Source organism: Cnephaeus nilssonii, assembly GCF_951640355.1.
Source record: "Cnephaeus nilssonii genome assembly, chromosome: 2".
NCBI classification, from domain to species: domain Eukaryota; kingdom Metazoa; phylum Chordata; class Mammalia; order Chiroptera; family Vespertilionidae; genus Cnephaeus; species Cnephaeus nilssonii.
Window position 1 is genome coordinate 22,767,596 of NC_137073.1, and position 144,179 is coordinate 22,911,774.

General features: G+C 42.4%; 3 protein-coding genes across 5 annotated transcripts; 1 reads left to right on the forward strand and 2 right to left on the reverse strand.

Annotated features, from left to right (window-relative positions):
* Positions 1-1,243: 1,243 nt before the first annotated feature.
* SNN (stannin) lies at positions 1,244-8,124 on the forward strand (the record flags this gene model as incomplete). Its single annotated transcript, XM_079791626.1, has 2 exons — positions 1,244-1,351; positions 7,773-8,124. Exon 2 carries the CDS (start codon positions 7,861-7,863, stop codon positions 8,122-8,124), a length of 264 nt encoding a protein of 87 aa, XP_079647752.1. The 5' UTR covers positions 1,244-1,351; positions 7,773-7,860.
* Positions 8,125-11,112: 2,988 nt separating this feature from the next.
* TXNDC11 (thioredoxin domain containing 11) lies at positions 11,113-77,186 on the reverse strand (the record flags this gene model as incomplete). 2 transcript variants are annotated; one of them, XM_079791620.1, is made up of 12 exons in its annotated part: positions 11,113-11,761; positions 15,846-15,926; positions 19,346-19,455; positions 20,257-20,399; positions 22,974-23,763; positions 29,655-29,855; positions 32,433-32,545; positions 48,345-48,438; positions 56,544-56,673; positions 62,661-62,758; positions 66,425-66,641; positions 76,790-77,186. In XM_079791620.1, 12 exons carry the CDS (start codon positions 77,050-77,052, stop codon positions 11,113-11,115), a joined length of 2,889 nt encoding a protein of 962 aa, XP_079647746.1. The 2 variants fall into 2 exon arrangements, with proteins under 2 accessions (XP_079647746.1, XP_079647747.1); XM_079791621.1 differs by lacking the exons at positions 48,345-48,438; positions 56,544-56,673; positions 62,661-62,758; positions 66,425-66,641; positions 76,790-77,186 and adding an exon at positions 37,627-37,651.
* A 4,148-nt stretch (positions 77,187-81,334) lies between these two features.
* On the reverse strand, positions 81,335-117,216 carry ZC3H7A (zinc finger CCCH-type containing 7A). Of its 2 annotated transcripts, none has more exons than XM_079799457.1 (23): positions 116,942-117,216; positions 105,603-105,704; positions 104,554-104,593; positions 102,656-102,853; positions 101,122-101,280; positions 100,223-100,303; positions 100,092-100,127; positions 99,407-99,440; positions 98,654-98,937; positions 97,881-98,085; positions 95,890-95,954; positions 94,856-95,042; positions 93,938-94,099; positions 93,089-93,285; positions 92,717-92,817; positions 92,114-92,295; positions 91,620-91,696; positions 90,751-90,884; positions 90,233-90,338; positions 87,000-87,108; positions 85,334-85,467; positions 83,273-83,436; positions 81,335-82,249 (listed from the first exon to the last, which is right to left on the reverse strand). In XM_079799457.1, the coding sequence occupies exons 2-23, from the start codon at positions 105,668-105,670 to the stop codon at positions 82,060-82,062; spliced, it is 2,913 nt and encodes a 970-aa protein (XP_079655583.1). In that variant the 5' UTR covers positions 105,671-105,704; positions 116,942-117,216; the 3' UTR covers positions 81,335-82,059. The 2 variants fall into 2 exon arrangements, with proteins under 2 accessions (XP_079655583.1, XP_079655582.1); XM_079799456.1 differs by having other exon boundaries at positions 100,092-100,130; positions 116,942-117,215.
* Positions 117,217-144,179: the final 26,963 nt, after the last annotated feature.

The window sequence follows — 144,179 nt, forward strand, 5'->3', positions numbered from 1 at the left end:
ACAGCACGGGCAAAGTCCCGGAGATGGGAAACAACTTAGTGCACCTGAGGCAGGAAAGAGACCAACCAGCCAGGCTGCTCTGGAGGGAGTAAGGAGAGCCTGGCCACCATGGCATTGTGGGTTGAGTCCTCCATCTTCTCCCAGAGGGTCTGCTTGAGGCTGGGAGAGATGTTTCCAGCTGACAAGCCCCCACCCCCCACCCTCAGAATGAGAGGCTTCACCTGTCCATTCCTATCTTCCAAGCCAGAGGCAATGACCCAGGGGACTTGGGCCACAGAGGTCTTGAAGGACCCATCTTACCTTCTTGCATGCTCTAGCTTGCCACAGGACCGGGTGTCCTCTCACTGGATTCCCTTCTTGGGTGAACAAGTGGAAATCACTGCACTTATTGGCGCCTCGGTGTTCCCAGGCCTTGCCTCAAATCCTGCCTCCAACACAAGCTAGCTGTGGTACTTCTACCCTGCGGACCTCAGGTTCCTCATCTGTTAAATGGGATAGTTCTCCTCTCCGAGTAGTCTTGAGAAACGTGTTGAGTGGTTAGTACAGGGCGTGGCCCTTGGTGGGGGCTAATCAAGGTTATTACGTTAAATAACCATGATTATACGAAGCCAAGGGGCGGCAAACTCCCGGCAGCCTCAGCCCTCAGCAGAATGAGAGCTCCGTGAGGGTGGCCGGGATCTTGTTTGTCTCCTTGTCAGCGGTTCCCGAGGGGACCTGTGTACCAGGCACAGGGTTGGTGTTCCATAAATGTTGAGTGAATGAAAATAAATAAATGAACTAATAAATAAGTGACTAACCAGTTCCCCGCTCCAAGCAAGGACTTTCAGCTAAGGGATCCTGCTTCTCTCCAGCTCCGGCCCGGGATCCCACCGCTCCCGCTTCCGGGCAACACTCATCTGCAGTAAGCCTCAGTTTCCCCCTCCGTAAACCCCGGGTGGATACGAGCAGCCTCTAAGGTCAGAGGGAGGTTTCCTGGCCCGGGACCCGCAGCCCCGGGCGCCCAATCCTCGCGCGCTGAGGCTGAAAGTGTCCCCCTCCAACTCCCCCTCCCCCCCGCGTCCCCTCCCGTCCCCCTTTCTGCCAGCTGCGCCCAGCTCCCGCCCCGCCTTAGGCAGACCCGGCCCCGCGCGCACGTGACCACGCCCCGCCGTCCCAGCGCGGGCTCCCATTGGCCTATCCACGAAGACCCCGCCCCCATCCAGGGGCGGTGCCTAAAATGCCCCGCCCGCCGCTGAGCTGGGGCTCCTGCGTCCCGACGGAGCGCCGCGGCCGGACCGGGCTGGCTAGCGGGCAGAGGCGGGTCCGCAGGGCTGCTGCGGGGCGATCCAGCCAGGCTGCAGGCGGCGCCATGGTGAGCGGGTCCGAACGGGCTGGGTGATCGGCCGGGTGGAGACTTACAGGAGGGGAAGGGGCGACCCTGGATGGGGTTGGGGCGCGTGCTGGGCGGCTTGGCCGCGGGCCGGAGGGAGGGGGTGTCCCTGCGGCGGGGGAGGGGCAGGCCGGGCGGGGACGCGGCTTCGGGGGAGGGTCTGTTCCGGGGGGCCGCGCCCGCGGGCGGGGGTTCTTTGTCCGCTGCGCTGCGGCGAGATCGGGACAAAGGAGGCGGCGGGGGGCGGCGGCCGTTTTGCGGGGAGCGGGTGTTTCCCCCCTACGCGGTGCATGCCCCCTACTGCGGCCCGCAGTTTCGAGCCCTGGCCGGCCTCCGGGCTTCTCCCGATACTTAGTATTTTTTTTTAAATAACGGAGGAGGCGCGGATCCTGGCAGCCCCCAGGGTGGTCAGGAGGGTTCCAGGTGGCAGGGATGGGGTCCTGGCGAGGTCTGGCACCCATTTGGCAGGTGGAGAAACTGACGACGGTGCCCAGCGTTTGGTGCCGGGTTCCGTCGGTGGTGACTGCGCGGCGTGGGCATGACTGGGTCTCGTGGTCCCAGTTCCCCCTACCCGCCCCCCCACCCCCGCCCAGTCTGGCCGAGGGAGTTCTCTCTCCAGTTGTCCAACCCCCTCCAGCTGTCGCCCCCTGGGCCAAGCCCCTTCCTCCAGCCTCGCATAGCTCCTTAGTAGAATGGGAGAGACGACGGCTTAGGCTGGGAGGGTTAAATGAGAGGATGCCTGGAGCGCGCCTGGCACCGCGCCTGCACGTCGCCCGCGCTTAGCACGCGGGAGCTGCTGGGGCGCTTGTCATCCCTGTGTACCCCGCATCGAGGCCTCAGCCCCCGTCACCCAGCCTGCTCCTGCTGGGTTGGGGTGGGGGGGGGAGGCTGACTGGGGTTTACCTGTCCCTTGGCCCTTCAAGTACGGGATTGGGGAGGTGTGGGTCAAGAACATCATAATAAAATAAAATAGAATATCACTTTAGAGTCAAGGTTGAAATCCGGGATTCTGGATTCAGGCTGGCTGGATTTGAATCCCTGTGCAGCAGATTTTGAGCTGTGTGACCTTGGGCAATTGATTTAACTTCTCTGACCCACATTCTTTATCTGCAAAGTGGGCATAGTAAAAACTCTACGCTGGGTTGTTTTGAGGCTGAAAAGAGATGATTCTGTCAAGTGTTTAGTTTGGTGTCTGGCACATAGTAATCACCGCCAACTTTTGTCAGGCATCTGTTATTACCAAACTTGTTTAGCCAAGTGGGCTGACCCTGGGGCAGCCTGTGAGAATTACCAGTGGCTGATTCACAGGGTGGGGGCCTGAGCCTCAGGCCTTGGTCTGCAGGAGACCCAGTCTGACCTTGGTACAGTCCCCAGGCTCTGCCCCAGGCCAGCTTCCTCTTCTGCACAGGGGAACCTAGGGGGTTCTGATGCGAGTTTCCTCTTCAGGAGGGTGGGGTAGAGGATGAGATGACACTGATCACAGAGCTGGGCACAGCCCTGTAATTGTTAGTCTCCCGTGAGGATCCCCACTGTTCTTGGTCCTGGCATTTAGAGGACAGGGGCCTTGTGTGATGTGTCCTTGGGTCCCAAGGACAGCTGGGGCCTGGCACAGAGCAGATGTTCCACCTGTGCCTTCACTGTGCCCAGCAGTGTCACATCCTCTCTACTATTCTATGTTCCTAATCAGAAACCGGGTAGGAAATGTTTCTGATTTGTGAACTGGGGTCCCATGAAGAGGTGGAGCTGGGTTTGTTGGCATATCTAGCAGATGGCTTTGTTAGGGGAAGGGTGTCGCTTAACCCCTAGGGGCAGTCCTGGAAGCCCCTGGGTTAGGGTGGTTGGCCCCCTCTAAGCAGGGCAGCCCCAGAAGGCGGGGGTGATAAGCTAGTGTCCAGCTGGGCTGGGTGACACTCGTGATATGCTCAGTTAAGTGAAAAGGCAGCAGTAGAGTGTCCATGAGGAAGGGACTGTTTGTGGCATTGGACTTGGACCAGACTCTGTACCCTCCTGAGAGGCAAGTCTTTGGGGAAAAGGGATCCTAAGGGCTCACTGTCCTCTCTGTGGCACCCAGGAAGGCATGGTACCTGGTGACATGCAAACCTGGGAACCCCCTGGCCCTTCCGTTTTCACATTTCTTATCACTTCTCATCCTCCACACAACTTGATGGGTGCGGTCAGGGCCTCATTCCCATTTTGCACACTGAGAAACAGGCCATTAGGGGCAGCTTGCTTGGCTGGGTCAAAACAGTTCACAATAGCAAGTCAAGAAAGAAGTGGGGTGGGTGAACACGGGGTCTCAAATCTGCTTTTTGCTGGCTGTGGCCCCACTGGGCCTTGAGTGTGAGCAGTGACCCAGGGAGTGGGGTTAAGGCTTAGTTTGGGGTTCCATGAAGTGTCAGGGATAACTGAAAGAAACCCCACCTAATACTGGGAAAGACCTAGACTGTGGGCCTCTTAGGGGCAGCAGGACAGTGAGAGGTGTTGGCTGTGGGGAGGACTATCCTTTTGAACCCATTGGTGGGCAGAGAGGGCATGGGGTGGGGAGCTCAGAGGAGCGGCCTCTGCAGATTGGAGAGGCTGGGCTTTAGGGCTTGGTGACTGTTCTGAGGCGGTCAGGTTTCCAAGGTGCCATCCTGGGTGTCTACTCAGCCCAAGCCATGGCCCTCCCTAGCTCACCTGGGGGCTTTCCTGGATTAGAGTGAGGGGACAGCTAACTTGCAGAAGACACCTTGGCTCAGAGGGGCACAGGGATGGGGGATAGGGAAAGCCCCAGTAGAGACAACACAAGTAGGGTGGGGTCTCACTCAAGCAAGCCAGCCAGCCTCCCTCATGCTTCATGTCCCCTCTGGGCTCTGCTTCTTGGAGGCCTCCTCCCCTCCCCACTGCTCAGTACTCGCAGTGACAGCTGCCCTTCCATGGGCTCGGGCCTGCCCGGCCTCCACCTGCACACGTTGCTCCCACCCCCACACTCAGGCTGCAGCCTGTCCTCCCCTGCAGGCTGCTGGCTTCCTGAGTCTGTTCAGACAGACAGGGAGACCCATGTCCAGCGTCCTGGGAGTGGCTTTGGAGTGAGGGAGCTGGCTCAGGGATGGGTAACTGCCAACCGTGATCCCCATGACAACAGGGTCTCCTCTGACTCATCACTATATCACTGGGCTTGGAGCACTCAGCAGACATTTACTGAGCACCTGTTGTGGGCTAGGGATCCCGCAGTGAGCAAGATGGTCAGGGCCCTCCTCTGTCTGGCTCAGTCCACTGCAGGAAGGAGACAGTAGCTAGGGAAACGTGTTCCCTGACCCAAGAGGATGTCAGGTAGCAGAGAATGCTAGGAAATAAAATGAAGTAGTGCAAGGTGGTGGCAAGTGTGGGATGGAGGGGTATCTGGAGCCAGGGTGGTCTGGGAGGGCATCCCCCAGGAGGTACCTTCTAAGAAAGTCCCCCCAAACAGGAAGGAGCCAGACATGGGACAATCAGGGAAGAACATTCCAGGCAGAAGGAACAGAAAATGCAGAGGCCTTGGGGTGGGAGGGTAGAGAGTGTGCAAAAGCTCGGGGAGGCAAGTAGTTTAGATTCTTTGCTGATACTGGAGAGGGTTCTGAGCAGGGGATGATGTGATCAGATTTTTTAAAAGATGAGTTCTCAGGAAGTACTTGCTGAGTGAATGAAGGAACAAACAAATACATTCAGGGGAGGGCCAGACACAGGCCAGGCGTTTCTGTGGCCTGGTCACCTGGCTCTGTGCTCATGGGGGTGAGGGTCCCAGACCTGGCTGTGCCCACTCCTGGCCTGGTCAGGGGCAGCAGACACTTGGTAGTGTCTTTTGAGGTTACCACACCTCCAGAAAGTCCCTTTGAGCCAGGGGGCTGCCTCTGCCTTGGTTTCCTCGTTAGCTTGGGACTTCTGGCTTCAGTGGGATTGGCCCTTGGGTTCCCCCCATCCCCAGGTCTTGCTGCCATTGTTTGATTTCCCAAACCAACCCCACTCCCCAAACACACACAGACTTCCCCTTCTGAATTGATAACTGACTTCCCTTCCTGTCCATGAGCGCTGTCGGAGTGCAGGCACCCCAGCAAACACTCGACAGGAGAGGTCCAGTAGAGAGAGGGAGGTGGGGAGGGACCAGGCAGGCAGGTGGTCTCCCCAGCAGGAAGAGAAAATGGAGGTCAGGGTGGGGTGGAGGGGTAGTCACCTGTCCCATCTGGAGGGCTGAGAGGACAGGGTAAGCAGGGTTGTGGGAGGATACAGCAGCCCTGATGGTGGCAGGGGAGAGTCCAGGGTGACCTGTACACTTGGGACACAGAGGTGTGCAGGGCCACTCATGGAGCACACAGACTGATGGGTAGGTGGGTGCTAACCAGATGGCTGTGCTACAAAAGCAGGGTTGCAAGCTGAGGCTAGTGCCCTGGAAGGAGGACTCAAAACCAAGAGACCCTCCTGGACTGTAGGATCAGGAGGCTTCCCTGCATGAGCTGAGAGTTAACTAGGTCAGGGTGTCTCCACCTGCACACTGTTGATCTTTGTTGGGGTTGGGGAGCTGTCCCCTGCCCTGTGGGGTCTTGAGCAGCATCCCTGCTCTCTACCCACTCGGTACCAGTAGCACCCACACACACACACACACCAGTTGTGACAACCAGAAATGTCTCCAGATATCGCCAAATGTCCCCTGGGGGACACCGTTGTCCCATTAAGAACCCTTGAACAAGGGTAAGGGGAGCAGAGCTCTTGGGCAGAGGGACAGGCCTGGGCAGCAGGCTTGGGGATGCATCATGCAAGGTTCTGTAGGTCACTGTGAGGACTGTGGGCTTTTCCTCTGGGTCACAGGGGCACTGGCTGCAGTGGACCCACATGGTAGACCAGGGAGCTGGAAGCCCGTTGAGAGTGATGGCAGGCGCTTAACCCTGGAGGTGGTAAGAAGGAGGCAGACTCCAGGGATATTGCCCCCTGCTGCCCAGGATCCTTCTGCAAATGTGGGCATGGTGGCAGGTGGAACTCGGGTCTACAGATTTCCCAGGGCCTGGTCCCCAAACAGACTCCGGGAGTGTTGACCTTCAGGATAAAAATCACTTCTAATTAAGGCTGTTATTTGCTCAAGGATGACAAATTCCATCTTGTGGGAGGGAAAACCTTCCCCTCCCAACGCTGTCTACCTGCGTTGATGTCAGTCTTCTCAAAAAAACGAATTCAAACAGCTCACTCTTACTAAGTGCCAACTTGGTGCTTTTCCACATCCTCGTAACCACACCACCTGGGTGTTAGTTACTGTTATTTGCTCTGCTTATGGTAAGATGTGAGAAAAAAAGTGCAGGGGCTTGGGACCCAGGGGAGCCTGCTAGCTTCAGCATTTGAATCTCAACGGGCTGTTAGTGGCCTCACCTATAGTGAGTCTTCTGCACTTCCCGAAGCTGCACTCTTCTTTGCCCCTCACCCCATTAACAGGGGGCTCTGTGAAGTGGTTGTCTGAGGTTAGGAGGCCAGGAAATGGTGGTCCAGTACATGTACACCCCCTCCCACCTTCACCCAAATCAGCTGATGCTCCAACTTCAGCAACCAGCACCCTCAGCTCCTTGCACTTGCCTGCAGGCCCTCTCTTGCCTTCAGAGCCTTAGCAGAGGCTGTTCCCAAGGGCTGGCTTTTCCTGCACATCTTAGCATCAGCATTGCCTCCCTAAGTATGTCCTGCCCCACCCAGTCTAGCATCATGGGACCTGGTCCCCTATTGTGCTGGCATGGCATTCCTGCATTTGTAGTGACGGGTGTTTGGTATATTGACCTGTTTGTAGTCTGGCTCCTACACCAGAAGCTGAGCTTGAGGAGGGTGGCTGCAGCGCATCAGCCAGTCTGTCTTGAGTGCCTCCATCTTCCTGGCTTCCTTTGCTGCCTGGCTTCCCTCTCAGATGGTGTGGTGGATCAGGGCACTTCCCAGGCGGCTGCTGTTCCCCTATGGGCAAAGACGGTCATCTCCTGCACCCTCTCACAGGTGTTCCTGAAGACTTGGTTGAGCTACTACCTGTGAACACCCAGTGGTGCTGGGTTTCCAGAACATTCACCTTGAACAGACCCTCTTTCGAGCCTAGGCTGTTGTGGGGTTGCAGGTGGTACATACCCTTCTCCTCCACATCTCAGGCTCTGTGGCTGAGCCAGGGTGGCCGCCTGTCTGGTAGCAGAAGCTCCAGAGGTAGTGAATGGAAGTGGGCCAGGGTGAGTAAGGAGAAGGCTGGTAACACCACAGTCAAAGAAACAACAAAAGCCAACCAGCATGTTTTCACTAGGATGAGGGCAGGATGGTCAGGCTTCACAACGGATTAAAAATAGACCCGGTGGAAGAGCCAACATGAGCTCGTGAGCTGTCCAGGTGGGTACCTTGCAGAGTCCCTAGTGGAGCCTCCTGTCGCTTTGTCTTTCAGGGCTCTCGTATCCAGCCCGAGTTCCAGCCTCACTGAGCCGGTCACCCCCAAGACCTTCCTGCTGAGGAAGCCTCCCCCAGCGCTGACCATGTCTATTATGGATCACAGCCCCACCACGGGTGTGGTCACAGTCATCGTCATCCTCATCGCCATTGCTGCCCTGGGGGCCTTGATCCTGGGCTGCTGGTGCTACCTGCGGCTGCAGCGCATCAGCCAGTCAGAGGACGAGGAGAGCATCGTGGGGGATGGCGACACCAAGGAGCCCTTCCTGCTGGTGCAGTACTCAGCCAAGGGACCGTGTGTGGAGAGGAAGGCCAAGCTGACCCCCAACGGCCCCGAAGTGCACGGCTGAGCTGGGATGCGAAGGCTCCTGGGCCTGTTTGCAGCCAGCCAAGAGGCATGGGAGGGGAAAACCACAGACGTGCTGCCGTTTGAGAGGAGGGGTTGACGCTGGCATGGCCTCGCCGCCAGGCTTCATAATCGCATGCACTGACTCCTGGGGTCCCAGCTGTCCTAAGCCAGGACTTGGTGGCCCTGGGCATTCTCTCTGCCTCCTGGTGGGGCTGCCCATTGCAGGCAGTGGGCAGACCTGACCTTGCTTTTGTTACTTGAATGTTTAGCTGAGCCTGTTTTGATGGCGCTACTACTGTAACGCGTAAACTCACAAACCTGTGAACTGTAAATAGGACCCAGAAGCACGTGCTTAAACCTTTTTTGCTGATTTTAAAAAATACTGCATAGTGTACATGGGATTCACCGTACTAATAAGCTGAGTCAAGACTGTGGGGGAGGGTCTTGGACATGTAAGGCCCAAGTTGCACTTGGCAGGGGCCTCTAATATATGTGTGTGTACGTAGAGGATGTGACATGTGTTTTAAGTTTCAGAGCTGACCGGTTGGGGTGCTGTGGTGATTTCTGCTTGGTTAGCAATAGATGGGAGAACCACACCACTGTCTTTCTCTAGGTAGGTTCAGTCGTTAAATACCAGTTGCTGTTGATATTGCAAGGAAGCTACTGCAGCTGCTTGGGAGCCAGTGAAGGACGAGTCAGGCACACGTCCTGAGGGCTGCCAGGCATCCTAGTGGCAGAGCAGTTTCTTGCCCCCCTGGTCTTGAGCATGCTGAGCACTCTGTCCCCTCCCCACCCCCACCGGGCATTACTTAGCACAGGCTTAGCGAGCAGGCAGTGGCTTTTATCTGAAACCCATTTGGCCCAGGAGAGAAAATTGTGGTTTTTATTTGTTGTATTTAATATTTTCTGCACTGGAGGGGAGAGGGAGGGGACTGGGGTTTCCTCCACTCCTTCCCTTTTCACAAATTAGTTTCCTTTCTTAAATTACTCACCTGCTGGATACTGGATTTTACTTTCCTCAGCAGATCACCTAGAACAGGGGTGGGGAATGTCCAGCCCACAGGCCATATAAGGCCCATGAAATCATTTGTCTGGCCCTGCCAAGGCATTAGGTGTGAGTTAATTAAATGTTTGACCAAATGTAGCAGGCTAATTTTTAAGTTGATAATTGTGTATGGCCCATTGATGATGATGTCAATATCCAAATGGCCCTTGGCAGAAAAAAGGTTCCCCACCCTTGTCCTAGAAGGAGAGTCCCCTGACTCCACTATGAGAGCACCAAGTGCAGTGGAAGGACATATGTGTTCATGTATACAGGAGCCCCCAGATGTGCCCTGACTGCCTGTGCTTAGTGAGCACCTGGGGGAACGGGGGAGGGGGAGAGTGAGTTTCAGGTTCTGCACTTAAGTTTTCAAAAAGATGAGGAGTTAGTGGCTTTTGGACCAGGCCAGTGCCTCCACAGCCTGCATCTCCAAGGTGTCCCTTGTATGAAATCACTTGGATTTTTATTCCACCACTGTAAACACATTAACTGTCACGATTAACTAGGAATTATATCAGCATCCTGGGTAATAAACTGGAGGCCAGCCTTGTTTTAACCTTGGTGCAGTGGCCTTTAGCACTTGAGTAGCCTGCCAGCAGCATGGGCATGGAGCTCCCAGGAGGCCCTCAGCCTTGCCCGCCAGCTCCCACCATCAGAGCCCTGGCCTCCTGGTCAGGCTGAAGGCAGCTTACCTATGGCTTCATTCAAGTCTCCTTAAAAAGCATGTTGAACTAATCTACTTTCTAGAACCCCAAGGAGGGAGCTTAGGGAGCATTTATTTTAGCAGCATATGCCTGAATTGGGGGTCAAACATTAATAGCTTAGAGGGAGGGATATGGGCAGTTAGGCAATTTGAGCTGAAGGCAAGAAGAAATGTCGCTGGCCCTTAACTAAGGATGGCCAAGCATGAGACTTAAGCTGGAGATCAGCAGAGGCCCTTTGGCCTGGGAGTGGAGACAAATTCCAAAGGTGCCGACTTGAAAATCAGGGAGATTTGCTTTCTAATGAAGGATGCTCAAGAAAAATGGAAGGTGTAGGGGCATTTGATCCATTCCCCTCGCATTCCAGAACTTCCAAGCTTTCTACCTCTAACTTTCTGCAGCCAGCAGCTTACACCTAGGCTGTCTTTCACCCTAGTAACCCAGGAGGCACCTGGGACTTGCATTTTCAGTCTCTGAGCCTGGCTCTGAAAATGACCATCACTTGACTGTCAGACTTGCCCCGAGGTTTTCACCGTGCCAGTGAAGTTTGGGTTTTGAAATGTTGAAATGTTGCTTTCTCCTTAGTTTCACGTCTGGAAGTCCTTTATTCCACTCCTTGGTTGCCAGGGATGACATCTTTGCAGCTTGAGTCAGGCCCAACCCATCAGCATGGTGACAGTGCCAGGTGAGGGTCACAGGCATGGTGGGGCACTCGTGGGGGTCTCTGGGAGGAAAGTGAAAGTGTCTGTAGAACTGGTGAACAACCACACAATAGCTCTCACTGTTCTTATTTGTCAATAGCTACTTTTTTTAGTGTAGACACCAGAGCCACACACTCAACTGGCTCAGTAAGTTATGACCTCTCATTAAATTCTTTCTGAATTGCCTACTGTTGTGTTCAAGTTTTCTGACTAGTCAGTCAAGAAATTAACATTTCATCCTGTATGTCATCACAGAAGCAACAATAGGAGAATGGGGAGGGAACTCTGACGCAGCCACTAAAATATGGACTAATTTTTCAGACAAATCTTCAAATGGACTGTGCTACTGTTTTTGTCTCAGTTACCAAGTTTGTGCAATAAGTGGAAGGGATGTCATCCCTGTTCAATAAAAGCTGAATGACATTCACATTGATTTTCTAGACCACTGAGAAAATCTTTATTTACAATAAATTTCAATAAAATTTGCATAAATATATTCCCAATGTACAGTTTTCGCTTCTGATTTCTTCATGTTGCTTAAAAAGTTAGTCTGTCCTATTCTCATTGCTCCTTTCAGCCGCCAGCGGGGAGCTGATATTGGCAGGTGGAGGGGTGCTGCCAGGTAACCGGGGGGACCCTGAGGGCTCAGGATAGTCAGAGTGCGCCTCCTCCGCCTCCTCTGGGGGAGCGAGATTTTCAGCTCCGTCCTTGCTCTCCAGTTTCCGCTCCATGGTCGCCACCAGGATCTTGAGCCATGTGTTCTCCGTGAGCAGGTTTTCTGAGGCGTCGGCCAGCTCCTGGAGCTTTCGGGCCACCTCCTCCAGCTCCCTGGTTTTCTGCTCATACAGAGTCTGCAGCTGCTCGCTGTGCAGCTGGAGCAAGCTGTGCTGCTTCTTCAAGGTCTGCTGCTGCTGCAGCAGCCGGTGCTCATCCCTGCGTGCGCTGGAAAGCTGAGCCTCCACCTGCATTTGCGCTCGCCGAAGGGTGCTGATTTCAGCCCTTAGCTTCTGTATCTCTCTCTCCAAATGGGAGATGTGCTGCTGTAAGACTGCCTCGCTCTGAAGACACTCTTTGGTAGGAGGGTTAGCCAAGTTCTGGGGGATAGAAGCAGGGTCTGAGTGATGCAAAATGAACTTCAGCAGGTTTGGAAGGGTGATGGGAAGATCTTCAGGGTATTTCACACTTAGGTCCTTTCTGAAGAGAAAGGGAAGAGTCAAAGATGAGAGTCACACCAACATGTTTAGTCCAAAACCAGAATGCTATTGAAGGTCAGGCCATTTATTTCTTACAAAAGACATTCCAAGGATTGGACTTAACTGAAATGAGCAAGGAAAATGTTATCTGGGCAAAAAATTTTCTACAAAGCTGAGGATGTGCCACATGCTCATTCCGTAATTAAGGTGGCTTATCTCAAACAGGCCTGTTGCTAAGGACAAAGAGCTGTTTCTATTCACAACCTTCCAAGAAAGACAAGAGCTCCCAGGCCTAAGCCTAAAGCCAGTGATGCAGGGCACTGGGAACCCAGGGGCAGAATGGCCTGTATACTCTGAGAGGCCCAGGGGCATGTCAGGAAGGGTGTCCTGGGGCAGGGCTGTCCCCCATCACTCCTGTGGCCATCAACAATGGTTGGTAAAATAGGAAAAACCTGAAACACTCAGCTCAGTTTCTTCAGCTAGCATGTATTCCATATTATACAAGGCAGGAGTTCTTAACTGGGGGTGACTGTACCCCCCCCCCCCACCCAAAGGACATCTGACAACATCTGGAGACATTTTGATAGCCATGATGGGGAAGTTGTTACTGGAGCCCTGACCCACAAACAGAGGAATTGAAGCTACCTGGTCCTGAGAACACATGATAAGGAGGGAGGGTGACATAAGAAGGGGTTTGCCCAAAGCTTTACTGCAAGTCCATTTGTAGAAAATTCCTTTTTAGAACTTGTCATTTAATTGTCTGATGAGCAAATTTCTACCACAGATATATTTTCCTGTGTATACTAGTACACAACCTGGCTGCAATACTTCAAAACCACTAGTTTTATGTATGAGCTGGACAAACAATGGTTATCATCACTTTTGAGTATTAAAAGAAATGGAGGTTAAGAGCAGGGCCTCTGGAAGCTGCCTGTCTGGAGCCAACTCACAGGGCCACTGCTCACTGTCAGGAGGTCCCAGAAAAGTGGCTTCTCCATGTCCCTCCACTGCCTCATCTATAAAAGGTTAACAAGAGTACCATCTCCCTCACAGGACTGCTGTAAGGATTACACAAGTTACCCAAATGCTCAATGAATGTCAGCTTAAAAAAACCTGTTCCTTAGAAAAACCAGAAATCATTCATTAAAAGCTTGCACACCCTCTCCACACACAGAGCCAGTGGCCAAATACATAAGAAAAGATAAGAGGTGTTCTATTACTTTCCCTAGGAAATAAAAATCACAGGGAAATTAAAATCAGATATGCCCCATTTTTATACAATGTTAATGAAAATTTTCAGGTAAATGGATTAATTTCAAACATTTTGGGGATAAGTATATAACCACGCCCTCTTTAAAGCATAATCTTCTTAACATGCAAGCTGTCTTTAAGTGGGGCCTCCCAGCCATTCTCACCTGGCCTCTGCAGGTGAGGAACAACAAGCAGAGGCTGATCTGCAGCACAAACCGGCAGAGAGTAAATGTGAATTACTCCCCAGGGAAAGAGCTGCTGAGAGACCAGTGTATGTATCTGGAGACAGTTACAGGACAGAAAACATTTCTAAGAATGCCATTTTAGAGTTTCTGGAGCAATCTCCATGAATCTACCTGATGGGTATGCTGAAATGCTTCCAACCTTTTTATAAGTAGCAAGGACAGAGTGTCAACAAACTGCTTCCAAAAAAAATAATCACTTTGAAAGTGTGGTGGTAAAGGTCTCACTATTTACCTGACTCTCCTCTAAATTCACTAGGCGCATGTTTATGCACCTCTGGCACGTAAAAGGCCAGATTTAAAAAATGACAAATGGGGTCTAAGGCTCTACTCCAAAGAAGGGGCTATCATACTGAGGGAGGGTAGGCCTGCTTCTCTGAAGAAGTGAGGTCCTTCCCCAGGGGATACATTAGAATGAACCCTGCCACGCTTCTGATATCCTAGCCCAGGGCTGGGCCACAGCACCTATATTTTGAAATATCACACATAGTGGTGGAAGGAAGGTAGTTCTAAGATGCCCCTGAACAGGAAGGCTGGCCCAGCCAGGAGCAGGAGGGGCTGGATTGCATACTGTGTCAGAGGACAAGCTCTTTCATATGGTTTTCCTTTAATGATTATAAAATAAGATGTGCTCACTATAGACAATTTGCAAAGGATGCAAAAAGCACACAAAAGGCACCATCAGATCGCCTGTAATCCTCAATCATTGTCAACATCTTGACATCTTTTCTTCCCTTATGTACACATTTTAACCAGTGCAAATTTGTATTTTATCAAAACACATTTTATATTCTTTTCACTAAAAATAACATAAGCATGTATACTGTGAAAAAGGTCTTGTTACATGTTATCAATCAGTCTTTTTTATTTCCTCTTTTTCGAGCTGTCAGCTCATATCCTTTGCCCATTTACTTTCTGAGTAAACTGAACACTCACTTTGGATGAGGTAATGAGGCATTTACTTCTGATTATAATTTATTTTGAGGAAATAAGTACAATTTCATTCCAAAGCAGTAATGCTTTAGTTTATCAAGTAAGCTCTTTCCATTAAAATAGAACTGGACAGTCTTTTCATGTTCAATATTTACCTTCTTGATTTTTCAATTCAAGGAATATACTAAGGAGCTGCAGTGACCTCAACGTGGGTGTGGAAAACAATCTCACCTCCATGCTGATTACATCAGACAACTTTAGAATGAAAGCTACTCAAGCCAGACTCAGGCCCCCAAACACACAACTCCCTGCCACCAAGTCTCTGGGTGTCTTTCCCTGCCTCCTAATATATATGCATGGATTCTAGTTGCTGAGAACTTCTTTATGTAAAGGCCAGAGCTGGATGTTATGGCTTTAATACTTTTATAAACTGTGTTTGGAATTCTAAAATTATGTTTCATTAAATTTCATGCCCAGCCTCTGACCCATCCAGATGGAATTGCTAGTGTTATTGTCCATGATCCCGTGACTATGTGGCTTTTTAAAGCTCCTTAGAAAGAAAAGGGTCCTCACGACACAACCAGTAGTACAATAGGGTGAGTCATGCTCTGTTTTTATTGTGCCATTTGACAAGACTCTACTACCACAGGAAGTATTCCAGAAAAAATTCTTTGAGATAAAGAGGAAAAAACAAGGAAATGATTCAGTATGTATGAAGGAAGCACTCTCCTGGCAAAACACAAAAATCAAGGCAATGGCTACAATAAATGGTAAAAGTGAGTGCAGGAAATTAAAACAGTAAATGTCATATATGAGTTAGGGACCTCACTGAAATAACCCAGCAAATGCTTTTCCCCAGTAAAGCCATGCGACTGGGTCCCCAAGGACCCACCCTTTTAATAACAAAAGGGAAATCTGTAAAAAGGGAGAGAACATCTGGTTTATTGGCTTTGAAAGGCCAAGAGTTAATTTCCCTTTCTACCAAAACATCCACATCCACATATGCTAAATGCCAAGTCGTATCCCTTTTAATAAATGTTCACCCCTACTTTCTGGGCTTTCAGAATAGTAGCAGTAATCAATGAAATTGGAGTAGCACTCAGACAAATATGAGGAGATCCAGGTGACAGCCCTGTGGTAGATGTTCACAGAAGTCTGCACACTTGGGAGAAGGCTCCTTGACCCCTATTTCCTCTTTGCATTGGAGAAACAAGGTAGTCATGGCCAGGACTCAATGAGAAGAAATTATATACATGAAATCTTGGACAGGTGGGACCAACACACCTTGTAAGGCTCAATAGGTGCCTGTTGTTTTGCCCCAGAGGAATGTGGGGCTCTCTGCTGTCAATCTTAGCATCCATTGTATGCTCAGAAGGCCAAGAAAGCAAATGAGTTTTGATGGTGACATCTTTGCTGGTATAAAACACAAGCTCAGGGAGGGGCAAACTTCTTAAAAAAACACCATCACCACCATAATGTGACACTAAAGCTGTTTTACCTTTCGTCCCTAATAGCCCTTTTTTTGCACAATACATTTTATTCAAAGTAATTTAGTAATAACTAATGATTTACATTTCACTTCCATTAAGTATCTTAAATCCATTTTATTTTCAGCAAAAGAATCCCATCTGTCCAAATATTGAAAAAATTCTGCATTACCTGTTACAAGGAAAAAATAAGACAGTAGGAAGTCGGTCAACCATAAATTCCCAAGGAAGATCATTCTGAGATACATCAATCCTAGAAAAAAGAAAGAAAAGTAAAAGTAAAAGACCTGTGAAAAAACTCTGACCTGAAAGAACCTTATCAAATAACTGAAGATCCTAGAGCATTTTCTTCAACCCGCCCCTTCTCGGTGAGTGCACCATTAGGTTTAAGTTGGACACAGTTCATGCCAGATGCACTAATACTTCCATGACATGAATCTTCCCACTTCACTTACTGAGTGGAAATGTAAAGTTATGAAAGTAAAAATGAACTTCCCAAAAAATGCCTCACTGACAACCCTGGAGTAGTCCCACCTCTCTGACAAGATCTGGGCAAATACTTTAATTCCTAAATTAGCTCTGGAAAAACAAAGGAAATCATTGTGCAAAATACATCAAACCTCTCTGAAGATGCAAGAAAATTGGAAAAAAGCCTCAGAGAGGGCACCAAAAAAAATAAATTGGAAAAGAAATGCTATATTTTATATTTTGTAAATCTGAACAGAGGCCCAAAAAGGTGTATTTTCTTAGCAGATTTAAAATTAAATTTTTAATACAGAAAAAGACATCTGTGCTAAATTACCCAATCTACCTATGTTTAATTACTATTGTACTAGGTGGTGGCCCCTCCTGCAGCTAGCTATAAGTGGGACATATTGGGGCTAAGACTGCATAAAAAGAATATTCTAGAGGGAACTGGCTGCTCAACCCTATTCTTACAAATAGTGCATACAAAAGATGGAAATGTTTTGACTCATTAACTTGACAGAAATTTTCAAAAAGTATTGGTGGGATTAGTGCCATTTGTCCAAAAGGATAAAATTCACTTTTTTCAAAAATGACATAACCAAATTATATTGGTTTTAAACAGCTTTACTAATAAAACAGCATTCCTGCCTACCCAAAACATTTGAGTTCCATTTTTTAAACAAATGGTGATGAATACTCGATTCTATAATCAAATGCTTTTTCCTCCTGACTTTGGCTTCAAAGGAAGACCAAACTGTAAAATTAAAAGAAAATCATTTGTAAACATCCACTCAGAATTCCATTGGACTAATCAGGACCTTCTTTCTGGGACTCTCATTTAGGCTTGGTATACATGCCTACGAATTGTTAAGAGCAGTAATCATATATTTTGTCCTCTATTCTTTTCCATTAATTGTATGCAAAACATTGTTCTAATGAGTGGCTCAAAATTCCATCAAATGCCCAACCATAATGTACTTAACCATTAATCTACTGCTGTATAAATAATGTTACCATGCCTAGCTCATGCATCTATGTAAGTTCTATTTCCTTAATTCCCCAAAGTGAAATTAACTAGGTAAAAAATGCGCAACTATTTTTTTTATTTCTTACAGTGTTGCTAAAACGCTTTCAAAAAAGTTATGCCAATTTACTTATTCTGTTAGCTACATCTAACTATGCTAATTTCACTGTATTTTATAAAAGCAAGATTCTGTCATTTAAAAGCATGTTAATTTAATAAGTATAAATGAAACTTATTGCTTTAATTTACATTTATTATAACTTCCCCACTTGTTTATTTACTCTCTCCTCTTACATGAAAAACCTGTTCATGCCTTTTCTTTTCTCTTTTTGTTAATCCTCACCCAAGGATATGTTTTTCATTGATTTTTAGAGAGAGTGGGAGGGAAGAGAGGAGGGGAAGAGAGAGACACACACACACATATTGTTCAGTTGCCTCCTGTATGCACCTTGACTGGGGCTAGGAATTGAACCTGCAACCCAGGTACGTGCCCTTGACTGGGAATTAAACCCATGACCCTTTGGTGCATGGGCTGATACTCTAAACACTGAGTAACACCAGCCAGGGCTCATGTCCTTTCTTCACACTGGAATCTCTCTTAGCTGTTTCTCCACGCCCCCTCACCGTTGTTTTTTATTGTGATAAAATATATGTAACACCAAACTTATGATCTTAACCATTTCTAAATGTACAGTTCAGTAGTATTAAGTACCATACATCCATACTGCTGTGCAACCATCATCTTACAAAACTCTGTACCCATTAAACAACTTCCCATTCTACCCTCCCTGCAAACCCTGACAACCACCATCCTACTTTCTGTCTTTATGAATCAGACTACTCTTGGTGCTTCAAGAACCATACAGTATTTATCCTTTTGTGTCTTATTTCACCTAACATTATGTCTTCAAGGTTCATTCATGTTGTAGTGTGTGTCAGAATTCCCTTCCATTTTAAGGCTGTACTCCATTGTATGAACCAGTTTCCTCTTAGCAGTTTCTTAAACCATTTTAATTTTTCAGGGTCTGGAGCACGAACACTTGATTCTGAATCCTGCTCCCTCACAGGTTATGTGACTCTGGGCAAGTTACCTAATCTTTCTGTGCCTCAGTTTCTTCCTCAGTAAAAAGAGAGTGATACTCATGTCTGCTTCACTGAATGTTCTGAGATTAAGTAAATATATATTATATATGTGTGTGTGTGTGTGTGTGTGTGTGTGTGTGTGTGTATCAGCAATGTAACTCCTCAAATTTGGCTCTCATCATCACTTACAGAATATATAATAGGTAAAATATATATGCCATAAAATACAACGATTATCCTTTTTTTTGGTCTGTTTTCCTTATTTATTTTTACTGCTCATTTTTTCTAGTGGAATTTGTTCATTTTCTTTCATGATTTTTTAAAACTGCTTCACTTTGGAAAGTTTTCATCTCTCAAAGGAGCTAGCCAATCCAATAGTCTATCTTCTATTTTTTTCTATGATTTGATATTTTATATTTAATTCTAATCTATCTGGAGAAGAGGGAGAGAAGATATACCTTATATCTAAATAATTTTCCCCCAAAACTGCTTTCTACCTTACCCCAAACCTCTTTATTTGAGCCTTGTTTTTACAAAACACAATTTAAAATTTTTTGTTTACTGAAGAGATCACATACAGTTTCCACGGAATCACAAAACTAGAACATGTGGATATCAACCAATCTTTCCTTTCAATTTTACAAATGAGGAGAAAAACAAGGCCTGGTGGAGAGATTTACTCCAGGTCCCAGGGCCGGCTGGCAGCACACCGAGGACTGGCCTCCTTTCAGTGGGCCGAGGCCCTAGTGCTATGCAACTCCAGGGCCCTTCCTGTGGTATTCCAGGAAGCTGGCCTCTCCAGGGGGCTGTCCTAACAACCAGGTCAGCACTGCTCCCACAGAACTGCACTCACCCTCCTATGAATTCAATCAGGGCTAAATACACTCAACATCATGGAAAAAACACTCAGAATTCTTCTGGAAATCTTGGGTTTCAATGAGGTTTTGCTCATGACTTTAAGCTGATAATTAAATTCAACCAAGTCTTTCCCAAAGTTAGTGAAAAATGGGCAGACCCTTGCAAACCATATGGCTAAGCTGTAAGGAAGAGTGAAGACAGGAACACAGCCAAAGGTGCTGCAGAACAGGCTTCCTTACCTTGCAACAGTAAATGTATCCGTTGGCAGGAGGCGAGCTAGCTGGATGAAGACATGATTGAGGGAAGGACAGAAGCCACACCACTGTGCATAATAAAGCAGCAAAACATCCTGTGGGAAAGGGGAGATGGCTGTGACTGGGCTCCTCAGGCCCTCCTTCTTAGAACCCTGTAGGCATTCAATAAATGCTGCTTGTGTATATACTACAGTGAAAAAATTAATCTTCAGATTTTTCCAATTATGTACTATCTTAAGGACTTTTGCAATTAGAAAACCACACGTAATTCACACGACTGTCCTGTAATAAAACTATCATGTGGTTAATCTTCTGTACATCAAAACCAACCACTCACCCCAGCTTTAGAAATAAATTTTTTTAAAACCTCACTCAAAGAGTGAAGATATTTTTTCCATTGATTTTTAGAGACAGTGGAAGTTGGGGGTGGGGGAGTTGGGAAGGGGAAGAAAAAAACACCGACATGAGAAAGACACATCTATTGGTTGGCTCCTGTTCACACCCTGACGGGGGCTGGGGATTGAACCTGCAACCAAGGTACACGCCCTTGACTAGGAATTGATCCCAAGAACCTTTGGTTCGGCGCTCTAACCACTGAGACACCCAGCCAGGACTAGAAATAATTTTAATAGGGTAGATGGCTTGATTTCTGCCTCTCTCATGATTCCGTGCCTGCTTTTTTTTCAAATATATTTTTACTGATTTCAGAGAGGAAGGGAGTAGATAGATAGAAACATCAATGACGAGAAACAATCATTGATAGGCTGCCTCCTGCATGCCCCCCACTGGGGATCGAGCCCACAACCTGGGCATGTGCCCTATCTGGGGATCGAACCATGACCTCCTGGTTCATAGGTCGATGCTCAACCACTGAGCCACATTAACCAGACCCATACCTGCTTTTGAAGGACTATTTCCCAGAAGGTATCAGTTGTCACTTCAGTGATTAAATGCTGAGAAGGGAACTGGGCAGAGTCACTTCCAATAAGATGTCTTTTCAAGGGACTGTAGAGAACACTGAAGTTTTGAATAAAAGACTCTAAAAATAAAGAGAAAATGAGATCAACTCTTCTCTAAGTACAAGGAGAGTAGCTGGCCTACTTTAAACTCTACATTTTAAAAATTGGGATGACTTCACAGGCTCACATTTTTAACACTTCAGCTACATGCAAAACCCTGAACAAAGCTGCCCAGGGTGGCACCAGGTTTAGTTTTGGTGGTATTAACTCAGTAATTTAGATAACAAAACACCATGCATTGTTAGATACTCTAATATCCTGGCTTTTTTTTTCCTAACAAGACACCTGAGACTGCATAAATCATCAACATGACACATCTTTTAAGAGATTTCAATCTATAATACTAAGACCTTTAAGTATAACTACACATGCAGTAATTGCACCAGTCTACTGTAATGTATTAGTTGTTTAACACTCATTAATTTGAGGACAAGGAGCTATGGTTTTTGTTTCCGTTATTGAAGTTCTTCCAAGTTTCTTTCTTAGAAGGTTAAGAAAAATAAACTCAAATATACTTAGCAGAAAAGCACATTAAAAAAACATAAATAATCCAAAAACCTAACTTGAACCAACAGTTTTACCCTCCCCGAAAAGGCCACTGTATCATCTGAAACAGCACTAATCTGAGTTTCACTTCCTTTTCTTTCATCTACTAGTAACTCTCTCCATTTTGGTCTTAATGAACAATGTGACGTTCTGCAGAGGGAGAGGAAGTGAAGAACGTCACGTGAATGCTAAAGAGAATTCATTACCAGCACTTAATAACACTTACTTGGGTATGTTTTGAAACATAAAACCAAGAGTTATTTCCTATTCTGTATGAACCCTAAATTCTGAGATTGCCCCAGAGACAGCTGACTTAAAGAGTCAACTCTCCTAACTGACCATGACTCCCAGCATATGTGGTTTGTTTTTACAAGGACCCTTATTTTTGTCACCAACTACAGGACAAAGAACAACTGAGCTCAATGTTCCAGAATAGATACAAAAGATGAAAAGGAATCTTAAGAAGGCTTCTTTCAGATTACCCTTAAATTCAAAGTGACCACATTATGAGTTAATTGAGTACTTGGGTATAACTGAACAGAATTCAGGAAAATTCAATAAACACTTACTTAAAAAAAACACAGGCTTACTTCATTTTAAGAAAACTCAGTACACCAAATTGTAACTTTTTTTTTTTTTACCAAATTGTAACTTAAAAAAAACATGAATTGGAAGCAATTTGAAAAATTAATAAGAATACACAGTGACAGGCCACAGGGTCCTTTAAACACTCAGGTGCCTTCCTGTTTATCCTATATAATAAAACCCTAATATGCAAATGGACCAAGCAGCGGAACGACCGGTTGCTATGATGCACACTGACCACCAGGAGGCAGACGCTCAATGCAGGAGCTGCCCCCTGGTGGTCATGCCCTCCCACAGGGGGAGCGCCGCTCAGCCAGAAGCCGGGCTTACAAGCTGAGCGCAGCAGCGGTGACGGGAGCCTCTCCCACCTCCCCTGCAGGCAAGTGGTAAGGAGCAAGGGGTCCCAGACTGCGAGAGAGTGCAGGCCGGGCTGAGGGACACTCCCCCGCCACCCCAGTGCACAAATGTTGTGCACCGGGCTTCTAGTAATATATATAACTTGATATAGAACAAAATCATATAAGCCTTGATATAAGCCTTTTCAAATGTGTCTAATGGAAGAAACAAGCTTCACCTGGACTCTAAAAAAAGACAGCTGAAAGGACTGTTACTTAGGGCTCTAACTTTATTTTTATAATACTCTCTAAAACTTGAAAACAAAGGCTTCTTTCCCTACCAAATTCCTCCTGTCTCCATTTGGCAAACACTGACTTTCTCTGGTGTTTCCAATGAGACTGAACTAACATGGCTTTTGAATTCTCACTTTCTTGTGTGTATACCAAGAATGTCAGCATGGTCCTGGGAACAGGGCAGTGTGGGTTAGATACTGCAGCTGTCAAGCCCCTAGCAGTCCCAAGGGCAAGCTCTCCTATAATGAATGGGTCTTACCCCCCAAAAGGTGGTTTGAAACCTGACACTTGTTATTACAATCTAGGCACCCAAGGTCACAGCAGCATTTCCCAACCCTTATAAAAGAACAGCAGAAATTAGGCCTTGACACTTGTACATTTAAATCTTTGAGACAAACAGGGAGGACAGGCGGTTCTATTGTTCACTGCTTTCTGTTTAAGTTCCTTGAGAATGAAGCTGCTATTAGGACTCACACTCATCAGCCCCATGGGACATTCACACCAAAAGGGCTCTCCATCACAGTGGCCAGGTTTCTAACACTGCAGCTCTCCCTACCTTAGAAATGTGACAGGTACTGCCAATCTGGAATGTTGGACTCTTACCCCCTAGGGCTAAATGACAAACTTACCAAAAATTTTGAGTTAGAAAGTTTCTGTTCCATTTAATAGACAAACTTAGCTTCTTATAAATTATGACCAAGCCTAAATATTTCAAATGAGCTAAAGAGTTGACATCACCCCCATGACCAAATGTAATGAGATCCCCAGATAAAAGTTACCTATATCAAGTTATGCAAACTTATTGTGCTTGGGGAAGGAAAGTGCCTACAGTACCTAGGGTGAACTTCATAAGAGCTTGTTTTGGATCCAAGATATAGTGAGATTCTTCTTTCACATCAACAATTGCAGCAAATTCTTTCACCTGAGCAGTGCTAGGCGCACCTAGCCTTTCTGCATATAACCAAAACAAATTTGAATCCAACAGGTAGAGATTCAGGGTCTTATTGGTTCTGCAGCTCAGGCCTGTGAAGTTTGTGCTATTCATGTCCACTTCAGGAAAGACATGCCTGTTCTCCTCAATGTGAGGAACGGAGCTTGGAGTATCAACCTCACATTCCTTCTCGAGTGAAGAAAATGCAATGTTTGGGGATTTGAAGACATCTGGTTCAGAATCAATGAAGCCTGCCACACCCCTGTTCATAGTCCTGCAACATGCAGTGTAGTAGCTGAAAGGGCTGTAGGAACTCAAAAAATTGCTACACTCCATGCTGTCCGACACATGATAAAAGGCCTGCTCCTTGAGGTAGAAAGAATCCAGAGCTGCTGCCATCTCAAGAAAGCTGCACTGTGGCACACTAACCGAGCTCAGCCTAATGCCTACAGCCGTCTGGTTGACACATAGTTCACAGACATTGTGGGTCCTGGAGATCGAGTGCCACTGGGGCAGCACCACAGTGTTGCAGCAGGGGGACGCCGTTATCAGCGGCGGGTCCAGCAGCTGAATTGGGGGCTCAGATGCCAGAGACTTGACCACCGGGGCATCCACTCGCCGCAAGTGCTGAAGGAGCCGCTCCACCACCTGGTCCCCGTGACAGTTGTTGTACTCCAAGGCCACCTCGGTGATCTGCAACACAGGGTGGGACGCATGAGGCATGGGTGACAGAGGCCTAGAAATCATCCTAATCTGATTCACAAGTAGGAACCCTGGCTGGAAGCACTGTGTCAAATCAAAAGCTGTCACACCAGAATCTATTAATAAGGAGGCTAGGATTATTTTTCAGAACATGTCATTCTACTAACCAATTGTGAACCAAATGTTTAGAGACAAAAGGGGTCTTAGGGTAGATGTTTTGGCCTATCATATGACAATAACAAAGCATGAGGGGTAAAGTGGCTCATCCCACAATATACATCCAGGTTGTTGATGAAAAACCAGAAAAAGAATTTAAATCTCAATTCCCAGTTGAGTACATTTTCCTTTACATCTGCAAAACTCCTCCATACGTCTTTCTTCGTCTAAACCAGTGGTTCTCAACCTTTCTAATGCCGAGACCCTTTAATACAGTTCCTCATGTTGTGGTGACCCCCAACCATATGGTCACCACAACATGAGGAACTGTATTAAAGGGTCGCGGCATTAGAAAGGTTGAGAACCACTGGAACTAATAGTAAAAAACTTCCCAAATAACTAACGAGTGAATCAAAGCATTTCACGCCATATATATTTCCAAATAAATTCATGCGTCAAAGGCTGCAAATTCAATGTGTTTCAAAACATACCCATTCATCTTACCTTCCCCCATAATCTCTTTCTCCTCCAGTACCCACTCTCTTCAGGGAAAGGGCATCATCAAACTGGAAAAATCAGTTAATCCTCACTTTCTCTCCTCTGCTTCACCGAAAGCCTCAAATCCAGCCAGTTCTGACTTCAGCTTGGGAAAGCAGGTCCCTCATTTGCATTCCCATAGCCACTGGCTCAATTCAGGCCCTCAGCTGTCACAGACCACCATTTTCTGGCTTCTACTTTAACTGAGCTTCCACACTGTGAATACTTTTTTTGTTTTGTTTTGTTTTGTTTTGTTAATCCTCACACCCGAGAATTTTTTCCATTGATTTTGAGACAGAGTAGAAGGGAGGAGGAGATAGAGAGAGAGAGATAAACATCAATGTAAGTAAGAGAGACACATCGATTAGTTGCCTCCCACAAGCACCCTGACCAGGGCCAGGGATCAAGCCTACAACCGAGGTCCATGCCCTTGACCGAGTCGAACCCAAGACCCTTTAGTCCGCAGGCTGATGCTCTATCCACTGAGCCAAACTGGCTAGGGCACCACTTATTTTTAAAAATACTGCCTTAAACATGAGACTCCTCTGGCAAATGGCATTCAATGGCTCCTTATTACCTGTAGCAAAAAAATTTAACATAATCTGGCCTGCATATGCCTTTCCAGTGTCACCCCACCCTCTTTAGACAATGCCAGGCCCACTCACAATGCCATGCCTTTAGAGGCCTGGTTGGGACCTACTCCATCTGACAAACTTCAATACCGCCCCTAAGACGCAGCACCAGGGTGGCTGCTTCAGGAAAGCTATCCCCATCCCCACCCCAGGAAGTGTTGGGTTCTGCATCTTCAGGGTTCCAGAGCCCTTTCCAAAGTATCTCATAAATGTGTGCTGAGATGCCCCTCTTCCCAAGCTATGAATCCTCATGGGCACAAACCACATTTGATTTATCCTGCTATCTGCAGAGCCTAGTACAGAGCCAGGCATAAAACAAATGCTCAATAAATACCTGGTGAACAAGTGGCACATGCATGCTTCCATTTCCTAGTAAGATTAACTGTTTGCCCTCAGGTCAGTATTAGCTATTTAGATTTACATTTCGTTCCAAGACTCTTCCATTTCCAAACTGAGTAACTCACCACCCACCACTCACCCCAGTTTCAAAAGAAAGACGAGCAAGTCATATTCCAAAATGTATTTACTCTCTAAAATAGAATCATATGCTAACTTGGGTCAAATCTTGCCAAAGTCAGTTAAAAAGTTAAGCCACTTAGGATTATTTTTCATTAAGAGAGAGAGAGAGAGAGAGAGAGAGAGAGAGAGAGAGAGAGAGAGTGTGCCATTTAATGAGTGCTTTTCCAATTTAAAAAAACCTCCCAATTTTATAACATGATATTTAGAGAAAGTTAATCCAAGACATATGCATTTGTTCAGAAAAATAGTTTGAATAGTTCTTGGGCACAAAAAAAAGGTCATTTTAGATGATAACCAGTGTTTTGTTTCTTCCCCATAACAACAGAAGCCTCTCAGCCCTTTTTGGATAAGGCTCTGACAGCGTATTATACTAGTAAGGTCAGGCCTCTATAATCCATAAAGAGCCCAGCTGCCCTCTGGCCCCATCTTGGTACTTCTTAATATTCAAAGATATAATAGTACATTACCACTCCTACCCATGGCCTCCCCCCCCCCCCCCAGCAAAATTCCTTAAAAAGTCTTTTTCTCATCTTTCATTCTTCTCTCTCGCATTGCAGCCATATCAAGGATATTTTTAATTGAAGAAAATATTTTGTATAGAGTAATACTCTTGAAGAATGAGGAATTTTTATTTTTCTCCTATAAAGTAAGCTAGTTTTTACTTTTATATTCTTTTTAATATTCCTGACCCTAGGATTTTAATATTCCTGACCCTAGGATTTTTGACCCTAGGATTTTTAGAGAGAGTAGGAGGGAGGGAGGGAGGGAAGGAAAGAGAGGCGTCGATTGATTGCCTCCCACTCATGCCCAGACCCAGGCCAATGATCAAACCTGCAACTCAAATACATGCCCTTGACTGGGAATTGAATTAGAAACCCTTCGGAATGGGGGGTGGGGGGGGAGAGGTGACACTCTAACCACTGAACCTCATCAGCCAGGCCTATATTCCTTTTATACTATAGGCAGTTTTGAAAACTGCAGCTCAAGTTACATCCCATATGTAAATCACTTGATGCCATATTTAATTCCATGTGAACTAATAAGGAAATCTGGCAAATAAGTTTGTTTGCACTGTAACTGCTTCATTCCATTTCTTTAATCAGAGAAATTGGTAAATCTGAACAAGATAACCACCTTTGCTTACCAAACTCACAGACTGTGAATGCTTCAAAGCAGGGCTGTGAGAGCTGAAAACAAGTCACAGAGACTCGCTGGCTGCAGAAGCATCTCTTTTGATAAGCACACTGAGATGTCTTATGACCTCTCTAGACTCTAGTGACCCCAGGGGTCATGGCCTGATGCTGTATGCAGTACAGGCTGTGCTCTCCTGTGGGGAGAGTGGGTACGTGTGTGGGAGCAGCTGCCTGGTCCTGGACGTGGCCTCACAGTGTGGCCATCACATGGCTGTCTTACTGACCTCCATCACCATGACCGATAGAGCTGCTCCAAACTTCCTTGCTTGGCAAGCCCCCAGATCTACTACTCTCATTCCACGATTACCTTATTCTTCTCACAATGTAAGCTTCCTCAGCTGTCTGCCCAAAATTAGGCCTAAAGAGGTGGTAATGGAAAAATAAGGATTAAGGCTTAAACTATTTTGTGTTTGAGGAGCTGATGAGTTTAGAACTCACCCTGTGAAGTGTGTTCATTCCTCCCACCCTTCCTGCAAATGACTTCTGGTCAATGTGTCACTATTTCCCTGGCATTACCCCCTTCCCATCCCACCACCACCATCCAAGTTCAGGATCTTCTCTTTTATGGAACACTGCTACCAGGAAAACTTTAATAATAGTAACACACAGCTCTGCTGACATTTTTACACGGTCAGTGAGACTTTGATAGCTACGATGAATGCTAAAGTCCTCCAAGAAGCACTTAAGGGCCTCTCTTCCAAAGGTTTTTTTGGGGTCTTCTCCAATCAGCCATTTATGAAGGCCAGGCAACTTGTACTATTTCCTAAAACCTAAACCTGCTGCAACTTCGCCACCCCTGTGCCTTTGCTCAAGCTGTTCCTTCCCATAAATTTCTCTCAATCCATTAAGACCCTGGCCACCAATGAAGGTCTGTCTCAAATACTTGCCCCTCCCACTGCCTCTCCCAACCTCTCCGTTGCCCAGTCCTCAGCTTCCTGGGACACAGTCCTCTATCCTTCAATTCCTCCTGACCCAGACCTTCCTCTGCCTTGAATTATAAGCAGGCTCTTGCTCCCCTATTGGACAAGCCCCTGAGGCCATGAGACCAAGCCTGTGTCCCAACTTTCTCCCCTGTGGCTCCCTGACATGGTGCTCAGTAAACATCTCCTAAACTGATCTGAAATAAAAAGGGAACTACACTGCACAGAACACTTTACTTGCTAAGTAATTCCCAATGCTGCTAAGATGCCACTTGGTTTTCAGCAACTTTAACCACACAGGTTAAGGGAATCCATTCACCTTGCAGGGATGCTATGAAACCTGTGGAAAGGAGCCATAGGCAAAAGTGTAATAAACAGAAGGCCTAGCCATAGACAAAGGAGTCAGGGGAGATGGGGAGAGACATTCAGCCAGGAACAAAGGGCTGGAAGGCAAGAGTCCTTGCACCAGGTGTCTAAATCCAACCACAACCTCCTAAACACAGAAGTAGGCTCCAGTCACAAAATACCACCCACCCAGGACCCTGGCATGCCCAAACTAGACAAAATAAAATTCTCCAGAAGGAAAGTTTAAAAGTTAAAGTAAAAACCCACATCTTGCTTGAAAACCCCTCCTTTTCTACAAAGAGTTTTAAAGCTCTTAATATTAGATGCAGTAAAGGCCTAATAACTTGGAAGAGGGTCTCAGTTCATAAAATGTGTAGTGAAGATTTTCTAAAGAAATTAAGTCTTATTACTTCAAATCCTCCTTAATCAAAGCAGAAACAAAGCTACTTCATTTCTCCTTTCTTCCTTTAAACCAGGATAGCAGCGAACATTCAGAATGTCCCCCTGCAGGGATAATAACTTGAACAAAGTGAAGGGTCTGGCTGGGCAAGAACCCTGCCTTCCATTCCCTCTAGGCAGACCATTAGGCTCACACAGACAGGCTGGGGACAGGTAGTGTCTGGTTAACCTGGCCAGTGGTAAACTGGCTGGCTGAAATTGACTTTGGCCAAATTAAGGGATCCTTGAGGGAAGAAAAAAACAAACAAAAAACCCCAGTAAATCCAATTTAGCAATCCCAGGTGTTCTTTGCTGATTGTTATTGCTCTCTAAGTGGCTCCAAATGATCCATGTATGAAATAAACTCACTCCCAGACAGAGTGAGTACACCAGATGAAGCAGAAAGGCAGGAGGGAGGGTCAGACTCTGGCTATCTGTGTTTAAGAGGAAAGGTTTAGAAACATAAGCGATCCCAATGTCAGCACTATTGCTCCTGGCTCTTGAGCTGAGATGGCGAAGGCCGGCAGTCTGGCCAGCCCCCATGACAATAGCATCTCCTAGGCCCGTGATCAGCAAACTGCGGCTCTCGAGCCACATGCAGCTCTTTGGCCCCTTGAGTGTGGCTCTTCCACAAAATACCACGGCCTGGGCGAGTCTATTTTGAAGAAGTGGCGTTAGAAGAAGTTTAAGTTTAAAAAATTTGGCTCTCAAAAGAAATTTCTATCGTTGTACTGTTGATATTTGGCTCTGTTGACTAATGAGTTTGCCGACCACTGTCCTAGGCCATACTAAATCCTGCCTGTGTTGCTGTCCATCCCATTCCCTGACATTAGTCATCAAAGGAAGAGGGGCATATGGTCCTTCTCTCGGGAGGCATGGTTTGGTTTCCCTGTCCCCTCCGACTCACCCAGACCTGAGCAGCTGTCAGTAAACGTGGCCAGAGAGGCTTTGGTGGATCCTATCCTAGGCATGGCTCTCCTGCCCCTTTACAGGAGAAAGGAGTAACCATAGGAACACAACTGCCACTCCTAGCAACCACTCAGCTACACGTGGAAATTATTCTGAAAATAGAATGAGAGCAGTCCAAGTGATGGAGGTTTTCCTACTCCTTATGAGATACCTTTTAACATTAGATCTCTTACCTCATCTATTAAAGGATGACTTTCAGCTAAGGGATTAAAAGGAATAAATAAAAAAAGGGCTGGTCCTTTCTTCAGTTCATTATTCAGCAGGAGACTCTTTCCACCATGTGGCTGCAGCCATCGAAGGAGTGTCTCTTGGTTTTCTAAGGCCCACTTGCAGATGTTCTCAGCTGTGTAGTTGATGACCTCCCTGGGAAAGACCTGTGAAGGACAAACATGGGATAAAAGGCAGGGCAGGATCAAAGCACAGCAGCCCTGTCCTCAAGAGGCCAAATCAACCCTACCACTTCACAGGTGCGGGAAACGAGGCCTAGAGCTGCGACACGACCTGCCCCTGCCTGTGCAGCTAAAACCTGGCTCTACTTCTCCAGACAGAGCATTTCCTCACAAACGGTTGGAAAAAGCAAGAGCAGTTGCAAAAGGTGACTTTCATATCATGTGATTTATCTTTTTCCCATTAGACAGATTCATCGATCAATAAATAATTCTCCCTGCCTGCTGCTGGCAACAGGGACCTCTACCACCTTATAAAGGGGAGCTATTAGTGTTATTGGGTTATTTTATAAAAGGATCAGTGAGTATCTAAGGAAACAGAAATTATAGAGTCGTGGATCATTTAGATTATCACCTTGCCCCTCAAAGACTGGCTCATAAGGGCAGGAATGAACCTTCCATTAGGGCACAATCTGTATCTGTTTTGCTCATCTATAGCCCAAGTGGCTAAGAAAAACCTGACACAGAGCTGAAATTCAACAAATACTTGAATGAATCCATAAATGACCTAGAACTTGTATAAGGCCACGAATCACACTTTATGTGTACAGAATGAAGGAAAGAGATACTTAGATTTTTTGCTTTGTTTTTCTACAACAACCAAAGTGTGCCAATATATAATTATTTTTGAAATTCCAATTAATATATATCAGTAAGTTTGAAACAAAACTTACACCAAAGTGCTTTGGAGGGTTACACACAATGAGATATTTTATACCCTGCCACCCCCAAAACAACAGTCTTAAATAGATTCATAACAAAGATGTCCACTGTGCCCTAACAGGTTTGGCTCAGTGGATAGAGCATCGGTCTGCGGACTGAAGGGTCCCAGGTTCGATTCCGGTCAAGGGCATGTACCTTGATTGCGGGCACATCCCCAGTAGGGGGGTGTGCAGGAGGCAGCTAATCAATGTTTCTCTCTCATCGATGTTTCTAACTCTCTATCCCTCTCCCTTCCTCTCTGTTACAAATCAATAAAATATTTTTTTTAATGTCCACTGCATTAATTTTTTAAAATACTAGTATCGTGATAATATTTCATTTGATAAAAGGAATTCTGCTGATAAATCAACCAACCAACTTTAATTTATGGAATTGATACAAGAAACCCAATATGTTTTTCAGTGTCATTCTCATAGTCCTATCTTCTTTTCTCCATCTATTTTAATTTCTTCCTCAGTACTCTTTATTATAAATATGGTATACGTTGGTTATATAGCATGTTATGAAAGACAGATGAAGAAAAATGATAGACAGCAAAAGCAGTTGGAGTTAAAAGAAGCTTAGGCAGGGGCGCAATGAGAGTGGGTGTGTGGAGGAGAGATAATCACAGCAGTGATTCTCAAAGTGGGAAGATGAGAATTTAAAATAACAAACATCGTAATAAACATTTCTATTTAGAAAACACAAAAATACATTTGATTTTTTGGGATATAAATTGAAAGAAGGAAAGCACAACACGTGGGCTACTAGAAATATGCAGAAGCTGGGGTGACTGGCAACCAAGGAGGTATCTCCTGGAGAGTGCTGCCTAATTGTACCTACAAGGCACAAGACTTGTATGCTGAGCCAAGGTGGGTACAGAGATACTATTGGTCTTCATTCGACCTTTAAGTCACTGACACTGTCAATGAAGTTAGAAATAGAAAATACTTAAGAGAAATAAACTCTCAATATTGGGACCAAGGAAGCAACAATAAATAGAGCAGAAGCACAGGATTAGCAGGATACAGGTCAAAAGTTCAGAAATAGCTGAGTTGAGGTTGGTCCACCAAAAGCAAATGAAATCAGGAAACAAAGATGACAATGGAGGTGAGAAGTCATCAACCTCTCACTGTGACTTGACAAGAACTTCAAAATCCATTGTATCAGCTAAGGAGAAAAGCATGCCATATTGCTACTCTAGACAAATGGAACCAATGAAACAAAGAACATAGCCCAATGGAAGCTTAATCTCTGAGAACATGGGCCCAGAGTAACAATTCCCCAACAGAATAGTTCTATAATTTCATCCAAGAAGGAAAACTAACAAGGCTGTCCCAAAACCTAAGAATATAAACAAAGAATTTCTAGATTTTAAATTCAAGAGCCCTCTAATGCATGGCATGGGCCCTAGAGTGGGATTATAAGAACTCTCAATTTGCATATAAAATCATGTGCACTGATGTAACCGGTTTGTCTCAGTGGATAGAGCGTCGGCCTGAGGACTGAAAGGTCCCAGGTTCGATTCCGGTCAAGGGCATGTACCATGGTTGTGGGCACATCCCCAGTAGGAGGTGTGCAGGAGGCAGCTGATCGATGTTTCTCTCTCATCGATGTTTCTAACTCTCTATCCCTCTCCCTTCCTCTCTGTAAATAATCAATAAAATATATTTTTAAAAAGAAATCATGTGCACTTTCCTAGGGAGAGTATCCACAGATTTTATCCAATTCTCAAAGAAGTCTGTGACCTAAATAAGGTTAAGAACCACTGCACTAATATAAACGTGATTTCAAAATACTTACAAGTGATGTGTTGAAATGTCTATGTAAATACACACTTCCAGAGTGTACTAAGGATACCAGTTTCGCAAGATGTTTATTTGTGATAACCCCAAATCGTACTGTTCCTAGGTAATCTGAAACAGAAAATTTTCCTTTATTAAAGAAAAGGCCTATGCCTTAAAACAACCACAAAACCCAATGATCAAGTCTAGATGCACAAATTCCCCAGAGCAAAGCCCTCTTTGGTCACCTAGCCTGGCAGGAATGGAAGAGGAGCTAAGAAACCTCCTCTGACACAGACCTCTCGCCTACTCCTGAGTAACACTCTGACAATCACCTTCACTGTTTCTGTCCATCTGTGCTGATCTGACTTCACTTTATGCTACCCCTCACTCACCAGCCCCACCTTAGAGCCCAGGTATATGCTGTTCTCTCTGTCTGGACACTTCCATGGCTAGTCCCTTCTTATCATTTAGGTTTCAGTTCCGACTGCACCTTCTTTGAGAAGCCTTCTCTGACCATCCCACCTCAGGGCAAATGATAAAGTCTGTAAGGGAAAACTGGGGCTCCTTCCCTACTCAGGCACTCTCTCTACCATTACCCTATTTTTAATAGCACTTACTAACATCTATATAATTTTATTGACTTATTTAGATGTTTTAAAATCTAACTTCTTCCTAAGTTCTGTGAAATTAGGAACCTGGTTTATTGCTGTTACCCCAGAACCTACAACAGTGTTTGGGCATATTATAAGAGATCAATAAGTGAATGAGTCTAGCACGTACAAAGAACTCACACAAATTAATAAGAAAAAAACAGTTAAAAATGAGCAAATCACAGAAAAGAAAATGTTAAAGGCTAATAATTACATGAAAATACATTCAACCTCACTATTTCAAAGGAAAGCAAATTAAAACAAAATACCAATTTTATCCTCAGATTGTCCAGAACTTGAGATAGGAAATATCAAGTATTGGTGATCAATAAAGAAATGAGTACTCTGATAGAATGCTGATAGAAAAGGTAAAATGGCAACCACAAGGGAAAGCAATGACACACGCAGTACTGATCACAATGAAACATGAACACAGCCTACAGCCCCGCAATTCCACTTCTTAGTATCCACATATGTGCACTAAGAGTCAGGTGAGGAAAGGCACCAAGAAACACTCTGCAGATGTTAAAAACAATGGGGCAGGGCTACCTACAAAACATGAATAGATTTAAAGGCATATGTGAGTGAAAAAGCTGAGGAAAGGTAGTTTACCTTTTCTGTAAAAAAAAAAAAAAAAAAAAAACACAAAAAAACCCCAAAACAAACAAAAGAAACATCACATTTATAAAACAATACTTTTTTCCTACTGGCACACATGTTCAGAAATGTATAAAAGTATCTCAAAGAATATGAGATGAAGAGCAAAAAGGACTTTATCCTTATGTGTGAAGCTTTCTTTCTTTCCCCAAGGAGTATATGTAAGACTTGTGTGATTAGAAATGGACTTAAATATTTAAACGATGGATAAGATGGTGTAGGAAAAGATATATTTTTTCCTATCCACTTTCTGCTTTATTAGCAATATAATACTGGTTACATTTTAAAGTTACCAAATCATACCTAAGTAGCTAAAATATTAAGTATTAAGGTACTAAACACACGAGAGGTTTCCGAACAAGCGGTGTCTACCTCCCAGCAGTAGTGTCTTTTCTTTCAGAGGAGTGTCTGTCAAGGATGAAGTAGAAATGACTATGTCACTAATGCCATGCTGGACAATCTTTAATAAAAACCTGATGAGTTTAAAATGGCACAAACCCAAAGAAATACAGGAAGAATAAACCAGAGACTAAGAGAGTGGTTGCTTATATGATAGGGGGCAAAGAAGGAAGAATGGAAACTGGAGAACAAGGATGAGGTGGCTTGACCCTCCTCTGAGTAGACCTTTTTTATATCAGATTCTTGTTTCACACCCTTCACATGCTCAAAAACAAAACAAATCATTAAACCAACCCATATGTGGGGAAACCTAATGTGGAATACAAACACTAGAAATTACACCTAACTTTATCACAAATGTACCACACTACAATGAAGGGGTGAAGGCTTGGGGATAAAAAACTTAGAAACTAGAAACAGATCTTAACTGGATACTGTAAAACTAAAGATAGAGCTAGGACTCTGAGAGCAGAGAGAAAGAAGTTATATATTGAGAAGGGACCCCTAACATGAACCCTGTGGTATCATACTGGAACCAGAGGAAATCAGTATAAACTTATGGCTTTTAACACACACAACTATAGATATATGAAAGGATAGGGGAACTAACCCAAGATGCTCCTAAAGGCCAAAGCCGAAACAATCTGAACAATAAAATAAACAATCACCACTATTTTGCAAAAGTATCAAGGTCATCAAAGATAAGGAAAGAATGAGGAATTGTCACAGGTTGGAGAAGACTAAGGAGAAAAAATAAGTAAATGTGATGTGGGATTCCAGACTGGATTTGGGAACAGAAAACAGACATTAATGAAAACACTGGCAAAATTCAAACAAGGTCTGCAGTTTAGTTAATAATACTGTACCAATGTTAATTTCTTGGTTTTCACAAATGGTTATATAACGTTTTAAGATTGGGGGAGGCTATGTGAAGGTAGGGAATTAGGGAACTCTCTATTTAGGCAACTATTCTGCAAGTATAAAATTAGTTCAAAATTTAAATTTAAAAAAAAAAGGTATGTCAAAAAAGTTCAGATCCCAAAGCTGTCAGAAGAAAAAGCAAGACTTAAGATAGGACATGAATTGGCAGAACCAATGGACAGCACTCTCCAGGAGGGGACTGAATCTTGGTGGACAGCCATAGCTAAAAAGAGAAAAGAAGGAAAAAAGCAGCCAGAAAAGAAATTCACTTGATAGTATGCCAAAGTCACCAACATGTTTTATTGGATCAGAGAAATAAGTGATAGCTCGACCTGAAAGTTGAAAGAGGCCATTCAATAATCTGTTTAATTAATAAGAATAGAGAGCTTGCCTGCACAGAACGGAACAGATTTTATCATGCCCAAGCATACTACAATTTCAAAACTTTATTTTTTTCATATTGAGAAATTTATAAAAATCACACATCTATTTATGTCTCTGCATATCGTAGAAATCTTGCTGGAAAAGCAGCTTAAATTTGCCATTTCATGTGTACAAGGAGTAACTGAATTAGCAGAGGAAGTTCATAGTGTAAGAATGATGCAAGAAAATAACACTTCTCATCTCCATATCCAGAACATTCTCTGTTAAGCAGAGCTCATGGCTTTTTACACTAGGGGTCTTTTGTTATTTATAAAATTGAATAATTTTGTCTGAAAGTAATGAAGCTTCAATATTTCAGTTGAGGACTCTAAATTTGTTGATTGAAAATAAATTCAGGTCTGGCCAGGTGGCTTGGTTGGTTAGAGCATCAGTTAATACACCAAAAAAGGGTTCGGGTTTGATCTCCACTCAGGGGGCGTACGGGAGGCAACCAATGTTTCTCTTCCCCATTGATGTTTCTCTCTCTCTCAAATCAATAAATATATCCTTGGGTGTGGATAAAAACAATTTTTTTTAAATAGATTCAGAAAAATGCTCTCCCATCCTTTCACAAAAAAATGTCCAGCAGTGGCGTAACTCTATTCAAGTAGTCAAAAATCCTATATTGTAATAAAGAGGTAATATGCAAATTGACCCTCACACCTTCTCACAAGATGGCTGCCTTCATGTGGTCAAAGATGGCCACCACAAGATGGCCAGCAGGGGAGGGTAGTTGTGGGCGATCAGGCCAGCAGAGGAGGGCAGTTGGGGGCAACCAGGCTGGCAGGGGAGAGCAATTAGGGGTGACCGGGCTGGCAGGGGAGGGCAGTTGGGGGCAACCAGGCCTGCAGGGGAGGGCAGTTAGGGGCGACAAGGCCAGCAGGGGAGGGCAGTTGGGGGGGACCAGGCTGCAGGGGAGGGCAGTTGGGGGCGACCAGGCCTGCGGGGAAAGGCAGTTAGGGGCAACTAGGCTGGCAGGGGAGGGCAGCTGGCGGGGAACAGGCCTGCAGGGGAGGGCAGTTAGAGGCGACCGGCCTGCAGGGGAAGGCAGTTAGTGCCCTAACCGGGAATCAAACCTGAAACCTTTCAGTGTATGCAAAGATGCTCCAACCAACGAGCCACACTGGCCAGGGCTGCTTTTAATTATTTTAATTTTAAAGTGATACTCAACACAGTCATTGGAAACTTTTATGTATGTTTACAACTTGGGTATGCAAATGACTTTTTCAACTGTAAATTTTATGAAACCTAAATACAGATCAAGTATTTCCGATAAAAATTTAGCATCTGAATTGATATGTGTTGTTAAGTGTAAAAGTATAAAAGACTTGGTCAAAAAAAGAATATAAAGTAACTCAATAGTTTTTATATTAATACATGTTGAAATAATTGGGACACACTGGGTTAAATAAACTATATCATTAAATTAGTTTCGCCTATTTCTCCTTAAATTTTTATTCAGCCACCAGAAAAATTTAAAGTATCTGCATGGTTCATGCTATATTTGGACAGTGCCAGGGTGATAATGATGAAAAAGCAAGATTCATTTAACTCAGGAAGAAAATTAGGCTGAGATAATAAACCCAGTAACCAGTAAGTCTGAATAATGGGCAATTATCTAAGAAGGATACATAAGACAATATTTCTCAAATTTGGGGGGAGAAAACCCCTCCAACCCCCTCTCTCCTTCAGATAGAAAAAAAAAAGGGGGGGGGGAACCTTCAGACCTGGTGGCTCTAGGAATAAAGTGCTGAGCTTCTGAAATAAATTCTCTCTCAGAGGCCTAAAGTAAGCAGTACTTGCTGTACCCACACAAAGTAAGGTACCTAAGGACACTGAAAGAATAAACAGAATGCCTGAGTGAACAATGTGGAAATTTTCACATTACAACTGGCCATCTGCTCTCTACAAGATTTTTGTGTAAGCCAGTCTCTCTAGGATCACTGAAATGAAACAGAATATCAGGTCAGGAAAAATCCTCTTGAAGATAACTACTAACAAATAAATCATGACATACTTCAAAGCTAAATACCACTAGATAACAATACATGGCTTTTAATCAGAATGGCTAGGAAGTCATATACTTCCTGGGGGAATTTCTCTCACTTCTTTACTCTGGGAAGTAGTGACATTCCAAAAGGCAAACCTGTAATGTGGTACCTTTCATCCTGGAAAGAGTCCTCATTTTACTCTATACTCTGCCATTTTATTAACTTCTGCTTTCCCACTCTTCTTTCCAAGGTTTTGGACAAGGAAGAAAAAAGAAAATGATAGGATTATATAAAACAGGTAACAACAACCTCTCCAATGTTACTTAGCACTTACATAGTGACTCAATCACTCACTGGATAATGACTCACACATTTCCAATGATAAATACATTACCAAAATTAAAAAGCCTTGAAAGAAATGTAATAGATTACAGAAATGTTTGTTTTTAATATATGAACTATCCGATTACTTGTAATTTCCCCTAGAAATGCAGCTTTGGGGTGTGTATATTTTCAAAATTCTTAATATAAAGCACAAAGCAATTATCTGGGGGAAAAAACAAAAAAACTGGCATTCAGGCACCATAAATACAATATGCATATTCTGGTGCTTGCCAAAATACTGCTAAACCCTAAGTAAACATGTAAGTCCTTAGTTGTGATTTTTTTTTTCTCGTGAGTTAAGGAGGAAGAGAAGAGAAATCAGTTCCAACTACATTATCTTAGGGGAACATAAATTATAGAGCTAAATATGCACTGGCACATATACTAATATGACAGTAAACTACCCTCACACCAGCTGGTCCCATTTAACCAAAGCACAATATTAAAATGATCAATTAGAATACTTCATTTGTATGTATTTCAATTAAATTCCTTTCAATAGCCTTGTTGAAGGAAGGATTTCATAAAAGAAACATATCTGCTTAGAAATGCCTCCTTCACTCCCTTTTAGGCTGTTCTTTATCGTCCAGCATGGAGTCACATGTTCACCCCCAAACAACCCTTTACAAATATAAAAACAATTCTTAGCTCGCAGGCCTACAAAAACAAGCCAAGAGCCAATGCATTTTTCAAGTTGAAGTGTCCTTCAGAGGCAACTAGGGCAAGGCTCCCTTATCTTACCAATGGGAACCTGAGAAGGGGTGACTGAGTGGGTCCTGGTCACACAGGATACTTGCCACTAAAATGATTTGTTACTGCCTATTGGAACTTCTTGTTAGGAAGATACCACTGAAATCCAAGGGAAAATAAGAAAACAATGCTAACTGCCAAGTAGGAGACATAGCCAACCAGTTCCAAGAAGGGGACCAGTGGTATGGAAATCTTCCTATCATGTCCACAATGTGCCAGACATCATCCTAGCTAGACAATATTTATCAATCCCATATGCCTTCAGTTACACTTAAAAATTAGACAGGAGATATTAGAGAAAGGCACTATATTTAACCTTTTGCACTCGGATGTCGAGATTAAAATTACTCTTTGAATGTATCAATAATTTGAAATATGAAAAAATCCAAATAAATAAGTTTGTATGAAAAGAAACTCCAGTTTTTTATTCTACTGCCGCGCTTTGTAAAATCTGGGGTATTTAAAAAATTAAATCCCGAGTAGAATAAAGGAATCGAGAAAAAAGCAAGCGAGTGCAAAGGGTTAAAGCAGTATCATGGGCAAGGCCAGGAGGTAAAAATCAGCATATTGTACCACCTGCCTCATCCCAGGAGTACAGCAGTAAATGGAGTAACTTGGTCCTGGGCTCGTCTCAGCTCCTCCTTTTTGGTATCTGACAATATTAATTTGCTATTTCTGCTATAAGAAATTACCACACATTTAATAGTGTAGAACACCATAAATTTATCTTACAGTTCTAGAGATCAAAAGTCCAAAATGGGCTTCACTGAAATAAAATCAAGGTGTCAGCTGGGCAAGTTCCTTTAAGGAAAATCCATCTCCCTGTCTTTTCCAGCTTCTAGAGTTTACCTGCATTTCTTGGCTTGTGGCTCCCATACATCTTCAAAGCCAATAATGGCCAGACAAGTCCTTCCCACAGTGTACCACTTTGATACTATGCTTTAGTTCTTGATTCCACTTTTAAGCATCCTTCTAATTATATTGGATACTCCAGGATAAGTTCCCTTTCTCAATATCAGATGACTAGCAACCCAATTCCATTTGCAACCTCAAATTCCCCCTTGCCATGTAACATAACATATTCACCAGGTTCTGATGATTAGAATGTGGACATCTTTGAGGAGCTATTATTCTGCCTACCAGAGTCACCTTGAGTCAATAAGCAATCTGCTCAGAGCCTCCGTTTCTTCACCTGAGATAATAACACTGAGCTAACAGTTCCTACTGCAAAGAGTGGCAGTGAAGACTGAATCATCCAGGTAAAGTGCTTGACTCATGAAAGGGCTCTGTCCAGAATCAGCTGATCATGTTCAACTTTACATAAAAAGTGGTCAAAAAGAGGTCAGAACTGGGTTTGTCTGAACTCAGTTGTTTCACTATAAGCTTGTGACATTATATAAGAGTTTTTCAAGATTTTTAATGTTTGCGGTTCTTCATCTAGGAGTCTTATCGCAGCTTCAAAACGAACAAAAACAGAAAACCTAGAAGGACACACACACACACACACACACACACACACACACACACACACACACCCTAAAACAGGACAACTTAAAATGGTAGAAATTATCACAAAACAATTAGAAAGTAAAGATGGTACAATTAAAAAAAATCATATTTTTATTATTTCAGAGTGGAAGGGAGAGGGAGAGAGAAACATTAATGATGAGAGAGACTCATCTATCAGCTGCCTCCTGCACCTGCACAATCTCCACTGGGGATCAAGCCCACAACCTGAGCATGTGCCCTGACCATGAATTGAACCTTGACCTCCTGGTTCATAGGTCAACGTTCAACCACTGAGCCATGCCGGCTGCGAAAGATGGTATAATTTTTTAGATACATGGATTCAAGGAATCAAAATACATACAAAGACCACTAAATTTGGTTCTGAACTTCCTGCACAACTTTTGCTTTCTCTAATCCCTTATATCTTCCTCTCTCTCTCGTTTTTAACACACTTACCTGAAGACTGACCTCTCATTCTCCTGGGAAACCCTCCATACCCCTAGTGCCAACTCCTCAGAGCAGTCTTCCCTGAAATAATCAGATCAACTGACCTCCACGATCCAACAAAGTTTGTCATAGACCTGTCACCACACTCATACTACGGGCAAGCCTACATGTTGGCCACACTAGCTGGTGGCACTACTGATGTCAGGGAACAAGTTTTATTCATCTTTATAGCTGTAATTATAGTGGATCCTCAAATGTTTGTTGAATTAGTAAGCCATGCTTCTGAATCTAACTTAAAGTGTGAGGAGGTCCATTTTTGGCCTTAGTTCTTATGTAGCAGCATTTACAAGACTTAAGAGATATGTAATAATGGGAATAAAAGCATCTCTTATGATATATGATGACAACCTTGCTAAAATAATAGCAACATATTAAAAAGTCAACTTTAAGTATGGGTACCAAAAGCATGAAATTCCTAATATGTTTATTCTAATGTGCATTAATCAGTACCCAGAGGGCAAGACAGATAGAAAATGATTTCCTTCTATGAATGAGTTTAGTGACAACTATGAGATTATCAGAGAAAACCAAGGGATCCTAGAACCATCTTCATTCATGGGAAATTGTTAAAACCAATGCCTGGTCCAAACTCTGAAGAGTTAGACCCAGGGCCCTGGCAGGTTTGGCTCAGTGAATAGAGCATAGGCCCATGGACTGAAGAGTCATGGGTTCAATTCCGGTTAAGAGCACGTACCTTGGTTGCTGGCTCGAACCCTGGTTGAGGTGCATGTGGGAGGTAACCAATCGATGTGCCTCTCTCACATCAATGTTTCTCTCTGTCTCTCCCCTGCCTTTCACTCTCTCTAAAAATCAATGGAAAAATATCCTCCGGTAAGAATTAACAACAACAACAACAAAAGAGTTAGACCCAGGAACCCAAAAAAAAAAAAAAGCAATTTCAGCATCCATCTTGTCTAAGGTGTCAGTTCTTTGTTTTTTAAATGCTTTTAAGAATGTCACCTTCAGGGTAAGAAAATCCTACCCTTCAGACCTCTTCATGTTTTATAAAATTTCACAATCTAACAGAAAAGTGCTCCAAAAAAGCTTTATTTATGAATAAGGATATAGAGGAGGGCGTTTTTATATATACTGACTCAATTCTACCAGCAAAGCACAGCACCATCAGATGCCACCTGGTGGCATAGAGGGACCCTACACTGCAATTATAAGTTTTTCCCTCTAAGAAATTCCTTTTTAAAAATTCATTACAACAGTATTTCCCAAAGGGTGTTCCTTAGAAAACTGATGCCACAAAGTTCCCCTGGCAAGTAAGTTTAGAAATCCGTAAAGGTGTTAGAAGGGAGTAAAAATGTTGTCTTTAGTTAATAGTTTAGTGTATTTTTTTTTTAATTTATCCCCCCTACACCCTATTTCACCTCCACCCACTCCCCTTTCTCCCAAAATCACCACACTATTATCTGTGTCCATGAGTTCTTTCTCTTTTGCCTTTTTTGCTCAATCCTCCTCCTCCCCAACCCCCACTCCCAAAGCTATCTGCCTGCTCTCTCTGAGTCTGTCTCTATTTTGCTTGTTAGTTCAGTTATAGTGTATTTTCAAGATGACACTTAAGTATCATGTGAATTTCAATTCAATTAAATAGGATTTTAGTGTCAGAGGACACTGAGAAGCCAGTGGGAAAAGTAAGGAGAACGAACCAGGCAGGGGCACCAAAGAGTTCTGCTGTGAATCATTCCCACATATAGGTCTATGGAACCTGAAAGGAGAGTGGTGGTGGTGCAAGGGGACCCAAAATGACTTAACATCCCACTACTAAAATCATTCTCATTTGAGCAATTTCAAGATAAAGTGCCCTTTATTAGTCATTCATTCAACCTCTCAGTTACAACATTGATCAAGCTGTAGGAGTTAAGAAGGCAAAACCTTGGCTTCAAGGCATTCAATAAATATTATCTGAACAAATTATTTTCATTCAGCCTACCCTAGAGATGCAGACAGTTCTATAGTGAGGACACCATGAAGTATGAGAAGCAGATATGGAGTTCTACAGGAAAAGGGAGGAGGAACACCTGTGCCCACTGGTTGGTCAAGTTACATAATACCTGGTGTAGATGCTTTTAAGAAAACAGACACAATACTTTAAGCACTTTCAGCCAGGTGGCTTTCTAATTAAGCTACTATAGACTTTAAGACTATTACTTTATTTATACCTGATGTATTTCACACAGATGTGACTTGGTAAAACAAGCATTTAACTCCACCCTTCCTCTCTAATTTGAGAGACAATCTCAAACACAGAAAAGTCAAATATTTTGTTTGAGTTTACAGATTCTGTCAAGGGCAGACAAAGGGTAATAATCAGGCACTGCCAGTTCCCGAGCTACTGCTTTACTCCCAACAGCACTGCATCCCTATTGTAGGTTGAATGAAAAGAAGAGTACCTCAATTTATTGCAAATTTTCTTTTTTAAAAGAAGTCACTAACCATAGAAGAATATAACATTTTACCAGAAAACATTTTTACAGCGAATAATGAAATAAGATGGGGAAAAAATCAAGCAACCAACCAAAAATACTGACCCCCTTCTACCAAACTTTCTTTAAGCAAAGGAAGAAAGAAACTTGTCCACCAAGACCAAATGTGAAAAGATTAAAAGAGGAACAGGTGCCCGGCCAGCATGGCTTAGTGGTTGACCATTGATCGACCTATGAACCAGGAGGTCACGGTTCAATTCCTGATGGGGGCACATGCCCGAGTTGTGGGTACAATCCCCAGTGTGGGATATGCAGGAGGCAGCCAATCAATGATTCTCTCATCACTGATGTTTCTCTCTCTCTCTCCCTCTCCTTTCCTCTCTGAAATGAAGAAAAAAAATTTTTTTAAAAAAAGAGGATCAGGCTTTGCAGTCTGAGAAGAGTGGAGATGTCCAAGACTGGTTTCCCTCAAGATCTTGAAACATACACAGTTTGCCGGCCCAGAAAATCACTCCACACTTTGAAATGTTTAAACATTAATAAGGGATGTATAAGGCCTATTATAAATAAATAAAAGAAAGGGTTGAATAAATGAATAATCATGTTGTGATCCTAGAAAAGGAAGCTGAATATTATGAACATGTCAATAACTCTAAGTCAATTTATGTTTAATATAATTCCATCCAAAATCCAGCCAAGTGCATTAACAGATATAAAAGAGTATTCCATAAAACACAAGAATTAGAGAAAGCAGAGTATAGACTTTATTTAAAATCAAGAAATGATATATTTACTCTTATAAAAGGAGGTATATAGACCAAGAGAAAACATAGAAATAGACCCAATTACAGGCAAGAAAATATTTGGTGATAAAGCAGGCATCATCAAGATGAGGCCAAAAGGAAGCATTATTTTGTAAATGGTGCTAACTTATTACCCAACTAGAGGCCAGGTGCACAAAATTCGTGGATTGGCGGGGGGGTCCCCCTCAGCCAGCCTGTACCCTCTCCAATCCGGGATTCCTTGGGGGATGTCCAACTGCCGGTTTCGGGCCTAAACTGGCAGTCGGACATCCCTCTCACAATCCTGGACCACTGGCTCCTAACTGCTCACCTGCCTGCCTGGTTGCCCCTAACTGCCCCCGCCCCCCACTGGCCTGATCGCCCCTAACTGCCCCCCCCGCCCACTGGCCTGGTCGCCCCCAACTGTCCCCTCCCTGCCAGCCTGGTTGCTCTTAACTGCCCCGCCCCCGCCGGCCTGGTTACCCCTTACTGCCCCCTCTGCCAGCCTGGTCACCCCCAACTGCCCCCCCCCTGCCGTCCTGGTTGCTCCTAACTGCCACCCCTGCTGGTCTAGTCGCCACCAACTGCCCCGCCGGCCTAGTCACCCCTCACTGCCCCCCTACTGGCCTAGTCGCCCCCAACTACACCCCCCCCCCACCGGCCTGGCCATCCCCAACTGCCCCCCTCTGCCGGCCTGGTCGCCCCATGCAGCCTTGCTGGTCAGTCACTTGGTCGTGCCTCACTAACCCCCCTGCCAGCCTGGTTGCCCCACACAGCCTGCTTGTTCAGTCATTTGGTCGTCCCTCACTAACCCCCCTGCCAGCCTGGTCGTAGGCAGCCATCTTGTGAGGATGTGGGGCCAATTTGTATATTATCTCTTTACTATATAGGAGGATAAGAAGGGGGGGCAGGGAGGACCAACTGTGCTCTATATTTTAAGCCAAAGTAAATTTTTAAAAAAGAAAGTGAACTAAGTAGTGATCAGATTTTTAGAAAAACATATTTTTTAGTATGTTTCTATTGATTTGAGAAAGAGGGGAAGGGAGAGGGAAAGGTAGAAACATCAATGAGAGAGAAACATCAACACTGATCAGCTTCCTCCTGCAAAGCCCCCTGTGGGGGGATTGAGCCTGCAATCTGGGCATGTGCCCTGACCAGGAATCCAACCAGTGACCTCATGGTGCATGTGTTAATGCTCAACCACTGAGCCACACTGGCCCAGCAAAAAAACATTTTTTAATCAAGAAAAAAAAAATCCACAACTTGGCCAGTGTGGCTCAGCAGTTGAGCAAGGACCTATTAACCAGGGGGTCACGATTCGAGTCCCAGTCAGGGCACATGCCTGATTGCAGGCTTGAGCCCCAGTGTGGGGCGTGCAGGAGGCAGCCAATCAATGATTCTCTCTTATCATTGTTGTTTCTATCTCTCTCTTTCCCCTCCTCTTTGAAAGCAATAAAAATATATTATTAAAAAAGGAGAAAAGAAACCACAGCCTTGGCTGGTGTAGCTCAGTTAAAGGTAGCAGGTTGGATTCATGGTTAGGGCACATGCCCAGGTTGAGGGTTCAGTCCCTAGTTGGGGTGCATATGGGAGGCAACCTATTGATGTTTCTCTCTCTCTCTCTCAAATCAATAAAGAAAACGTATTTTAAAAGGAAAAATAACCACAGATTTAATTACATGAAAATATAGAACTACTATATAAAAAATGATAATAAACCAGCTAAGAAAACAATAAACAGAAATATAACAAAGGGTTACTGCCCATACCACCTAACAGGCAGGCCTTTATAAACTGACAAATCAACACCAAGACTGAGATCAACAGGTAAAGGACATGGGTAACTGTGATGAAATAGTTAAAACAACAAAAAGAGAAGGCAGTTAACATTAAGTGCTGAGGTGGTAAGTAAAATCTCCCTAATCTCCTTATTATAAGGTGCAAAAATATCAAACATTAGATAAATAGTATTAAAGGAATGGCAATGGTAAAGTCCCATGGAACCAGATCTTACAACATTCTTGAGGGCAGGAATGAGCTACCCACCCTCTTAGCACACCCCCAGCACCTAGGCATGATGCTTCATATATGGTACATGCTCCAAATATTTGTAGACCAATGCCCAGCTAGTCTCAAGAAACAAATGTCACAGGCTATTTCTAAGACAATTTTTAAAAAATCACTGAGGCAATGGAAAGACGTGCATTTTGTAAATGCTTGTGGCTTGTTGAACCAGAACATCTGCTTTCTACTACAACAGTCTAAACACTTCTTCAGTTAAGCTCTATAGCCAAATGTTAAGTGTGTCAAATGTTCCTCAGGCCTTATTCTGTGTATACAATCTAAACACAATACTAACCCAGAATTTACACTTCAAGCTGTACCATTAAAAAAGAAGTGTGCATATGTTTCTCTTATTGAACAATTGCTATTAATAAGTTAAAATTATTTGACTTCAGGGTAAGAGAAAGAAAAGAGGAAAAAAGCCTAGATGCCCAAAGCATTATTTATTTTAGGTAGTCCTTCGTAGTGCACATATTATGGAAAATCATTCCAAATTTGTGTTTTTCTTCTAAAAATGGTTCACTAAGCTAAGTGGCAGATTATCCACCAAAAATGAGGTGAAAAATGATTAATTAGAATGAATCCCAGTTCTTGCAAAGTTCATTTGCAACAGGATTTTACAAGACTGAACTAGAATCACATGGTAGGAAAGAAATGTAATAAAGCTAAGCCAGACTAGATTTATTCTGAGAAGAAATTTCATGTAATCATTTGTCAAAATTAATGAATTGCCCAAAGAGCTTCATTTTGTACCTTCAAGTAGTTTTTACCCATTTATTGCCTTCCTTTGCTTAAAAACAGAAAAGAAAAAAACAGGGGTGAAAGGCTAGTAAAAGGTTTTTGCAAAAAGAAGCAATATTTTGGAAATCTCTGAATGAAAAGTAATACAAGATGAATCATTAGCACATTATATAAACTAACTAGGTAACTAAATATATTTCCACAATCTTGAAATATCCTTTGACTAAGAACTTGAATGCTACCATCACTTCAGTGAATGTCTCTAGGTTTCCCTTTCACATGTAATCTTCAGCTGAGATCTTCTTCAAAGGGCTTTACTTTTCAAAAATCTGCTTCTTAAGTTTAAACTGGTAGTATTTTGTTTTCAAAATTCAAACTAAATCTTCTTAGTCATCTGAAGCTGTGCAGCTCCAAGTCTTTAAAATGGACAGAAAACATACTACGTGTCAGCTTGATCTCCTCTCCCAATGTCCCCTGATCAAAAACATGAATACAGTATGCATAAATACAGTTATGCATAAAACTTTAAGATAATGTATATATTAAAATGGCCAGTCATATAATTGTTTGATGTATTAATAGTATACTATTATAACAAAAATAATAATAATAAAGCAATCTAAGACCCAGTAGTAGAAGGATAGTTACATATTTTTGGTTGAGCTACTGGGAAAAAGATAGTATGGCCGTTAATCTGATCACTCACTTGGCAAATAGTGATTGAGCTCCTGCTATGTACCAGACACTGGAGAAAGAATGCTAAACTGAAGACACATGGTCCTACCTCAAAGTCTCACAGTCTGGGGAAGAAGACAGACATTAAACAAATCATCTCATAAATACATAAATACCAACCATGTTAAGTACTATGAAAGAAAACAACAGGGTACCCATCTGAGATTGGAGGGTGCAGAAATGATATTTGAGGGGATTCTGAGGTATGAATAGGGGTTTGACAAATGGGGAGCTGAGCCCTAGGGACCGAGGAGGCAGGGGGCACAGTATAGGCAGAAAGACTAGCACACACAAAGGCTCAAGTGTGAGGGAAAAGGGACTAGAATGAATACCAGTTAAGTGACCATTGGTCTAGTCCAGGGAAGAGCAAGGGACTTGGACTAGTGTGCTAACAAAGGAAATGGAGACTAGAGAGCAGATGAAAATGTATTCCACAGAGAATGGACATGATGCTATAACTGATATAAAGAAAGAACATGGAACAACATGAAAAAAAGGGTAGGATACAATATTTAATTTAAAATGTAGGACCTCATATAATATTTGATTTAGCTAAAGTGGAAAAAAATACATTTGAGAATTGTGAAACTGGCAGTAGGCTTATAGTGTAATGTAACATGACTTTTATACTTGTAAACACTTCCTAAAGGAAATGTATTCCTAAATTATGGTACATCAACTGACAATATAACTATTACAAAGTTGGACCAGAACTTATAACTATGAACACAAAAAAGAAATTATGATATAATAAAATTTAAAGTACAAAACCTATCATTGCAGACAGTATGATAAAGCTACATTTTAAAAAGCTAAAAATTAAGAGACTACAGAACATAAAACAATACAATTATGTAATACAAATACAGAGAAAAAGAATCAAGAAAATGAAAGTAATCATAAAGATAACACATGCAAAAGAAGCTATCAATATACATACATTTTTGTTCAAGTTCTAATGTCTTACTATAAATGATTTTTACCTTTCTTTAATGAATGTAATGCTGAAGTGAAGAAGGTCAAATAACCAGGAGGCTGGGGTGAACCACTGAACTCAAAGTACCCAAGTACTCCAGGCTGCAGAAACAAGAGCAGAATTAGGTGACTGAGGTATCACTAATCATTGTGCAATGGGGACATTTTAAAACAAGAAAGAAATGCCATTATAAAACGACAATTGTCATTTGCTGCATTTCATTTTTTTTAAAAGCCTAACCACATGAAAAAAGTTGGGGTTTAGGGTGGACCTTTCCTTCCATTTAGGCAACAGGGTTAAGGGGTACAATTGCAGCAGCTTTTACAGGGCGAGTTAATTCAGAGCTGAAACTTCCTTCCCTCTTCTTAAGTAGGTCTTTCCACTCCCTGTTGACAGTTCTCCTAGGTCCCTGGTTCAAAACCTCACCATCAAGTACAAGTATTCACTTACTTCTGTTTGGCAACTCCAGACAAACTGTCAATCTCCTCGTAATCTTTCTTAGATTTATTTCTCCCTCAAATTGCTTTCTCGAATCCCAACACCCCTTCACACTTACTGGAAATCAGGTTAAATCTGATTTGCTCCACTTGTATTCCAGGTAGTTCTTCTAGGGGCTCTTTTCTCCCCCACACCCAGAACCCAGCATTCTACCATAAAAACCCTCCTCTCATCAGGTCTGTCTACAAAGGACCCATTTCCTACTCTCTTGCACCTCTACCCCACAAACTTATTTCTACCTGTTCATTCTACTTCTCTAAGCTTAGGACAGAATTCCCCTCCATTCTGCTAAACCAATAAATTATCTTCTCCAGATACATCCTGCCTTCCTGTTCAGAATAATTTCTTCCATCTTTGAAGCCCTCGTGGCACTCATTTTCTCTGGTTTTGTTCTGTAATGATTGTATCTGTCTTAAAAGCCAAACTGAGATCCCCGAGGAAAGAGTGCTAAGCTTGGAGTCAGAAGATTTAAGCTCAAGTCGAAAAGCTAAATGATCTTGGGTGAACCCTTCAAAGAGAAACCTCAGTTTCCTTATATAGCAAATGGGTCAATTTATCATATTGTTACTGAGAAGAATGAGCTTGATGAACTATACAGCACTAGGCAAATGTAAAGAATTCTCTCTAGCCCTAAAGCATGCAACATCATGCACTTAATAAATAATTGTGGAGCTGATTTGATCATTGGGGCAAAATCAGACCCAAAAGATAAGGTAGGAATTTCATCTGTTGGTAAAATTTAAAATGAGTAATTTGTATAAAAAAAGAAAATTTCTTATCTGTAGTGGAACATACTATCTTTCAAATCCAAATCACTTGCTTACTCTCATAAAATTCAATTTATTTATTTATTTATTTATTTATTTTAAAAATATATTTTTATTGATTTCAGAGAGGAAAGGAAAGGGAGAGAGATAGAAACATCAATGATGAGAGAGAATCATTTTGATCAGCTGCCTCCTGCATGCTCCACACTGGGGATTGAGCCCACAATCTGGGCATGTGCCCTGATCCGGAATCGAACTGTGACCTCCTGTTCCAACTACTGAGCCATGCCAGCCAGGCAAGATTCAATTTTAAATAAATCACTTGGCTTTTATTCTGATAGAAATTGAGATAGTCAGAATGTTGAATCCTAATACTATCTAAGAAAATCCAGCAAATAACCAATTTCTAAAACAACTGAGAACATCAGAAAGCAAAGTATTGAAAACAGAAATTTTCTTTTGCTAAACTCTTTCAAAATCTTTTTTTTTTTTTAATCCTCAGCCAAGAATATGTTTAGAGAGGTAGAGGGGGGAAAGAGAGAAAGAACAATGATGTGAAAGAGAAACATCAATCAATTACCTCCCGTATGTGCCCTGATCAGCTATTTGAATCCACAACTAGGAATGTGCCAACTGGAAATCAAACCCACAACCTCTTGGCTTATAGGACGATGTTCCAACCAACTGAGCCACCCGGCCAGGGCTCCTCCAAAATCTTTTTAACAAGCCAATCCAGAATTGGCTGAAAGAAGAATTGCATACTGTTTGGGTTTCAAACCATGCTACGACGGTGTAATAAACCTTACTACCAAGAACAAAAGGAAGACAAAATCTTCAGACATTCTAGTCATTTAGTTAATGTTGTATGCAAGATTACAAAAATGAAAACTAGTGGAAACAAAATGGACTCATTTAAGTTTCTTTATATTATAACCAATCTCCCAAACTGAAACCAAATGAAATAAATTCATTTAAATACCAATAAATGTTTCATTGCTAAAAATTAAATCAGAGGAATTTCACATCATGTTATCACCAATGACTTCACAGAAGTGAACATATGGCCCATAAACACATTTATATCTACATGAATGTATGCAATTACATATATGTTTATATATAGAAATGCACACATGTACAGACATTAATGGAAGCAAAAAAGTTTTTAAACCTTAGTCTTCAAGGGAAACTGCAATAAACCTTTAAAAATGTACAAAGGTTGGACCATTTGCAAGGGTCCTTTGTGGACATTTCTACAGGTTTACTCTTGTCGAGGGCATCACTGCTGCAATTTTCCAAGGGGCTACATAGCTTGGACAAAGGAGCCTATCTTCAGAAGAACTGGTACTGAACTCTTCAAGTAGTCTGACCAAAGAAATTTCATAAACAATACAAAGCAAATAATATATGCAAAATTATTTTATTTTCATTGCCAAAAACACAGATAAGATTCAACAACTGTATGAGATTATTTAAAACTGTATACCAGCTACCAAACAAAAACAAGAAAAAGACAAAATATATTTTAAGTATTATTTTTAAAATATTCACCATACTTTGACAATCTGTATTAAGTTTTGAAAATTGGCCTGTTTGAGAATGTAACTTAAAATTAATATTTCAAAATAATAAAAAGAAGAAATAAAGTGCTATTTATCTGTTTATTTCTATTACAAATTATCATTGAAAAGTTACTAAACTGGCTCTGGTTTTGCTTAAGATCAAACAAATTTTGCAACCATTTCCCCAAAGTTTCAGTGTCGCCTAACAGAAGCTGTATTTGAAAAGTGATTATATATTTCAGAGTTCCTTTCACAGTTCTTTCTTAAATCTGGAAAAAGGAAAGTTTGGGGAATAAAATTCATGCATATTCACATATGTAGATCTTCCTAGGTCAAGGTCCCTTGTTTGCTCAGCTGCAAATGAACCAGGGGCTGGTTCAAAGCACAACTGTAACCCTGCCTAATATATTTTGAGGCTTTCAGCACATAAGCCAGCCTAACACTGCGTTATATAGTTGGGGTGCAAGCCCTGCTGGTACATAAGTTGTCCCTCCTCACTCTGCTGCTTACCATAAGTAAGATCATCTGACCCCGGATTCCATCTGCAGTGTTTCTATTAATCCACTCCCAGATGCTTATAAGCTACCAGGTAAACAGTCATGGGAACTCAACTGCAAACAGGATACTACTCAACCCCCTACACCTTGTTTATCTGTTTTCCTTTGCTATATATCTCCACTTTAAAACTCCATGAAACAGCGGCTCTCTCTTGTTCATCACCATGTTTCCAGCACAGAGCAGTCACAAAATAAACATTTAATGAATGAATTGGGGATAAAAATGTGAATAAGACAATACTCCTTTATCAAGTTTACAATTTAGCAAAGAACATAACATAATAAATGCCAGATTATAATTTGACCTACTTTGTGTTTTTAATTCCATTCCATAATGTACAGTATATTCAGTACCTGCTAGAATGAGGTTAAACAGACTACTTACAGGAGGCCAACAAACCCTCATGAACACTAAATATTTATTTCCTAAGTGAATACTATTTGCAGTTTGGCATAAATTTCAGCAAATGATGCACACAACCTCTAGTGGTGTGTTTTTATCAATGGCAATTGAAATATTTCTGCACTAATGTTAACTCACACCTAGAAAACTTAAAACTATTTAGTCCACGGTGCTATAAAACTATAAATTGACAGAAAAAGTATCTATTTATTTGCTCAACATTCAGAGTATTTTTACTAACAAATAACAGTATAACAGCAGGTAGCAGACATTCTACTAGATGTTTCTCCAAAATACTCAGGTTTGGGGCATGCGTGGGGAGGGGTGTGGAATGGGAATGGGGGGATGAGGACAAATATGTGATACCTTAATCAATAAAGAAATTTAAACAAACAAACAAACAAAAATACTCAGGTTTTCTGTCACCTGGCAATTTATTCAACACCATCTCCAAAAGATTCCCAAGCCTTTTCCCATCCCGTTTAAATGTAAAACAATTTGGTTTACCATACTGATAAGTATAAATGAGTAGATGCATGCAAAATCACTGCTCTTAAATGGATAAATTATAGAAATTCATTAAAAGATTTAGAAAATATTTTGGCCGCATATGTAAGATAAGAATTAAATAATATTGTTGGCATTTAGTGGGTAGAATAAAAGATACAAATCAGATTCTGATTAAAATAAATAAAAAAGAGCCCACTGGCATGGTTCAGTGGTTGAGCGTCAACCTATGAACCAGGAGGTCACAGTTTGATTCCCGGTCAGGGCATATGTCAGGGTTGCAGGCTCAATCCCCAGTGTGGGGTGTGCAGGAGGTAGCCGATTGATGATTCTCTCTCATCATTGATGTTTCTATCTCTCTCCCTCTCCCTTCCTCTCTGAAATCAATAAAAATATATTTATAAATAAATAAATAAATAAATAAATAAATAAATAATAAAGCATTATTGATGTAGAAGCTACTGATACCTTAACCAATTGATGCCTAAAAAATACCAAAATTATGCCCTGACCCGGTGGCTCAGTTGGTTGGAGCCACCAACCCAATATGCCAAGGTTGTGGGTTTGATCCCCGTAAGGGCACATACAAGAATCAATCAGTGAATGCATAAATGTTCCAAACTGTTCACAAATATCTTGATTAGAGACAAATGAAAAAACTGATGTTTCTCTCTCTCAATTCCTCTCTCTCTAAAATCAATAAATTTAAAAAAATACCAAAATTAGAAGAGACGTAAGACTAGTGACTTTGAGAAAGTGACATTACCATCACTCAGTCCTATCTCCTTTCCAAGCAACTTAATGTCCACCAAAATAAAAATGACACTGGGATATGCTTCCCTATGTTGTCCACAAGTAATAAATCACATTTTCCTGTCTGTATCTTAAATAGGCAAGAAGGACCTCCAGGAAGAGGGATTCTACATTTAGAATAAATGAAGAAAGTAAAATTTCTTAACATGGTTTACAATGAGATGACTTAAAAGCTCTTGAGCTTCCTCTGTAGTATGCATTGACAAGTTCACTTAAGTTTTTCGCTAAATTCATTATTTATAAGGTAGCTATGATTTTAATGCATATCTGGGAAGAAAATTCTAGAACCTACTCTGTCTCAATATTGTGATTATCATACATAGAACACTGCCAGTTCTGCAGAATAAATGCTAATGACCCAATTAATAATAGCAGGTTGAGAGAGAACCAAGATGGCGGCATAAGTAAATGCCTATACTCGCCGCCCCCAAAACCACATCAAAATTACAACTAAAATACAGAACAACCATCATTCCAAACCTCCTGAAAGCTGGCTGAATGGAAGCCCTACAATTAGAGAAGTAAAGAAGAAAGCACATCGTGACTGGTATGAGGAACAGAGCCTCGGAACAGGCTGGTCTGACACCCATGTGTGCCATTTTTTTAATTGGGAGGGAGATCGTCCCTGAGGAGGCTGGAAAGCAAGGAGTCCCAGCCCCGCACCAGACCCTTTGCCCAGGGTTCCAGAGCTGGGAGGAGAAGTCTACGGGCTGTAAAAACCAGTGGATTGTGGCTGAGAAACATGAAGAACACCCAGCTGTTCCTTTTAAAGGGCTGGCGCACAAACTTACTCAGACTGGATACCTCTGAGTTCCAGCACCAGGAGGCTCTGGGGGACCCAGACACATACGAGGAGCAACTGGATTAACTGGCATCAGGGCAGAAACTCGGGGGTGGCTTTCTTGCAGACAGGGATGCTCGCAGGGGTCACTGTTCCTGTGCTCCCCGCGCCCCCACCCCCACCCCTTGCAGGGCTGACTGGCAGCCATAGCTAAGTCTCAATCAGCCTGAAGCACACTGTTTGCTCCACCTGAGGATTCCCTGAGACCCTGCCCCATCCAATTTGCAGCCCTGCCCAAGCTGTTTGCAGCAGCTTTTCCATATGAATGGCCTGTCCTGGCTCAGGCTTCAGACTTTGCTAAAATCAATCAAACAAGCTGCAGCTGGTGACAGCATGCACCAAACCTATCAATAAAAGACCTAAGACCAGGCACTAGTACCAGCCTGTCTTGCTTCAAGCTGCGCCTCACCTCCTAAAAAGCAGCTCTCCCACTGTAGTCACATATGGTCCTCACAGACAACTGGCCTGGAGGCTAATCCTCCCAGAGACGCCAACAGCAGACAAGGCTCAACTACAAGTCTGTGCACACAGACCACACAGGGGGGCACCTAGAGTGCCCAACTCAGGTGACTGGGAGGCTGAGCAACTAGGCCCTACAGGACACCTACTATACAAAGCCACTCTACCAATTCCAGGAGACATAGTAGCTCTACCTAATACATAGAAACAGACACAGGGAAGCTGCCAAAATGCAGAGACAAAGAAACGTCACAAATGAAAGAAATAGAAGCAAGCAAACTACTGGATACAGAGTTCAAAACCATAGTTATAAGGTTACTCAAGGATCTTTATGAAACTTTCAGGGATCTTAGTGAGAATGTCAAAGACATGAAAAAGGTCCAGTCAGAAATTAAGCATACACTAAATGACATAACAATTTACAGAGATTCAATGGTAGAGAAGATTCCAAGAATCAAATCAACAGACCTAGTTAGTGCTACCAAAGACACTAGGCCCAAATGCCCTACTTCCCAGTGTAGCTCAGGCCTACCAGCCTACCCAGGCAAAACGGGAGACAAGATAGTGAGGAGCATGGAAATCCATTCTTTATCCACCTTAAGAGTAAAGAAGAATTTACTCGAATGCATATCTGAGAACTACAAGCAGAACTAGATATTAATACTGCTGCTTGGGGAATCTGCTATCGTTAACATATAAATAGTATTTCTAACATAATTGAAAAAGCTGTTAATGATGTTCTAGTGAAAGAAATTCTTAACTAATCTACAAAAAATCTACATAGCACAAAAATTCAATCCATCACTATTACTAAATTCTAAATTATAAGGTCAGGATTCATATGGTTTTTATCTGTATCTGGTTACTTAAGGTCCTGATTTTATTGTACCTAAGCACCATTTTTCCTTTTTGCTAGTTCCTGGTGGTCTAGTGCAGTGGTCAGCAAACTCATTAGTCAACAGAGCCAAATATCAACAGTACAACAATTGAAATTTCTTTTGAGAGCCAAATTTTTTAAACTTAAACTTCTTCTAACGCCACTTCTTCAAAATAGACTCGCCCAGGCTGTGGTATTTTGTGGAAGAGCCACACTCAAGGGGCCAAAGAGCCGCATGTGGCTCGCAAGCCGCAGTTTGCCGACCACGTGTCTAGTAGAGTCAGCACTTTCACTTGTTGTACCCAAGTATGACTTTAGACTTGCTCCAAAAAATTTTTGTGAAACTATTTTTACATTTTATTGAGATTATTTTAAGCTTTATACTGGTCTCCGAATAATAAGCTGTCCTGCACATGCATTGAAAACCCTATAAAAATAATCTATCAGGTGTTGAAATTGGCAATGGGAAAACAGATCAGATGTTAAAATAGTTATACACTTAAAATATAAAGGAATGTATTTTCAGTTTTGTTTTGCTTTGAAACTACAACTGACAAGAAAAACCAGATACCTCATCAGTAAGATGCCATAAAGCATCAAATAAAATTTTTAGAAATTTGCTGCTGTATATAAATTGTAAGCTAATTCTTACATACTCTAAGTTAATTGTGAGACAAATTGAAAGTTTGTTGAAAATTCCCAAATAAAAAATAAAGGTTTTGCAAGCATTCTATTTTCTTAAAACTCACTTGGTGAAACCATCCCTATAATCAATTATCTCAAAAAGCATTTAATTGGGGCTTATCTATAACGTAACCTTTTAATTGCTACAAAATCAGGAGGTATAAAAACTTTTCTATACAAACAATCCAATACAACCCAGTGAAATCTTGGGAATGTAAGAGATATGAAAGACAGGTACCTCGTAGTTTGAGAGAAAATCTAGTAATTCTGATTGAGATGGGATGTACAGAAGTGGTTTCATCACCCGGCGGACAAACTTCTCAATGTAAACAGCACTCATGGGGCCTTTGTATTCGATTGGTCCAAAACTAGTACCAAAAAAAATAAAAAATAAAAATAATACACCATGCATTAAACCTGTAATGTATAATTGAAATCATCAACAACATAAAATGAAAATGTCCTGCTTTAGGATCCTGACTGGTTCATAGTTAAGCAGTTCTTTGTCTCAGGAGGTGACTGGAGAGCCAATTAAGAAGCATTTATGTGAGGAAAGATACAGCAGCCATTACAAGCAATCTCTGAAAAACAAATTAATTCCCGCAATATTTCCTTAAAAAAACAAAATAGAAAGGCAACCTTGGAAACTGGCCAAAAGCTAAAGGATTCCAGGATCTGAACCACACAATTCAATGTAGAGGGGCAGGCTTTCCATTGAGCAGTTGGCCCTTGGCCTACTAAAAAGCAGTTACTAAATATCCCCAACGTAGCCATTTTGGCTCAGTGGATAGAGCATCGGCCTGCGGACTGAAAGGTCATGGGTTTGATTCAGGTCAAGGGCACATGCCTGGGTTGTGGACTCAATCCCCTGTGGGGGGTGTACAGGAAGCAGCCAATCAATGATCATTGATGTTTCTATCTATTCCTGAGATCAATAAAAATATCTATATATATAAAAGGCTAATATGCTAAGTGTCTGTCTGGGTAATGATGTTACATAACAATGCCCAGCTTCCTCTCCATATCAACTAATCTCCTTGCAGTTTCTTCAGCTCAGGAACACAACTTGCTTTATAGACAGGTGGAAACATTTCACACTGTAACCAAATGTCTGTGAAGTGTTTTCCCGTGCCTCATCTCATTTGATTCTCACAGAAGTCCTGGAGTAGGTAGAAAGGAGACTAGGTGGAATCCTATTTTCTTTTCATTAGCCAGAAAACGGAAATTTAGAAAGCTTAGAAACTTGACCCAACTGAAAAGAAGAAATGGTGGACCTTGAAAATGACTTCTGATTTTCTCACTGCACAGAATACAGTCAAACACTGCTGCAGTTAAATATTTTACCCTTTGTTCTCCCTGTGGGATCTACAATAATAATCTGCTTCATGTTGATATTTACTGCTGTGTTGCCGACAATTACCTGAAAGAGAAGTTGGGGTGCTTCACTGGGCTGGAAAAAGTTTAGCTAAATCAGAAAGCAGGTCTAGTTATAAGTTTATTCTATATATATAAAAGGCTAAATTGACTCATGCATGTGGTGATAGATACAAAGCTCTCGCTGGCGCCAATCGCACATGTGTGTTTCAATATGGCACTGTCGATCATGAATTTGGTTGACACTTCTATTATAGAGAAAGGACAAACAGCAATATTAAAATATTTCTTCTAATTAATTTCCTTTCAATGTGCACAAATTCAAGCACTGGGCCACTAATATTAAATAAAAAAAATAAAAAAAATATTCACATAGGCACTTACACAAAGGATCACTAATTGAACCTTAAACCTAGTTAAAGTTTTATTACAACAAAAAATTATGTGATGGATCAAGTCAGGGGCCTGTATAAATGATTTTCCATTCCAGTTGTATTAGGGGATGCATAAGAATTTGATTTGGTATTGCTAAGAATACTACTAACATTCAGTAAACCTCCTAATAAGCTGATCAGAATCCTCAAATGGCTTTCTTTGATATTGTGCAATACCAATAGATATTGCTCAAATATAAATGGATGGTATGTGGAGTGGGTAGGAAATAGAGTGACATTCAGCAACTCCATAAACATTCTTCTCTCTAAACAGAAATTGACGTTAAGCTTACTCTTAATAGCAAGCATAGATAGACAAGAGCACAGTAAAGAATTATATAAATGCTATGGTCATAATAATATAATATTTGATTATAGAAATTAACACACATATGTGATAAGATAAACACAATTCTTCAGTGTGCACTGCAGAATATGATGCAAAGAAATATTAGCATGAAAAAGTAAAAATAGCATTCTACATGCACAACTGGGAGACAGTTAAGAATTCCATAAGTCAAGACTTATTACAACTAACTTGTTAATTTTAATAATTAGTTTAAAAAATCACCACCAGCCCTAGCCATTTTGGCTCAACTGTGGACCAAAGGGTGCCGGGTTTGATTCCGGTCAAGGGCATGTAACTTGGTTGCAGGCTCCTCCCCAGCCTGGGCTCTTGTGGGGGCTCATGCAGGAGGCAACCAATTGATGTGTTTCTCTCACAACAATGTTTCTCTCTGTCTTTCCCTCTCCCTTCTGTTCTTTCTAAAAATCAGTGGAAAAATATCCTTGGGTGAGGATTAACAACAACAACAACAACAAAAATTAAAAATAAATAAATAAATAAAAATCACCACAATCAACAACCCCAGCAACCATCAACAATATTTAAAGGCCTGGCTGACGTGGCTCAGTGGTTGAGCATCGACCTATGAACCAGGAGATTACAGTTCAATACCCGGTCAGGGCACATGCCTGAATCACGGGCTCGATCCCCAGTGGGGGTGTGCAGAAGGCAGCGATCAGTGATTCTCTCTCATCATTGATGTTTCTATCTCTCTCTCCCTTCCTCTCCAAAATCAATCAAAATATATTTTTAAAAAACAATTTTTAGCCCTAACCAGTTTGGCTTAGTGGATGGAGCGTCGGCCTGCGGACTGAGGGGTCCCAGGTTCGATTCCAGTCAAGGGCATGTGCCTTGGTTGTGGGCACATCCCTGGTGGGGGCTGTGCAGGAGACAGCTGATTGATGTTTCTCTCTCATCAATGTTTCTAACTCTCTATCCCTCTCCCATCCTCTCTGTAAGAAATCAATAAAATATATATATTAAAAAAAATAATTTTTAAAGGAAGAAATAAAAAATCATCTGATAACTTATTTTATTCAGCAAAAAGGAGGCAACCAATCTGGAAACCTCATCTATTCAAGCAAACAGGCTCTGCTGAATTTTACAGGGTCCCAGTACTTGTAATGAGAAAAACCCAGAATGCAGGATGGGGGACATGTTTTAGCAACATGCTATAGTCATTGCTGTAGGACAAGCTGACCTAGGGCTGCTAAACTTTATATAGTGTTTTGAGAAACTACTGCCTCAGAGCCTTTATAACTAGTATTAATACAAGCCAAAAAAAGTGGAATCTGTGCTCCCTTCGGCAACACATATACTTTAAAAAAAGTGGAATCTACTTTCACAAAACAGAAAAATCTATTAATTTCTTTAAGCAGCTACAACTAGGTAAGTCATTATACAAACAGAAACAACACACACAACAGTCTATCCAGTGATGAGACAGATTCAAGGTTCACATTTGCAAGCACATTAACCAAAAAAATCTCAAGACTACCAAATACTCACAAGAGAGTTTAGTTAAAGGAACACATCCATTCATATGTGTTTCATGTAAAATAGAGAACTTGAAGATTCTTAAATAGATATGAAAAGGCTACCTTTCAGATATTTCTGTGCCTTAGCACTTTCTTCTGTTTTTGAGACATTGGGAATGACTTAAGTAAAAATTTAACAGATAAAGATGAGGGGCAAACACTTCAAGATGAGTACTAACCTCAAATTCCTCATCTATATAATGAGAGGAGTAGACTAGATTTTTCTAAAGTTCCTTCCATGCCTTTTCAATCTTTCTATAAAACTAAGAAAACAAACAGCGTAAGACAACATTGCACACTCCACATAAACCAAAAGGACATTTTGTACTCTATTCAAGGGAATTCTTCTAATTTTAATGTCATATCATGTTAAGTCCACCTCTGGGCAACTGGCTTGGTTACATGTAGTTGCAAGTCTTTTACTCCCTGCTAGGCATCTGTGTCCTATTTCCTATTTCCAAGAAAAGAAATGCAGGAACCTTCATGAGGCAAGCTCATTATCCCTTTGACAGAGCACAGAGTTTTAGAACCTTCAAGCATAGCACCTTATACTTACCTTAAACAAAAAATGGAGCCCTAGCTCAAGCATGTCAAACTCAAAGGCTAACATAGGCCAAATAAACAAGGTTTAAGTTTATATGGGCCGCAAAAAAACAAAAGCTTCAATTTTCATAGAAACGTAGGTTTATTTTGATAGAGACATGCTGAATACAAAGGGCTGAAATAAATGAGTAATTGTTAACATAAAATAATAGAACATTTTAATAAAAATTAATATTTTTCTTGAACATTAACTTACCAGACACTGAATAACGACACAATAAGCGTAACGCAAAAAACCTATTTTTCTTGTTCTTCAAAAGCAAAATATTTCCTGTTGCGCACACCAAACAAGTCAGTACAAGACAACTGACGTGGCAATTGGCTGCTAAAATATTCGCTGCTAGTATTAGTGGAAAGAAATTGTGCGCCTGCGCATAAGGTGTGTGATTATAGTAATCAGTCACTATCGAACATTGTAGTTCGTTATTAATAATTATGTATAACAGAATATTGTAAAAATTAAGTTACGACACTTTAGTTAAAACATTTCTTACATACCGTTACATTGGCTGGGCTGCAAACATATTCGTTGCCAGCCGCATGCGAACCACGGGTTTGCCCTAGCTGGTTTGGCTTAGTGGATAGAGCATTGGCCTGAGGACTGAAGGGTCCCCAGGTTCGATCACGGTCAAGGGCACATGCCCGGGTTGCGGGCTCGATCCCCAGTGTGGGGCTTGCAGGAGGCAGCCAATTAATGATTCTCTCTCATCATTGATGCTTCTATCTTTCCCTCTCTCTTCCTCTCTGAAATCCATAAAAATATATTTTTTAAAAAGAAGGAAATATGAGAAAGTTCCTCTGAGAAAGTATTCATATATCTAGAGGAAAATGTGAGGTTGAAGGTGGGGTAGGAAAGTATGTTTTTGCCCAAATAGTATTTACTAGCTCCTGAGAAGCAAAATTATGTGCACACAACATTTTATGTTAAAGTCATGGAGGTGTAATAGAATGTGACAGATAATCCACAAATGGTAATTTGTTGATGTTTGTTATAAATCCCCATTGATTAAGGTCCAAGAAGTTTGGAGGGAGGGAAAAAATAAAATCTTAAAATAAAAATAAAATCTTACTAATCACATCTTCTTACCCATTTTACCTTCATTAACAAACTTTAAGACAACTACATTGAACAAAGTCCAAATCCCATCTCATGTCTCCAAAATCCTTTAAGTCAAATTTTAGACATTACTTAACACCCATAGCAATGGCCAGGCAGTACTCCAAAATCAAGCACCAATATTTTTCTGCAGCAAAATGAATAAACTGGCACCTTAAGTGAAATAAAGCCTACAGACAGCCTCTTATCACTTTAGGCCAGATGAATGTATTTGGGGACAAAATTTAGGTTTCCAGAGCTCTTTGGACTTCAGAATTATGGATATAGAATTATGGACTTGTACTTTTCTTCCCAGTTGAAAAGATGGGAAGATACCCTCTTGATTATTCTATCCTGCCAAGTAACAGGATAAAGACTTTTATTTATTTTTATACCACAAAACACTTTTAGAATATTTGAAATGTACAGCCACACAATGGAGTAACTGTTACTATTAAAAACAATGCGTATACGTAATGACATGAAAAGTAAGAAAAACCAGTTTAGTCCATCTTTGTGGCTCAGTGGTTGAGTGTGAACCAGAAGGTCACGGTTCGATTCCCAGTTAGGGCAAATGCCTGGGTTCCAGGTTCAATCACCAGTAGAGGGCGTAAAGGAGGCAGCCAATCAATGATTCTCTCTCATATTTGCTATTTCTATCTCTCTCCCACTCTCCCTTACTCTCTGAAATCAATAAAAAATATATTGAAAAAGAAAAAAGTTTAGGAAAGAATATTACTACAGGGTAATGTTTATTTTTAAAGGATAGGATATATATATATATAGGAGAATATAAATCAAAACACATGATGATTACGTATGGCTGATAAAATAATCCAGATCCTTTTGTCTATTTATTTTTGCTTATATGTATTTTCTTAATCTAATATTTTAAATGGAAAAAAAATCACTTCAAAATTGATAAACTTAGTTGGAATTAGAAACATTACTTAAAATGTCTTACCTCCGATGATACAGATATATTACAGGAAAATAAAAGAAATGCTTCTTTTTTCTGCATCTCCCCTGGTTCCACCAACAGTTAATTGCCACAAACAACACCTGCAGAGCCAAAAAAGGTTTCAAATGACTATGAATAACAACTGAAAAACTACAAAGACTTAAAAGATAAACTTGTAGATATGGAACTATTCCTCTCTGAAACAGAAAGTGTAAAAAAAATTGTTTCAAGAGTTCAAAGAAGGTCATCACTGACTGCTACAATAAAAAAGAAAGACTCTAATCTATAGTGTCTAGCTAGGACTGAATATTTTGGAGTCTGGCCCAAGAGGAAAATGATTTCCTTTGAATTCTAAAGTGAATGAGCATCAGAGCTTTTTCTAAGCATGATTAACAAGAAAACTTAGTAGAAAGATATGTCTTTTGATAGTCAAACTGAATATCTGAAAATGAAAAAAATATACAAATCAAACATCACAAATTTCAAGACCATTTCAAATGATTACATTAAAAACTAATAAAAATAACAGATGATTAAAGCTATTTTCTAAAATATAGTACTGAATAGCAAAAATATAGATTAAGTACATATTTATAGATGGATGCTGAAGTACTTAAGAAGTGTCCCTATGTTTGCAATTTACTTTAAAATGTACCAGAAATAAGATGGATTAATAGTTAAATTGGAGCAAAGTTTTTCAAATTTGGCAGAATTGAAATTTTGGGATTAAACTGTTGTGAGGCTTTTTTCTTTGTTATGTTTGTTTTTGTTGTGGGGGCTGCTCTACAAACATAGGGTGGTGTAGAGTATTTAGCAGTCTCTTACCCACTAGATGCCACTAGTGTTCCCCTCTCAAGTACCAAAAAACCTCTCTTTACATCACCAAAGGCCCCCTGGGGGGGGGGGGGGCTGCCACTAGTTGAGAACCACTGATTAGAGGGATAAGATGGATAAATACATAATAAAATGTTAACAGTGGAATTTAAGTGGTAAGTATATAGAAAATTTCTTCACCTCGGCTATATGTTATAATTAGCACTGAAAAAATATGAAGACTATAAACAGTCACTTTTAGATGCCTTATACTTATTAGATAGCAATATTGCTCAAACTTAGTGGAAACTCTTTACAGCTCCTTTTGGAGTCTATTTATAAGAAAGAAAAGCAAAAATATCTTTACTTAAGGGTGACATCTCATTTTTTTACCCAAAAATAAGGCAGAATCTACCATGGTTCCTCATTTTACTAAGCAATGTGGCTCAAAATATTTTTGCTCGTTTCTGAAAATAAACCTGCTCCTTTTTCCTACTGAGAACTTGGAAAGCAATTAGGAAAATTTTTTGGGAAAAGAAGCAGTGCCGGTCAGTTGTTTATGGCAATATGACCTCAATCATTTGTCCTGTGATCTTTAACAAACTGTTGTGCCCTCTAAGTCTGAGATCTTGCCTCAGAAGAACAGGAACACCAGCATCAGCTTACAGAGCTGTTGTGAGGAACAGCATAGGGCCAGGCACTCCCAAATACTATTCCTATGTAATCACTCTAAAGGGCATATTGCTTAAGTTGACAATCCTATATAATAAAGCCTAATATGCAAACTGTCCCCTCAGGAGTTTGACCGCTCACTATGATGTGCGCTGACCACCAGGGGGCGGCGCGAAACATGGTGGGCATCAGTGAAGCAGCGCTGGCAGCGGGAGAAGTGCTGCTGGCCCCTGTGGGCCCCAATGCTTTGCTGGTATTACCGCAGCAGCATGGTGGAGCAGGTGAGTGGGTGCTGCCAGGCCAAGGTGGGTGCAAGCAGGGGCCCGATCACCATGCAGACTATGACCAGCAGTGGGGAGTGGGGCCACCGCCTGGCTCCCAGGTGCTGAGGAAGCCAGGCGGGGGGCGATCGCTCACCCTGCAGGCGGGATGGTGGAGCAGGTGAGGGGGCAGCACCAGGCCACGGTGGGGTGCCAGGCAGGGCTGTGGGGCTGCGAGGCTGGGGGCGCAAGCTGGGGCCCAACCCCCACAGGCCACCCCGAGGGACCCCACCCGTGCACAAATTCATGCACTGGGCCTCTAGTAAAATAATAAGTGATTGATACTCTAATATATATTCTCCACTTGTACTCTAAATTCAGAAAATTTGGGGAATGACTGGCAAAGTGGTGATTTCCTTCATGCTAATATACTACTTGCCTCCCAGTGCTCCATTACAGTTCCTGTTTCCTCCCTGGAAGTATCTGCCAGTTTGGTTACCATTTGCTATTTAAAAGGGGGAGAGGGTATAAAGGAAAGACAGGAATAGATCAAATCTATTGACCCACAGTTGGAACACAAAATCATATCCCACCCCAAAGAATCAGTGTTGAGGGAATGAAGAGTTATATTTAAACAGTAATTGGTACTCCATTCGGGGATATATAGTGGTTTAAAATGCTTTACTAGGCTGAGTAGGAAGCCTAGTCACCTTTTAAAACATTGTTTCGAAGAATATCCAACTGAGAGATCCAAATTAACTTCTGGAACTCAGCTGCCTGCTTAAGTAACGTCAGATCAGTAGGTCCCAACAGCAGCCTCTTAGAAGTCTGTGCATGCTTTTTAGTGAATTGCAATGACTAAGGAAAGGAGGGAGGGAGCAGTGGAGTCAGGAAGGCTACAAGGCATGTGGTGGGGATGGGCAGGGGCTGTGGTAGATATCCTGCAATGCTCAAAATTGCTCTGCAAGGGAAGATTCATCCCAGAGCAGTTTTAAATGCCCTGCCCAACACTGATGTTGAGGAAAACCCATTTGTTATTATTAGAGCCCAGAACCTAATTCCATTTTACATGTAAAACCAAAACATGGTTTTTGTATACACTGAATTTCTCAGGAAGGCAACTTCTGTGTCAACTGAGGGCAAAAAGTACTTTGTTTGGTTTAGAACTTTACCAAGAGCTGTCCATTGTTTAGAAAAATCAAAATCACCAAGTGCAATGCCCCCATGGTATCTAAGTCAAACACGTACCTTTATCAATCTACATTTGTAACTGTTCCATCCATAGTAACTCTACATAAAGGTACAAGGACCTATTTTGTCCAAGCAGTTACAAACTGAAACACATATGATTTAATTATACATGACTTTGCTCCCTTCTACCTTTAAGTTTAAATAGTGCATTAGATTAACTATTTGAAATTTTATGTGTAGGAAGGTTTTATCTATGAATTCCTTTTCAAGGCATAAAAAGGAATAAATATAAAATACTTGTTTTATAAAAAGCAACTGGGATCCATCTGGTTGAAAACCACTGTCACAGATAACTCATTTGCCTATATATCCCTCTTATCTACCATAAAGGTTGCATTCATTCATTAAATATCTGTTAAATACAGTTCTGGTCCAAGAACGGATATTTAAAAGGTCAGACAGCTACACTGTAGTCATGATGAATAAATTTATCCTAAATAAAATACTTAACTAGCAAATATCGAAGAGATAATCAACTAGGACTTTCAGTTCCCCACCTACTTCAGCACAAAAACTAAATAGCATGGCACCCGGGAATGAGCACTAGCTTAGTCACAGGATGCAGAATCTGTTCCCCCTCCTGCTGCTAACCGATTAGGATCATCACAATCAGAAATATTTTGTTTCTTTATAGAAGGCTTTAGAATGTTAAAAGTGCTCCGGTCTTCACCTTGGCAAAATCAGCCAGTTGGTAAGATGTCTCTATAGGGACAATCTGCTCTGCAACAGGACTGACAGTCATTTGATTCTTAGGCCAAATGTCAGCATTACCTGGTCTGAAAGCTGACTCGCTGCTTGGTCAACTTCTGCCCTGGCAGCGATGGACTGTCCACACCATGGAGCATAGAAGAACAGCAGCACCACCTCTGAGTCCTGGCGAAGATACTCTGCGTAGTCCAGCTGACCCTGGAAGAGGTCAAGAACCAGAGACCTCGAGGAGAAAAAGCTGACAGGTGGCTTTGCTGGTATTATCACATCTTTTGCTCGACTAAAAAAGAGTAAACACAAACAAGATCACTAAGTTTATTTTCTTCCAACAACAGCTTCATGTGGAAGGAGAATGAAACTTAAAGTAATATTCTGCGATAAGGCAGTATGTGGCTGAGAAAATGAAGACATGAAACATATGCTGGAAATTATTCTATAATATTGTCTCCCCATGTGTGAAGTGGGAGGGCAGTGGAGAGCAGAGAAGAATGTCTTTGAGTAAACCACATTTTTGCCTCCACACCCAAGATTCACCTCATCTCTCTGCAATCTTGTTCTCCACAGGAGCCACTGATCTCCAGGACTTCAGAGCCACCAGGTAAGCTTGCTCAGAATTAAGGAGAGGGAGCACAAGTGGCTACTGCTAATAAGATTTCTATAGGAAATGCTTACAATCAACTCAACTTTGAGAAAACTTAAAAGTGTATTAGCTGGAGTTGGCCTGCACTTATCCAGGGCATTCAGGCAAAAACAATAACCCAAAAGAAGGCAGAAAAGGATCAAGAAAGAGACAAAAACCAGAAGGTACAAATGGAAAACAAATAGCCAGAAGGTAGACTTAAACCCAACCATATCAACAATTATATTAAATATAAAAGGACTAAATCATCCAATTAAGAGGAAAAGATTGCCAGACTGGATAATGAAGCAAGATCCAATAATATGCTATCTAAAAGAGACACATTTTAAATATCAAGACATAGATAGGCTGAAGGTATAAGGATGGGGGAAAAAATAGTCCATCTAAATAGTAAGCATAAGAAAGCTGGAGTAACTCACTAGGTGAAAGGATAAACAAATGGGGGTATAATCTTACAATTAAATGTTACTAGGCAATAAAAAAATAACTGATATGTACTATATATAACTGCATGAGTCTCAAAATAATGATAACGAATGAAAGAAGTCAGACACTAAAGAACACATACATGCTAGGCAAAAGTAAGTTTACAGTTGTGACTACATCACTTTATTCTTATATTATTATTTATTATTATACTAGAGGCCCAGTACACGAATTTGTGCATGGGTGGGGTCCAGTCGGCCCTGCCCCCATCACGGTGAATCGGGGCCGGGCCTGTTGGGAGGAGGAGATGGCAGGAGGCTGGCTGGCCAGCCCACCCCGATCAGGGCCCAATCAGGACCGGGCTGGCTGGGGGGAGGGGCCACAGGCGATTGGCCGGTGGGCCCGCCCCCGGTTGGGATGCAGAGGCCAATTGGGGGTCAGCAGCCAGGGGAGGGGATGGGGGAGGTTGGCTGGCCAGCTCCACCCCCGATTGGTTGGGGGGGGCCGGTCAGGGGTGGAGCCAGCTGGGAGTAGGGGGCCGCGGGCCAATCGAGGTGGTGGGGGCTGATCAAGGGTGGAGCCAGCTGTGGGGAGGGGCTGTGGGAGGTGGGCCAGCCGGCCCCGCCCCCAAATGGGGTGGGGGGGCCGATCAGGGGCCAGCGGCCTCGGGGGGGGCCATGAGTGGTTGGCCAGCCAGCCCTGCCCCTGATTGGGATGGGGGGGGCCAATCGGGGGCAGAGCTGGCTGGGGGGAGGGGCCACGGGCCGATCAGGGTGGTGGGGGCCCATTGGGGGCAGAGCCGGGGGAGGGGCTGCAGGAGGTTGGCCAGCCGTCCCCGCCCCCTATTGGGATGGGGGGGGGTCAATCAGGGGCGGGGCCAGTAAGGGGGAGGGCCTGAAGGTCGATCAGGGTTGGGCGGGCTGATCAGGGGGCGGGATGGCTGGGGGGGGAGGAGCTGTGGGAGGTTGGCCAGACGGTCCCACACCCCAATCAGGCCTGTTCGCTGGCCGCAGTGGGCATCATAGCGACTGGTCATTCCGGTCATTACAGCTTTCTGGTTGCTGGCTTTTTATATATATAGATTACTTTTCATACAAACAAATGTAAATCTACTTTTGCCCACCCTCTACAATATGAATGCATTTATATTAAATCCCAAAACAGACAAAGCTAATCTATAATGAAATAAATCAGCATCAGTGATTATCTAGAGTGGGAGTGGGGTAGGGACTAACTGCAGAAGGGTACTGAAGAAATTTTCTCTCAGCTCCATATTGGTTGCCTTCATACCTCTCACCACACTCTGTTACTTATTTTACCTTTTTATTATTTATCTACTCTACAAGATAGATCATTAACTCCATTAAGGGCAAGGACACTATCTGTTGCACTGTTAGATCCTCATTGTTTAGTAGCTGCTGTTACTATGAAGTTCAGTAACTTGTGAAATGAACAAACCTCCCCTACTTACCTCACCTGAACATATGTGAATGGAAATGAAATATAAATCCAGACATATCTACACTAATAAAAGAGAAATATGCAAATTGACTGTACTTCAGCAACACCCATCAGCCAAACAGGAGTGAGTATGCAAATTAACCCAACAAAGATGGCCAGGAGGGAGGATTTGCAGGCTCCCAGGAGGCCAGGAACGAAGCCAGGGGAAGGAAGGCCTATTCTTGCATGAATCTTCATGCAACGGGCCTCTAGTCCTATATAATAAAAGAGTAATATGCAAATTGACCCTAATGGCTGAATGATGTGCTATGATGCACACTGACCACCAGGGGGCAGATGCTCAATGCAGGAACTGCCCCCTGGTGGTCAGTGCACTCCTACAGGGGGGAGCTCTGCTCAGCCACAAGCCGGGCTGATGGCTGTGAGCACAGTGGTGGTGGCGGGAGCCTCTCCCACCTCCTCAGCAGCACTAAGGATGTCCAACTGACAGCTTAGGCCCGCTCCCCACTGGGCCTAAGCCGTCAGTTGGACATCTCCCGAGGGCTCCCGGACTGCAAGGGAGTGCAGGTTGGGCTGAGGGACCCCCCTCCAGTGCAAGAATTTTCGTGCACTGGGCCTCTAGCATTATTAAGAACAGTCTGAAAGAATTAAAGTGTCAGAAGGCGTATTTGCATTCCTAGGTATGATTCCAAGAGACGCCTAACTGCGCTCTAACTTTACAGGTGTGCAAATGAATTTGATAATCTGGTTTCTCAGAAAATAGCCAAGTACAATCAGTCCTCTGTATCTTTGGGTTTCACATCAATGAATTTAATCAATCTTGGATCAAAAATATTCTTTAAAAAAATGTTACATTGTTGCTGATGGCAACATAGTTAGGCCTACCATGGCTGTGTCTGTACTGAACATGTACATACTTTTTCTCTTATTGGTATTTACTCAACAATACAGTATAACAACTATTTACATAGCATTTACATTGTATTAGGTATTATAAGTAATCTAGAATTACTTAAAGTATATGGAAGGATGTGGGTAGGTTATATGCAAATACTACACCACTTTACATAAAGGATTTGAGCATCCAAGGACTTGGGTATCCGAAGGTGGTCCTGGAATCAAGTCCCTGCACATACCAGCGGAAGACTATAGTAGGAAGGAGGAATGTGAAGGAAGGTGATGACAAGTCTGAGATATGCAGCTGACTGCAAAAGAGAAACATATATCTTCCTAGCCGGTTTGGCTCAGTGTATAGAGCGTCAGCCTGCAGATTCAAGGGTTCGATTCCGATCTAGGACACATGCCCAGGTTGCGGGCTCAGTCTCCAGTAGGGGGCGTGCAGGAGGCAGCCAATCAATGATTCCCTCTCATCATTGATGTTTCTATCTCTCTCTTCCTCTTCCTTCCTCTCTGAAATCAATAAAAACATATTTTTTTAAAAAGAAACATATATCAACACCCAAGACCTAGAACTAAGCTACTCTAAGAGCCTTGGGTCATTTAGTATGAGGGAAAGAGTCCCACATTCTCCTCTGCATCTAAAAGATGTTAACTTCCTGAATTAAGAAGACAGTTTTAAATATATCACTTAACTATTTTAACCAAAAATTATTAACATCATAAATGTGTTTAAAGTTGGAGCAAATCTATTTATTAACTCAAACATTTTAACCTTGCAATCAGGGAGCTTGTCTATGTAAATAAAATATCTTCATAAAAAAAAAAAAAAAAACAAGATGGCGGCACAGGTAAACACCTAAACTGCTGCCTCGCACAACAATTTCAAAACTACAACTAAAAGACAAAACGTCTATCACCCAGAACCACGGGAAAGCTGGCTGAGTGGAAGTTATACAACTAGAAGGAAAGAGAAAAAAGCATTGAGACGTGCACAAGTGCTGAAAAGCTGAGGTACGGAGGCGCGTGAATCGGGCTGGCGTCGGGCAACTGGGAGCACTACTTTTTTCAACCTGAAGGGAGACAAGCTCCCGATTACTCTGAACTCCAGTTTCTGGGGAGACGCTGGGGACCCAAACTCCCACGGGGAGAAGCTGGACTGTCTGCCATCGGGTTGGAAAGTGAGGGCGGCTTACTTGCAGAGGTGCACGCAGCAATCATTGTTTACTGCGCTGGAGCGCGGGACGTGGGGACTTGGAAACGCGGAAACGCAGAGACGGCTGACTGGCAGCCATCGCTGTTTGACACGCCCTAGCCTAGTGACTCCCTGAGACCCCGCCCCGCACAATCTACACACCCACCCAAGCTCCACACAGCGGCTTTTGCATATAAATGGCCTTCCCTATTGCAGCTTAACCTAACAAACTGCAGCTCTGGTCAGACAGCTCCAAACCTCCAAACCCCAAGCAAAGAGGAGAAAACTGTAGTTCTCGCTGTAGCTCCTGCTGGGTGGCCTCAGACAGTAGCTGACCTGCACCCCATTGGAGATCCAGAAGCTAGTGTACCTAGTGGTCAGTGTGAGATGACACCAGATTTCAACTACTCACATCCATAAGTGACACATTCAAGAGGCAGACTCAGTGAGCACCAAAGTCCCACTGAAGCAAGTCCTGCCCCATAAGTGTGTCTCTAGCGCAGCAGTTCTTCCATTATAGACACAGCGGGTCCTCACAGCCAATTGGCCTGGAGGTCAATTCCTCCCAGTGATACCAACAACAATCAAGACTTAACTACAACAAGGCTGTACACACAGTACACAAAGGAGTGCACCAAGAGTGTACACCTCAGGTAACTGGGAGGCCGACCCACTGGGCCATATAGGACACCTAGCACACAAAGCCACCCTACCAACTCAGGGAAGCAGCGAAAATGCGGAGACAAAGAAACAGATCACAAACAAAAGAAATGGAGGAAAACAAACGACTGGATATAGAGTTCAAAACCACAGTTATAAGGCTTTTCAAGAATTTCCTAGAAAAGGCCGATAAATTTAACGAGACCCTCGAGGATATGAAAAAGGACCAACTAGAAATTAAACACACACTGACTGAAATAAAAAATATTATACAGAGACCCAACAGCAGACGAGAGGAACGCAAGAATCAAGTCAAAGATTTGAAATACAAAGAAGCAAAAAACACTCACCCGGGAAAGCAAAAAGAAAAAGAGAATCTAAAAATTTGAAGATAGTGTAAGAAGCCTCTGGGACAACTTCAAGCGTACCAACATCAGAATTATGGGGGTGCCAGAAGAAGAGAGAGAGCAAGATACTGAAAACCTATTTGAAGAAATAATGACTGAAAACTTCCCCCACCTGGTGAAAGAAATAGATTTACAAGTCCAGGAAGCGCACAGAACCCTAAACAAAAGGAATCCAAAGAGGACCACACCAAAACACATCATAATTAAAATGCCAAGAGCAAAAGACAACGAGAAAATATTAAAAGCAGCAAGAGAAAAAACAGTTAATTACCTACAAGGGAGCACCCATACGACTGTCAGCTGATTTCTCAACAGAAACTATGCAGGCCAGATGGGAGTGGCAAGAAATATTCAAAGTGATGAACAGCAAGAACCTACAACCAAGATTACTCTACCCAGCAAAGCTATCATTCAGAATTGAAGGTCAGATAAAGAGCTTCACAGATAAGAAAAAGCTAAAGGAGTTCATCAGCACCAAACCAGTATTATATGAAATGCTGAAAGGTATTCTTTAAGAAGAGGAAGAAGAAAAAAGTAAAGATAAAAATTATGGACAACAAATACATATCTATCAACAAGTGAATCTAAAAATCAAGTGAATTAAAAATCTGAGGAACAGAATAAACTGGTGAATATAATAGAATCAGGGGGAAAGAAAGGGAGTGGACTGATAATTATCAGGGGGAAAGGGGTTTGGGGGGTGCGGGAAGAGACTGGACAAAAATCGTACACCTATGGATGAGGACAATCGGGGGGAGGTAAGGGCAGAGGGTGGAATGGGAACCAGGTGGAGGGGAGCTGTGGTGGGGGAAAATGGAGAAACAATTGTAATAATCTGAACAATAAAGATTCATTAAATTAAAAATAAATAAATAAATAATAAAATATCTTCATAACCTGAAAAATTCAGTCACAAAATAGTCAAACATCAATTCTCGAACATCTCCCATCTCGAACAATTTGCTTCTTAACCTGACAACCCTTTCATGCTGACAGCTATACGATCAGTCACAAGGCTCTCAGGCAACAAAGGAAAGAATGTGTGAATATGAGTCAGTTAACCCAAGTTAAAATCTCAGGATATTGTGTTGTGAATTTTTTTTGTTTGTTTGTTTTGTTGCTGCTTGTTATTAAATTTTCATTTTTTATTGTACATTTCCTTGCCTTTTTGTTCAATTTTCATTTAAATTTCAAGTCCTTTTTGTTTTTAACCCTTTGCACTCGCTTGCTTTTTTCATCCAGCTGCTACCGATGCTGTGTCGAGTCACACTCGACATCTGAGTGCAAAAGGTTAAAGTGTTTATTTATAGATTAAACAGTACATTAGACATGTACTACCTATATATAAAAAGCTATATAAAAGGCTAAGCTACTGACCGATTGTCTGACCATCCGGTACCTATGACGTGCACTGACCATCAGGGGGCAGACACTCAACACAGAAGCTGCAGAACTGCTGTGACTTGGCAGCAGCAGTTGTCGTTCTCGGGTGACGCACCCTGGAACCAAAGAGGAGGGAGCCGATTTCTCGCGATCCACGCTCAGACAATTGTCGGCCCCAAATCTGGTTTACTGCACACTTGCGTTTGCATTCCACACGCTGTAAACAGCAACTTTGCAGAGTGCCCTTTCACACCAGGGACCCCTCAGGAGATGTTGGAGAGCTGGTTTCCGCCAATCCCCACAGGCCAGGCCTAGGGACCCCACCGGCTGGAGGGACCCCCACATACATACACACACACACACACACACACACACACACACTCCGAAGATGCCCTTCAAGCCATGGAGGAGGGACGGTGGGAGGTTGGCTCCAGGGTGTGTCCAGCCCATCTTGCCCAGTCCCGCCCCACCAGCCACCTTCCGATTAATTTCCTTTCAATGTGCATGAACCCATGCACCAGGTCACTAGTATACATATGAAAGGTTAAAACAAGGAATCATTTGGGGGTCTGAAAAGGATTAGTTCAATTTACATTGTCTCTAATGGGAAAAAATGATTTAATTTTTGAACAGCCTTCTGAGGTTCCACTGTAATTCAATAAAATTTTCATTGAGCAAAACTTATTGTGCTGCAGGCACTGGACTAGATACCAAGGTGTGTAGGATATGTTCTCCAGAGGCTTATTTTTCTCAGGGAGGAAGGCAGGCAAACAACCAAACATGTAAACAATAAAAACACAAAATGATCACTGCTACATGAGAAATTTAACTAGTAAAAGTGGTTTCTTTTTAAGCTGTGATCTGAATGACAAGAGGACAGCATGCAGAGTCATAAAAGCCCTGTGGTGCAAGAGTGATACATTTTCAAGAATTCCAAAATTCTGCTCTTTGGAGGTATTATTTTTCTACTATTTTAGTTGCATGGTAAGTGTTAAATAACATAATCTGAGGGAAAATGTAGGTCTATGATGGCCAAGCAAAGGATAATTATCAACGTAGTATTGCTGATTTGAATGTTGAGTAAACACACCAGATAACATACGTGGCACATCAAAAAACAAGCATTAACCAGGGAAGAGAGACATATGCTTCGGCTCCATCAGACACATTCACAAGTTTCCATTTAACTCTTAAATTTGCTAAACAGTTTTTGAGAAACTATACCTAGATCAAAGATTTCCTGCAGCTTTCAAGTCTAAGTCTCAGGTACTAAAAACTCAAGACTTGATTGCAAACAATAAGGCCTGTTGCAACTCCCAATTACATAAAAAATAAATATATACACACACACAATATTTTCCTCCAAATCAGGGTAAAAGGAAAGTGAGCAGGAGGAAGTCATGGAGATTAAATGCACAGAAAGGCACGCAGGATAGAGAATAAATGCCCAGAAATATAGAATTATTAGTTGTGTTTCAACCCCAAATCAACCTCTCTTATGTTATCTGGTTTGAACTCAGCTAAGCAACAGACAGTGAAGAGGGTTCTCCCTTATTTCAGGTCTGGAGCTATTAACAAAAATTAAATTTTAAATATTTTACTCTTCATTAAGCCTCTGTCTTCATTAACACAATCTTAAAAGTAAAATAGAAAAAGAGGGTCAGAAAAGTTCAAGTCAGTTGTACAGCGAAAAAATCGTATCATGACACCATTCAATCAAATAGGACTCTTAAAATCAATCTGAGTCTATTAAAAGCCTGTCACATCTGCCAGTGGCCCAGCAAGGAGCTGGACAGACAAGCTGTGGTTCTCTCTCCTCGCTGAAGCAGGCAGGGATCTTGTTCTGTCTGCTCTTCCTTCTTCCTGAAATCTGAAAGGACTTTCATATCTAGCAAGTCATTATTTCTATAGACAGATAAGGTAATGTCAGTAAGTTCCCCACCTTTAGAGGGGGGAAATACCTCTTGCTAATTTGAACCCAAATGCCACCTTGCAATTATTCTAGCTTGTAAAATATTTTGTACATTTTCCTTGATGAAGGAAGTTATTGATAAAGAGCAAGGTTAAGAGCCTTGAACCTGACAATAAAGGATTAATAGGTGGATGTGATTTGGGGCAAGTTTTGTAACATGACCAAAGCTCAAGTCCTTTATCTATAAACTGAATTGGAAGGACAAGAAAGAGCAGATCCAGACTTTACTGAGAATTGAAATTTAAATGATCCACACTAGGCTCTCAGATTCTGCATTAAATTAATATTAATAAATGCATTCTTGTAAGCTAAGCTGTAGTTATCAAGCAGGCAATTTTGTTCCCCAGGGGACATTTGGCAATGTCTGGAGACATTTTTCGTTGTCACATCTGCACAAGTCAGGGATGCTAAACATCCTACAATGAACAGGATAGCTCTGCACGGAACATATTCAATAACAATGTTCCAAGCTGAAATCTTCCTCTTGGCCAATATGCCACTCAATGGCAACACAGACATAAATTAAAGTCCCAAGAGTTACACTGTGCGGGAGGCCAAAACTACTCCTGAAATTTGAAGTAAATTTTGTATTTGTGGTAATTTCTCAGAGAGGCACATTCACTCTCATCTTCCCTGCTCATTAGGCATGAGCCTGCTCAGGCCTCTCCTAGTTCCAGGAAAACACCAGGCTTGTCCAGCTGCGGGGCTTTCGCACTTCTTGTTCCCTCTCCTTGGGACACTCTTTCCCCCAGACCGTCCCTTGCTGGCCCCTTCCCCTTCTTGGGTAAGCTTCCTATGTGGCTTCCTTAGGAAAGCCTTTCCGCCCCACCCTCACTGCTTCCATTCTCCGTACAGCACTGGCAGAAACCCTTTAAAAACTAAGTGTACGTGTTTACCGCCTGTCCCACCCACTGAAGTAGAAGCTTTTATCTCCATCGCTCACCCGGACGAGTGCTCCACAGTAGGTGCGAATAAATAATCGTTAGATCAATGACTGCATGAATTTTGAACGGGGTCTGGGGACTCCAATGGTTGTGAATTACTACATTCGAAGCATAAAGGACACAAAATAAGTGATCGGTGAGGGTCCTCCGGCTCAGGCAGAAGTGACAGGTGCACCCCCAAGAAACCCCAACTGAGCACCTCAGAACCTGGCCCACCTCCGTCGGTACAAAATGGGATGAAGGGGCGCCGAGCAGCACCCGAAATACCTCGCCAAACGGCTGGATGGCCGGCCAGAGCCAAGGGAAAGTGGCCGGCAAAGGCGCAGGGAAGTCAGGTCCGACTTCACGCCGCGGAAGCCGCTACCGCCCACGACCTGGCCACGCGCCGCCCGCCCTGCCGAGAAGGCGCCGGGCCGGTGTCCCGGGGGTGCGGGCCGCCTCACCTGCAGGTGAACTTGAAGGCGAGGAGCAGCGCGCAGCCGAGCGCCACGGCACAGCAGAGCAGCTCCGGTCGCCGGCGCGCCATGAGGAAGGCCCCGCGCAGTCCGCGACGGAACCGGTCCGCCGAGGACGCTCCGGCCGGGGCCGGGCTGAGGGAGCCGGAGCCCGCTGGGCCGGCGCCGCCACCCTCCTCCTCGGCGTCGTCGCTGCTGCTGCTGCTGCTGCTGCTGCCGCCGCCGCCGCCGCGGCCTCCGCATTCCGACATTACATGCTCTCCGTCGCCAGCTTTATACCGCCGCCGCCCAGGGCCCAAGGGCCCGGCCCGGCCCGTCGTTCCCCAATCCCGCAACTCGTAGTGCCCGCTAACCGTGACCCTCCACGTCAGCCCAGCCGCCGCTGCGGCTCCCGCCCCCGAGCAGGCGGCTCCGCCCTCCGCCCTCGGAGTCTGCGCGGACGCGGACACCGCCCCGTGGCCCCGCCCCCGGAAGGCCTCGCCCCCTCGACCTTGGAACCCGCGCGGCTTCCCCGCCCCGCCCACACGTTCTGCAGCTCCGCCTTCACCCTGCGGGCCCCGCCCTCCGGCCACAGAGCCTGCGCAGGCGGCTGGGCCGAGCGCCTGGCCCCTCCCGCTCCGAGGTCCGCCCTGAGCCCACAAACGGAAACTCCGTATCCCGAGCGTCCCTGCCTGGCGCCCTGGGTGTTAAGAGCCATGATGATAACAGAACACGTGCCCACTCGTCTCACTACGGTCCCCGGAGGAAGTAGGTGCCGTTCACGATCTCCGCTTAACGTAGGAAAACACGTGCGGAGGCGAGAAGTGTCCGAGAACACAGCAGTGAGGCGGGAACCCTCCGTCACTCGGCGTCGGTTTGCACGCCTGTAAAATGGGGTAAAAGCAGGAACTCGCTCTCAGGGCTGTTTTGAGAATTAAATGAGGTAACTCATGGAAATGCCTGTCAACCTACCCGTCATTTTGCTATTTGTTTTCTATATCTCACATCTTTTTCTATCCTTTACTTTTTTCTTTTGTATTAAGTGATTGTTTTCTAGTATACCATTAATTCCTTTAATGATTTTAAACTTTTTTGTTGTAAGGGAAGGTTGCTAGGGATTCCAGTATACACTTTTTTCAGAATTTCCGAATGATTACTTCAGATTTATACTAAACTTAGTAAGATATAGAAACTGCTCCAATGTAGCTCCATTCTCTCCCCTCTTGTGTTACTATTACTCTTTTAATCTGTTATGTTGCAAACCCAATAATAGTGTTATATTGTTTTATATAGTTTTACATAATCTTGTTTAAAGAAGTTAAGAGGAAATATATATTTGTAGTTTTTAAATTTATATTAACCTTATTTGCCATTTCTAGTTCTCTATGTAGATTTGAGTTACATTGCTAATGAAAACAAATACGGTAAGAAGTCACCAGTTCCCATTCACAGTAGGTTGCTATTACAATCTACCCTACACTTCCATAAGACATCTGTTCTTTGCACAGGCTTTTATAAGGTTCAAAGTACTTATGCTGCCTGTAGGTTATCTCCTGAGACCCACGAAGCTTGTAGGGTGGCGTCTTACAGGCCAGGAAACCACCCTGGATTAATAAACGTATGGTCCTTTCCTCTTCTCTTTCTAGACATCTGGCTGCTGCTCTGGCACTAGAATGTTGTGAAACAATGATAAATTCATTTCAGAATACAGCAGGTTGTCAGGGTCAGGCTATACTGCTCTTCAAGGCTAGGTTTAGCCCTAACTTGTCCACATCAACCAGAAGATGAGCTTTTGTAGTTACTTTTTATACCCTGATCCAGTGGTGGAGTTAGCATAGGAGGCAAGAAGAATATTTGGGTTTTTATATTTTTTAAAAAAAAAAACACCACACTTTGACAACTGTTAGTAGAGAGCCCTCAACATTCATTTCCACTTAGTTCCAAAGTTCCAGGGACCTGCATCAATTGAGAGACTGAAGAACACATTTCCCAGGCAGTTAGTAACAGGTTTCAACATATCCCACATATTAATCCTTTCTTAGAACCAGAGAGAAATAAGGTTCATTGTTTTTTAAAAGCTTCTAAGCATTGACTTAACAAACAAAAACAAGGTACAGGTTGGCAGATAATAAAGAGGGAAGCCCATGCTCCATAAGCCTGGGTATTATGGACAATGGTATTCTCTCCAATGTTTCTTGGAGTCTTTGTATCAAGACCCCAACATTAGCTTTCCAGAAATTGGCATTTATCCTTTGTAGCCGATACAAGAAGTCAACTAAAGAGTGTTTGAAACCTGCACTACCTGGGGAAGTGTTCTTTAGTTTCCCAATTGATGCAGGTCCCTGGAACTAAGTGGAGGCAACGTGGAGGACTCTGCAAAAAGTCGTCAAAGAGCAGACAGCCCAGGGAAGGTGAGGGTGGTGGAAAGAGGTAAGCCCCTCCAGCACCAGCCTGCCTGCCCAGCGTGCCTCCGTCACAGAGTGGGAGGACTGGGCACAGGAAGGAGTCCCTGAGAACAAGGACCCACTTGCAACCTCCCACATGCCTCTCTAGGGCAGCTTATTGCAGCCAACAAAACTTGTACATGAATATTCATATTCACAAGAGCCCAAAACAGGGAAACAACTCAAATGTCTATCAACAGAGGAATGGATAAAATGTGTATATGAGTAAAATGGAGTATTATTCGGTAATTAAAAGGAATGAAGTATTCATGACCTGCTACACATGGATGAACCTTGAAAACATTATGCTCAGTGAAAGCCAGTCACAAAAGGTCACATTGTATATTGTTTCCCTTATATGAAATGTCCAGAACAGGCAGATCCATACAGACAGAAAGCAGATCGGTGGTTGCCTATGGCTTGAGTAGGAAGGCAAGGGGGGAAATTGGGTTGTGGGTTGTTTATTAAGGAATGAAAATATTTTAAAAACTCAGTGTGGAACTAACCAGTTTGGTGGATAGAACCTCAGCCTGCGGATTGAAGGGTCCCAGGTTTGATTCCCGTCAAGGGCATGTACCTTGGTTACAGGCACATCCCCAATAGGGGGTATGCAGGAGGCAGCTGATCGATGTTTCTCTCTCAATGATGTTTCTAACTCTCTATCCCTCTCCCTTCCTCTCTGTAAAAAGTCAATAAAACATATTTTAAAAAATACCTCAGTGTGATAATTGTATCGCAACACTTAAATACTCTGCTAAACACTCTGCTTCTCACATCTCACTATTTGGAATATACTGAAAACCACTGGATTGTACTTTAAAATAGTGAAGTTTTGTTGTGACTTGTATCTCATTTTCTTAAATGTTGAAAAAAAGTTCATCCTGTGGAGATAAACATATCAAAGTAGATATGCCAGTGGTTAGAGTTTCCCCTGCTATGAGTATCGGACTTTTGCTCTTTCATACTTTCCCCACCCCATCCCCATCATACCACTTTGTCCTCCTCCAAAATTACCCCTTTGGTATAGGATGGAGTGTGACTTCACCTGGAATAATTCATTAGCTTCCTAATGCTGAGACCAAGGTTGTGGCGGGGGGTCGGGGGGTTCTTGGTGCAAACCAGAGCAAGTCACTGGCTCATTTAGGTGGAAATGGAATTTACTGAAGGATGGTTGAGAGCACAGAGAATCAATTGCAAGAAGGTTGAAAGCCAAGATACAGAAAATGCAGAGACTGAAAAACAAGACTCACCTTGACCACTCACAGGATCTCCAACTCTGTTTCAATCCTATATTCCCAAGGTTAAGACAACCAACTTTTTAATCTGTAAACTGAGACAAAGCACCAGGGAAAACTTTTTAACATTTACTATTCTCCCTGGAAAAAAGAGGACAAAAGTAGACTGGGAGAAAGTACGGAGAGAAAAATTTAATGACCGTCAAACCTGGAAGACCTAGCAGAGCAGTAACATTGCCAGCCTAGTCTACAGACAGTGTCCCTCCTAACAAATAAGATGCATTCCTAATGCACCTGCCAAATAAAACTGGTCCCACTGCCTTCCCACACACAAGGGAAAAATCAGTCATTCCTACAACCTTCAAGGAGTCACGGGGCTTGCTTGTCACTGCAGTGCCGATTCTGCTAAACTCTGCTTCTCTCATCTCACTACTTGCAGCTGTGCCCTGCCCTCCACCCTGGCTGGACTCTACAAGCAGAAACATGTTTCCCCCAAACCCCACTCATTCAAGGTCATGGTGAAGCAGTGACTTTGCCTGAGGGTTTGAAGGGTTGGTACATCACAGCCTGGCAGATCCCTATCTTCAAAGTTTGTCAGCCATTCTCCCTAATCCCCCATCCCAACAAGGACTCTGCACTGGCAACGTCCTCATGAGTAGCTGCCACCCACACCTGGATGATGACTTTTCTCCCTAGCTGGCTGAGTTCCAGCTTCTGAAACAGGTTAGTCTGAGAGAGGACACCTTAGCCCTTTCTTTGTCTCTGTCAGTCCATGTCTTCAGTGATCTTTTAACAAACATCTATCGAGGGTATTATGCTTGACACTTTTCTCACAACAATTCTTTGTGGGGAAAGTATCACACCAAAAACTAAAAGACATCTACATATAAAATCTTTATTACAGGCAATATTGGTCCATACACTACACAATACCAACAGTACATGTTTAATCTTTCAAAATCATCATTTAAACAGCAAAAGACCAAGAAATAAAATTTAAGTCAGCTGATTATTTTTCAAAATATTCTCAATGCACATTTTTATCCTCGGTTCCCTTATATAGTGAAACATTCAAATAGAGAAAAATACCCCATTTAACGTATACTAGTGTTAAATGGTTATTTGGCTTAAAATCTGAGTTAAGAAAATCCTTTTTAGCAACCTACATACAGATAAGTAGCAAACTTTATTAAAGAAATTCATTCTGCTTAAAATGTGTAAAGAATTTCATCCATCATGTGTTCTGATTCTAGTACAAATATTTAATCTCTCACCATCATGGTTCTTATCTGAAGGACCATCTCAAGGAATTGTCCTAGACATAACCTTATCCTCTTCCCCAACACACTTCATCCAAAAATCTGTTCAACAGATGGCAACCGGGAAGCAGTCGCTTCGCCATTTGATGCCAGTGGTGCTGTGAGAGCATGGCCAAACCTGTTAAACAGCCCTTTTCCTACCTACTGTGGTTGCTGCTCAGGAGGGAGGATAGACGCCAATACAAGCAGAAAATCTGCAGCTCCTCTGCTACGTTCCTTAGAACACTTTCAATTTTTCTGGTCAATGCTCTGATTAGGTAACGTACATAAAAGCCAGCATATTAGTTTAAATCTTTAAACAAAAAACTATATTTTCCAAAGTCATTATCATTTGGGGCAATTAAGTGATCTTTCCTTGCTTTGTTGAGCTTCATCTTTAGGGCATCTCTTCTTTCTTCCCATTCGTGAAGTTCAGCATTTCCATGTGCAAATTTACAGCTGCTCCCTTCTGTGCAGGTACCATTCATATACCTGTCAGGACAAATCAGCTTTGTAAGTGTCCACGAGTTGTTTATGAAAATCTTAAAATGTACACTTTCCTAGCTTTACGATTTGCATAAAACTTTTAGTTCAAAATCTTAAATCCAAAAAAATGGATATTTTACAGCCTTGACATCCACAATAGAGAGATTAATACTTTAAACTATTTAAATGTATTTAATGAAAAATATTATTTTATTGCTACAATTCAAACATTTTCTTAAACAAATGTATCTTTAGATAAACTGATTAAATGAACTTTTCCTGATTTTTGTAATCTAGTTAAAACAAAGAACTCATAAAAAAAAAAAAAGAGGAAAAACACTGTTTAAAAACAGTTTAAACACTGAGTAGGGGGGACTACAATCCTTCCTGATGCAGGATAGAGAAATTAGAAGTGACATTAAGTAAAAACTGCCTTAGATAATTTTAAGTATCACATGGATCTAAACTTGGAAATTAAATATCAACAGTGTTTTAACAAAATGAGAAGCAATTCAAAATTATCTCATTTGCCATTAAAAAATTTTCTGCATAAACACAGGAGTGATACATTCTCCTTTGACCCCAGTAAGTTTCAGATTTACACTTGAAATATTTAAAGGTAGTTTCAAAATTGATGAACATCTACAAGAAAAGCTGTGGTGAAAGGTTAGACAATCATGGCTAGGAACTCAAAAATGGTCTGGGGAATAATGGGAAGAAAATAAGGGGGACACCTATAATACTCTCAACATTAAAGAAAAAAAGTGCTTTTAACAGCAACTGTAAAAAAAAAATTGGGCAAACTCAAATGAACACACTAATCTTAAGACATTTCAAACTGATAGCAGACTAGTAACCTTTTCCGGTAACCACAGAAGAGTGAAGAAATGTTCAAAGAGCAACTATAAAGCTTTGGGTCCAAATCTAAGCCTATTAGAGGACTTATCACCCAGATATTCTGTCTACTGACATAATGACCATCAAAAATATGCGAGACCAGTTTTCATGTGGGAAATGTAAGAAACCTACCTATCACAAATACTAAAATATCCTGTTGGAAAGCGATGCTGCCAGCAGTACTGGTCGTCTTCGGTGTGGAAAACCTTCTCTTTGTGCTTCTCCGAGGAGATGTGGCCTTGCCACTGCTTCTCACTGTTACAGTTCTTCCCACACATCCAGCAGTGAAAGTCCACCTAAAGAGCACAAAGACATGCATCCCCTCAGCAGGTGTTGTCTGTGTGTCCCTCACACACGGTCCAGGCACCAGGAAGACTAGAAACCACCCAAACGGATGGGGAGCCCATCTAGTGGGAGAGCCAGGCAAGAACGTAAAACGCAAAGTAAGAAACGGGACCAAGGAAAGGACGCCCACACTGTGAAGCGTGCCCTAACACAGGCAGCAGGGCTCGGGGGCAATGGCTCCAGCCAGGTGTCCAGAAGTCTCCAGCAAGATGACAAGAGCTAGTGTGCAAACAAGGATGTCTGTTGGGAGGACAAGGGGCCAGGTTCAAACAAGGATTCTGGGAAGGAGTAACACCACGAGGAAAAGCAGGAAAAGTGCGAAAGCTCAAGGCTTGCCAGCTGCAGAGGGACGAGCAGCAACTGCGTTCAGTGTACATGAACAGAAGCCCTTACTGTGGGCCAGGATTTGTGCCTGCTGGGAAGACACTGCCCCTGGGGCGCACACCTACAGAGAAGGCCCTTGGCTGGGGGTGGGGGGCGGGGGAAGTGCAAGCTTTAAGTGTCTGAGTAGCATTTCCCAAATGCCCTGTGTAAGAATCATTGCAACACTGGATAAGAATAGACTCTGGCCGAAACCGGTTTGGCTCAGTGGATAGAGTGTCGGTCTGCGGACTGAAAGGTCCCGGGTTCGATTCCGGTCAAGGGCATGTACCTTGGTTGCGGGCACATCCCCAGTAGGGGGTGTGCAGGAGGCAGCTGATCGATGTTTCTCTATCATCGATGTTTCTAACTGTCTATCCCTCTCTCTTCCTCTCTGTAAAAAATCAATAAAATATATTTTTTTTAAAAATTTTAAAAAAAGAATAGACTCTGGACACTTCCCATGAGATTTTGACTCGATATGTCTGGGATACAGATGAGAACCTATCTTATTAAACACCACAGGTATATCTCATGCCCCAGCAAGTGTGGGTGGCCCTGCTCTGGGAACCCAAGAAGGACTTAAGAAAAGGTGGCAAGGGAATCAGAGCTAAGCCTTGGCAGAGAGGGCAGATTCACAGGCTGTAACACAAGCAGAGGCGCAGGGCAAGGCCAGGCCACGATGTGACCTGGATCAGACTGAATCAATATGGAGAGGAGCCAAAAAACAAAACAAGTAGCACAATAACGCATGCACCTACGTCAATTTAAAAAGTACACCAGGCAGAACTATAGATTCGGAATAAATATGTCAAAGATATGTACGCATGGCCTGGAAAAATACACACCAGAACTGGGCCCTCTGGGAAGAGGGACAAATGGGGTTCCAACTTTATCTGTAACATTTTATTTATTTTACAGAAGTAAATACAATAAACTGTTAATATCAGTTCACTTAGGATGGTGGACTCAAAATAATCATTATTTTATCCTCCTCAGTTTTCTGAAAATTTTAAGACAACCACAGCAGGAAAAGACCACAGGTGACTTAATGTTTCTATAGGACCCTGGAGGCAGAGGCCAAACTGCAGGCAGGTAAGGATGGAATGGGGGGGGGGGGGGGGGGGGCAGGGAGCGGAGGGCCCTACACTTCCCAAGCACCTTCTGTGGCTTAGCACTGAGATGAGTGTACAGACTCATTATACTTTACCTCTCCATCATCATAGCCCCACTCGGAGATGGTTAGTAAGAAAGGAACTTAGACTTAAAATTCTCTGGCTCCAAAGTCAGAAAAAGGATCAAGGAGAGGATTTTAGAATGAAGAGACTTAAACTAAGACAGCAGCAGGCCACTGGAGAGAGAGAAGATGAAGATACCAGAAAAGGACAGGGAGTGAGTGATGGAGGCAGGTTTTAGAGAAGGTGGGAGAAAAAGAAAGGTTCCTTCTACGGTTTAGAAGCAATGGAGAGGTGAACCAACAGTACTTACAGTAACTTCAGCATAATCTGTCGGCATGTGAATTTGTTTTCCATTTTCCTTGTTGGACTGACTGGCTACATCATCACTTTTTTCATTTTTTTGACTCTTTAGCCAGAGTTCATAAAACTGCTCCATATCTTGTACTAAAGAAAAATAAATCACTTTCAGCAACAAAGATCTAAACATACCATTTAAATAAATGCAAGATCATGCACACTTTTTATATCAGTCAGCATACATTTTCAAAAGAAAAGCAAGAGGCTGAATGGAGACTGATTATATTAGACAGGGAGAGACGGTCCACGTCCAAGCAGCCGGGGAACTATCATGGGCAAGAATCAAATTCAGCGCTGTTAGACCACAAACATTAGTTTTCAAGATTAATGAACTCCTCCCTGCATTTGCAAGACACTTTGGTTGGGGTGTTTAAAATTCAGAAACCATTATAAGGGTACCACTGAAAAACAAAACAAAACAAAAAGCCTCTGCACAGCTTCATGTTGCCCACATTAAACACTTGTTATCATTGCCATAACCACACAAGCGACTTACTCAGCTGGGGGAGCCTGGAGCTGATACGCTCCTCACTGCTTACTGAGAAAGAGGAGAACATACTACTATTGGGACCGAGATTCTGACTCTGATGGGAGTCCATCAGTTAAGCCCCAGTCCCAAAGGACCGACATGCTGGGGTACAATTTACAACACAACCGTGACCAAGTCCTGGGAAGTGGCTGCAAGCTGCTCCCTATGTACAAACAGGTGCATTACTGTCAAGTGCTAAGACCAGGTTTCTCAACCTCAGCACTGTTGACATTCTGGGATGGATAACACTGCTGTTGGGGGCTGTCCTGTGTGCACTGTAAGATGTTTAACAACATCTCTGGACTCCACCCACTAGATGTCAGTAACACATTCCCAAAAGTCATGACAATAAAAATGTCTCCAGATATTGCCAAAGTTCCCAGAGGGGAGAAGGGTGTGTGTGGCCAAATTTATCCTCAGTTGCTGTTATGTCCCTATTCCAAGCAAGACAAAGCGGAGGAGTTCCATCCACTCAAGCCACTGAATTTTGACATGGTTGAAACATGGTAGGTGACAGGCTTAAATCCAATTAGTTCTTGTAATCCAGAGATTGCAGATCTTAAGCAGTCGGTAACTTTCCATTGGTTAAGATTAAAGAACAATGATCCTTGGAATAAAACATTTTCTGGTCAAAAGTGAAAAGTTGTCTGACGCTCCTTTCAAGGACTCCCACAGTAAACTAGAAGTTTGACCAAGGTACACGTTCTCTCCTTGCCTTTGAATCTGGGCCTGTTCTACCAGTAAGGCCTCCTTAAGAAACCTCCGGTTCTAATCTGCTTAATTCAGGGGGTGACTATTCACAGCAGGAGACGATCGGATTTAAGCAGTGGTGGAAGGACTGAACTTCCCCACCCATTACTCAGGAATACATCTACCACATCGAAGGATGCAAACCTAGATATCTGTATCCAAATCTGACCTAAGCACAGATCAGATGTCAGTCTGCTCCACTGGAAAAACGGTACAATTGTCTCAGATGCAAACTGCTTTCTGTGTTCACGACAAGCTGGCATATTTCCAGAGAGGAAAGAAACTTTCAGGCAAGCTAGATTTCATGGATATCAAGGCCACAATTAAAACATCAACTTACTCCCATTTTCCTTCATATAAGTCCACACTTCTCGTTCCTCAGGACTATGAGCAAAAGAGCAGTTTCCAACATATTGACACTTTTTCCCAGAAGCAATATGATTGCACAGCTGTATTAAAAAATATGAATATAAAACATAATACACTTAGTAAAACTGACTAATTTTTACATTTAAGCAAAATAAGCATTATTATCCATGCTGATGCTGAGTAATACAATTTTAAAATAAAACTGATTTTACTCTATTCAAAGTGACTGTAAGCCCAAAATACATGAGATGATATTAAGCTTTCCATTTCAAACATTTTCAAAAGAAAGAAAATATGGAACTGGAATGTGGAACATTTTCTTACAAGAAAATGTTTACAAAATTCACTTATTCAGAGTATCTGCTTTCAACATAGTGGAACATTTTTATCTCTGAAGGCTGATCTCTGGCCCCTCAGTCTGACAGCTCCTACTCTCCCCTACCTACGACCCAGGATGCCTCCTTTCCAGCACTTGGAAAGCAGTTAAGAAACTGTAAAGGTACTAAACAGTGTCAAAAAAAAAATCTTGGACATTTAGTTTCCTAATAACCAACAGACAGTGAACCTTGGCCATCATTCACTAGGTATGCATTTTCTGAAGATGATTATTACGCTAACCAGGCCATCCAGTTACATAGCATACAAATAATATCTCTTCTGGTTATTTGCATTTATATTTTACAAAGTAAATACAATGATATTGGTGGGGAAATAAAGTGATCAGCAGAATGCAGACTTCCTAGGAACCTTGACTATGAAGAACTAAGAAAACCTCCATCAGCCCTGGCCAGAAGCTCACTTGGTTAGAGTGTTGTCCCAATACACCAAGGTTGCGGGTTCAATCCCCAGTCAGAGCACATATAAGAATCAACCAATGAATGCATAAATAAATGAACAAATCAATATTCCTTCCTTTTTTCCTTCATTGCTCTCTTTCTCTCTCTCCCCCCTTCCTCTCTATCTAAATCAAACAATAAATAAGAATTTAAAAAGAAAAAAGATCCCTGGCCAGTTTGGCTCAGTGGATAGAGCATCAGCTTGCAGACTAAAGGGTCCCGGATTCGATTCCGGTCAAGGGCACATACCCAGGTTGCGGGCTCGATCCCCAGAGGGGGGCGTGCAGGAGGCAGTGATCAATGATTCTCTCTCATCACTGATGTATCTCTCTCTCTCCCTTCCTCTCTGAAATCAATAAAAATATATTAAAAAAGAAAACCTCCATCACCAAGAGCTCATTCTTAAATATCAAGAATCAACTTCTCTGCACTGGCCGGGTGGCTCAATTGTTTGGAGTGTTGTCCAATACACCAAAAGATGGTGTGTTTGATTCCAGGTCCGGGCACATACCTAGGCTGCAGGTTCGATCCTGTTGTGGCTCATACAGGAGGCAACTGACAATGTTTCTCTCTCACATCAATGTTTTCCTCTCTCTCTCTCTCTCTCTCTCAAAAAACCAATAAAAACATATCCTCAGGTGAGGATTTTTTTTTAAAGCAACCTATTAAAAAAATACACTTGTCTTTATAGAACATAAATCCTAGCACAATTGTTAGTTTATCTTAGTTTATTTATTTGTATTTCAACAGGAGCTGGCCTTATATATTAGCTTAAATAATATCAGATGCTTAGCATCAGTTTTTGCTAAAAATCTAAAGCAGTGCCCTGAACACTCATTTTCTCCCCTTAGACCAAGATCAGTGACCCCTCCTCTTAGGATCTTCTGTATTAAGTCAGTAGTCAATAAAACATTCTGTGACTGACTTTATTGTATTCTTTCCCCAGTCAAACCCCAGTAAGTACTTAGGCATTACTAGGGAAGCATTTACCATAGTCTTTAAAGCTCAAATAAGCAGCAGGGAGAAGAGAAGACAAAGGAGAAGGCTGGTCACTTTGCTGGGTTTTTACATAATACCATCTCATGTAATCTTCCCTATAATACAATTATTCCCATTTACAGATGAGTTGACTGAGGCTAACTTGACCAGAGCCCTTGTGGCAGACTCTGAAGCCCATTCTTTCCACCTTAGGACGCTGCCTACATACATATACACAAGAGTACTGTTTCCTCTTTTACAAAAAGGATCCCTAAGCAATACCTAGTATGGAAGAAAAAGAAAAGGAAATAAGCTACTGTAACATCATACAGCAGTACACCACCTCCGAGATTTCAGAATAACCAGTAGTCCTAGGCAGCTGCCTAATGAACTAGAATTGTTCTCAAGTAACTCTGTTTTAACAAAGTATTTAAGGAATTTACCCATAATCTCCACCATCTTTTAAAGCCCAAGATATCAATGGTTCCAATCAGCCTTCTTCCCCTCCTACATACCCCACTGATTAAATCACCCAAATCTGAGTCTGAAACCACTGTTGATGAAACACAAACACACCACTTCCTTCCAAGACTGACCTTGTAACCAGTATAAGTTTTACAAACTGCAAGGTACTCTGGGTGATGGGAAATTAATGTCTCTTCCTCAACTCTTTCTGATTAGTCAGAAAAGGAGGCTTTCTTTACCCAGGGCACTGTCCATTAACTCACTGCTGACATCCCTCCAGACTCTCTCCACACCACTCCCCATGAAGAGGACAGTCCAGAGCCAGAAGACCGTGTAAGGCAACAGAGGAAACAGAGGTGAAAACATGTCACCTCGTGAATGAAGCACTATCCTGACTTTAAGTTGGTCTGGCATTTTCATTCTAAGAGTTTTTGATTGAACATTTTTCCTTTTGGGTTATTTTGAGAAGGCCCTATCAAGTAGGGCATCTTTTAGTTAGTATACATTGCTTCAGTGAAAGAAACAGGCATAATTTAAAAATAGCTCATCCACAGCATTCATAACAACACGGAAAGCCTTGGGTTTGATAGCAAAGCTGAGGAATCAAATTTAAATGAAATTCTCTTCCATTCCCTCCCAAAAGTAATTCATCTGATAAATAAGTTAAATCATGCCCAGAAGTCTCTCTTCCTTGATTCTCTCTTTACTTTTTCCAAGTAACTCCTAAAATTCCAATCCATCTGAAAACTGTCCCAGAATCATACAATTAAATACTAAAGGGAAGGAAAAAAGAGAGGACCATTTAAATTTCATTATTTACGATGAGCATTATTTAAAGGGAGCCAATTTTGATCTAAATTGCTACTACTTTCTAATAATTTGAAATGCCTAATTTTAAAAAGTGGCTTAAAAATTACGTATGTACATCAAACTGTAAAGGCATTTGTTTCTTTGTGGGGAGAGGACGGATGTTCATCCACTTCTTACGTTCAACAGACATCACTCTCATCGCACGACGATCTTTGGTCCACCTAAGAAAAATGGAGTTCAGAAAAAACAAAGACACACTGGCAAAAGGCATAATATAAAGGGACAGGTACGCAGTTTGTACCTAAAGGACCAGAGATTTTTTTTTTTTCTCAACCCTTCTAAAAGAAATGCCTTATAATGCTGTCATTTCTTTTCCTGTTGATATTTGTAAATAAACATTCCCTACAAATCCTAAAGAATGAACTGATAAAATATAAGAAAAACACTATTGAATTTTGTTGGATTCTTAGCTACTAAAGCCTAAAAAATCTCTTTCCTTGTGCTTTGTAATTACTCCTAAATTATCTACTTTCCTCTCCCCTCTTCAAAGTCTTAATCTTTTCTCACACGATTTTACACCTATGAAACAGATCATTATGAAATAGGTATTGTTTCCACACACGCGCTACTTACGAATGCCTTGCTTTTGCACTACAATATTTTCTGTTTTTATCTGGTTCAGTGACTTGACCATTTCTCAGACACTGAGCACACACAAATTTTATCTTCATATTAAGAAATCCAGGCATTATTTGATTGCCAGGTACCTTAAACAATTAAAAGACCAGTTTTAATTTTAACAGAAAAACAGTTTTCTGAGAAAAGTGAATCACCATGCTTTTTTTATTCCACAATAGCATACAATACAGGATATCTCTTTTTGTCTGGTTTGATGATTTGACCATTATATATGATGTGATAACTAAATCTCCAATTCTCCACCCAAATGTAAGAGAATATGACAAAAAGCAGATTAAAGATGTCAAACCTCAATTTATAAAAATCGGCTTTGGAATTGATGACTGGAAGTTTTTTGGGGGAGAGGGAATAGATGTGCCAGATGGGAAATAAAACTATAAACACAATCCACCTCCCTTACATAATATAAAATATAACTTTTGTAACTTAATATTCCTTAGTTTCAGTATGATTACATATCTATACATTATATATTTATACCAATTAATATTAATTATGAAGTCTTAAAATTATTCTTTTGGATAATAGTAGAATCCCCAAAGCCCAAGATCTCAATTGTTCTGTCAATTAGGCTGAATAAGAAAATTGTGTCCTATATACTTGGCAGATATTATAGGATGCCTAATTTTTTATGATGACCAACTTTTTAAAATTCAGAACTTTTTTTCACATTAAGAATTCCTCAACTCAACAGACATTAAGAAAGTAATGGACTGCAAGTATGAACTGCCTCTGCTAACAACTAACATACATTAGGCTATTCCAGAAAGATCCCAAATGCAAAAGTACACAAGATAAAATACCTGTGCTCCAGGCATATTTGCTTCCAAATTTTGCCAATATCTTTTAGATTCTTGAACAATAGCATCATGTGAGATACCTGGGAAATGTACAAGCCTTCCTTTAGGTTCTCTATGTAATAACAGCCCACCAATCAGGTCACAGTAAGACTCCGTTCCCTAATTATCCCCAGCCAGTATAATCTCTATCATCAAGGAGGAATGAACATCACATGACTTTTTTCAAAATGGGATATTTACAAATAGAGCTCTTGGTGCTTTCCCAGGAATCTTTCTCACAAAACATACTACATGCATGAATTTGTGCCAGTAATTAACTACATAAGAACATACTAAAAACAGAGACTCTGAAAAGGAAAAGTAACTGCACAGTTTAAAAGCTCAGAGCAAAATCATCAGGTTGCCACATCAGGGTGAAAGACAAGAGGCTCCGAGACTGTTTCTTCAAGTCTAGACTGCTCCTGAGACATGTCTCAATCACACACACAGACACCTACCTGTTTCACTCTGCAATATCCAGACTTTCAATTCTACAAGACTGTGAGCATAAAAGCACTCATCTTCCCTTAAACAGCCATATCGAACCTCATGTCGACATAAATCAAGCTGACACTGACCATGAAAAGAACGTATTTTAGAATATTTTACTGTTGTCTCTCGCAAAATGTGGACAAGGCACCTAAGATGAAAAGGGAGGGACATTTTAATATAATCTGCCATAAATTTTTAAATATATATATATATATGTAAAATGTCAAGTTTAGACTAGCAATACATTTTAAATCTTTATAAAAAATAAATTACTGTGCACAATTGTTGGATTGAGGGGGGGGATAATTATAGGTTAAATCATAGAACACCTAAATCCATGTCATGAGCAGCTAAAAGTCAATAATGCTTTTCTGTACTAAATAACTAATTTAGTAATTCATTTAAAAACTTGCAGCAAAATTTACTAACAGACATTTAAAAATAGTCATTATCATTCAAAACAACAACAGAAGAGGGAGGACTGCCTGAGCAGGTACCAGTCTGGTTTTATTTGGAGCTAAGAAAGGCATCTATTTTGTCACAATAAAAATTAGAAACTAGCAACATACTTATTGTCTTGAAACTCATGCTTTGTAACCGGGTGAGAACAAGAAGTAGAATTATCTTTATTTCTTTTACTGATCATTCTAGGCTTATGATCAAAACATTTCTGGAACAGACAGAGAAGACAAATTATCACAAAAACATAATACAAATTAGAACTTTTTACCCTGAATATTTCTTAGATTCAATATTATTACATTTATACATTATATACTTATACCAACTAATATTCACTATAATCTTTTGGATAATAATAGAAGCTACCATTGCCAAGTGAATGCTTTAGCAGCACCTGTGCTAAGTACTTTATACTTCTGATTCGCAAGTCAGAAACTATCACCAATTTTACAACAGAAAATACGGTTTGGAGACAGCACCTCACAAAGGAATATAAATTCCCCTAGATGCTCTTGCAGAAGTTTGAATACAGTAAGGTGGACCTTTCCGTTGCCACCAAAGAAAGCCTCTCTACTGAATGCCCCTTTCCGCTCCAGCGTCCACACATCTATCTCTTCTTGGCAATAAGCAAATGTGCAGTGGCCTGAATATCTACATTCCTCCTCCGCAGCAACATCTAGAAAGACAGAGAATTAAGGCATTTATAATGTGAACCACTGGTTTTTCAAAACCAATGAATACTAAACACGTTTAGGGCATCATCTGAATTGTTATAACATTCATGGGGAGTTTCAAACAATGATACCCATGTTACTATCCAGAAATGGTATTATCTCTTAAAAAAACAAAAACCCAGCACCATAAATACAATTTTTTTTCCAGACAGGGGAAAAAAGCCTTGATATGCTCATGTACCCTACCTAAGTTTAAAAAATCATTTAGAAACATTCAAAGTTTGTTCAAATGAAGTGGCTTAACAAAATAAAAATACTAAGTCCTTTCTAAAGCAGTTTAAAGAATGATATATTTTCTTTCAACGCCTTAGTTCATTGTTCTGATTCTGTTTAGACCAAGTCACAGAACTTAAAGTTTGAGACAGTTTCTGTTTAAAACCTGTTCAAAAGTCCTGTTTCCATAAATAGCTACAAAATATACACCACAAAAGAAGTTTAAAACCAAGGTAAAAATAATATAAAAAAGACTAATGTCTCAATCCAAGGAACTTGCCCTTAACTCTAACTAAAAATTTTTAGTAACAGCAATCCTGGGACCATTACAATAAATGCAGCATATCATTTGTCACACTAAGTAATTATAATACTACATACCTTTACATATATAATAAGGTCCTTCATAATTTGTTTTCGTTGGTCTGGGGCGTATTTTTTTCCATAATTTATCTTCAACATTCTTTATCCTACCGATTAAAATATCTTTCTTACATTTATGGTCTGTATCAGCAAGGTAAGTGAAATCCATTAACTTAGGGCCTGAAAAAAAGATGTAAAAAGGACTGCTCATATGCACAAAAAGTATCATTTCATTTTACAGGCACATCTATAAGCAGATGTGAACAGATTCACTGATTACTAAATTCCTACAAAAATCCCATTTTCATAACGCCAAAATGAAAACAAGCCACTGAAGTAATTTTTTACTTTTAAGGTGTTCAGTAAACAACACATAGTTCTATTCAATACCAGTCCTCCCAACATATATCCTTATTTAGGATAGAAATGGCTCATAAAGAACAATATTAAACATAAATCTAAGGAAAAAAATGAATTGGGGAATACAGTATGTTTCAACTGAGAATAAACTGTGTTTAAATCACTTAATTTAGGGGTGAAGATAAGAAATAAACCAATATAAAGTACTTTAATTTCCATAAACATTATACCATATACTGGTCTTATAAAAAAATTTTTTGTTCTCGCTCCATTTAAAAATGACCAAGTTCTTAAGCATATATTTAGAACATAATTTCATAAAAATTTCAATAAGCTTTCAAAATCAGGTAAATATTCTATTGCATATGATTCTATAAAGAAAATTACACCAAATCAGAGAAGAGACTTTAAATTAGACTCCAAAGGCCCCAAATCAATAACTGTGGCTTCTTTAGAAAAGAATTCAAACAGGGACTGAAAAGTCAAACACCTGGTGTTTGCTACATGTATTTACAAATGCCTAAGAACTCTCAGGTTACTAGTTCAATACTGTCTGCTGCTTCAGTTAGTCCTGACCTGATTTTACAAAACAGATCTGACAAGCTTGTCTCAGTTCATGGGTTCCTTCTAGGGGATGTCTTGGGGTCACTGATGAAGGTGGTTTTGTAATTGTACTTCCAAAAAAGTTTCCAAAGTCATTTCTAGGGTGACTTGAAATTCCCAGGAAACTCTCAGAAGCAAACAAACTTCCTGGTCCATTCATCTGCAAGAATGAAAAAACAAAAAACGAAAAACAGCCAACAAATATTGATTGCACTATCATTAAAGCAGGAAACAAATTCTTCTGAAAAATAAGAGATTCTTCACAGACTAAAGTCTGCATTGTTCTGTCCCTTAAAAGGTTTTATTTAAAAAGGTTTCTTTGTATATTTCCTCTCTTTGGGTCTCTACACCCCTCCCCCACTTTTTCTGACCCTTCATGAGTTGTTACATGTAACAGGTAATTAATTGTTCTGCTTCATAGCAAGCACATCTTACATGCCCTGATCTTATACAGTTGACCTTGAACAACATGGGGATGAAGGGGCTGACCCCCACACAGTCACAAATCCATAATAACTTCTGACTCCACAAAGAATTCAATTGTCCAGCAGCATCCTCAGGGGATTGGTTCCAGGAACCCTGAGGATACCAAAATCTGAGGATGTTCAAGCTCCTTATATAAAATGGCCAGATCAATGCACACAGTCAGCCTTCCACATCCACTGACTCCCAACCTCAGTTCAAAAACAGTACAGGTATTTATTGAAAAAAACTCACAGTTCCAACCCGTGTGGTTCAAGGATCAACTGTATTTCCTTGTTTTGTTCACTCTGTGCTAAAGCCTCTTATTCTGTCTGCAATAGTGGTTAATTTGCTATGACAGATCCAGTCTTAAACACAGCATTTATTACTGGATGTTCTAAAAGAGTCTTATTCTAACACTATTTCCACAGCACACACAAAATTTTAGGGAGACTGTCTCGTCCATTCAAATAGCTCTGTTATTTAAGTAAAAGACCTATTTTCAATTTAACTGATGTATTTACAAAAGAGGAAGTGGCACTTACAAGTAAAAGGGAAGAATTACTGTTGTTAAGCGATGTTCCCTCTCTAGAAGTTGAGGTGGGCAGATCTAAAATAATAAAAAAACTTCAACAGACCTTTTCATTCTAATCAGGTAATAAGAACATCAGGACTTAGTAACTGACTATGGCTTCCCACGTTATTTTCCATCCCAATTTCTAGAAGCCTTCTTGCTCAAGATTGACACTCAAAGAGGGATATGGAGTTTTTCCTTTCCTCCGGAAACCAAGGATGTAAAAAAACCCTTAGATAAAAATAATTTAAATACAAAGCTATTTTCAGAGATAGAAACTAAGGCAGGGCCTACCAAGTGAGACTGTTAAAAACAAAACAAAACAAAAAAACTAAGAGCCCTGGCCTACTGAAGCTCAGCTGGTTGGAGCAACGTCCTGGACCCTGAAAGGTTTTGCAGATTTGATCACAGGTCAGTCTGGAGCATAGGAGAGGCAACCAATTGATGTGTCTCTCTCTCTGTCTCTCTCTCTGTCTCTCACTCTGTCTGTCTCTGTCTCTGTCTCTCTCTCTCTCTCTCTCTCTTTCTCTCTATCTCTTTCCCCCATTCCTCTCTCTAAAATCCATTAAAAAAAAGACTACGAGCTTGGCCAGCGTGGCTCAGTGGTTGAGCATCAACCTATGAACCAGGAGGTCACGGTTCGATTCCCATCAGGGCACATGCCCAAATTGTAGGCTCAATCCCGTGTGGGGCATGCAGGAGGCAGCCAATCAATGATTCTTTCTTATTATTGACTAGAGGCCCAGTACACAAAAATTCATGTACTCGGGGGTCCCTCAGCCAGGCCTGTGCCCTCTCACAGTACGGGAGCCCTCAGGGGATGTCCGACTGCGGCTTAGGCCCACTCCCCTGCGGATGCCTCTGTGGAAGGCGTGGAGCCAGGACTGGGACTGTGCCGCTGCCTCCCCCGCCGCCTCTGTGGAAGGGGGGTTGCCAGAACCACCATGGCTAGCCTGGCAGCACAGGCTCACTGGCCCTGCCCTCCACCCACTGGTTGTTCCAGCAGGTGGTTCTGGAAGGTCGTTCCACCGTCTGGTCTGATTAGCATATTAGTTCTTTATTATATAGGATGTTTCTATCTCTCTCTCCCTCTCCCTTCCTCTCTAAAATCAATAAAAATATATAATAAAAAAAGACTAAGAAAATAATTCATATTCAATGGGAAAAGAGCCTCTACTTTTGAAAATATGAAGCAAGAACTCACTATAACATAAAGAAAAATAGTGAGGTTCAATTATTTTCTTTTTCTTAACCTACCACTCAATTATTTTCTCCCTGCCATTTGTCTTCCACAAATTTTAGTTTCTTCCATTGTCAATCTTTAAATCAATTATTTTGATTTTTCCCTTTAACCATACATCAATGCCTCAGAAATATGATGATTTATATTACTATTGTTGAAAATATTTATTAGCCCTGGGATTACAGAAACAGAAGTCAGCCAAAAACTCAGCAATCCCTGTAAAACTAAGGCATAGTTTACTGAGCTGAGTGGGTGCAGCCTGAAATAGATCTAATTGTTGTTATTCTGAACATTCATCTTAAATTAGTTTTAAATATGTATTTGCCCAGTTCAGAATGTAAAAGGATAACCTGCCTTTAAGACCTTTTGGGGTATACCTTTCTTGGAGAAAATGTTGAAAGTCATTTCACCTCCCAGAAACAATAGACACCCAGCTTAATAAAGTATCTTATTAAAAACCCAGTGCCACATACATTCCTGTTCTCCTTTGCTTCTTGATCTCCAGAATGGCACATTTAAGTCAAGGTGAATTTAAAATTGAAGGTTTTGTTTTTATATTTTCAGCTACAATGAAAATAATTCAAGTACAACTACCCAGGGTTAAATAATTGCCAAACACACACAAAAAATAAAAATAAATAAATAAATAATTGCCGAATATAAACTGTCATTTTTAGAAAAGGAACCACAATTGTTTACACAAATGGCTGGATTCTTACCTCGTTTGGATTCACTCATTGAAAATGAATTTAAAGAAGAACAGAAATCTTCTAAAGATGAGGTCAAAGGTGGATACAACTCTGAGAAGGAAGGTGGAGGGGCATACCTCGCACCAATGGGCAAGGTGCTCAACAGAGACGCTGAAAAGGGTATGCTAGGGGTGACACTGGCTGTCGGAAGGGGTCCTCTGACTAAAGCTGATGGCTGAAAAAAAAAAAATAAAAGATCTGATGACAATCCATGGCTCTCAGTTCCAAGTTGCTTTTAACATTAGCATATATAAAAACAAATCATTACACTGAGTGATATATTACATAAAGTTAAAATCAAAACTCAGTAGAGGAATCTAACCTACAGAGCTTATTTAAAAAAAAAAAAAAGAACTGAAGAATGAGAAGTCCTCATCCATAAAACTTATTTTGCTTTAAATATCAAATGCCTATTCTTTGTTCAAATGTTAAATTTACCCTTTTCATAGATATGATTCCAATAGGAGTTGAAGAAAAATTGGCTAATTACTAGAGAGTATGTATCTTTTTTATTTCAAAAATGACCAAATTAGCCAGTTATATCACCAAAGAAAGATAAAAGTAATTTTCAAGATAAGAAAACCAAAGTTCAGCTGATAGGCAATTCTGAAAATATCTAATAGGTTATTTTGCCATTTTTTATTCATTATTTTTTTCTTTTTTTTTTTAGTTTCTTATATTGCCTTTTCTTTTTTTAATTAAGCCTGCCTTAATTTTTTGGAAGAAGTCACACTGAACGTTACCATAACAGTGTCATTAGTTTCAGGGGCGGAATCAAGGAGGTCATCTATTTCCTCTCCAAGGACCATATCTCCATCATCTACATAAGCTTCCGGCATTGTGAAGGGGATCTTTCCTCCATTTGCCAAAACTGTTGATGGCAGAGAGCTCTCTTCCACTTGCAGTGGCAAAACAGAAGTTAAGGACATAACTGAAACTGAGGCCAGCTCACTTCCAACGTGGTGAGAAAAACCGGATGCCGGGACAGAAACAATAGGAGGTGCTTCTTGCCTTGGCGTTAATAAATCTGTAACATAGATAGGAATGTACTCACTCATTTTCAGTGTATGTACATAACACCAATGTTAATAAACAACAAGAGAATATAAAAAGCAATGATAAAAACAAATAAATACGTAGATACAATAGTAAAAGCAATTCAAATAAAAGAGTAAAGGTCATTCTAAAAATAATTTGTTTCACCCAGGCATAGATATATTCATTTGAGAAAATATTTCCTTCTTTCTCAAAATGCCTGGGCCCCTTATGGGCAGAGCTGTTAAGATAGTGGTAAGGCCTCAGTGGGCATTCAATGACTGCTTACTGATATCAGCATTATCAATCACGTGCAGGCTCAGACAGGAGCACCAAAGTGGTTTTCAAAATTATTCTTGCTTTCATACTATCAACCACATAGTAATCTCATTTGACAACTATAACACATATCATGTCTAAAACTGGCACTTTTCAGATTAAGATGACATGGAAACACATACCTGGCTCGATATCTTCAACAGAACAGTTCAAAGCCTAGAAATTGAACCAAATAATGAATCACAGTATTTTCAGGATTCTAAACTATAAAGCAATCTGTAAACTTCACTGTAAGACACTCCCAATTAAGATCCAAGAAATAAATGGAACATGTAAATCTTTGTAGTGAGTGGTGGTATCAAACAGTGCTAGTCGGCCAGCAGCACCACCTGTCTGTTCTGTGGACCAGTATTTCTGACAGGTTCAGGAGCCAGTTCCAGAGCTACGAGCCTGGCCACTACTCACTCCCAACTCGCAGTGGCCACTAGCATCCTAACAGCTCCAAGAAGACTTACCTATGAAAAAACAACTTGTTAACTGTGTTAACAAGACTCTCGAAGACTCCCAAAGACTCCCAAAATTACTTATTTGGCCTACAACACTTTTTCTAACAAAACCTAACATCTCTGAATACGCTGTAAAATGTTCCATCAGACTTCATGAGATGCTGGGTAAGAGTGAAAGGTACTACTCAAGGCACCTGTTTTCTTTTCACAGGCCAGGAAGCTCAGGCCAATAATGTGTCTGAGAAATAAAAAGGTCTCAAAAATAGACACAAACTAAACATATTAAAAGCAAAACTGCTAATGTGCCTATCTTTTCTTCTTCATTTTCATAGTATGATTTTTATAGAAATAATAGCTTTACCTTGGTAGCCCTGTCCCCAGGAACTGATTTTAATGACTGCTGAAAGAAAACAAAGACGAGAACTTAAAAACAGAATTGACTCCAGGTTACAAAACAAAATGAGAACACCTGATGGAGAGAACTTGGCTTACCTCGGTTCTAACATATGCTTTTCTTATTTTAAATCCCAATTTCTGAGCTAGTTCTTGAGTTAGTTTTATTACATGTTCATCCTGAAACAAGTAAGAATATATATTTAATGGAGAGTTACATTTTACTAACTGTGAAGATTAGGCAAAACTTTTGCCTATCTATATATATAAAAGCCTAAGCAACTGTTGCAACTGTTTTACAACCAAACAACCAGAACGACTGGAACAACCAGAACAACCGGTTGACCAGTCGCTATGACGCTCAACGCAGGAGCTGCCCCCTGGTGGTCAGTGCACTCCCACAGCCAATTTCCCACAGCCAGCCAACCTCCCGCGGTCCCTCCCCGCTCAGGCCAGCTGCCCAACCTACTGCAGTCCCGATCTGGACTGGGCAAGATGGCCCCAATGCCCCAATCGCCTCGATCACAGCCAGGCCGAGGGACCCCACCTGTGCATGAATTCATGCACCAGGCCTCTAGTATAACTTAAAACTTACAAATTTATATACCGTATTTTCCGGCGTATAAGACGACTTTTTAACCCAGGAAAATCTCAAAAGTCGGGGGTCTTATATGCCGGAAAATACGGTATTTGGGTTTTAAGCAATCTGATATACATTGTCAGAGATTTTTCTAACCTACCATACTTTCCGGCGTATAAGACCCCTGACTTTTGAGAAGATTTTCCTGGGTTAAAAAGTCGTCTTATACGCCGGAAAGTACGGTAACTGTAACTTGTAACATATTCTGTCAAAACATTTGCTTTATGAGTAATTTAGTCCCAACTGAAACAGGCTGATGGCTGGTTGGAAAATTTAACTCTTTAGAAGCCATATACCCACAAGAAATTAATAAAATGGTCATGATATAAACAAATGAACGAAAATACAAATCTCATACCTGAGGCACCGCTAAGGAGCACTTGGCTACTGCGTCATAAGCCTCTCTGTATCTTCCCAAATTACTTAGAGCCTTAGATTTCCGATACAGAGCTTTGCAGTTACTGGCATTTAAACTGAGGACTTTATCACAGTCTTCTATAATTTTATCAAGGAAACCCTGGTGTGTAAGACCAAATATAGTTAGCAATCAAACAATTTTGCACTGATGTCTTCCTGTAAATAAATGCAAACACATTATGACCCCAGGCTATTCCCCTACTTTTAAACTCCAGGTTAGCAGTATTATTTTCCTTCTTAAAATTATTTTCAGTATGAGATTTAAAATACATAAAAGTAGAAAGAATATCATAAAAACCATGTACCCACTACCCAGGTCAGACAAAGGTTAACATCTGGCCATAAAGGTCCCAGATCTTCAAGAAAGAAAACTTTCTAGACATGACAGATGCCTGCAGGTGTCACTCTCCTGTCCTATTCTCCTCCCATCCGTAATTTCCCCTTGGCGAATCTCATTAAAATGTCAAATGAAAATGTAACTCCCAAACAGCTAGACGATAAGAAAGGAACACATTAGAGAAAACAAAATAAATAGCAATGAATGCTCGTTGACAAAGAACTAGGTGACAATATGGGTACCTTTCTTATTTTCACAGCTAAGTTTTACTAAACGTCCATAGTGAAAATTATAGGCACATCAAAATATTGCTTTTTAAGAAAGCTTGTTAATTCTTTTGAAGGCTAACTACCTTTTGGGTAAAAATCTACTAAGAGGACTGAATCTTGACTAAGAAGTGAATAATTAACACAAGTACCTGACAGACACACTTATCTCTGAACACTTGTATCTTATCTCCCTGGGCTGGTTTTATTTTTATTTTTTTAAAGTGACACTCCACCCAAAGCCATACTCAAATGGGAATCTCCATAGATCAGTAACTAAGAAACAAATTACTTTTTAAAATCCCTAAACATTTGCCCAAAGCTGATTTTTCAAAATTTCAGGCAACTCTAAAAGCAGTTAATAACATCTTTACTTAACACTGAAATTAGAGCCCGGCCTGTGTGGTTCAGTGGTCACAGTGTGATTCCCAGTCAGGGCACATGCCCAGGTTGTGGGCTTGATCCCAGTCGAGGGCATGCAGGATGCAGCCGATCAATGATTCTCTCTCATTAATGTTTCTCTCCCTTCCTCTCTGAAATCAGTAAAAACATATTTAAAAAAAAACACTAAAATTAGCCCTAGCGGATGTGGCTCAGTGGATAGAGCATCGGCCTGCAGATGGAAAGATCCCAGGTTCGATTCCAGTCAAGGGCATGTACCTCGGGTGCAGGAGGCAACCAATCGATGTGTTTCTCTCACATCGATATTTCTCTCTGTCTTTCCCTCTCTCTAAAAATCAATGGAAAAATATGCTCAGGTGAGGATTAAAAAAACAAAACAAACACACACACACAAAAAAAACACACCTAAAATTAGATATTGACTTATTAATGTACTATGTTGAAACACTGTTTTAAAAACCACAACTCACCATATTAGAATAGCAAGCAATCCGATTTATATGTAGTTTTTCAATGATTTCTTTAGGTATTAAAATTTCTTCAGACTTTGCATAATCAGCTATATTCAAAGCTTCCGTGTATTGGCTCATCGAGCCATTCCAATCACCTTCCCGATAAACATCATTTCCTTCATTAAAAAGATTTCTCACAAGAGCACGTAAATATACCTAAAAAAAGAAAGTTACCATTTGAAACCATTTAAGGAACAAGTCAGGTATAAGTAAATTTTAATTTTTGTACCTACACCTTCAGAGGAAATAATTTGACAGAGCAAGAAGTACTGTTGTAAGAAATTACAAAATCCAGGCCACTATCTCAGTGTGGGTTTCATCTTGCTTGCTTTCAAGACAAAATTCAGTTTTTAATTATTAAGAAAAATGCAACAAAAGCACCCTGTAAATATTCGTCCACGTTTCCATCTCTGTGGCTGGGATACATTCCTACAGGTGGACACTCTAGGTCAAACAGAATGAGACGTTTAAGGCTTCTTACCAATATTTCTAAACTGCCTTCCAAAGCCAGTAACAACAGATACTTTTAGTGGTTTCCTTTATAGCATCCCACCAACACTGAGTAGCATGTAGGCACTTGTATGTCTGCATCTAAAAATCTCTACCAATTTCTAGTGAAAGTGGTTCCTTTTTTATTTGTGTGTCTTTGATTACCAGTGAGGTTGAACTTTTCCACATTTTTGTGGACCATTTGTATTTCTGCTTTTATAACCTGTTTGCTCAGGCCACTTACTTAGAGGGAGAGGGGTGTTAAACCTTTTTCTTATTACGTAAGTATGCACATCCTTTTGGTATGTAGAAAAGTTTTTAAGATTCCTTTGTGTTTTCTATCACAGCTTTAATATTTTAGAAGTCCTTTCTTATCACAAGATCAAATAAATATTCAAGTCTTCTGTCTCATTCTGTGAATTCAGGTCTAAGTAGTAAAGAAAACTGGACAGATCAACCTTTGACAATTGAGGTGACTTCTGACATGCCACTTAACCTCTTCTGGACCCCAGTTCCAATTTAAATGTAAGGATTGTAAACTGAATTATAAAGTAAATGGATTATTCCATTTATTTGCAACCATCATACTTCATGATTCTACATCTGTTTGGAGGGAGGAAAGGAAGAGGGAAGAAGTGACTGAAATAAAGGAGAGGAAGGGACAGGCAGAGACAAAGAAGTGACAATTAGAAGCACCAAATCCCTCAGAGACACAAAACCACAGTGAACTAACAGTCTGTAGAGACAAGAACCTGTAGAACTATCTCGAGTCACTGACATGCCTTACAAAGGTCAGTCAGAGACTGACTTGGGCTTTCTCTCTAATTAATAGATTCACCCCTGGCTCTTCCTATTACTCAGTCACTCTTTACTACTGTTAGAACTTCTCTTCTCCTAAATAAAAGCAGAAGATTCTCTGCTCTCTCCTTCTCAACATATTCTGTCCCACTTATTTTTGATGAAATGAGAAGTAGGCTAGAACTAATTTTCAAGGGGCTCAAAAGATATATTAATTCAATACTATACTAAGAGAGGAAAGAAAATATAGGACAACTGTCCAAGTATGTAAACAAACAAATGTTGTCCTATATATGAGGGTCAGTATATCTTTTCTGTAAATGCCCAGATACTAATATTTTAGGCCTTGTGGGCCATACAGTCTCTGTGCCAAATACCATATTTTGTGAAAGCAGCCATAGATGATACATGAACAAATGAGTGTGGCTGTGTTCCAATAAAACTTTATTTAAAGAACAAACAACGGGCCAGATTTGGTCAACAAGGCCGTAGTTTGCCAACCCTTGCTACATATTTACAGTTCACAGGCTACTGAAGAGTTTTTAAGCCGACCTTCCCAGAGTCATTACCGCATATTGTTCCTGTGTTCCGGGATATGACAGTGGTGACCTAAGAAGAAGAAACAAATTAATTTTAATTATCAGGCTCTTACCAGAATTTGTTCATCCAGAAGGCATCTTAAACATGAAGATCTACGAGCTTGCTGCTGGTTCAAAGCATGTTTTAAAGATCTACTTCTCCTTATTCACACATAACTGTAGTCATGATTTAAGAAATCTAAAATTATCCCTTTGTCTTTTCTTGACTAAGTACATTTTCTTCTCAAATCTACTGCTATGGAAAGAAGGCCTAATGTTTCACATGCCAAAAACGTTTTAAAAATAGTACAGAACCACTAATACCATTGGACCCAATTTACTGGAGTGTAAGGAGAAGACTGTCACTTCCTGGGAAGCACAGAGGGACCTCTTCCTGGACACATCCACCCAAGCCACACCTGTCCCCTCACTGGCATGCCTTACAAAGGTCAGTCAGAGACTGAGCTTCTCAACAGAAATGTTGGATCACAAAAGCCCTGTGTTGACAGATGTTCACTTTCATTCCTCAGAACTGTTCTCATGAGATTAGGTTCAAATTCCTCAGTCTAACATTCTCAGGGAAATTAAAGGATTTCGGCCCTAACAATCAGTGACAGTAAGATCCAGGTCAACCCAGCCAGCATGGCTCAGTGGTTGAGTATCGATCTATAAATCAGGTCACAATTCGACTCCCAGTTAGGGCACATGCCTGGGTTGTAGGCTCGATCCCCACTGTGGGGCATACAGGAGGCAGCCAATCAATGATTCTCTCTCATCATTGATCTTTCTGTCTCTCCCTCTCCTTTCCTCTCTGAAATAAATTTTTTAAAAATTAAAATAAAATAAAAAAGATCCAGGTCAGAACACAAAGAAATCAAATGTAAAAGAGCAAAAATTACTGCTGGAACAAAATACCTAATTTCTCATCCAAATTAACGGAACTTGTGATATATAACTAAAGATTTCTTAATCTCTGTGAAATGTATAGCCATATAAAAGTTAGTAGGGGATGAGGACACAGGTATGAATTAAGCTCTTACTGTATAAACTGTAGTCCTTCCTTAATGCTCTGCTGCCTTTTTCTTCTCTCCTCGGACACACTGGACATGTTACCCCACACATTCACTTTCTAAGTGAACAATCTGGAAAGAAAGAATACACAAAATTGCATCAGGCAGCACAACCTGGACCCCAGTTAAAACAGCCATCATTTCAGGTTATGTCACTAATTCGTTGTGGACGCGTCCCTCTATGCTGATGTGACTCTCCAGTTCTCAAAGCCAAGAGCCCCGTCTGCTTTACTGTGTGGTGCCCATTGTCTGGCTCACATAGCAGAAGGTCCTTAGACTCCTTCAGGTTGAACAGCCAGGCAGACTAGGAAGGCTCCTCCAAGTACTCTCCATGAAAAAGCCATTTCTCTCCTCTCCCTTCTCTTCTCCTTCAGCCTCACGATTTGTTTATTCCCTTCCTACACGCGCACGGACGCTGCCCTGAACAGTCCCGGCCTTGTTTTGCTTCTGGAAGCTCTCCAGAAGTAAAAAGGTTTCACATCCGCTTGCCTCTGAGGGAGTCTGACTTCCTTAGGAGCAGACTCTAAACCTTAACACTTATTTTGTTACACAAACTTCTGAAATAATCCTTGTTGATACAACTGATAAAAATAAATGATCTAGCCCAGCCAGTGTGGCTCAGTGGTTGAGCATCAACCTACAGGAGGTCATGGTTCAATTCCCAGTCACGGCACATGGTGGGGTTGTGGGCTTGATCCCCAGTGTGGGATGTGTAGGAGATAGCTGATAAATGATTCTCTCATCACTGATGTTTCTATCTCTCACTCTCCCTTCCTCTCTGAAATCAATAAAAGTATTTTTTTTAACTAGTGATCTAAATGAATTTCCTTCCATTGGAATTTTCTGGAAAGTTAAGGGTTTACCTTCCAGGTAACTGGCAAATGTCAATACATGTCATTGTTGGTAGTATCTAACCCACTAATCAGTGTTCAGTAGGCAGCTCCCAGCCAATCAAAGGACCCCAGGGAAGAGACCTGTGATAAAAGAGCATCTCCAACGTCCTAAACTAGGGTTTCTCAAGCTCAGCACCGCAGCTGACGGATGTTAGCAGCATCCCAGTCTCCAGCCAGAGAGGCCGAGTAGCACTCCCTCCCCCACCCCTTGTGACAACCAAAAAGGTCTCCACATACTGTTAAAGGTCCCCTGCAGGGGACGGTTGGACTGGGTGGGGCACATCACCCCAGGATAAAAACCACTGAGATCTAAGCCTCCGAAGACATCTTATCACATAAACCATGTATTTGGACCCACGTGACAGATAGGAAATAGTCACTCACAGTTCAAATACATGGCTGAAATGTTTTAGTTTCATTATTGCTTACCACTGTGGTCTTGTCTTTAAATCCACTTTTTATAAGTGTAGGGGTGAGGCTGAAGGTTGGAATGCCCCAAAGGTTGACAGCTGGTACTAATTCTTTTTGTCTTTTAAATACTGTCAGCTCTAAATACTTCAATCTCATACTTAAAGGCTGGTATTTTACTGAAGTGTTTACATGTGAAAGGATATAATATCTGGAACTTGCTTTAAAATACTCCAGCAAACAAAAAAGGGAGTTGGGAGCGGATATGAAACAGAACACTGATAACTGGTGAAAGCACAAGGCTTTTTCCTAGTACTTGCTCTACCTTGTAAGTTTGAACTCTTCCAAAATAAAAAGGATAAAAGCCTCTTACACTGAAGTAAAATGGCATTATTTCTGGAATTTGTTTTTGTTTTTTAATATATTTTTATTGATTTCAGAGAGGGAGAGGGGAAAGAGGGATAGAAATATCAACGATAAGAGAGAATCATTGATCGGCTGCCTCCTACGTATAGCCCACAACCCGGGCATGTGCCCTTGACCAGAATCAAACCCAGGACCCTTCAGTCCGCAGGCCGATGCTCTATCCACGGAGCCAAACCAGCTAGGGCTTGGAATTTGTTTTTAAGATGGTCTAAAAGGGGGCTGAATGGGTAGAAGTGAAACAATGGTGCTGAAAATATGGGTAACTGCCCCTTTTGAACAATGGGAGGAATGTGTGCGTTCATTCGGCCCCTCTACTGGTACAGGTCTGAAAGTTTCCATGATAAAAAATGTAATTCATACTTGTATGTACAGAGTTATTTAAGGAGGCACTATTTGTAGGAGAATAAGAGAGCAGATTAACTCAGTGTCTATCAGAAAGGAAATGGCTAAATGGAGCTGGGGAAAAAGAGGCAAGGAGCAACTGCCCACAATATGACCCCCGTTTTTTGTTTGTTAAATAAAACCTCCAGATGGAATCCCAGAAAGTTCTAGCAGCAGCAGCAGAACGGGTGGGACAGTCTTTTCACTGAATACCTTTAACACTGTTCTTTTGAGTCCTGTCAATGAATTATAAGTATTTTTAAAAGTCTACGTAGCCTCTGAGCCCTTCCTTGGAAAGATGGCCCTTCCAGGCCCACTAAGGTGGCTTTTATTTTATTTTGTTTTATTTTAAGCAGGGCTAACGCAAAGCAGAACTTTAGAGCTCAAAGGCCCCAGAGCAGCACCTGAGGGTCTATGGCAGTCAGGCCCAAAGGCCTGGGGCAAAGCAGACACCAGTTCTAAGAAGCATTGTTCCCTCTCTTCAGTGAATGGCAAAACTCTCCCCCACCCCTGTCCAGCCAGGTGAGAAATGAGTTTTTGTTCACTGAGAAAGTCAATCTGTTCCTCCTATTGTTCAAAAGGAGCAGTTACCCAGAAGAAGGGATGCCTGGGTAATGATAACCCACCAAACTAATAGCCGTGGGGCTATCTCCCCAGATAGTGCTGGAAAACCTTGAACCTGGACCTCTTAGGGACAAAGGGCAGGTGGCAAAGAGCTGACAACTCAGGTAAGTGATTAAGAGGAAATGAGATTCAGACACTTAATCGCATGAAATATACGCTTCCTTTACATGTTAAAGATTTGGAAGCATAGTATCAACTGATATTTAAACATATGACAGAACATGAAATGTTCTATAATTTTCCCCAAAAATGTTATTATGAAAAATTTTACACACACAAATTTAAATTTCTTTTCACAAGGCACACCATATACCAACACAGTACCTATATTCTACAATTAATATTTTGCTATATTGATCACATCTGCCTGTCTTTATCCATTTGCCCATCCTTCTGTCCTTCCATCAACCTGCATTATTTTGGTGAGTTGCAAAGTGTGTTACATTTAATTCATCAATTATAATTCACCTCTAACCTCTTCAACATATTTATCATTACCTAGAATTCAACATTTGTTAGTTTTCTTAATGTAAAATGCACACATTTTAAGGCAAGTTTTGACAAATGATAAATTCATGTAGCCCAGACCCCAATCGTGATATAGACCAATAGTCATGGTCACTCCTCATGCCCCTTCCCCAGCTGGCTGCCCAACAACCACTGTTCTGGGGTGTTTTTTTTCCACTGTAGATTAGTTTTACCTATAAAATAAGCCTCCTCCACCTCCCATTTTGAAAGAAAAATATCTATGCCTTATACACCATCTTACTTTTGCATCCAGTTAAAATCTTGCCTCAATTTTAATGTCAGAAAGAATTTAAGAATTTAATAAAGTTAACCCAACAGCCACTTTTTTAAACAGACCTTATTTTTTTAAATATATTTTTATTGATTTCAGAGAGGAAAGGAGAGGGAGAGAAAAATGGAAACATCAAGGATAAGAGAGAATCATTGATCCGCTGCCTCCTGCATGCCCACTGGGGATCCAGCCTGCAACCTGGGCATGTGCCCTGACCAGAATCGAACCATAGATCAATGCTCAACCACTGAGACACACCATCGGGGGTTCCCCACCCCCCCCACCCCCCCACCCCCGCTTTTCTTATTCAAACTCAAGACATCATATGTCACAGGTGTCCACTTCCTCCTTGAAACTGGGATTCCATCTCCAGCTGACTTCTGTGAGAGCCCTGGGGTTTCATCAGACCTTCTCCCTCCCAACCACTCTCCCCTCAGGGACTCCCACACTGCCCAGATGTTAAAAACCCTCATCTAGGGCCCCCTACACGCCCCAGTCCATCCCCAGGCAGACCTTGATACTCTCCACGGATGTGATAGTTCTACCTGGATGTCTCATAGACATTATAAACTGTTTTAAAAGTAGTATCTTATTATGACAATGAAACGAAATGTCTCCACCCAACCCTGTCACTCAACCACCCTTTTGTCCTTCCTGAGAGCAATCAACCACTGTTACCAGTTTTTCTGTGTATAGACATAGACCATAGACCACACACACACACACACACACACACACACACACACAGGTGCATGTAAAAACTGGTGAAAACAGTAAGGTGTACTTGGTTACAGTATTACACCAATGTCAATTTCCTGGCTTTGATGTCACTCTAGTTATATAAGATGGCACCACTGGAACTCCTCATACTTTTGCAATTTCCTGAGAGTCTACATTTCAAAATAAGAAGTTAAAAATAGCCCATGCATGTTATTTTTTACTAGAGGACCGGTGCATGAAATTCAGGCACCGGTAGGGTCCCTAGGCCTGGCTGGTGATCACAGCTGATCTGTGGGGCGGGGAGATTGGGGGAGGGGGGGGGTCCTGCTGGCACCCACCTAGGCTGGCCTGGGGCCTGTGGGCTGGGGGCAGCTCCTGCGTTAAGCGTCTGACCCCTGGTGGTCAGTGCATGTCATAGCGACCAGTCATTCCACCGGTCATTCCACTGTTTGGTCGATTTGCATATTAGGCTTTTATTATATAGGCTACAACCTGGGGCTCCTAACATGTTCTGCACCTTGCTTTTTTCATGAAGCACCTAATCTAGAGGGTCATTCCATATCAGTACCTTAAAAACTGCTTTATCCTTAACAGCCATGTAGCCTGTTCTAGAATATGGTTGGACCATAACTTCACTAGGTCTCTAGTGATGAACATTTTGGTTGTTTCCAATCTTTAAAATTCATCAGATACACAGGATCTTTCACATATGTGTATCTTTAAAGAATTTCTATAGGATAAAGAGTATATGTTGTCGTTATTTTACCAGCTATTGCCAAGCTACACCAAATGACCTTACCCAGAAACAGCACTTGAGGGTGTCTATTTCACTGCTTCACCAGAAATTATCAAATGTTTTCATCTTTGTCAACCAGGAGGTGAGAAATATGGCTTCTGGGTTTTGACATACTCAGAAATGCCTTCAGCACTCTGAGATTATAAAATAATTATCCATGTTTTCTTCTAGTACTCATATCCTTCCATTAAACATGTTTTTAAATCAGATCTCCCAGTTTACTGTAAGGAGTGATGTAGAGATACACTGTATATATTTCCCTCCCAAATAGCTACCCAGTTGCTCAAACTTCATTTACAAAAAGGTCCTCTATTCTACAGCAATATGTGCAAGGCCACCTGGCTCTATTTCTGACTTTTATTCAGCATTCCTACCTTGAGTAGCCCTAATCCTCTGCCCTCCTCCCAATCCTAAGGCTTGGCCCAATCTTACCTTTTCAGTAATGAAATCTTCCGGCCAGTTGCTCAAGCCAAAAACCTGGCATTACACTTTTCTCTCTCTCACATTCCACATCCAATCAACCACTGACAAAGCCTGTCGATGATACCATCAAAATAGGTGCAGGCATCCCAAATCCAACCACTCAAAACCTCCCTGGCCTGCGTCACACCATCTCATATGAATGTGGTGATATCCTCCTCTCTCATCCTCTGTCTCAGCTCCAGGCATCTCCTCTGCCCCTCCCCCTTTCATTTCCTACACTAAACTAAAAGGAATGCTCTTTTAAAAACAGAAATTAGCTATTAGCCCTGCCTAAAATCCTTCACTGACTTCCCTAAGCATTTAAAAGAAAACCGAGATGCCTTACCTCAACCTACCAGATCTGGGAGGACTAACTTCCCGTCAGTCTTTTCACAATGCCCTCACCCTGATTCACTTACTCAGCTCCTGTCAGACTGGCCTTCGGTGTGTTCCTAAAATGAGTCAAGGGCTCTGTACTTCTGGGCCACTGTGCTTGCTGATCCCTCTGCCCATAACACACTTCCCAGGTCTGCAGAGCTGGCTCCTTTTCAGTCTGGAGTCTTGGCTTACTAGTAAGTGTACCTTTAGAGGCCTCCCCTTTCCACCCTAAATTGTCATCACCTCCCATTATTCACTTTAAGAGGTACCTTGTTTTATTTACTCCTGATTGCATCACAATACCTAGGACCAGGTCAAGAAAAACTTGAATGGAAGAATGAATGAATGCAAAGTTGAGAGGCCCCAGAGTTAAAACCTGGTAAAACTGTTCACAAAAACAGGCAAGCAGGAGAAAGGAGGGTGTCCGGGAGGAAATGACCGGGCATAAGCAGAGCTGGCTGTAGGGGACTCTGCCCCAACCCTGCAGGGGAACAAGTTGGGGAGTAAATCAATTCGAGACAGACACAGAGAGAAAAATCTGAAACCATAAGACTCCTGAAACAGTGCTGTGATGTCAGGGGAAAGCAAGTCAGACCCATCCCTTCTCCTTAAATGAAAAGGAAATGGGTTGGGGGTAGGGGAGCTTTCAACTGCATTTTAAGGCAAGAAATTCAATTAGATATGAATTTCATTAAATTAACTAAACTCCTACAAACCTGAACATCATCTGTCCGGAACCAGCTGATTTTAAAATTGTTACTCATTCTCAAGTTTTATATAAGAACAAAAAAATACCCTGGATCTTTATTATAATTCCTTTAAGTATTTACTCAGGACCTATTAGGTGAAACTCATTATACTCAAGTCCTGTACAATGTACAGAGCTAATAACTGAACAATTTAGTCATACCCATGAAATTTCAGCCTTCCATAGCAACTTTAGAAACTAGCTCCCATTAACAGAAGACACCCAGGTAAACGAAATGTGACTGCAACAATAGCACAGATAGGAATGATAGCTAACACTTAGCGCGCTTACTCCGTGCCAGGCATTGTTCCAAGTGCTTTACATGTATTAAATCTTTTAATCCTTATAATAACCTTAAGACATAGGTCCTATGAGGAAACTGAAGCACAGAGAAGTGACACAATTAGTCCAGGATCACTCAGCTACCAAGTAACAGAGCCAGATTTCAAAGCCAGACAGGCTGGCTCCCAGCCTGAACTCATCCACCACCCTCCTTTGCACTGTAAGTGGTGGTGCCGCCTGGAGGAGGAGGAGCACAGGTAAGCTGGCCCTGGGCTCGGCTCTCAAAGACTAATGCAGCACTGACAGGCAGGTGGACACCTAAAAGCCACTCAAGAGGAACAAAATAAACATATGCCCGCACACACAGTGACGTAAGTGCTCAAGGAACATAATATAAAGTGATTTAGACAAAGCAGAGGGTTCGCACAGGAATGTAGTCAGTGGACAGTGAGTCAGGATACCACTCCAGGGAAAATCTTCACATGGAAGTCCACTTTGCCCTACTATAATGTATTTAGATACAAAGAAGAAATATTAAAGGGCCTTACTTACAAGATGTTCTAACTCAGGACCAGAGAAAGTGCCCCCAGGGAACTGGGCACTGTGCTAGTACTTTTGCCTTAAAAGGTATTCCGAAGTTTCAAGTGAAAAATTGTAATTACCATCAGACCCAAGCTTCTGTGTAATGGCTAAACAAACAGGCAAACAAAAAGTAGTTAAAGTAGCATTACTGTCAAGCGTGTCTTGCAATAATGTATTAGCTCACTCTGGCAACACTTATAAAAGCATGTGGATACAATATAACCCTAATGACCACAAATCCAGTCAGTGAAACATTATTACAGATGTTCTACCACCTTCTTGCAACTGTCTCTCCTACTGGATACTTTAGGAGACAATTTTTCCCTTTTACTGAAAATGAAAAGGTGATGACAGAGGCTGTGCTAAACATCAGAAAGGTAATTTGATAATTTTTCCCACCCCCCTGGACTTTCATTTTGAAATCAGATACATATGTCAACTGCCTCCTACAGTGCCCAGCCCTGCTAAGGTACAGGGTTCATCTCACCTCATACACCACCTCTGTATGGAAGGAATCAACAAAAATGATGTGAAGTCTCTGTCCAGCCAGTGTGGCTCAGCAGTTGAGCGTCGACCTATGAACTACTAGGTCATGGCTCAATTACCCGTCAGGGCACATGCCGGGGTTGCAGGCTTGATTCCCGGTAGCAGAGTGCAGGAGGCAGCCAATCAATGATTCTCTCTTCACTGATGTTTCTCTCTCTCCCTCTCCCTTCCTCTCTAAAATCAATAAAAATAATTCAAGTTAATGGACAGAATTATAAATATATTTACATATATATAAAAAAGATATAGCCCTAGCTGGTTTGGCTCAGCGAATACAGCCTCTGCCTGCGGACTAAAGGGTCCCAGATTCGACTGCGGCTAAAGGCACATGCCCGGGTTGCAGGCTCGATCCCCAGTAGGGGGCGTGCAGGAGGCAGTCGATCAATGATTCTCATCATTGATGTTTCTATCTCTCTCACCTCTCCCTTCATCTCTGAAATCAATAAAAATATATTTAAAAAAAAAGATGTAAAGTCTTCAGGACAAATAGTTTGCCCAGAGTCACGCATACTGCCTGTGACATGCTCAGGACTGCAGATGAGGTCTTCTCAAGGGCCACATTAATATCTTGCTCCAAATTCAGGTATTCTCATAAAATACAAAGGCTCTGGGTTTTATTTGTTTTTGTCAAATAGAAAATTACTGACTCTCTCTTACTGAGGTTTATAAGGTATGTGAAATTAATTAATATTAATTAATTAAACATATTGCTAAACTCATTAAAAAAAATCAAATTTCTTGTTGGGACAAAACTTCAAAGAAAATCACCTCGCTTAAAAAAGTGTCTCCTTTCTATTCTGTGTGTATGTTTGGATTAAACATATATTACCACAAGCATTAATTTTTAAACTTCTGGATTAATATTTTAATATTTCTTCCTTCTAAAAATGTTATCCAAAGTTTCTGCTAGATTTAGAAACAGGTCACATTTTAGAGAAAAATTTTACTTCCAATCCTAAGATTCTGGAGAAAAGTATTCTCATTAAAACAAAACACTTCAAAAATAACAACACTTCAAGATATAATCTAGAAAACAAGTTTCCAAACATCACACTTATTCTAGAAAGCCCATTCTAGAGTGAGGCAAATGGATACAGACATCTTTTGTTTCTACCTAGTCCTTTACTGGAAAGCTCAAAACCTTCCAATAGTCACTGTCCCCATTCCCAGAAGTGAGGTTCTAGTCTAAGTCTCTCCCAAATACAGCATTAATTTAGCGTACCCAAACTAGCAGGTTTTTAAATCAAAAAATTAAGAATTGTGGGACAATAGGGTTGACAACCACTATTTTTAATGGGCAAAACTGACTGTATCTGAGGAATGGGAAGGTCAGAGCAAGATGAGCCAGGCCCCAAGCAAAAGGCGCAGTAACTTGAAAGGAAGGCATGAGCTCTCCAGTCCCTTTAGATGGCAGGAGCCCTGAAAATTAACATGCTCTCTGCACTACACACACATGAAAATAATGAAAACATTCAACCTCAATATGATCTGATTCTGAGTTAAACATTACATGACTATTTCCAGACTCGAGTACACAACAGATACATTTTTTAATTCTGCCCATGAACATGAATTATTCTGCATATTAAGACAAGATCCTCATTATGCAATCAGCTCAAAAGTTCAGTTCAGCTGAGGGTGAGAAGGGGGTGTGGAATTCCTGGAGAGCCTACAGAACAGGAGGCAAGATGCCATCAGAGAAGCAGGAAAAGATAAGCAAACGGCATAGGCTTCCAACCGCCCCTGCCCCCATTCACGGGCTCTATTTGAGCACTGTCCAACAGAAATATAATGTGAGCCACATATCTAATTTTAAATTTTCAAGTCGCCATATTAACAAAAGTAAAAGTGATATTAATTTTAATAACATACTTTAGTTAACCCAATATGTTCAAAATATCATCTCAACATGTATTATTTAAGCTTAAAAAATTATGAGCCCCGCCATGTGGCTCAAAGCGCATCAACCCAAGAACCAGAGGGTTGCCGTTCAATTCCCAGTTAGGGCACACGCCCCGGAAGCAGGTTCGATCCCGGGTAGGGGCGTGCAGGAGGCAGCCAATCAATGGTGTTTCTCTCTCATCCATGTTTCTATCTCTCCCTCTCCCTTCCTCTCTCCCTAAAAATCAATAAAAAATATTTTAACAAAATTACGAGATATTTTACCTTTTTTTCCCATTGTAAAATCAGGTGTGTCTTATTCGCCAAAATTCGGTCTACCCACATTCCAAGTGCTCAAGAGTCCCCTGGGGCCAGTGGCCACCTTCCTGGGAAGCAAAGGTCTTCTAGTTCAAGCAGATCCTTGCTCTTTAAATTATCTAAGACGGGTACCTCCTTTCATCCCTAATCATGCGGGTGGGGGGAAGACGGGGAAAATACCCAACTACCAATAAGTTCACCCAATCAGGGAGCAGGCACAACCTCTCGGGCCCAGCCAGCGCTTTCCAGCTAGACCACACCCCTGCGATGACCACCTCCAACAGGAAATTCGCGCTAATGGCAACTGACAGGTCCTCATTCTCTACGGGTGGGTAGAAGACACCTAAAACCTGGCAGTCTCCGCACCCACAATAACGACAAGAAACCATTCGCCGCGCGTCCTCGACGTGGGTCCCGCGCAAAAAAAAAAAAGGGGGGGGTGGCCATGGGGGAAGGATTAACCCGAAATAAATGAGCCACGCACTCCGCGTGCATCCTTCCCGCCCCCAAAACCCAAAATACTGACTTAGGAAAACCGCGATGACCGGAACAGACACAAAGAATGAAAAAGAAAATGTCTTGGAGTTAAATAACCAGAAAGGAGGTATCCAGCCAACGGAAATGCATGCTGGCATGGAATGGCAGGGAGAAGCAGCCCTTTTCGCCCCACTTCCCGGAGCCGCGCCCCCTCCGCCCCCCCACACCCGCCGGCTGAGCCACCCCCCCACCCCCCGCCAACCCGGGAGGAGGAGATGGGAAGGGGAGGGGAGGGGACCCCGGGCGCGCGCGCCCACGTCGGCCCGAGAATCCGTGGCCCGAGTGGCGGCGCGCCCCCGGACCTTGCCCCCGCGCGGGCCCTTTGTGGCGGAGCCCCCCCCTCCGGACCCCTCCGTGCCGCCTCGGAGGACCCTGCGCCCGCCCCTCCCCCGCCCGGGGCCCGTTACCGGCCGCGCGCGAGCACGAGGCGGCGGCGGGCGCGCGCCCGGCGGGGGCACCGCGCGGGGGAGGGGCGGCGCGCGAGCTGGGCGGGCGGCGGGGGTGCGAGCCCCGACGGTGCCCACCTACCTGCGGGGACGGCCGCGCCGGCCAGCGGGCGGGAAAGAGGGCGGCGGCGCGCAGAGGAGCGGGCGACAGGGCGGCGGTGGCGGCCTCGGCGCTCGCTCGCAGCTTCCCTCCGCGACCGGCGGCGGTGGCGGCGGCTTCCCGGCACCGGCGCAGCGCCCTCTGGCGGCGGGAGGCCGCGCGCGCCGCCGGGGAGACGCCGCCATTGGCTGCGCCCGCGAGCGTCGGTGCCAGGGGCGGCCGCGGCGCACGTCGGGCCGGGCGGGGACGGGGGCCGGGGATTGGCACAGGCGGTGGCGACCCTCGGCCCTGCCGACCGCGGGCCTGTCCCAAAATCGAGTGCGCTGGGCCGCCGGGTTGAGCCAATAAGGAGCCAGATCGTGCCCAGGACACCCAGTGCTGCTAACTGCTGGGTAGACGTAAAATTCAAATTCGTATGCGACTTGTGCATTTTTTTTCTGGTCTGCGGCCCCGAGGTTAGCACCGCATCTAGCAGGGAACTGACCTAGTTTGGGTATCAGGAAGCCTTCCCGGAGAGACTGTTTATTTAGCAAGTGCTATCTGGTGCTTACTACTCTGTGATTAGGAACTCTTTGGAGCCTCAAAACAACCATTCTTGTCCCCATGCTTATGGATGGGAGGGAGCACGGAGCTCATTGGCAGCTCTGGGATGGAAAGACAGCCTCCCACCCTTGGAAGGCCTGGCTCCCTGTCCTCCAGGTCCCAGCTCAAATGCCACATCTTCCACTGTATTTTCAACAGCCGGGTGCCCTGGGACTCAGCAGTGCTCTGAGACTCAGCAGTGGGCAAGGCAGAGTCCCCGCCCTTTGACCGGATGGAGAGTGGGGGTGTGGACCAAAAGGACACAAAGAAGACCAATGGGGACCGTGAAAAGGAAAGCAACTGAAGCAGGATGACCTGACCGTGATGGGAGGGTTCAAGAGGGGTGGGGATAAGTCAAGGAAGGCCTCTGAGAAGGTGACCGCAGAGCTGAACCGGGAAATGTGCCCCACAGAGGGAAGAACAAGTGCAAAGGCCCTGAGGCTGTGACACTCAAACATGCAAGGCCTCTCTGACCCGAGACTGCTCATCACTCAAGTCTCTGCTCAAACGGCTTCTTTTTAAAAATAAATAAAATTAAATTGACCTGACACACATTCATAGCAGGTTATTAAAGAAATAAAACAAACAAAATTGACTTCTGGTTGCCTTGGTTTCCTTTCAGCTGGGCACCAAATTAGACATCTTAGTGAAGGAACCCCATCTCCTAGCACTCATCTTGAACTTTGGGGATGATTTCTCCTTGGCCCACGGGGTCTTTGGACAGCAGATCTACACCTAGGCAGTAATAACAATAGTAGTTCTGTTTTATGAATAAAGTTCTCTAAGATCCTCAGCTGAAACTACCCTGCAAACATGGCAAAAGTGTATTTTTAATATATATTCACATCCTAAGTTCCCTCCAAAGGCAAAAGGTGTTCTTTATTGTTACAAATAACACACTTTCTCAAGGTCCTCCAAATAACATAAGATAAATGTTATGGACTGAATGTTTGTGCCATGCCCCCCCGCCCCCCAAAAATTTATATATTGCAATCCTAACCCCAATGTGATGATATAAGGAAGTGGGCGTTTGGGAGGTGATTAGGTGATAGGGGTGGAACCCTATTGAATGGGATTAGTGCCCTTGTAAAAGAGACAAGAGAGAGATGATTTCTCTTGTGAGGACACAGCAAGAAGATGGTCATCTGAAAGCCAGGAAGAGAGTCACCCCAGACTAGATCCTGATCTTGGGCTTTCCAGCTTCCAGAACTGTGAGAAATCAATGTTGCTGAAGCACCAGAGCAGCGAGAATGGACTAAGTCAGTGAACATCTAAGATATGAGTAGTTGGTAGGATAGATAGCACAATGGTGGAAAAGGAGGGACTTTGGAGTTTGGAGAACACAGGTCAAGTTCCAACTCACTCCTTACCCATCTGGATGGCTCTGGGCCAATTTCTTATATCTCAGAGTCTTAAATTCGTCATCTTTAAATGTGAATAATGATTCCTCTGGCATGGTGAGGAGTAAAAAACGTGTATTTTTTTTAAGGCATCTGGCAGAGAGGGTGTCCAATAACTGGCCATTACCTTTCCCTAGAGGTTTTGACTAATGAATGGATTAAGCTTTCCAGCATAATCTTTCGAGTAGGGAGGGACACTTGGTCCCCCCAGAAATTGTGAGGCATGCTCCCGGTACCCATGGAATTGCTGCCTTTGGAGAAACTGTTCTTGAGGGGTGTGATGAGGCCGGCAGGCCTCTTAGGTGCACTGAGGTGAAAATGCTTGGGAGTCACTGGCTTAAAAATGAAACCAAAATAGAAACCCTCAGTCTTGGGGCCATTATCACAATGTTGCCTACAAAAATGGGTTGACAACAGGGGCAACCTCAAATAAGAAAGAATAATAAAAAAAATGGTCCATCTGCAAATATGACATACCTGTACAAGAAAAAGAAAACCTCCAATTTTATAGCACTCGGAACATGAAAGATATAAGATAGCTGTTTGCCAAATGAACATATGATACTTTCACAAGCCACATACATTGAATTTTGTCAGTATTCACACAGGAACTGCTCTGCAATCTAAATGTGAAGCTACGTGTAAGGCAAGAGAATTACCCAAGGGGGGAAAAAGGAGGGGATACATAAATAATTTGGGAGGTTATAAAACAGACTTTGCATTTTACTTGTCTGCAATTTTCCCAGTAGTTCTTAGGAGTTCACCTGAAGGCTACTCTGCACACTGGCAGGAAAGCAGATCTTATTTTTTTTAAATATATTTTTATTGATTTCAGAGAGGAAGGGAGAGGGAAAGAGAGAGATAGAAACATCAAAGTTTAGAGAGAATAATTGATAGGCTGCCTCCTGCATGCCCCCCACTGGGGATCAAGCCCGCAACCCAGGCATGTGCCCTGACCGGGAATCAAACCCGAGACCCTTCAGTCCACAGGCCAATGCTCTATCCACTGAGCCAAACCAGCGAGGACCAGATCTTTATTTCTAAAGTGCCTTCCTTTGGTTCTCAGTATGCATTTGATACACAGTTTAATACCACAATGTGTCCCATGTACCCTGCTTGTATTTGGGGGAGATACCTTTAATACTCAGAAAAAGAATTATTCCAAGTCTAGTAGCTTCTGAAATCAAGAGTGCTTCCTTTCCAGACCCAGGTCCAGTTATTTCACCTACTTCTTCCTGCCCTAAAGTTGGGAATGTGTCTTGTCTTCCACTCCATACCTATTTCCAACTGATTCTTCCTCCCCCACCCTCTGATTATGGAGTTAATCCTGAACATAAGTCCTATTGCCTCCAGCCTGTGGGATCTAAGCCACTTTAAACTGGTCTTTCCAGAATCGTGGGTGGATGTCGGAGAGCTCCATCCATCTGTTCAACGTATATAGATGCCAACTATATTCAGGGCAGTTTGCTGGATCCCAAAATCTACTGGTCATGGTTCCTACACTCAAGATACTTAAAATTAAACCTGCTGTTTCAAGATCCCCATAATGGGGTTTGGGAAATGGGCTATCGAACAGAAAGGAGCACAGAGACCCCGTGATTAAGCAGAAACACAGATTAAGGGAGCTTGATCTGTTGGGATGGAGGGTTCAAGATCTTTCTCTTTTAACATGTGAGGTTGTTGGGACATGTGTAAATGAGAATTAACATGAAATCAGAATGAAACTCATCTCTGACACTGCCATTTAAAAGAGGCCTCAAAGAGCCCTAGCTGGTTTGGCTCAGTGGATAGAGCATCAGCCTGCAGACTGAAGGGTCCCAGGTTTGATTCTGGTCAAGGGCACATGCCTGGGTTGCAAGCTCAGTCCCCATTGGGGGACATGCAGGAGGCAGCCGATCAATGATTTGCTCTCATCATTGATGTTTCTATCTCTCCCTCTCCCTTCCTCTCTGAAATCAATAAAGATATATTTAGGGATGAGGGCATGTGACAGGGGATAGAGGAAGCTGGGGGAAGGTCAATGGGGGGGGGGGAGGAGATATATGTACTACTATCTGTAATACTTTAAACAATAAAAAAAGGAAAATATATATATTTTAAAAATAATAATAATCCTAATATATAAAGAGCCAGGGTCCGTCATGACCTAAAAGTCTGGATGGATGACCAAACACCAGGCTAGGGTCCTGGCCAGCACAGCGGAAGTCGGTCCTGGGTCCTGGCCGGCGCGGTGGGAGTCAGTCCTGGGTCCCAGCTGCCTGCAGCGTGGTGGCGGGAGGGAGCTGTGGGAACGGAGCCATGCTGCCATCGGACTGGCCTCTTGGTTCCTCCCCCCGGCCCACAGGCCCAGGGAACCAGAGCGATGCTGTGATAGGATTGGACCCTACCTGAGGGGTCCCGGATTGTGAGAGCATGCAGTCTGGGCTGAGAGACACCCCCCTCCCCGAGTGCACAAGTTTTCATGCACTGGGCCTCTAGTCTATATATATAAAAGCCCAGTGACCGAACAGCGGAACGACTGGAACCACCGGAACAACTGGTTGCTATGACATGCACTGCAGTGGCCAACCGGCCCTATCTGGGCCCAGATCGGCAGCCCCCAACCTCACTAGGCTCCTCCCCCCGGCCGGCCCCTCTGCCCGGCTGGCCCTGCCCCCGATCAGCCCCCCCATCCCAATCGGCCCCCCCGAGTCAGAGGTGGGGCCAACCAGCCAACAGCCTGTGGCCCCTCCTCCCCACCAGCCAACCTCCCGGGGTCCCTTCCCCCAGGCTGGCCCCCTGATAGGCCTCCATCCTGGCCAGGCCAAGGGACCCCACACATGCACGATTCATGCACCAGGCCTCTAGTAATAAAATAAAAGATGCCTCAAAGAAAACTGCTGTCAGGCTTCCTTTAATTTAACAAATCAACAATAGAGTGCTAACTTTAAGGGAAAAAAATATGAGCAAGGATTATAAATGTTACAAAGTCTTCTATAGCCTCTGGCAGGGTGCCGAGGCTTATTAGGAAATGTGCCAAACCATAAATATAAAAAATGCACATGTCCTCCCTTGAGTAACCACATGTATATTTTCCAAAAATATATCCAAAGCCATTTTCTCTTCTGTGATCTTGTTATAAAATGTACTTAGCATGAATCCACATCTGCTGCTCTAGACTTATTTATAGCAAAATTTTAAATCAACATGTTTTAAATGTGAATAAGGAATAAAGGTGAATAAATCCTAAATCTAAATCACTTACTGTACTTGCACTATAAAATTTATATTATTAATGTAAAAAAATTTAAAATCCTGAGCCAGCTCTGCTCCCTAGCTTTCAGCATTTCATCCTTCAAGCCTAATATTTAAGGCCTGTGTCTTCAACAGAAGAGATGTTTCTAGAAGCATGCACTGCTACAGGTGCATATGTGCAGAGAACCAAATATGTGTGTGTGTGTGTGTGTGTGTGTGTGTGTGTGTGTTCCTTTGAAGGAAACAAATTTCGTTCAAAATTTTCATATAAGTATATTTCACATAAGTTTATTATAGGATAAACTTAAATTTCCAGTTGTTGTTTTTTCCAGAATAAACTAGATTTTAGACATTCTAGCTTTTGAAGAGCTTTCTATGGTTCTCAATTTAAATGTTAATTTTCTCCATTTCATCTATACTATCAGTGAAGTCTAATCAGTGATGTCTTTTGTTTTCAGTTTTGATCAGGAAATGCTATCCATAGTACACTTTTTAAAATAGGACATGAGCCCTAGCTGGTTTGGCTTAGTGGATAGAGCATTGGCCTGTGGACTGAAGGCCCCAGGTTCGATTCCCGGTCAGAGCACATGTCCGGGTTGTGGCTTGATCCCCAGTGAGGGGCATGCAGGAGGCAGCCTATCGATGATTCTCTCTCATCTTTGATGTTTCTATCTCTTTTTCTCCCTTCCTCTCTGAAATTAAAAAATATGTTATTTTTAAAAAATAATAAAATAAATAAAATAAAATAGAGGGGCATGAAAATTTAACAATGAAGTCCCTCTAACCAGGGTATCTGTATCATAGTGATTCAGATATCCTTGGAGGGCCAGTTCCTTCTCAAGCATTTTACTGGCATTTTTTAAAGAAGTTAAAGAATAGATATATCGCCGAAACCGGTTTGGCTCAGTGGATAGAGCGTCGGCCTGCGGACTCAAGGGTCCCAGGTTCGATTCTGGTCAAGGGCATGTACCTTGGTTGTGGGCACATCCCCAGTAGGGGGTGTGCAAAAGGCAGCTGATCGATGTTTCTCTCTCAGCAATGTTTCTAACTCTCTATCCCTCTCTCTTCCTCTCTGTAAAAAATCAATAAAATATATGTATTTTTTAAAAGAATAGATATATCAAGAATTTTTTAGTTGCAAGGGATCTGTAAGTAGTGAACCCTACTTAAACTAGGGTAAGGCAGAAAGCAAATTTATGAGCTCGTGTAACTTAATCATCCAGGTAGAATTGGCCTCATTGTCATCACAGTCCAGTTGTTCCCCATCTGTCAACTCTGCTTTCTTATTTTCAGGCAGGTCCTTCGTTTGTGGCTGGTTCTTCCAAGGAAAAGTGCTGGTTCCTGAAGAAAGTTATAAATGAATGGCACATATGTCCAAAACAGTGACTGCTATAGGTCCTTTCCTGTTCAACCTCATTGCCATTTCTGGCTCCCACTGTCACTTATCCACTGATGGCTCTTACACGTATGTCTCTAGCTCAGATGAGTCCTCTGAGCCCCAACCCTTATGTTCAGCTGCCTACTTAGACTTGCTTTTAGGATATCTCAGGAGCATTTCCATTACAGCATGTCAAAAACTAAACTCCAGTCTTTCCCCTTCCCCATGTGACACTGTCTTAGGGAAACCTTCGCTAGCTTTTTGAGTAGGTGAAGTCGGCCCAGTAGAGACATTCAGTAAGTGGTGTACTTCCCTCTAAGAAATGGACACAAGTGCGAGGTTACATTTGTTTGTGATTCATATTTGTCTCTCTCATGAGACTGTAAGCTCCATGAAGGCCGAGGCTATGTCTATTTTTCTCAACATTGTATTCCATAGTGAATGGAACACAGTTATGAATACACTAGAGGCCCAGTGCACGAAATTCATACACTGGGGGTGGGGAGGTTCCCTCAGCCCAGCCTGCACCCTCTTGCATTCCGGGAGCCCTCAGGGGATGTCTAACTGACAGCTGAGGCCCGCTCCTACCGTGGGCTCCTGCCACCGCCGCTGCGCTCGCCACCATGAACCCGGCTTCTGGCTGAGTGGCGCGCCCCCTGTGGGAGAACACTGACCACCAGGGGGCAACTCCTGTGTTGAGCAGGATCCAGCCAAAACTGTCTCTCTGACATTCCCAAGGGGTCCCAGATTGCGAGAGGATGCAAGCCAGGCCGAGGGACCCCACCAGTGCACGATCGGGGCCAGGGAGGGACATAGGAGGTTGGCCAGCTGGGAAGGGACCGCGGGAGGGCTCCAGGGCCTGTCCGGCCCGTCTCGCTTAGTCTCGATCGGTCCAGACCCCAGCAGCAAGCTAACCTATGAGAGTGTCTGTCCCCTAGTGATCAATACACATCATAGCGAGCAGTTGAGCGGCCTTAGCATATCATTAGCATATTACACTTTGATTGATTGAACAGACGACTGGATGACTGGACACTTAGCTTATTAGGCTTTTATTATATAGTACTAGAGGCCCATTGCATGAAGAGATTCATGCAATAGGCCTTCCTTCCCTTGGCTTCCAGCACCAGTTTTCCTCTGGCACCCAGGACCTAGGCCTTCGCTCCAGCCAGAGTCTGCCTTCTTCATCTTTGCTGCAGGCTCCAGCCAGTCTGCCGCCTTTGTCTTCGCTGCAGACTCCGGCTGGAGTCTGCCCTCTTCGCTGCAGACTGCTGTCTTCATCTTTGCTGCAGACTCTGGCTGGAGTATGCCGTCTTCGCTGCAGACTCCGGAGTCTGCCATCTTCGTCTTCACTGCAGACTCCAGAGTCTGCCATCTTCATTTTCACTGCAGACTCCGGAGTCTGTAGTCTTCCTCTTCGCTGCAGCTGGAGTGCCACTGCTGTAGATCCTTTGGCCCCCGCCCTTCCTCTCATAGCAGGCATCCTGCCCTGCCCAGCCACTCTGCGCCTGGAGCAGCTGGGCGGCCACCATCTTTGTCCTTCTAATTTGCATATTCCCTCTAATTGGCTGGTGGGCGTAGTGGAGGTACAATCAATTTACATGTTTGTCTATTATTAGGTAATATACTAGAGGTCCGGTGCATGAAATTCGTGCACAGGAGGGTGTCCCTAAGCCCAGCCTGCACCCTCTCCAATCTGGGACCCCTCGGGGGATGTCTGACTGCCAGTTTAGGCCCAATCCCGTAGGCCTAACTGCTCACCTGCCTGCCTGCCTGATCGCCCCCAACTGCCCTCCCCTGCCAACCTGATCGCCCCCAACTGCCCTCCCCTGCCGGCCATCTTGCAGTGGCCATCTTGTGATGACATGGGGGCGGCCATCTTGTGACAACATGGGAGTGACCATCTTGTGATGATGCAAGGGCGAGGCGCCACGTAAGCTTTTATTAGTATAGATTTTGTTGACTACATTATTACTGTATAGCTGTTTACTGAGAAAAGTTTCCTACTGGAAAATACTCTCTGAAAAAGATAGTTTACTAGTTAGAAATTAATCCAAAGTATAGCAGGCCAGATGGTTGGTGGTAGATGGAAAGAAGTTTAGGAACATGTGCTCCTTCATGATCACTAGTCTGCAACACAGAGATTCTAAAAGGACTATAAAAAACCATCCTGAAAGATTGCTTTTTAAAATATATATATTTTAATTGATTTCCGAGAGGAAGGAAGAGGGAGAGAGAGAGATAGAAACATCAATGATGACAAAGAATGATTGATCAGCTGCCTCCTGCATGTCCCACACTGGGAATCAAATCGTGACTTCCCGGTTCATAGGTTGAGGATCATGGGTCGATGCTAAACCACTGAGCCATGCCAGCTAGGCCTGAAAGATTTCTACGTAGCACGAAGGCTCTTGGAAGACATGCAAGTCAAAAAGAATGCTTGTAACATTTTATATTTAGTTACGAAAAGCAAGCAATTATTAAATATCATTATATCTATGATGATTGAGATGTCAGTGGGAAAGACTCGATTAGCCCAAGAGGAAACAAAGCAGAGACTGATAAGATCAGAGGAAAAGCCAGGGAACAAAATGCCAAGACAAGGAAGGAAGAGTAAACAATAAAGACGTGAGCAGCCAGGGAGCAAACTGTCCTTCACGGAAGTGAAGGCTAAACCAAGTTCAATGTGTTTACACACAAAAGTCGCACTCTGATGGCAAAATATGTGTTACATGCTTTTTTACCACAATTGAAAAATAAAAGTAGCTGTTTTGCAAATCACTTGCCTCATGAGGCAATTAAATAAATTACTCTTTTCTTTTTTTATTAATCTTCACCCAAGGATATTTTTTTCATTGATCTTTTAGAGTGGAAGGGAGAGGGAGAGACAGAACAAAACATCAATGTGAGAGAGAGACATCGATTGGTTGTCTCCTGCATGCACCCTGACCAGGGCAGGTACACGCCTTTGACTGGAATCAAATACGGCACCCTTCAGTTCACAGGCCAATGCTTTATCCACTGAGCCAAACCGGTCAAGACTAAATAAATTCTCAAAAGGTGTGAAGCAAAATAGCTTTAAAATAGTGAGCAACTGCCCTAGCCAGTTTGGCTCAGAGGATAGAGTGTCAGCCTGCAGACTAAAGGGTCCTGGGTTCGATTCCAGCCAAGGGCACATGCCTGGGTTGCAGGCTCCACCCCCCCAAGTAGGGGGCGTGCAGGAGACAGCTAATCAATGTTTCTCTCTCATCATTGAGGTTTCTCTCTCTCCCTTACTCTCTGAAATCAATAAAAAATATATTTTTAAAAAATAGTGAGCAACTGTTAATTTTATAGACAAAAGCAATTCATAGTAAGTATCCATTTTGGAAGGTAAAAGAACCCAGAAAAATATTATAGATCGAAAACAAAAGTTAAGAGAAAGTATATGGAAAAAGTGACCTGTAAGGAAAAAAAAAAAAATGAAGTGGATCTAAACAACCTCAATATGAAAACATTAAAAAGTAAAAGCAGCCGAAACCGGTTTGGCTCAGTGGATAGAGCGTCGGCCTGCGGACTGGGGGGTCCCGGGTTCGATTCCGGTCAAGGGCATGTGCCTTGGTTGCGGGCACATCCCCGGTCGGGGGTGTGCAAGAGGCAGCTGATCGATGTTTCTAACTCTCTATCCCTCTCTCTTCCTCTCTGTAAAGAATCAATAAAATATATTTAAAAAAAAGTAAAAGCACTAGGAAAAAAAACAAAAACATAAAAATGTTTTCCCATCAAACTCTGAATGCTTTACTTCAGAATATTCTAAGAGCACCCTGGAAACAGTTGAAACTATCTGCTTTTAGACATTTTAGCATCCCCCATCTAAAGAAGGGTGGTGACATCTGACATATTATTGGAATTCAGTAATAATTAAGTAATAATAAAATATATTATTTCATTAAAAAATCAATAGGTCAATGTAAGCCATTATTAATGCTTTGGTCTAAGTTTCTATAACGAGTTATCACTAAACTTTTTTGCAAGATCAGAACCAAAGTTTGATATATGATAAACACTTAAGCCAATTTATATATTTTATACCCAGTTTGTGGACGAAAAGGGGTCACAAGCTCAGGGAAGGCCTGGGTGGTGGCCTTTCAAACTCAGAGACCTAAAGTAACCACAAAGGGTGTGAAATTAAAACTTTTTAAAAGTATATATATATATATATATATATATATATATATATATATATTTCTTTATTGATTTCAGAGAGGAAGGGAGAAGAAGAGAGAGAAAGAAACATCAATGATGAGAGAGAATCATTGATCGCCTGCCTCCTGCACGCCCCCTACTGAGGATCAAGCCCACAACCCAGGCATGTGCCCCTGGCCGGAATCGAACCTGGGACCCTTCAGTCCGCAGGCTGACACTCTATTCACTGGGCCAAGCTGGCGAGGGCTGAAGTTAAAACTTTTTAACTAAAAGCAGTTTATGGCAGGTAGTTATGTCCTAGGCCAGCATCTTCCTTGACAAAGGCCAATCTTTACACTAACTGAGACTGTCTATTGTCTCTTTGCATCTATGATAACATATCTTTGGAATGGCAAGTGATTTTCCTTTTTCCAGACCCCTCAAACGCAGGCACTGCTCTTCAAAGACCACAAATCCCCTCATTATTGAGTTAATTGTTAACTGTTAACTATCCTGTACCCACCTATGTAAAAGGTGTATGTGTCTATCATTTTACTTTTCATTCAATCCCAGAAGTTTCTCTACTTTGCTTTCTCCCACCTCCCTAATCTACTACCAGTGGATTTCATGTAACTCACTTGTGTCTTCTCTTTTTTTAATCCTCACCCGAGGATATTTTTCCATTGATTTTTTTTAGAGTGGAAGAGAGAGAAAGACAGAGAGAAATATCGATGTGAGAGAAACACATCAATTAGTTGCCTCCTGCATGAGCCTTGACCAAGGCCCATGCCGGGAAGGAGCCTGGAACCGAGGTACCTGCCCTTGACCACAATCGAACCCGGGACCCTTCGGTCCGCACGCCAATGTTTTATCCACTGAAGAAAACCGGCTAGGGCGTGTCTTCTCTTTTGATTGCAATATATATAATATAAGGTGCAAAGCTGCCACTCTCTGGAGCATTATCTCAATTCGTTCAGATTTTGCTTCCTGGCAATTATGAACAGTTGGCTCAAATAAACCCACACAAATTCTCTATAAGTTTGAATGTTTCTTTTTTTTAAATATATGTTCATTGATTTCAGAGAGAGAGATAAAACATCGATGATGAGAAAGAATCATTGATCAGCTGCCTCCTTCATGCCCCGCACTGGGGATTGAGCCCACAACTTGGGCATGTGCCCTGACTGGGAATCGAAACGTGACCTCCTGGTTCATAGGTCAATGCTCAACTACTGAGCCTTGCCAGCCAGGATGTTTCTTATGTTGACAACTTGTAAACCTAAGAGAGCTGATTTAGTGAGCTTCAAATTAGGAAGCTTCACTAAATGAGCTTTATCTGCAGCCGCTGATACTTGCCAGGCCTCTGCCCATGTTCTTGTGTCCCTTCCATATAGCTATTCAGAGTGTTGTCCATGGACCAGCCGCATTGGCACTTTGAACTTATTAGGAACCTAGCTCAGGTCTGGGGTGGGGCCTGGGTTCTGCACTTCTTACAAATTCTTAGGCCATGCCAGTCCTACGAGACCATGGACTACATTTTGAGAAGCAAGGCTCCTCTAGACAATGTCCCATTTGTTTTCTTTAAACTCTATTCATTTTCTTAGGGTTTTTCTGTGTTTACACCTAAAAAAAAGATGAAATATCTGGATTTCAAAATGCTCCCAATCAGAAAAAAAAAACTGTGCTTGAATGTGTCCGTTTTGTAATTCGTTATTTTTTAACATGGCCAGGTCCTTTGTTCATGAATGACAAGTCTTGTTTAAGGGAGAGGAAAAAAAAATTTTTTAAGAGGGCTATGGCAGGCCACTGGTGACACTGTGTGGCCAGTTCTTATAATGACAACAGCATTTTTGGGCCCATTACAAATGCAAAATTACAAAAATTACAAAACCTGACATTGTGGTTTGTGGGTTTTTTTGTTTTTTGTTTTTTTAAATTTCAATAGTCTGTTTAAATACTATTTAAAATTTTTAAACTTTTTATTATGAAGTAATTATAGATTCATAGGAAATTGCTCAGAAATTTATAGGAAAGTCCCATGTGCCTTCCCTCAGCCTCTCCCAATGTTAATGTACTATACTATCAAATCCAAGAACCTGGCATTACTCATATTTCACAAGTTATATAAGGGCTCATTTGTGACAATAGTATGTTTTAAATTTTATTTTAATTAATTTATTATATATTTTACTTATTATTGACATACTAGAGGCCCCATGCACGAAAATCATGCAAGAATAGGCCTTTCTTCCCCCGGCTACCGGCACCGGCTCCCTCTGGCACCCGGGACCCGGGCTTCCTCTGGAAGGATGGAAAGATGTCCTGTCTAATTAGCATATTATGCTTTTACTAGAAGCCCAGTGCATGAAATTCGTGCACAGCGGGGGGTTGTCCCTCAGCCCAGCCTGTACGCTCTCCAATCTGGGACTCCTGGAGGGATGTCCGACTGCCCGTTTAGGCCCGATCCTGGTGGGATCGGGCCTAAACGGGCAGTTGGACATCCCTCTCACAATCCAGGACTGCTGGCTCCCAACTGTTTGCCTGCCTGCCTTCCTGATTATCCCTAACCGTTTCTGCCTGCCAGCCTGATCATCCCCTAACCACTCTGCTGCCAGCCTGGTTGATGCTTAACTGCTCCCCTGCCAGCCTGTTTGCCCCCAACTTCCCTCCTCTGCCAGCCTGGTCACCCCTAACTGCCCTCTCCTGCAGGGTTGATCACCTCCAACTGCCCTCCCTTGCAAGCCTGGTCCCTCTCAACTGCCCTCCCTTGCAGGCCGGGTGCCTCCCAACTGCCCTCTCCTGCTGGCCATCTTGTGGTGGCCATCTTGTGTCCACATGGGGGCAGGATCTTTGACCACATGGGGACAGCTATATTGTGTGTTGGAGTGATGATCAATCTGCATATTACTCTTTTATTAGATAGGATAGAGGCCTGGTACAGGGGTGGGGGCCAGCTGGTTTGCCCTGAAGAGTGTCCCGGATCAGGGTGGGGTTCCCTTGGGGCATGGGGAGGCCTGAGCGAGGGGCCTGTGGTGGTTTGCAGGCTGGTCACGCCCCCTGGCAACCCAAGCAGAGGCCCTGGTATCTGGAATTTATTTTCCTTCTACAATTGAAACTTTGTAGCCTGGAGTGGAGCCAAGCCTGCTGCTCCCTCCGAGGCCGGCAGCCATTTGTGTTGGGGTTATAATTGAAACTTCGTAGTCTTAAGCGGGTAAGCCCGGCCAGGGTGTGCGGAAAGCTTTGCTTCCCCTGTTGCCGGCGGCAACCCTGGCCTGCTCTCTCAAGCTCCATTCTGCCGCCATTTGTTTGAATTTGTTTACCTTCTATAATTGAAACTTTGTAGCTTGAGTGGAGGCTTAGGCCTGCAACAGCTATTAAAAAGCTTGGCTTCCTCTATTACCTGGGAAACCTTGCTCTCTGTGGCTGTAGCCATCTTGGATGGTGTTAATTTGCATACTCGCCCTGATTGGCTGGTGGGCATGGCGTGGCTGGTGGGCGTGGCTTATGTAGCAGAGTGATCATTAATTTACATATTATCATTTTATTAGAGAGGGTTATTATAGATAATATTAGTTTAAGGTGTACAACATAGTGGTTAGACATTTATATAACTTACCAAGTAATAAGTTTAGTTAGTACCCATCTGACACTATATATAATTATTACAATACTAGTTGCCCAGTGCACGAAATTCGTGCACGAGAGGAGGGGTTCCCTCAGCCCAGCCTGCACCCTCTCCAATTGGGGACTGATTGGGGGATGCCCAACTGCCGACCACAGGGATCGGGCCTAAACTGGCAGTCGGACATCCCTCTCGCAATCTAGGACTACTGGCTCCTAACTGCTCATCTGCTTGCCTGCCTGATTGCCCCTAACTGCCTCTGCCTGCCTGATCGCCCCCAACTGCCTTCCCCTGTAAGCCTGATCTCACCCCCAACTGCCCTCCCCTGATGGCCTGATCACCCCTAACTGTCTCTGCCTCAGCCCCCACCACCATGGCTTTGTCCGGAAGGATGTCGGACGTCCGGAGGATGGCCGTCGACCCGGTCTAATTAGCATATTACCCTTTTATTAGGATAGATAGGTTATATAGGATAGGATTGCTTAAATGGGGAGGAGGAAGCCTTTGTCAGCAGGAGGAGATGCTCTTGGCAGACAAAAATACATAATCCCTATATCTGGACTGATAACCATACATATGCACTATACCGCCAAACGGGTCATTAAAAAATTGAACCACTTTCTTACACCTTACACCAAACAGCTGTTGCCCTTAAAACCCCTCCTCAGCCCCCACCTTAGGTTCTGCCTTTGCAGTTCACCCAGATTAGGTGCTGATTGGTTGGTTTCTATGCCAGTCAGCATCTCTGGGCCTATCTCTGGGCCTGATCAGAGAGGCGGGACTGATCAACAGCCACTCCAGGCTGCTGGCGAGCAAGCTGAACTGCTAATCTCTTGGAGAGAGAGAGGCTGTGGATCAGACCCCACTTCTCTCTCTCTCTGGGCCTCGCCAGCAGCTGTGGTAGCTGCTGATCAGCCCCACCTCTCTCTCTCCCTGAGAGATCAGCAGTTCAGTCTGCTCGCCAGTCCCCGCCCATGGAGCCTGCTGCATGTGCAGCCTGGCATTCAGTTGAGCCTTCGGTCGTTTTGGACCTTATGGACCCTGGGTTTTTATATATTAGGATTACTGACTATATTCCCTATGTTGTATGGCAATTGATACTTCTTAATCCCTTCACCTTTTCCACCCATCCCTTCAACCTCTCCCCGCCCCCACCTGGCAACCAATAATTTGTTCTCTGTATCTATGAGTTTGTTTCTGTTTTGTTTGTTCATTTATTTTGTTTTGGTTTGTTTTTAGATTCCACATATAACTGAAATCATATGGTATTTGTCCTTTTCTGACTGACTTATTTCACGTAGCATAATACCCTCTTGTCCATCCATGTTGTCACAAATAACAAGATTTCATTCTTTTTATGGACCAGTAATATTTCATCATATATATGTATCTCTTCTTCTTTATCCATTTGTCTACCAGTGAACACTTAGATTGTTTTCATATCTTGGCTATTGTAAATAAAGCTACAATGAACATAGGGGTACATATTTCTTTTTTAATTAGTGTTTTGGATTTCTTTAGATAAATACCCAGAAGTGGAATTGCAGGGTCATATGGTGGTTCTATTTTTAATTTTTTTTAGGAATCTCTGCACTGTTTTCCATAGTGGCTGCATTAGCTTACAATCCCACCAACAACGCATGAGGGTTCCCTTTTCTCCACATCCTCACCAACACTTACTGTTTGTTGATTTGTGTGTGTGTGTTTTATGATCCCCTGCCCTGGTGCCAACCAATCAGTCAGCGGAGACCAAAACCCTGAACGTACACATCCTTTGTGGTTACTTTAGGTCTCTGAGTTTGGAAGGCTGCCATGCAGGCCTTTCCTGAGCTAGTCAGGCAGGTTAGTATGTGGCCCCTTTTTGTCCACAACACAGAGACCAATACCTTCTGTGGGGAGGGAACAAATGCCCTAGGCCTTGCTTCTGAGATCTAAGGTACAGAGATCTGTGTGGCAGGTCTGCATGACAAGGGGCCAGCTCCAGAGCAGGCAGTGAGGAAAACAATGACTATAAGCTAAGAGCTCAGTGGGGCTGGCCCGGCTCTGGCAGAGAGCATGCTGAGGTGGGGCGCTCTGAAACATACCGTGCCCTTGGAGGCCAAAGGCAGCCCATTACAGCTGTAAACGATCTGGGCTAGCCAAGGAGGTGTGCCAGTGCAGTGTTGCTGTGGATCAGGCCACATCCAAACAGCAGTTTAATAGCATTTACTGTTTGGCAAGCTGAACTGGCTGGTGTGGGCTGAGCTGGGTTGAGCTGGTTGGTTTGGTCTGAGCTGGGTTAGTCTTGTCTGGGCTGGTATGGGCTGGTGTGGGCTGGTCTGGGTTATACTGATCTGGTCTGGGTTGATCTGGGTTGGCCTGAGTTGGTCTGGATTGTGCTGCTCTGGTCTGAGCAGGCTGGTCTGGTCTGGTCTGGTCTAGGCTGAGCTGGCTCAAGCACCAGTGGTCAGTTGTTGGATCAGCTGGGCTGTCTGGTCTAGGAAGGCCTCTGTTGGATGACTAAGCTATGTTCTATGGGGCCTCCCATTCTCTAGCAGGGTGGCCTAGGCTTATTCTCAGGCAGAGACAGGCTGTGAGAGTGAGGCTTGTAGGCTCGGCACTGGCACCATGTCATGCTTACGGAATTCTACTGGCCAAAGCAAGTCATATTCGCAGGGTAGGGAAATGGACTCCCCTCCTTGATAAAGGTGTGGCAGTCACATCGCCCAGAGTGTGGACACAGCAGGACAGGAGTGCACAGGGTGTCTGTGCAAAGCTGACCACCAGTACTCAGCACACAGCCCCGTGGCTGGGGGCTGGGACACAGCGATAGGCAGCGATAAGACGCGGCTGCTGCCCTTGGAGTGCACAGTTTTGGAGATTGGGGGAGGACACTAATGCAGGCCCAGCGGTGGGAAAATATGACCAAAGGATTCCTATGAAGAGGATTGGGCTGGGGTTGGAAGTGTGTGTAGGAGTACACTTGTGGGCAGTAGGAGCAGGGCAGGGGACTCCTGATTCCTAGTCCCTCCTAGGCCTGGAGGCAGAAGACAGAGAAAACCCAGCCCAGAGCTGAGGAAGGAGGGGAGCTGGTGCTCATGCTGCAAGCGTTCTGGAGCCCACAGTCCGGCACAGGCTCTGTTTGTTGATGTATTGATGACAGCCATTCTGACAGGTGTGAGGTAATATCTCATTTTGGTTTTAATTTGCATTTCCCTGATGATTAATGACATTGAGAATCTTTTCATGTGTCTATTGTCCATCTCTATGTCCTCTTTGGAGAAATATCTATTCAGATCATCTTCCCACTTTTAAATTGGATTGGTGGGTTTTTTTTAAGTGTTAAGTTTATATGAGTTTCTTATATACTTTGGATATTAACCCCTTATTATATGTATTACTGGTAAATACGTTCTCCCATTCAGTAGGTTGTCTTTTCTTTTTAAAGATTTTTTAATTGATTTTTAGAGAGAGAGGAAACAAAGGGAGAGAGAGAGAAAGATCAATGTGAGAGAGAAACATTGATGGGCTGCCTCCTGCATGCCCCCTACTGGGGATCTAGCTCACAACCCAGGCATGTGCCCTGACCAAAATCAAACCCGGCAACCTTCCAGTGCACAGGATGATGCCCAAGTAAACGAGCCACACTGGCCAAGGCCACTAGGTTGTCTTTTCATTTTGCTGGTTTCCTTTGTAGTGCAAATACTTTTTAGTTTGATGTAGTCCCGTTTGTTTATATATTTTTTAAATATATTTTATTCACTTTTTACAGAGAGGAAGGGAGAGGAATAGAGAGTTAGAAACATGGATGAGAGAGAAACATCGATCAGCAGCCTCCTGCACACCTCCTACTGGAGATGTGCCTGCAACCAAGGTATATGCTCTTGACCAGAATCGAACCTGGGACCCTTCAGTCCGCAGGCCGAAGCTCTATCCACTGAGCCAAACCAGTTAGGGCTGTTTATATTTTTTGTTTGTTTCCCTTGCCTGAGGAGACAAATCCAAAAAATTATTACTAAAAGCAATGTCAGAGAGTTTACTGCCTATGATTTCTTCTAGGAGTTTTATGGTTTTACGTCTTAATTTAAATCTTTAACCCATTTTGAGTTTATTTCTTTATATGGTGTACGAAAGTTTTCTAGGGTTTGTTTGTTTGTTTGTTTTTGTAATTGTCTGTCCACCATTTATTGAAGAGATTTTCTTTATCCCAATATTCTTGCCTCCTTTGGCATAGATTAATTGACCATATACGTGTGGGTTTATTTCTGGGCTCTGTTCTATTCCACTGATCTATGGACTTGTTTTTGTGCCAGTACCAAGCGGTTTTAATTACTATAGCTTTATGGTATAGTTTGATATTAGGTAGCGTGATTCATCCAACTGCGTTTTTCTCAAAATTGCTTTGGCTATTTGGATCTTTTGTGGTTCCATATAAATTTTGGATTATTTGTTCTAGCTCTGTGAAAATTGCCATTGATATTTTAATAGGGATTGTATTGAATCTGTAGGTTGTTTTGGGTAGTGTGGACATTTTAATGATATTAATTCTTCCTGTTTATGAGCACAGTATATCTTTCCATTTATTTGTATCTTCTTCAATATCTTAGTTTTCCAAGTACAGGTCTTTCACTTCCTTGGTTAAATTTTTTCCTAGGTATTTTATTCTTTTTGATGCAATTGCAAATGGGATTGTTTTTTAAATTTCTTTATGATAGTTCATTATTGCTATTTAAAAACTGCGACTAGCCCTAGTTGGTTTGGTTCTCTCTCATATCGATGTTTGTCTCTTCCTTTTCCTTCCTCCCTCTCTAAAAATAATCAATGGAAAAATATCCTTGGGCAAGGATTGACAAAAAAATAAAAAAGCGACTGATTTCTGAATATTAATTTTGTATCCTGTTACTTTACTGCATTAATGTATTAATTCTAGGATTTTTTTTTGTGTGGAATCTTTAGGGTTCTCTATGTATAGTATCATGTCATCTGCAAATTACTGTATGACAGTTTTACTTCTTTCTTTTCAATTTGATGCCTTTTATCATGTTGAGGTATATTCCCTCTTTTACCTTTGCTGAGGTTTTTTATCATAAGTGAATGTTATACTTTGTTAAATGCTTTTTCTGCCTCTCTTGATATGATTGTATGATTTTTATGTTTTATTTTGTTTATGTGGTGTATCATATTGATTTGTGGATATTGTGAATATTGAACCAAGCTTGCATTCCAGAAATAAATACCACTTGATTATGATATATTAACTTTTTAATGTATTGCTGAATTTGGTTTGCTAATATTTTGATGAGGATTTTTGCATCTATGTTCATCAGGAATATTGGCCTATAATTATTTTTATAGTGTCTTTGTCTGGTTTTGGTATCAAGGTAATGCTGGTCTTATAAACTGAGTTTGAGATTTTTTCCTCCTCCTAATTTTTTGGAATAGTTTGAGAAGGGTAGGTATTAATTCTTTGAACGTTTAGAACAATTCACCTATGAAGCCAAGGAAGATGTGATTTTGAGGCAATGTGCTTACAGAGGAATCTGCCTGGGCAGCAGGGGAAAGAGGAGGCACAATGAAACGGAGAACGGCAGCGGGAGTGCCTGTTTGAGGTTAGTGGTCATGGTTTGAAGGAATCCTTATTTTTAAAAAAAATATATATTATTGATTTTTTACAGAGAGGGAAAGAGAGTTAGAAACATCGATCAGCTGCCTCCTGCACATCCCCTACTGGGGATGTGCCCACAACCAAGGTACATGCCCTTGACCGGAATCGAACCTGGGACCCTTGAGTCCACAGGCCGAATCTCTATCCACTGAGCCAAACCGGTTAGGGCCGAAGGAATCCTTATTGTGTCATTTCTCAGGAGGTTTGGCTTCTTGGCTTTGTTGTATACAGCTTGGATAGTCCAGTGAAGTTACCAGAATATACAGGAGGGTCTGAAGGGTATGAAAAGTTGGGAGCCCACAAGGGACAAGAAGAAAGTCAAGGGCTCTGAAAAAGTAAAGAGGCAGTGGCATCAAAGGGTTGGAGAAGTCCATGACATCTGAGAATTGTCAAGTGAAAGGCACAAGATATATTTTCTGAGTAAAAGGGGGGCTGTGTGGTAATGGATGGATGTCTGCAAGGAAGTTTTGGGGTCCTGACAAGGTACAGGACACTACCATGGAAATAGGTAACTGATGGGGAAGAGAAGAACAGGACATTGCAGGTGAAGAGGGCCATGAATCAGCACCTGTCATCTTGGGTTGGTCACCTCTCTGCACATTAAAATTTACAGGAATTGATGTGAAGAGCCAGAGTGAGAGGCAGTAGCCAAATTTTCAATGATGGTAGGATGAGAGCAAGAAGGTGGATAGTTGCAGCAACAGGGAAGAAGAAACTGGTTCCTTCTTCGGACATGAATTTGAGAGAGCAAGAATTTCTGGAGAAATAGAGATTTCACAGAAGCAACAGGGAACAAGAACATCCCAAAATCAGATAATAAGATTTTTATAAGCCAGAGTTTATTTCTATTTAAAACAATGCGTACAGGGGTCCAAAGGCCCAAAGATATTTGGGTTTAATAAAAGTTATAGTCTAGTGCCTGCTTCCTATGCGTCCATTTCACAATCGATGTTTCTGCGCCTCTGAGTGTTTCTCAGGTTTGATAATTCTAAGGTGAAAGGTGAATCTTCTGAGTTTTGGCGTGCTTCATACAAAGTGAACATTACAACAATAACAGCAAAAACAGCTCCAGAAACAGCCATTATCATTGCAAGAGAAAAAGGTATATAACTTGCTAAGAAAGCTTCCACAGAAATTTCCAGTAGTAGAATGATTAATCCAATATTAAACAACGAGATACATTTGTAAAAATCCTGGGGAAACCACCCCTGCCATATTCTCAGCAACCAGCTCCTCTGGTCGGAAGCTCGAGAAGATGGGATCATGATGAGTTTTATCTGCAGAAATTAGAAGGAAAAACAAAATAAAGTCAGGTAAGTCAGAGGCTAATTGGAAACCTATCACCCCATTTAGCATGACACTGCTTCTAGCTCAAGTTTTGAAATCCATTCACTCTAAGTTATCACGTATCCTGATGATGTCAAACAAAGGGCTATTGGCTAGGATAACCGAGGAAGGATGCCAGGAAGTCAGGGATAATTAGTATATGTTCTTTTTTTACAAAAAATCTTTTTTTAAATTGATTTCAGAGAGGAAGAGAAAGGGAGAGAGAGATAGAAGCATCAATGATGAGAGAGAATCATTGATCAGCTGCCTCCTGCAAGCTTCCCACTGGGAATTGAGCCCACAACCCAGGCATATGCCCTGACCAGGAATTGAACCTCAACCACTGAGCCATGCCACCGAGTAAATACTCTTTCTAAAACCTTCATGAAGCTATCATAAACTTCTGGAACCTTTACATAGAGACCAATATTGAATTGGGGCATTGCCCACAGTCCCAAGGTTTGCCTGGGGATGTATACAAAGACTTAAGATACACATTGCATTTTCCAGGAGTGTCAGAATTACCCAAGAGTGAGTATATTAAAGATTGTTACACTAGTTCTAGGACAGATGATATGGAACACAGAACAAGGGCCCAATTAATTCATTTAGATTCAGATATAATGTAATAGAAGCTGAAAGCAACATGCACCTGAGACAAAGCCTAACAAGGGAAATTTGAACTCCCACCAAAGGTTCTGTTTTTTGTTTTGTTTTTTAAATATTTTTATTGATTTCAGAGAGGAAGGGAGAGGGAGAGAGAGATGGAAACATCAATGATGAGAGAGTATCACTGATCGGCTGCCTCCTGCCTGCCCCCCACTGGGGATCGAGCCCATAACCCCGGCACATGCCCTTGACCAGAATTGAACCTGGGACCTTTCAGTCCACAGGCTGACGCTCTATCCACTGAGCCAAACCAGCTAGGGAAAAAAGGTTCTGTTTTAATAGCCACATTCTCATCTGAATAGTTACTCTTTCTCCACTCTTGAAAATTATCTGGCATGTAACTCATTTGACCAGTGAATCCTGCTGCTGGGCACATTTTGTTACACTTTAAGAAAAATTTCAGAGTCAATGTCCTACCACAAGATCATGAAGTCCTATGTTGTTTTTTAATATATTTTTATTGATTTCAGAGAGGAAGGGAGGAGGGGAGAGATATAAACATCAATGATGAGAGAGAATCATCTATTGGCTGCTTCCCGCATGTCCCCTACTGGGGATTGAGCCCGAAGCCTGGTCATGAGCCCTGATTATGATTCAAACTGTGACCTCCTGGTTCATAGGTCGATGCTCAACCACTGAGCCTCATTTCAACAGGTAATTATACTACACAGGAAAAGTACTAAATTTGTGTACTAATACTTGCAGCTAGTCATTTTAATTTATTACAATAATTATAAAACTTTTTAAAAATATGTTTTTATTGATTTTTAGGAGAAAGAGGAAGAAAGAGGGAGAGAAAATAGAAACATCAATGGGCTGCCTCCTGCAAGCCCCTACTGGGGATCAAGCCCACTACCCGGGCATATGCTCTGACTGGGAATCAAACCAGCAACCTCTTGTGGGACAACCCTTAATCTACTCTTTAATTAAGAGTCTAGATTTTCTAATCGTACAGTCATTTCCACATGCACACAAATCATTTTTCCAATAGCCATACCATTTTGTTCTTCAATTTTATTACATCACATTGGTATATAATTACTAGAGGCCCAGTGCATGATTGAATCATGCACGTGTAGGGTCCCCTACACGCTTTCGCTGTCGATCGCGGGGGAGCTGGGTGCCTGTCTGCTGGTACACCAGGCCTTTTGGAAGCCTCCGGCGTGGCGGAGGCTTCCGAAAGGCCTGGTGCCGGAGTGGACAGGCACCCAGCTCCCCCGCTTTTGATGGTCCACGGCGGGATGTGAGCTCGCTGCCCCAGAGGCCCCTTCTGTTCTGCAGCACAGCCATGGCGCAGATGCTGAGCTCGCGCCGCCGCTGGCCCAATCGGCTACCTCGGCCACCCCTAGTCCCGCCCCCTGCGCCTCCCGCTGGCCCAATCGTGGGCGTAGTGGAGTGATGGTAATTTACATATTACCATTTTATTAGGTAGGGTAGACTTAACTTTTTAAAAAAATCTTCACCAGAGGATATGTTCATTGATTTTTGAAAGAGGAGTAGCCAGGGTGGGGGAGGAGAGTGGAGAGGGAGAAACATCAATTGGCTGCCTCCACTAGTGCCCAGATCAGGAATCTAACCAGTTTGGTGTATGGGACAACACTCCAACCAACTGAGCCACCCAGCTGGGCTAGACTAACTTTGAAATAATTTTTTTATCTGACTATATCTCTTGTTTTGTTCAGGGGATGCTAATGATTTTTATGGGATTGCCATAAAAACTTACTACTAGTCACTTTTCCAAGAAGTAGGTTTTAGTTCATTCCAGCAAGAGTGAATTTGTTATTTTAGGTTTTCCTTATTAAAGTCCTCCATTTCCAGGTGTGTGTGTGTGTGTGTGTGTGTGTGTGTGTGTGTGTGTTTGTTTTTTTTTACTAATTCCTCAGATTAAATATATGTTTTATTTATTTTCAGTCTTCCCAAAAAATGTGAAATCCATCATATTTCATTTGGAAAAAATGAGCCAGACACACCACATGGGAAAAAAGGGGAAACATCTGTAATACTTTCAACAATAAAGATAAATATAAAAAAAAAGAAAAGAAAAAAAGCAACAGAGACACCATAAAGGAGAAATATTACTTGCATGATGTAAGACACATTATACAAAGTTTTGGTAGATGTCAGTCTGGAATTATATATTTTATACACATAGAAGACAAAGAATTACAATGCTTATATAGTTTTAAAAAACACATTTACACATAAGGAAATAAAAACAAGAGAAAAACAGAGTATACCGAGAAACCCACTTCTGAGGAATTGCAATAGTCAGTGAACCTAAAAAGACATCCTGACCTCACCTAGTTATAAGAAAAAGAGCATCTTTAATGACTTCCAAACACACCGCTACTTTTATATATAGGAAAAAATTGTAGTATGCTTTACCTGGTATTAAATCCACTTCTTGGACAATGGAAACCAGCAAACACCCTTCAAGGTGAAATGCCAAACACAGCTCTTCATGTTGCTTTTATAGGAGAAGGGATCTTGATTGAATAACTGTAACAACCTGGGTCTCATGGAGAGGCATTTTTACCCATCAGTGTAGCTTTCTCTCAATTAATCCAATAATCAAGGCCTAGATGCCGAGGAGCTGAGAAAACTCCTTAAAGGAGAGACTGGTGACAAACACTTGGTAGTTAATGATCAAGTGTCTGTGTTAAGAAAAAAAAAAAAAAGAGCTAGGAAACAAATCCTCATTTGTTTTCCACTAATGTTGATGGTGGAGGTTTTATCTGGCTTCACCTGATGATAGTTTGGTCAAGATGAGGAAAGCCTCCTTCTCAGCTCCCACCACTTTATACCAGTTTCCCAGACACTCCGGGCTCAACAAATTTGGGGCTCTTGTTGAAAGCACAGTTCTCCAGATTCTTTCAGGGAGCATCAGCTTTCCACAAGCACCCCAGGAGGATCTTAATGCCAGCGAATACTGGGGGGATAATGCTTTAAATCACTCACTCTGTGCTTCTTCATTCACGTCTTCACAGCTATATAAACGAGGTGCCCAAATAGCACATATCCTAAAGGTACACTTCAGTGAGTTTTGGCATATGTATATATACCCATGAAAGCTCAGTACAATCAAGACCGTGAGCACATATCACCTCCAAAGTTCCCTTTGTTCATCCAGGCCTTCTTCCCTCCAACCCCCAGGCAACCACTGGTCTGCTATCTATCCATTGCTTGGCATTTTAAATATATTTTTATTGATTTCAAAGAGGAAGGGAGAGGGAGAGAGATAGAAACGTCAATGATGAGAGAGAATCATTGATTATCTGCCTCCTACACGCTCCCCCCGCCCCCCCCCCCCCCCCCCACACACACACACACATACACTGGGGATCGAGTCCGCAACCTGGGCATGTGCCCTTACCAGGAAATCAAATCTCAACCTTCTGGTTCATAGGTAGATGCTCAACCATGGAGCCACACTGGCCGGGCCTTTACTTGACATTTTATATAAAGAATACTATTTAGTCTGTTTCTGACTCCTTTCACTCAGCATAAATATTATGAGATTCATCCATGTTGTTTTGCACATCAATAATTTGTTCCTTTTTCCCAGCTTTTTTGAAATATATAATGGACAAATACAAATCGTATATATTTAAGGTACTAGTATATAGCTTGATGATGTGAAATGGTGGTAGATGTAGACACAGGGAGGAGAAAACTGGTTTCTCTATCTGTCCTGTATTGGAGAGAGAGGCCTTCCCCAGGAAGAGACTTCACAGAGGCAATAGAGGAGAACATTACAACCATCAGAGTAGCTTTTAAAAACCAGTGTTTATTTTGCAAGTAAAATGCTCAAGAAACTTTAAAAAGGTCCAAAGGCCTAGGGATATCCAGGTTTCAGATAAGATTATAGGCAGGTGCTGACTATTGGCTTCCCGTTACTAATGCCTAAACATCTATGTGCTCGATTCTGTAGTTCCATGATTCTTCTTGTTGGGGAATTAATTCCTCCAACTCTTGACGGTGTACATCAACATTTACCACAATAAGAACGATAAGAAAAACAGTGGCGGTAGCTATCAATGTCATTGCCCAGGGAAACATTTTCTGACCCAGGGAGAAACCTGCCACAGCAAATCCAAAAATCAAAATCGTTAATCCAGTAAAGAAGAAAAAGTATTGTTTGCAGGATCTATATGAACAATTTCTTTGGATTATTCTCTGCAACAGAGTCCGCTGATCATAAACTTGAGGTATCGCCATCATGAAGAGTCTTATCTGCAGGGATTAGAGGAGAAAGAGGTTAAGGTTAGATAAATACAAGGTTGACTAGGAACTTATCCTCGCTCTTGATGTGGCATTGCATTTATTTATTTGTTTGTTTGTTTGTTTATTATTGATTTCAGAGAGGAAGGGAGAGGGAGAGAGATAGAAATATCAATGATGACAGAGAGTCATTAATTAGCTGCCTCCTGTACGCCTCCTACTGGGGATTGAGCCCACAACCTGGGCATGTGCCTTTGACCAGAATTAAACCCAGGACCTTTCAGTCCACAGGCCAACGTTCTGTCCACTGAGCCCAACCATCTAGGGCTGGCATTGCTTTTAGATGAAGTTTCTAATTCCATTCACTCTAACTTATCGAGTGTCCTGATGGGCTAGTGGCTATGATAATCTAAGAGTTGATCTCCAAGGAAAGGTTGCTAGAAAAATCAGGGAAAGTTAGCATATATTTCTCATATACTTTAAAATTTTTCTTTCAATAACCTTCATGAAGCTGTCATAAAATTCTGGATCATTTCCAGAGAGACCACCACTGAATTAAGTATATCACGTAGTCCCGAGGTTTGCTGGGGGACATATATAAACTCAGAATACACATTGAATTTTATGGGAATATCACCATTACTTGGTTGTATACTTAAGATGGTTGTATTAATTTAGATACAAATAAAAGGGGACAGAAGCAAGAGCTCTGTTCATTAATTTAGGCACAGATATCATCGAACACATGTACTCCAAAGCCTAACAAGATGGACGTGGTTTCTAATTAATGTGGTGAAGAGCCACAATTTCAGCTAAGTCAAGGGGGTCACCTCTCCCCTTTATTATTATCTTATTTTTCAGGCTTATAACCTTTTGATGAACAAATCCTGGTACTGGGCATGTTTTGTTACATTCCAAGAAACATTTCAGAACCAATGTCCTGCCTGGTCGGTGTGGCTCAGTTGGTTGGAGCCTTGTCC

Excerpts from the sequence above, each read along its gene's own strand:
- ZC3H7A (XM_079799456.1), bottom strand. The coding sequence starts at position 105,670 with ATGTCCAGTGTGTCCGAGGAGAGAAGAAAAAGGCAGCAGAGCATTAAG. Across the intron at positions 98,938-99,406 it reads TGTTGAAGATATCGAGCCAG|ATTTATTAACGCCAAGGCAA; the intron begins GTATGTGTTTCC and ends TCTATGTTACAG. Across the intron at positions 90,885-91,619 it reads CAAATATGCCTGGAGCACAG|GTACCTGGCAATCAAATAAT; the intron begins GTATTTTATCTT and ends TAATTGTTTAAG.